The sequence below is a fragment of the Dermochelys coriacea genome, chromosome 9 (assembly GCF_009764565.3).
Source record: "Dermochelys coriacea isolate rDerCor1 chromosome 9, rDerCor1.pri.v4, whole genome shotgun sequence".
In the NCBI taxonomy this organism is placed as follows: domain Eukaryota; kingdom Metazoa; phylum Chordata; order Testudines; family Dermochelyidae; genus Dermochelys; species Dermochelys coriacea.
This window is the reverse complement of record NC_050076.1, coordinates 63,050,883-63,195,061: the sequence shown is the minus strand read 5'-3', so window position 1 is coordinate 63,195,061 and position 144,179 is coordinate 63,050,883. Positions and strand designations below refer to the sequence as shown.

Genomic DNA, 144,179 nt, shown 5'->3' with positions numbered 1-144,179 from the left:
TATCTAATCAGCTGAGTTCACTCTTACAATCGTTACGGCCCTACAGGCTGCATGTGCAGTACCTAGAAACGCACACCCGCTATCACAGGGATGCCCAACCGATGCCCAGGAGGCCACCTGTGGCCACTGAGGTTCTAAACTGTGGCCCTTGAAGGTGACTGTGAGGAACACAAAGTGTGTTTGATGATGAACTGAAACTGTGTCCTTGAACTGCCCCCCCCGGGGGGGTGGTTTAAACTGGCAAGTTTAAATCCGATCTGTCACCATGGGAAGGGAGATGGGACACCATTTCCCCAACTGGCCCCCCGCTTCCCCTGCAGCCCCGAGAGCAGCTCTCCTGGGAGTAAGGCATGCTCATAGAGTCCCAGATCCATAGAGTTTAAGGCCAGACAGGACCATTAGATCATTGAGGCTGACCTGTATAGCACTGGCCTTTCCGCTTCACCCAGTTACTTCTGCAGTGAGCCTAGTGACTCATGTTTGGCTAAAGCATCTTCCAAAACCACATCTGGCTTGTTCTGAAGATATCAAGAGATGGAGAATCCAGCACTCCCCTGGGTAGTTTGTCCCAATGGGCAGTCAGTCACCCTCACCATTACAAATTTGTGCCTTATTTCTTATTTGAATTTGGCTGGAGTCCGATTCCAGCCACTGGTTCTTGTTCTGCCTTTCTCTTCTGGCCCCACTAAAGTGCTTTTTAGTTCTGCAGTTTTTTTCCCCCGTCAAGGAACTTATACACTGTAATCAAGGCCCTCTTGACCTTCGTTTTGATAAGCTAACCAGATTGAAGTTTAGTTTCTCACCGCAAGACATTTTCTCCAGCCCTTGAATAATTTCTGTGGCTCTTCTCTGTGCCCTCTCCAATTTTTCAACATCCTTTTGAACCTCCCTCCTCCCCTGTTTATACATCCAAGGATCTCATTAGCCCTTTTCATGCTGAGCAGTTGCTGTTGACTTCCCTCCTGTAGCTACTTAGTGGCACCCCCACTGGGTGCCTGCTGCTTCACAGCAGAGGGAGGATGAAGCTGCTCTGGCTGGTCCATTGCCTGTTTCACTGGCTGGCTGTGGGAGCCCCAGGTAGGGCATGGGTTGGAGCTCATCTAGCTGTGCCTGCAGCTAGGGAAACAGTGAAAGTGTTGATTGTGGCCCCTTGACATTTCTGAGATAATATGTTTGTCCCTCAGGGTGGGAAGGTCAATCATCACTGCCCTGTAGCGAATGATGTAACCCTTATAGAAAAGCAATTGATAAAAACCTAAGCACTAGAACACATGGAAAGAACTATTTATGGTAATGTACATAAATGTGTCCCTTACTATACTTAGAGAGGGTTGTTGACTTCATAAATGGCTCCATTTTGTCATGCGGAAACCTTAATTTTAAATCAACAAAGATTTTGTCAGGAATTACCAAGCTTTTTTTTTTTAAGAAATGATAAATCTCATGCACTGCATTAATAATGTCAATCTCCTTCATCCACATACATGCCAATAGAGGTTTATATGCTGAAAAGAGAGAGCAGAGCATTCGAAGTTAGATGTGTAGGTCTTTAGCACTAAAATATTTATACATCTATAGGTACTTGATTGAAAGCCCATTGCAGTGAATAGAGTTCATGGAAGATAAGTCCATCAATGGCTATTAGCCAAGATGTTCAGGGACACCACACCATGCTCTGAGTGTCCCTAAACCTGTCACTGCCAGAAGCTGAGACTGGATGACGGGGATTTATCACTCGATAATTGCCCTGTTCTGTTCATTCCTTCCAAATCATCAGGCCCTGGCCACTGTCAGAAGACAAGATACTAGGCTAGATGGACCTTTGGTCTGACCCCGTATGGCCATTCTTACATTCTCATAGTCATTCCATTTATATCAATGGGCTTTGCATCAGGCCCTTAACGCATAAGGTTTTCTATAGCGCCAGGAGTTTATAGAAGAGCTTTATGGCCTGATCACATAGCATTTTCTATGGCACCAGGCTCCCAGAAACTCACACTGAGGAGCTCCTCACATGTACATATCCAGGTGCAACGGAGGAACTTTCCTCTCCTGCAGACACCTAAGATCCGCAGGGGAGGAACTGCTACTGAGCCTCTAGGAGGAGGATGGTAGCATGATAGATCCTTGTGGCCTGGGGCAAGCTTCAATCCGGTCTGTCACCATGGGAAGGGAGAAGGGGCACCACTTCCCACCCAGAGGTGCCTGCCCAGTATGTAGCAGGATTGCAAAGCCCTACATATCCTTTGGGATGTGAGGTACTGCAGCAATTACTATGATAACACCCAGCAAGTAGACAGAGAGGCATGCAAGCATTAGAAGACTGAGAACAAGTATGAATGTCTAGCACCTCCTCCCCTGCAGCTCCTACCTCTACCTCTCTCAAGCTGTACCAGACCCACTGTCATCTCCCCTCTCGGAGCCCAAACTCATCTCCAGTCTCATACTTCCTGCCTGCAAGCTCTCTGCCACCAGCTCTATCTCCCTGCTTGCTCCTCCCCTCCCCTGGCCTTGACCTGTCTCCCCTCACTGGTTTCTGGGATGAGGGAGGAGTCGGGATCTGTTGGGGGATGCAGGGGAGATTAGGAGAGGTCAGGTAGGGTGTGCCTGGGATTGCAACCCAACCCTGCCTTGCTGTGCTCAGAGATCTTCCTACCACAGCGCCCCCTCTGGCTGCCCTAAAATTTAGGATATCGCCCACTTCCCAGGTGTGTGTCCATGTTTTAAATCTCATGACCAAGTTTGGAACGGGATCCTGTCCCATGAGCAGAGCTCTCCCTGGAGACCAGCACCACGGAGGACACCCCCGGGTGCAAGACAGGTGAGAGGAAGGGGGTTGGATTGTCCCTTGCCCTGAAGAGCAGTACCATGTGGGGGGAGAGGTAGAGGGAGGGGGAAGGGAGGTGCTGGCTGAGGAAAATAACCCTTTGATTGTTATTTTTTTTCGTTGTCACTCAATTAAAATGACCGGCCCCTCCTGCGGAAGTTGGATCTCTAGCTGCCCTTAGTCCTCAAGTGCCAAACACCTCCCCTGCTTGTCATGGCAGGAGCCTTCCCAGCAAAATATCTGAGCTCCACGTCCACACTCTCCCCTCCACTTGTAGGCTAGGAAGGCATCATTCTGGGTCTTTTTGCATCAAGTGTGCATTATTCTTTATCACCAGGCTGCTTTCCGCCTTGCACAGGTCACGCTGTAATGGGGAAAGGCTCACCTTGCAATTATTAAAGCTTCTTGTGCTCATTATGTTCCCATTAGCCAATGAGACAACAGTACTAACAAGGGGTGAGCATGGGTATTTGTATCTGAGTTCTTTATATGCTATGTTAATGGCTCAGAGAGTCGTTGAGGGAGATGGGGTTCAAAATAACAAGAGATAATACTACCTCGATCTTTTCCTCAGTAGATCTCAAAGTACTTTATAAAGGAAGTCAATATCACTGACTCCATTTTACACGAATGGGGAAACTGAGGCACAGAATGGTGACATGACTTTCCCAAGGCTACCCAGCAAAACAATGGCAGAGCTGGGAATAGAATCCAGTTTGAACCAATAAAGGCACAGATTTTTAACAGCAAGAGTAATGAACCAATGGGACAACATACCAAGGGAGAACAGAGCTGGTCGGAAAACTTTTTTCCATTGACACTGAAGTCTTTCACAGAAACATATCGGTGTCAACAAATATTTAGTCGGGAAGATATCTCAGGTTCAGGATGGAATTACAGGTCAAAACAAGAGAGAAAGACCCACTCCAGAATTGCCTGGTGCTTAGGACTCTCACCTGGGATGTGGGAGATCCAAGAACTTGAACTTGGATGTCTCATATCTAAGACGAGTACCCTAACCACTAGGCTATTTGTGGGTAGCGCTCTCTTTCTCTCTCATTTTTGGCAAAACATTTCAAAAGGTCTCAGTTTTGGTGTGCATCAGCATGAAAACAAATGTCAAAACTTCATAATTTTACACAAAGTGGAACTGCTGTTTCCCAGCTAGCTCAAGTGGTGGCTGTTTTAAAATCAAGATTGGAGGTTTTTCTAAAATATCTGCTCTAGTTCAAACAGGAATTAATATAGAGAAGGCCCATGGCCTATGCTATGCCACAAGTCAATCTATATGATCGCAGACATGGTCCCTTCTGGCTGCATACTCTATGAAGCCAGGTCTCCAAGGCTCTGTTAACACACTGCCTTCCTATGAAGCTATGTCCTTCTCCTGGTATTTCACTTCCTGGCTGCTGGAACTATCAGGAGATCAGAATTCATTTTGCTTTGGCTCCAAAAGATCTCCCTTATTGGGCAGGGGAGCAGAAACCTCATGAAAAACATAAGCAAACATGTCTAGATGAGTTTTTCCAGGTTCCTCTGAAACAGCAGTCTTTGCCAGGCCATCCACTAAATATTTAAAACACTGCACTGAAATGCAGGCACAAACCCTGTTAAAGGGGAATTGTCAATAAAACATTCATTCTGTGTTGTTTTTCTAAATTACCTCTTGCCTCTGTGTCTTTTCTCCTTAGGTGATGAATACTGAAAGCATCTTCACATCTTACTTTCATCGTTTACTTTGCTGTTTTGTCTTTGCACTTTGCTGAGCTTGGCCGACTGAATTTGCTCACTAAGAATTTAATGAAGGATGAGAATGTTGCAATGGATGTTCTGAGTTCTGCTCTGGAATTTAACATAGAGCTACTTCCTTTCTGTAGTATCATTCAAAAAGCCTATAGAAAGGATCCCATTCTGTATTACATCCTATCGGCTTGTAGAGTCGTTTTTATCAACCCTATGGGTTTTCAAACATGCCCATCTCCTGTTGAAAGTCTCACTCTTCATCCCCATGAAATTCTGTGTGAAGTCTACAGAAGGGTTAGATTAGCCAGTTCCACCTTATGGTTCTCTGCATTAGTAAGATTCTACTGTTTGAAATGAAATATTTTTAGTGGAGCAGTTTTTCCATTGGAAAATGCTGCTTTCTTGAAATCAAAATGTTTCATGGGAACTTGTCAATTCTGAGGAAATTTTTGACATAAAAGTTGGAAAATTATTCCAAATGGAGTCTTTTATTTTGTTTTGACATTCTCACTTGGTCTTGTATGTTGTAATATTAATTTTATATGACACATATTCAATATTTCATTATAGAATAATGTTTCACTGTTATTAAAATGTTTCATTTTAATGCAGTCATTTCAATGCTTCCAGACTGAAATATTTTGGAATATTCTTTCCATGAAAAATTTGGAGATTTTGACTTTTCATATCAGTGGGGGACAAAAACAAACACCACACATGTTGGTATTTCCCATGGGATGAAAATTCTGTTTTCTCATCAACTCCAGTCACCAGTGCTCTAGAAGAATGTTTAAATATTTCAAAAGCAAACATGGACATATCTCTATTAATTTCGATCTTGTGCCCCTACCCCCGCACATGGCCTCATCCCTCCCTTCCCTGCACCACACACAAATCCTTTTGATTCTGAGATTTAAAAAAAAAACCCAGAGCTTAAAAGTAGACGACTGTGTTCCCCTAAGCACAATTCTGGACTCATGAAGCACTCACCATTTTAAAAACAATTCTCATAGCTCCCCTTCTTCAATGAGTTTTCAGGATGGAGAAGATTTTGCTGTTATTTTTACCCCAAATCCCTACTCTTGCTTTTTTTTCTTCTTTCTAGAACATTTCTTAATCGTCTCCCCCCTTAAGAAAGTACTAGGAGTCCCCGCACATCCGCACCCACACCATGTATCCATGTAGTGTGATTATCTCACCCATACACCACACACATGGAATTAGCAGCAGTGGCCCTGAATAGCAGGGTGGACTGCAGGTCTGGTGTCTTGGCAGAGCTGTGTGGGAGCTCAAGACTGGACTAGCAAGGAGCAGGGGCTGTGGATCAGGATTGAGGGACAGTGGTAGAGCTGTCTGGGGAAAGCCAGGTCTGAAATAGCAGGGACTGAACCTCAGGACTGAGGTGCTCTGGCAGGGCCGCGTGAGGACTGCAATCACAGGGGGTGCTTCAGGCATAAAGCACACTGGCAGAAGCTTTCATAGTGCCTACCTGCACAATGAGATTGGATCCATAGCCTGTTTGCTGGCAATCAACGGGAGAATTTCCATTGACTGAATGCCTCAGTCCAGAGCCATTGGTATCTCTCTCACGAGCGGTAACACTCATTCCTAGTAATAATTTAACATGTGCAGTTGCAGAGAGGGGGAGGTTCAAAGAGGAGGAGAATGGAGCTGGAGCAAAACACAAGGGAAGCAGCCAGGTAGGAAGGGAAATCTCTAATTGCAGAGATCTTCAATATCTGCATTCAAAGGAGAGAAAAAAATGCTCCAGAAAACAGACCCCGCCCTCCCATCAAATGCCTTTTGTGTGGCTGATTCTTTTACTCTTAGATCCCTGCACTCTAGACATGAATCATTCCTGGTTCCATGTGCTTTCAGTCAAAAAGGGGCACCAGCTTTTCTGCCTTTCACCTCAGCCCATTAACACAAAAGCAGGTCTTTTTTGTTCCCTTATTACATGTGGCCCAGGCATGGTAAAGCAGCAGCCAGCCAGCCTCAGGCCCGTGAACAGAGAGCGAAGCGCCACAATTAGAAAGAGACCTAGCGAGAGGTTGCTAATGAAGTGGCAAAGATTTTTTTCCCCCACCTTTTTAGTTAAGATTCTCTTTAATCTATAAATATATAGTCGTAGCTGTGGGTAAACCAGAATGTCATTCCCTGTAGCAATCAAAGCCGGTCCTCCTGGAGTCTGATTACCTTCTTCCTACTCTAAGTGACGGAACAATGACAGTAAATTTGACACTGATATCAAACTGTCCTAAAGGTCTACTATACACCCTGTTGTGTGAAAATACCAGATAGGTCTTCCCCCCACCCCTGTCCTACCCCAGGTATATACACAGGAGTGTGCGTCTCTCTCTATTAGCTCATATCGAAGAAGCAAGAAGCATCTCAGTTAGGATAGCGTAAATGTTTTGAATCCAGAGCTGCAAACATGTGTGGCATGTCTCTGTCTCTTTAACCTTTCCAAGCACTGGCAGTATAAATGCTAAGCAGCTTACATAGGCTACTGGCAATATATCTACAGTATGAGGATCTCTTTCCCCTTTGCTCCCTCTACCAGCCATAACATGGAACTGGTATTCCCCTTGCACGAGTCACCCAGCAAATCAGGTATAGCATACACAGCACATTCCCTGGGTATACACATTGTGAGGCTGGGAATCGGTTCTGATTAAAACCTGGCTGCAGCTCTGCTCAACGTCTCTTCACTCGTTAACTCTGGTGAGCTTATCCAGCAGCAAAAATCCCCGAGCAGTTCGCCCCCAACACAAAGATATTTGTTCCCCCCCACACACACCCCGTACAAGAACAGCCAAGTCCAGGATCCAGAGAGGGTTGGGAGCTACTGTTGGAAGTTGGAGAGAAGGGGGTTGGTGTTATTCAATAACCAGTACAAGAGGAAGTCAGAGAGGGTTCGACTTGGAAAAACAAATGTAAAGGAAGGAGGAAAAATACCAAGATTCAAGGGTCTGATGTCTAAGTTCTACAGAAAACAGCCAGCACAGGAGGTGGGGAGGGAGAGTTGGCATTTGGTGTTTGTTTTTTGGTAATTGTCACTCACGGTAGAAAACATATTCGGTGTAAGAGGTCCAGATCTTGTCGTCTGTCTGGTCATGGGCAAAGGCGCAGGTGCCCGTGGAGTTGCATGCCACCATGTGGAAGCCGGCGTCAGCCAGTTTGTCAAAGGCTTGCTCCAGGAAGGTGAATTTGAGGTAGTACCTGGAGGTGTATCTCTCTGGGGGCCGGTCAGGGTCCCTGCTCTCGTTCAAAGTGTCCCCAAAGACTTCTTTGGCCAGCAAGGTCTTGCCGCACACCATAATCCGCGCCACCCTGCGGAACTTGGCATCCGTCTGACTGTCTCTGCCCAGGGTGTAGGTGCCCCGGTAGCCAATGGTGATGAAGCCTGACCTTCGGATGTCTGGGCCAGCACCGCCCCCGCTGGAGGCAAAGGAGCCCCCAGGAGCATTAGTCAGGGTGGCGCTGGCAGAGGCAAGGTTGCGGGCCACGTCCGCATTGGGCGACAGCTCCTCTGGGTCACTTTGGCATGGGTCATCCCCGATGGAGTTCTGCTTGTTGAGCTTTGGAGACAGCATCTTGACCAGCTCCGGCAGCTTGAAGTACTCGGCTTCCCGCTGCAGGCGGTTCCTCTCTGGGAAGTGGTCAGGCAGCACCAGCTGCTGGTCCCTCATGTAATCCAGTATGTAGCGAAAGAGGAAACCATCCCGGTCCACGAAGAAGCGGCCCTTGCTGTCTCGGGCCAAGGAGTGGATGTTCTTCTGGGTGAACATTTCCCAGAGCAGTGAGCCAGGCACACTGACCAGGGTGAGGTGGCGTGTGATGTAGACCTGCCCACCCACATTAAGCTCAATGATCTCTGGGAAAGGGAAGTCATCACTGGGTTTGGCACAGCTCGCATTGTCCACCAAGGCCATGGTGATCCACCTCCTCCTTCCCACCTGCAAAAGCAAGCAACAGTCCACGGTGATGTTAAACTCACCAGGCAATTCAACACAGTTCTCTTATCAACAGCAAGGCCTGCATGGGGCGGGGCCTGCAGACCTCACCCAGCTGAGATACTTCAATGGGATACCTCAGATGATTAAGCACTGCAGGATCAGGAACATGCTTAAGGTCCTGGCTGCCTGAGACTCCACCTCTCTTCCCTTTGCCTCTGGGACCCTGAGGTCAGCGGGGCAATTTACTACAGTCCCTGGATCACAGCATCTGGGGCATGATAGGTGAGACATCATTACTGAGGGTATCCTGGTCTCTAGCTTGGCTTCCCTTCCATGGTCTAACAGTTTAGGGGGCCCAACCTGTTGACCTTCAGGACATATTCTAGGTCCATCTAGTTCCTCCAGCTGTTACCCGAAGCGTTATTGCAGTTTACTCCATGGGCGGGAAGTTTAGCATTTTTGCTGACATTAGTCAATTAATTTCTGTATTGTTTAAATAACAGGAACAATAGGAGTTGCCACACGTTGCATCTGATCTATGGCCCATCTGGCCCAGCACCGGGCAGTGGAAAATGCCAGCTGCTTCAAAGGAAGCTGTAAAACACCCATAAGGGTACAATAATATACCCATGGGGTAGGGTTCCACACAACTCCAGGCAGTGAGTGGTTGATTTGCGCCCTAACACAGGAGGGCTGGTGGTGTTCCTTATAGATATTTGTCCCAGACGGTGTAACTGTTGCTGATGTGCCTTGGGCTCGTAGAAATAGCCAGTCCTTTTGGACTCCTCATTCTGCTCTGGGCACAAAGAGGATGTGATGGAGACATGATGACCAAATTCAGACTGGGTAGAAGATGGTACAACTCCACTGAAGTTCCTGGAGCACTGACTCCCCCCAGCTCTGAATTTAGCCTTAGGAATCTAAACACATTCTAAAGCCCAGAACATGCTAAAGCTGTAAAGGTTTAAGTGGGTTTCCATATCAAACTGGATGACTTTTTTTAAAGGTCCTGGCACCAAAACCCAGCATCCAAATACCCTGGAACATTGGGGGGGGGGTGGTGCGGGGTGGTGTTTGAAATCTAAGTCTAGACCGAAATTTACTAACAGACCTTAGAGATCTGATGATCAGTTCTGGCTGAACTATGCTCATTACATGAGCTTGTGGAGAGCACAACCTTTGTGCCTCTCTATATTCTGGGACTGGGCTTAGGCTCTGCCCAGGCCCTGAGGTAAATTAAGAGCAGCCTCGGGGATGCTCTAACCAATGGCAGGCTGCTCATAAGTCTGAAAGAGCCATTGTGGCAGTCAAGAATAGCCATAGCTCAGCAGCACTCTAGCAGTGCCTTGTCCTTACTCACACCCCCAACTTCAGGTGCTGCAAGGGGGTGTGACATAGAGCTGTCACTCTGGCCTTATGGCACCCTGTGTTGGGTATAATCCCCAGTGGCTAATTCTGCTGTCTGAATGTCCTCAAGAATGCTGCAAAAGGATCATAACGCAATAGACAGTTGGATCCCCCCTCTCTGAAATGGTCCAAAGCAAACCCTTAGCTCTCTGGACCCCCTCACTTTGGGAATCCAAATCAAACTCTGAGATTGGCAGCATGCTCCACCTCTAATTGTTTTCTAACAAAATTATGCCAAAAAATTGTTTAAAGTTCCTTTGGCTCCTCCAGAGTGCAGAGCCCAGAGCCACAGCCCCTAGCCTGCTCTCCAATGGGTAAGGGGACCTCTGCAATGACACCTAGCTATGGTGAGAAAGGTGACCAGGTAAAAACAACTGGCCCTCTTTTACTTTCCAGATCTGTGCCCCTTGTGACTTTGAGTGACAGCTGCTGACTTTAGTAACACCATCAAGTTACTCCTCTTAGTCCTGCACAGCCGATGGAGTTACGAGAGAGTAAGCAGGAGTCTGCCTCGCGTTTCATTCAGCAACAAAAACAAACCCTGCCAGCAGAGTGCCAATTACAGACTCTTTATTACAGGCGATGGCAGCAGCGGCAGAAGGAGCACAGCTGGATTCTGACTGCACAGCTGGAGCTTGCAGTGATGGTATGCCAAAATAATACGCTTCTGATTTGTAAAGTGAGCACATTTGCTATGGAAGTTACTGAGACTTCAGGGGCCAAATCCTGCTCTCAGCCCCGTGTAAATCCTGTACACGAGGGAGGCAATGGAGCTCCTCAGCATTAACACGGCTGTGATAGAAAGCAGAGTTTGGCCCTTTTTATAGTCACTTCACTTATTGCAACCACACTGTAACAGTTTGATCCCAAGCTCCCTGAACTCAATGGAGCTGCACTGATTTACACCAGATGAGGGTTTGGCCCCCACTGATTTCAAGGGGTTTAGGAGCAAGCCTTAAGAGAATGCTTTTCAATTAGAAGCTGTCAGCCAAGTACAAAATCCAGAGCATCCCAGCCCCATTCCAGGATCGAGATGTTTGGAAAACAGGGGAAGGGGTTAAAAAAAAAAAAAAAAAAAAAAAAAAGCTTCTTTAGCCACAAGTGAGAATTCCCTTTAACAGCTGCTTTCCAGCCTAATCAGAAACTCGACCGGCAGGCTTCTAGCCCCAGCCAGGTCACTCCAGTCCCTCTTTTTGCCGGGGAGGGAGGGAGGGAGGGAGGAGAGCATTAGTTAATGACTTTAGCAGTTTGTGCAATGCACACATCTCCGGATAGGAACGCATGCACCGCTGGAATCTATGGACTCTTTTCCTTCCCCCATGAGAACACTTCCAAACACTCTGCCCGGGGTCCTGTCCTGCTCCCACTGAACTCAACAGCAAAATCTTCTCCTGAGCAGCAGGATCAGGCCCGCTGCTCTGGTGCCGGCCAGCAGCAATACCTACCTAACGAGTAATAACCACCCGCTTCAAAGACTGGTGCTAAGATCCCTGCTCTGGTGAGACTGGCTGCAACTCAGCTCCGGCCAGGCGACCCTGTCCTGAGCCCCACGCTCGCCTGCCACAAGGGCAGCAGGGGAGGTGACGCCCCGGAGAAGTTGGGACAACGCTGCTTCTGACAGCCAGGCTCTGCTCGCGGGCCGAAGGTTTCCCTTTACACCGATGCAAAGTAACTTCGGTGCTGTGGAGTGTGAAAGCCTCTGATTAGCGAGGACTTGCGGTCCCAGCTCGGGGTCTTTTTATAAAGCGGCTGGCTGCCAGGCCTTTCAGTTATTTAATAAGTATTTTTAAGGCCACCAGGCGGCTTACAAATGGCCAATTAGGCTAATTGGGGAGCGATTCCGTGCTAAAGCAACACTCTCCCTCTATTTGTGGGACAGATATCTAGCTAGATAAAGTGCTTTGTTTGTGCCGGGGCTTGCCAGGGCTGAGCCCCAGCACCTCTGGGCTTAATAGCAGTTCATAGCCCGGACAGCTCTGGGCTCGGCAGTTCATAACCCCGGCACCTCTGGACTTGGCAGATCATAGCCGCGGCACCTCTGGACTTGGCAGATCATAGCCCCGGCACCTCTGGACTTGCTGTGTCAGTTATGAAAGTAAAAAAAATTGCTTGAGCCCCGGCACCTAATTGCTTGAGCCTGGCACCTCTTTCATTACAAATTAAGCCTGGGCTAGCCAGACGGGCATGCATTACAAATGACGATATAGAACTTGATCCCCACCTTTCCAGCTGCTCCCTTGCAAAGCGACAGTGGCCAAGGACCCAGCCAAAGCTGGAAAAGGAGGCAAAGGGCAGAAGCAATGACAATGTCTTCGGGCTCCTTGGTCTTTCTCTCCTTACGTGGCTTTCGTTCCTCCGGGGACAGCCAAATCCTTCCTTGCCAGCAGGTCCCGCAAGCGAGCCTAAAAGAGCCGCCTTGGTCTGCCCTCCAAAAAAATGACCATCCACTCCCAGGCGAGAGAGACAAGAGGAAAGCCGCCCAGGCGCACTCAAAAGCGGCGTGCCAGAGGAAAGGGCAACCTGCCGCCTTCAAATCGCCCGTCCCTGGGGGTGCTGTACATCAACAGCCCCTGGCAAGCTGGCCTCGAAATGAAACCAGCGAGCGCCTTCCTCTCTGACTGCAGCCGCTGCTTAGCATTGGGGAAGCAATGCACTCAGCAGGGAGATTAGGAGAGCAGTTACCTTTTAATCTTTCACTGTCGCCAGCGCAGTACGCCCTCCGAGCGCCTCTGTATTGTGGCTGCCCTCCCCTGCGCCGAGCCTCTCTTCTTCCCCGTCCTGCTCGCTCTCCCACGCTGCTTACCTTTTTATTGCTGGGCAGCTGAGCGAACCCTCCTCCTCCCCTTTTACGACACACTCACTCGCTTCGCTCCCTGCCAGCACATTGCCAGAGCTGCATCCTGTACAGCTCGAGAGAGTGGGAGGAAGGGCAGCCCGTGCAGTGTTATTCGCTCTCTTCGCTACTTTTATCTCCCGCAGGAACTGGGACGGACAGACCCTTGGCGCTTGGACGATGCAGGGCCACTGGATCCCAGCAGACCCTTTAGGATGCAGGATTTTCTATTACCAAGCAATTTCGTGTAGCAGGACGATACACACTAGGACAGCTCTAGCCACAGTGGTTACCCTCTAGCTCTCACCAGGCAACCCAGGGGAATACCGTCCCCATTCAGGGCAGATGAGGTTTTTCAGGCACCCCACATCTGTCCCAGGGGACGTGCTGTTGGCAAGAGAAGAAAGGGAGGGATGTTTCTGGCGGTAACTCCCTCCAGGTGGAAGATTGCCATCTACATGTCATGTTACATTAAAATATTTTGCGCACATAGGGCGAATCTGCGGGACATGGGAATAGAATGCACTGGCCCAGTTTCTGAGAGCACTCAGGGATGCACAGCCAATCAGCTTCCCAGCTTGGCTGAAAATGCCCAACCCTATTACACTGCACATAGCCTCAGGCTGTGGAGTTAGCTGCATTTAAATTGTTCCAGGCTAAGAGCTGGGCTGCTCTGCAGGATGTTCAGCACCTATACAGGACCTAGCATCTGAAGATTTCAAAGCTCCTTACAAAGATGGGTATTATTTTGCCCCTTGCCCAGATGAGGAAACTGAGGCTCAGAAAATGTTGGCCCAATCATGAGAATGGCTGAGCACCCTAAACTCAAGCTACCTTGTGAAGTAGATATCACTGTCCCCATTACACTGATAGAGAAACCAAGACACAGCCATGAAATGATTTGCCCAAGGTTAGACAGAGACACAGAGGCAGAAGCAAAGTCTCTTCACTCTCTATCCCTGTTCAAATCACCTCAGCCTGTGCCAATTAAATAAACATCTCAACTCAGCAACTGATGTCTATTGTCTTTATTGAATTCCACAAGAGAACTTGGTGCTGCAGTTAGAGTCTATTTCCCACAGGCATCTAATACCAAACCTGGTGTGAAAGAATTAGGCCTGTAGTTATTATAGCAGCATATTTGTTAGAGCTGGTAAAATAATGTGGGGGAAGCGGATGACTTGCAAAAATAAACCTATTTTTTAGTTGAATTTTCAAGGTTTTTGTCAAAAGACAGGGGGGGGGGGAATCATGAGAAAGTCATTAAAAATTTCCTGATTAAAAAAAATCTTTTAAAGTTTGAAAAATGCCAAAACAGTTCTCGTATTTGTGTTTCTCATTTTCTGTAAATATAGATCACATCAACCCAGCCACTTAATAATAAATGGAGACAGAGCAGAGAGCCTGGGTTAGGCTTTTGGTTTGGCAAAGGCTTGTTCATCAATCAGATTTTGAAACAGTTTGGGATCCAGTTTCTACTTTCTCTAAAGCACCAAAACTCTGAATTGGGCAGGTCAGGTCTACAATTCTGGTTTTGCCCATTTCCTGGCGGTAATTTTGGTCAGATGTGCAGTAAGTTTCTCCACCATATGCAATTTCCCCCTGGGAAGATACACTCCAGCGCCAGTAGCTGTGCTGTGTGCATGTGTTCAAGGAATGAGCAATGCCATTAATGGGGTCTCTGGCTGTTTCTAAGAAATAAGTCCATAGCAATATTAAGAGTTTCAGAGTAGCAGCCGTGTTAGTCTGTATTCGCAAAAAGAAAAGGAGTACTTGTGGCACCTTAGAGACTAACAAATTTATTAGAGCATAAGCTTTCGTGAGCTACAGCTCACTTCATCGATGCATCCGATGAAGTGAGCTGTAGCTCACGAAAGCTTATGCTCTAATAAATTTGTTAGTCTCTAAGGTGCCACAAGTACTCCTTTTCTTTTTAATATTAAGAGCATCAGCCTTGCCATCACAAATTAAAGGCTGCTCAGAAGCAATGCCTCTGGCATTGAATAGCAAACACAATGTTGCTAGGTGGGGAGAACCCACAGAATGAGACAGCTTTAACAGTAAAATTGGCTGGCAGATTGGGGTTGCATTGGTCCATATCAGCATAGTTTGTTTCTTCACTTTTCATGGATTTCCAGGACCATGGGGATGTCAGTCAGCAGTGTTATTTATAGCCCCAGATTAGTGGGAGCTGCCTGAATTAATACCCTGAGACTCGGCAGACTCAGTGTTCAAGTACAGTAATTTCTCAGCTTTACTGATCATATCTGCACACCATGGGTATTTACATAGCATGAACTAAACTCCCAAAGTTCTGCTCAGCATGGACGGAGCCTGATGTAAAGCCTGGGATGGATTCTTTGGAATATAGCTCAACATTTTCAAAAGCACCTTAGGCTTCTAAGTGCTTAAGCCACTTTTGAAAATAGTATTTAGGCTTGGTGCTCATGTGACCCCTGCTGGAATCCTGTGTCCAGTGCGGATGCCCATCATTTGAAGAGAATGTTGATAAACTGGTTCAGAGAAGAACTACAAGAACGATTAGAGGATTAGAAAGCATTCCTTATAGGGATAGACTCAAAAAGCTCAATCTGTTTAGTTTAAGGAAGAGACAGGTAAGGAGTGACTGGATTACAGTCTATACATATCTACTTGGGGAACAATATTTTATAATGAGCTCTTCAATCCAGCAAAGAATGGTCTAACACAATCCAATGGCTGGAAGTTGAAGCTAGACAAATTCAGACTGGAAATAGGGTGTAAATTTTTAAGAGTGAGAGTAATTAACCATTGGAACAACTTACCAAGGCTCATAGTAGAGTCTCCATCTTGGACAATTTTTAAATCACGACTGGGTATTTTTGTAAAAGATCTGCTCTGGGAATTATTTTGGGGAAATTCTCTGGCCTGTGTTTTACAGGACATCAGATGAGATGATGACAGTGGTTCCTTCTGGCCTCTATGAAAGACACTTAAGTTCTTTGGAAATTTTACCCATGGTCTCTTTGACTGTTCCAAACTGTTGGCCTCCCTAGCATCTCCTGCTTCATACTCATTCCCATTCAGATAACTGGATGCTTCTCCTCACAACTGGTGCATTTAAAGTCACTCAGTTTTTGAATGTTCCCAACACATCCAGCTCTCCAGTGATCCTTCTCAAATCACTCCAGTCCCATGCTACTCCTGATAGATGGCACAGGTCTGTACAACATCAACTGACTCCATCAGTAACAATCCTCCTCACATCTAGGTCAAGGATGCCACTGCAAGGCATGTGGTAAATCCTAGGACATTGAAGACAAAAGTGCTGGAGCATTACAGTGCTGTCAGGAAATGGTATTCTCTCTTTTCACAGATCCTAATGTAAACTGATTAGTATAAGTTGGCTATCAGACCAAGGCCAAATCCTGTTTGTATGGGACACAGGCCTTGGCACACAGCTGCCTAAATGACAAAAGAGGGGAGCGGGGGGTGAGAAGCTGCTGGCTTCCTCAAGACCATGACTAAAGAGAACTACATTAAGCTCATTTTACTGAAGGGGAAGCTGAGGCATTGAGATGGGAAGTGACTTGTCTGAGGTCACATAAAATTAATGTCTCCGGCTTCTACATTCATAGATTCATAGATTTTTAAGTCCAGAAGGGACCATTGGGTGATCTAATGTGACCTCCTGCATAACAGATCATGGAATTTCACCCAGTTACCCCTGTATTAAGGCCTCTGACCTTGACTTGAAGATGCCAAGTGATGGAGAATCCACTTCTTCTCCTGGCAGTTTGCTCCAGTGGTTAATCACCCTTACTGTTAAAAATGTCTTATTTCTAATTTGACTTTGGCTGGCTTTAATTTCCAGCCACTGGTTCTTTTTCTGCCTTTCTCTGCTAAATTAAAGAGCCCTTTACCACCTAGTATTTCCTCCCCATGAAGGTACTTGTACACTCTTGATCTTCTTGTTGATAAACTAAACAAATCAAACGCCTTAAATGTCTCACTGTAAGGCACTATCTACAGCTCTTGAATAGATTTTGTGGCTTTTCTTTGCACTGGATCCAGGATCTTGCAAGCCAATAAACCAGGCTTTTCTTCTATAAATTAGATTATGACAGAGCTGGTCAAAAAATAAGAAATGATTCTTTTTGGTGAAAAAAGTCTGAGTTTTCAGAGAAGCAAGCCCATATAGTTTTCCACAAATTATTCACGAATTTTAAAACACAACAAACTTTGTATTGAAAATAGTATACAAGATGTTCTGGAAATGGCCATTGACTTTTTTTTAAAACTCCCCAAAAAGCACAACATTTTTCACACTCACACACAAAAATCACGTTTTTGACAATTTTTTTTTGAAAAATAATCCATTTTTTAAAAAGCCATTTTGCCTTGAAAGAGCTTTTCATTCAAAAATTTCAACCAGCTGTAGATTGGGACCTGGACTACATGCTGGGCACAGGAGTAAGGGGTGGGAACCCTCCCCCCAATAACCCCTGAGGGAGATACCAGGACTTTGGGAGTGGGTGCAGGTTCATAACCACTACTCTACCCCTGGAGAGCTGGGCGAGGGGGAGCAAAGAGAGGGGAGAGCTTTGGCTCTGCTCCCATGGCCAGCATCACATTACAATCCCCTTGCCCAGCAAGGAGGAAGGATAGAGGGGATGTGCCTTGTTGCTGAAGCACAATCTCTCCTAAAGCTACTCCTGGGGTGATGCTGCTTATGCATCTCCCCTTGCTCATGGCTTTGAGCTCAGCCAAGCTCCAGACCCAGACAGAAGTTAGGAGTCTAAGCACCTTTGAGGATCTGGGTCTAAGCTAGCAGTAACTCAGCCCTTCACATTGTCCTCCTTCCTGATTCATGTCTCCTCTGGTCTGGCATCAATACCTGATCAGTCTCCCTCATTCTCCATCACACACCATTAGAGATCTACTGAGCATATAGAGCATATAGAGCAAGGCTTATTCATTAGGGATTTGTACATATGCCAAGGACATGGAGCTGTCAGTTCAAATCCCTCTGCATCACACGGCCTGCAGTCACTCCCACCTCAGCAACCATGTATGGGGGAAACTTGTACGAGGAGTCAGGACTGCAGTGGGGCTCCATGCAAACCTGAGCGCAATCTGAGGAGACTTATAGGTAGGATACTACCACATTCATGGACAATTTTCATAGTCATAGGATTTAAAAAATAGTAAATTTCATTATTTCAGCTATTTAAATCTGAAATTTCATGGTGTTCTAACTGTAGGGGTTCTGAACCAAAAAGGAGTTGTGTGTGTGTGTGTATGGGGGTGTCACAAGGTTATTGTAGGGGAGGTTGTGGTACTGCTACCCTTAGTTCTGCACTGCTGCTGGCAGCGGTGCTGCCTTCAGAGCTGGGCAGCTGGAGAGTGGCAGCTGCTGGCTGGGAGCCCAGCTCTGAAGGCACAGCCACCACCAGCAGTAGCACAGAAGTAAGGATGGCATGGCATGGTGTTGCCCCCCTTCTGTGCTGCTGCCTGCACAGGTGGGCCCTCAGTCAGCTGCTACCACTCGCCAGCCACCCAGCTCTGAAGGCAGCAGCACAGAAGTAAGGGTGGCAATGCCGCAACCCTTCCCCCTTAAATAACCTTGTGACCCCCCTGCAATTTCCTTTTGGGCAGGACCCCCAGTTTGAGAAACACTGACCTCCCCTGTGAAATCTGTATAGTGTAGGGTGAAAGCACACAAAAGACCAGATTTCACAGGGGGAGACCAGATTTTACGGTCCATGATGTATTTTTCATGGCCGTGAATTTGGTAGGGCCCTATTTATAGGGAGCCAGATAACAGGGGTAGGATGAAATTAAGCTTTTGCATTAATGTCTCCATGATAAAATACAGACTGTGGTCCCAGAAGGCTCCCTGGATGTAAAAATAAAGTTTACACCCATACGTAAAAGGAATGTCATTAAAGAGGCCTGTTTCCTGTCACTGCTAGCTGGCAAGGGGTGCTCCTGGCCATCAGTCACTACTGGTTTGATCTGATGGGAAGGATGGGCAAGTCTGCGGAGAGGGCTAGTTTGAGGTCTTGCATCATCCACAAAGCAACAAGTATTTCAATATACGGGTGTGGATCAGAGCTACCTGGCTGACATGGATTCCACTCCCAGGGCTCGTGCCAAGGGAGGTGCTCAGAAAAGGAAATGTACTGGACAAAACATGCATGCACAGACCAGAAACTCAGGGCTTGTTCCAGCTGCCCCTTGCACTAACCGGAATTTTCCAGCAGGCATTGGGAGGGTGGGGGCAGGCAATATGTCCTTCCACACAGGCAGGGCCCATTCAAGGCACACCCAGGAATGTCTGCTTCTCTTTAATGGAGAAATGGAGAGTGACTGCTAGAGGCAGACAGAGCCTTCTCTATAATGGAGAGTGAGCGTTGGGGAGAGTTTGGTAAGAGAGGGTTGTGACGCTGGCAGCCCAGGTGCCAGCTCTTGCCAAGGCTTTAGGCCTCAGTCGAGCACTGACAAATTCATTGCTGGAAACCAGTCTGTGTCACCTGTGTGTTAGTGTGGCTAAGATGGGTATTGGACTTTTATCAACATTTAGCATTTGGATTTTATGAAATGCTTGTAAGATGCTGCATGCATTAATCTCCCTTATCATTTCTTTATCCCCTGCTATAAGGTAATATTTATGAGGCTACATGCAAAAGGGCAAGGGAATAGAAATAGCTGACAAGAAATTTTCTCATCTCTTTTGCTGTTTGGACTCTCACAGAGCCAGAGCTATGAAACAGAAGCAGTGATCCCCAGGGCTTACCCTAAAGACATTCAGAGCTGGCAGATAACTACAACTCTGTCACTTTTTAAAACCATACATAAACTGTAACTCATTTGTGTATATATTTTTGCTTGCTTTAACCTTGTAATAACTCTCTCATTTCTTTTTCCTAGTTAATAAATCTTTAGTTAGTTTACTATAGGATTGGCTACAAGTGTTGTCTTTGGTGTGAGATCTAAGGGTATGTCTACACTACGAAATTAGGTCGAATTTATAGAAGTTGGTTTTGTAGAAAGCGTTTTTATACAGTTGAGTGTGTGTGTCCCCACACAAATGCTCTAAGTGCATGTAGTCAGCGGACTGTGTCCACAGTACCGAGGCAACAGTCGACTTCCGGAGCTTTGCACTGTGGGTAGCTATCCCACAGTTCCCGCAGTCTCCATCGCCCATTTGAATTCTGGGTAGAAATCCCAGTGCCTGATGGAGCTAAAACATTGTCACGGGTGGTTTTGGGTACATAACATCAGGCCCCCGTTCCCTCCCTCCCTCCGTAAAAGCAAGGGCAAACAATCGTTTTGCACCTTTTTTCTTGAGTTACCTGTGCAGACGCCATATCACAGCAAGCATGGAGCCCGCTCAGCTAACAGTCACTATATGTCTCCTGGGTGCTAGCAGATGTGGTACTGCATTGCTACACAGCAGCAGTTTATTGCCTTTGGGCAGCAGACAGTGCAGTATGACTGGTAGCCATCGTTGACGTAGTCCTGGGTGCTCTTTTAACCGGGCACCTGGGCAAACATGGGAGTGACTCAGCCAGGTCATTTCCCTTGTTTCGTCTCATGGCGATTGAGTCCTACCGGCAGTGCACTGTCTTTTAATCTGTAGCCAGCAGAAGATGATGGCCAGCAGTCATTCTGCACCATCTTCTGCCGAGCACCCAGGAGGTGATGATGGCTAGCGGTCATACTGCACAGTCTGCTGCCAGCAAGATCTATGAAGTTAGATGAAGTGGCTCAAAACAAGAAATAGACCAGATTTGTTTTGTATTCATTTTCTCCTCCCTCCCTCCCTCTGTGAAATCAACGGCCTGCTAAACCCAATTTTGAGTCCTATTCTTGAGGTTCTGAGTTCTATCCTTGAGGCGGCCATTCAGTTTCTCGCAAAGCCACTCCCTTTGTTGTCCCACGAATGCCAGGGCAAATTAATCATTAAACATGCTGGCTTTTAAACCTTGTATGGTATTTTAAAAGGTACACTCACCAGAGGTCCCTTCTCTTCCTGGCGGGTCTGGGAGGCAGCCTTGGATGGGTTCAGGGGGTATTGGCTCCAGGTCCAGGGTGAAAAACAGTTCCTGGCTGTCAGGTTTCTCCGCTTGTTTGCTGTGAGCTATCTACAACCTCACCATCATCGTCTTCCTCGTCCCCAAAACCTGCTTCCGTGTTGCCTCCATCTCCATTGAAGGAGTCAAACAACACGGCTGGGGTAGTGGTGGCTGAACCCCCAAAATGGCATGCAGCTCATCATAGAAGCGGCATGTTTGGGGCTCTGACTCGGAGTGGCCGTTCGCCTCTCTGGTTTTCTGGTACGCTTGCCTCAGCTCCTTAAGTTTCATGCAGCACTGCTTCGGGTCCCTGTTATGGCCTCTGTCCTTCATGCCCTGGGAGATTTTCACAAATGTTTTGGCATTTCGAAAACTGGAACGTAGTTCTGATAGCACAGATTCCTCTCCCCATACAGCGATCAGATCCTGTACCTCCTGTTTGGTCCATGCTGGAGCTCTTTTGCGATTCTGGGACTCCATCATGGTCACCTCTGCTGATGAGCTCTGCATGGTCACCTCTGCTGATGAGCTCTGTATGGTCATCTGCAGCTTGCTGCACTGGCCAAACAGGAAATTGAAATTCAAAAGTTCGCGGGCCTTTTCCTGTCGACCTGGTCAGTGCATCTGAGTTGAGAATGCTGTCTAGAGCGGTCACAATGGAGCACTCTGGGATAGCTCCCAGAGGCCAATACCATCTAATTGCATCCACAGTACCCCAAAATCGACCCAGCAAAATCGAGTCAGTGGGGAAAAAATCCCATTTGACCATTTAAATCCACTGACAATCCCTCATACAAGTATCATCAGGCACAGCCCCACAATATAATTATCCCATGCCAGTAGATAACCCCATGCAACCCTCATCCCATTCCCTCCCTAAATGCCTGAGAGGAAAAGCTAGAAGGCTAACAAATCAGGGGTCTGGCAACCTAAGGGGAAAGTGCATTCCAGTGGCCAGGGGCCTTCCCAGAGAGCACCCTGTCAGCTGTGTGAAACCCACATTATAAACTGGGGGTGCAGCGTGGGGCACCACTCACTTGCAGGTTTAAACTAGTGTAAAGGGCGGTTTCTTTGTAATTTGAAGTCTTTAAATCATAATTTGAGAACTTCAGTAACTCAGACAGAAGTTATGAACCTTTTACAGGAGCGGGTGGTTGAGGTTCTGTGGCCTGCGATGTTCAGGAGATCAGACTAGATGATCATGATAGTCCCTTATGGTCTTAATGTCTCTGAGGTGCCTGAGCAGAGCTGTGTGGGGAGCCCAGGGCTGGAATAGTTGGGGTGTTGCAAGGGGGGATTGAGGTGCATCAGCAGAGCACTATGGGAGACCAAGAATGGAAGGGCAGGGGGTGCTGTAGGACAGGTCTGAGGTTCACTGGCAGAGTTGGGTAGGGGTTGAGGACTGGAATAGCAGAGCAGGGAGGGAGGCAGGGGGAAGACCTGCAGGTCAGGACTGAGATGCATCAGCAGACCTGGGGGGAAGTTTTACTCTGCACCAGCCTGCTCTACGCTTGTGGCTCAAGCCAGTGTTATTCAAAAATTGACCCTCACTGTTGTTGCACCAAACATGTCAACCTCTGTTGCCAGGCTGCTATTGCATCTCTCTCAGCTCATAAGTGATAAAACCCAGCCCCCATCTCCCCGGACCAGGGCTAAAGATGAATAATAGAAAGCATTTTCATCTCCCATCGGTTGTCAGCTGAATTAGCCTCATTCTGTCCCCAAGAACCTGTCTGCCTCAATCTTACTGAAAGTTGTGCCCTTCAAAATTCTTAGGACAAACTCTGCTCTCAACTACAGTGGTGTAAACACAAAGAAACTCCGTTAGCTTTGGGTGCAGACGAGAGCACAATATGCCGCTCTGACCCCGATATTACTTGTCAGCATTGTTACTAAGTCTTGAACTGGGGAAATGTGTCAATGAGCTGCAGTGAATACCTCCATCCCAGGATTGGCATTTCTCCACTCAGCAAAAATATAATCTCCTGGGAGGAGGAAAATGATGGTGACCTTTGAGAAAGGAAAAGGGGATCTGGAGCCTCAGAAAAGGCAGCCCAGGAGATTTTACTAAGCAACTGTAGTCTAGCCCAAATAAGCCACTTCCAGAATTGTACGTACTAAGAACACAATTCCATCTGTGAGTTATGATGACATCATCAGCCACAAACAGAGGGAGAGTCACAAGAGCCCCACGAGAAGGATGGAATGGACCTAATTTGTGGGTGTTTTGGGGGCAGTGGTTTAAAAACAAATCCACTCTGGTGTTCCATGAGAATGTGGTCAGCTGCAAAGGATCAGCATAGCTTCCTGAATTCTATTTCCAACTCTGTCTTGGGACAAGTGTGACACTCTGTACCTCGGGGGAATATCCTGCCCCCCCCCCCATGTTCATTTTTATAATATGTTATAGCAATGTTATAAGTTGTAATTTCATATATATAGTTATGAGGATGAAAATGTGTCCTCATGGCTTAAAACAAGCCCAGGCAAAACTCTCCAGGAACAAAGGGGCAGTTCACACCTCATCAGGGCATGTATGGGACAAACCCAGCCCAGCCTCACAGGAACAGAGGACACTGGCTTAGGCAGCAACAAAAGAATCTATTAGACCCCCAAGGGAGTCACCCCCCTTCTCTGGGGCAGTTTGGGACTGTGATGAGGTAATGCTCACCTAACTCTGAAGGGGGGGGCAAAGCCCAGAGGAAAGAAAGAACATAATAAAAGGGAGAGATGTTTGCCATGCTTGTCCTCTCTCTTCCACCTCCATCTACAGACGTCACCACCAAGTGACTGAAGCGCTGATCAAAGGGAAGGGCCTGGCTGAAGGGCAACCAGCCAGCTTGTGGTGAGAAGCATCTAAGTTTGTAAGAGCATTGAACGTGTTAAGATCAGCTTAGAATGCGTTTTGCTTTTATTTCATTTGACCAAATCCGACTTCTTGAGCTTTGACTTATAATCACTTAAAATCTATCTTTTGTGGTTAATAAATTTGTTTGTTTATTCTACCTGAAGCAGTGCATTTGGTTTGAAGCACGTCAGAGACTCCACTTGGGACAACAAGCCTGGTACATATCATTTTCTTTGTTAAATTGACAAACTCATATAAGTTTGCAGTGTCCAGCGGACATAACTGGACACTGCAAGATGGATATTCCTAGGGTTGTGTCTAGGACCAGAGTTATTGGCTAGTGTCATTCGGTTGCACAATCCAAGCATCTTACGTGCCAGTGTCTGTGCATGTACAACGCAGGAGTGGGGGTTCTCACTGCAGAGCAGGGTAAGGCTGGCTTCCTGAGTCAAGAATTGGAGTGACCTAGCAGATCAGTGCTCCAGATAACACCAGAAGAAGTCACAACAAGCCACTTAGCCACTCTGCCTCCTTCTCCCCATCTGTAAAATGAGGATAACAATGCTGACCGGCGTTAGAGGAGAAAAGATACTTCATAGTAAATATGTATATTCTGGTAACACACAATAGCCCCATGTGACCCTATTAGGATTTTCTGTAGTATCCCATTACCGTGGTATCTGAGCACTGCAGAGACAAGGTCCTTTGAGATCCTCAAGGAGCATTAAAACAGTTCCACTCCTTTAAAAAAAATAGGTTTTTGAGTAAATGAAAATTTTTCCACCGAAAGGATCTATTTCCTCAAATTTTCCTTAATTTCTCATTAATTTTTTCAGTTTTTCAGCTGATTTTTTTTGGTTGCTAAAAACTGGGGAAAATGTTTTTTGGCCAAAAGTTTAAATTTTCAGTGGAATATTCTTTCCCAGCCTTCTTTAACAATTCTAACTTGTATTTTGGTGCCTTACCCTCTCCTACCTAGTGGCATTCCTTGTATAGCAGATGATATGGTATGTCACCATGGCTCCCAACCAACAATATGGTTCAGTCAGCTTGTTCAGGAACCTAATGCAAAGTGGTATTAAGTCCTCCTTGATCAGTGGGTGATCATTATGACTTTGTGACATATTGTGTTGCAATGACACTCAAAGAGATAGAAGTGACAACATTTTCTATCTGTAAGCTCTCACCTCTTGGTGTGATGCTCTGTCTGCCTCTAGTGGTCACTCAACCACACAGAGGGTGAAGAATCCCACTGCTGTCAATGACAACGCCCTCCCCCACAATTACCTTCAATGGAGCCAAGCTTTCAATCTCATTCTTTGATCTTGCACCTCCCAATGTACCCAGACGGTAGTATCCTATAGCCCCACCTTTTGGCTGTGGCTAAAAGAACCAGATATTTTAACTCAGGCAGTTGAGCATTAAGATCCAGATGTTGAAAGTTCAAGCCCTGCTGCTGATTTCTGACCCTGGGGACATTGGCATTACACATACAGCAATCTATTAAATAGACATAAGAAGTAGCAATGTGTTGTGTGGAATATTTGTATAAGGAAGTAACTGATGGTCCAACGGCAGTCTAGACCATAGTGTCAAATGCATTTCATGGAGAGGTTAAAATTCCATTTTTAATTAATATTCATGGGCTACTCACCCTTAATCTACAGTACAGTTGCAGTTGCTCACTGACAAGATTTGGATAAAGATCGAAGATGGAATTTGGCCTTTACGTTGTAACCAAACATTTAGTTATTAGCATTATTTGTTAAGTATCTTATTGCATCCAGCATCACTCAATGGGGAAATCTGTTCCCCTTTAGAACCTCTGTTTCTCTTCCTCCCTCTCCTCCTTTCTCTGTTTCTCTCCCTCTTTTGTGTCTGCTTCTGTCCTCCTTTCTTGCCTTTGCATGTCTTTTCTTCCAGCATCTCCCAGTCACCAGCTTTTCTCCCACCGTCCTCACTATGATTAGCAATGAAGTAGTTAATGCTGACATTTAAAGTCCCATCATTACGTTTCAGAGTTAACACCCCATTGAGATTACTATGCGATGGGAGAGTTCTCACCTCTCAAAGTTACTGTTAGACAGCCTACAGATTCTGGATGACAAAACCATACTGAGCTTATTGCTTGGTTATAGGCACCTGGGGGTCAAATCTTACTGCTGTCAATGACAACGCCCTTCCCCCCAACCCCAATTGACTTCAATGAAGGCAGGCTTTCAATCTCATTCTTTGACCTTGCACCTCCCAATGTACCAGATAGGTAGTATCCTGTAGCCCCACCTGTTGCTGGATAGTGTCACAGGCACAGACAGTGCGCATGTGGAATTAAATAAAAGAGAAAAGTGTGTGTATTCAGTCTATCTTTTGACCGGTAACATCTGCCTGCTCTTCTTCCATCTTTTTAAGGATGTACTGTGGTCAAATGAGCAGCGTGAAACATTCAGCTTTTGTAAAAATGTAATTAACCCCCGGCAGCTTGGCAATGAAGGTAACTTTCCAGTCTACGGGAGCAGAAGGAAGTTACCAGCCACATGCATTTAACCCAAGCCTGTGAGATCCCAATCTCCATCTTGCAGGCCTGGCACAAGTTGTATAAATCTAGAGGCTACCCAATGGCATGAAGCAATGGGTGTGCGGTTCAATTATTTATTTATATATTTAATCTTTCTCATTCTTAACATGCCTACCAGTTAGTCTGCCAGGTCCTCAAACAGGTTAGAGCTATACAATCCTTACCGCTACCCAAGTATCCAGTTCAGGGCCTGGATAATTTCGGACATAGAATCAGAGAAGGCTGCACCTAGTGTATCTTTTTCCAGCTTGTCACTCTGAAAGCTCAATTCTAACTCCAGCAAACTGTGTCTGGAAAACAGCAACAGGCCATAGCCACAAACTGGGATCCATATTTCAAATTCCTCTCTTCTATGTGCCCAAAGTTTGGGGGTTCTCCAGGCTACAGATTTTGCTTCAGTATCATCTCTAAAGTATTCCCGAAAGTTATGCTCATTTTGCACCCCTTCCAGCTTACTGAAACAGACATCATTAGTGACACTGCTGACTCTGGAAACCTTGCGTCAGAGACCGAACGTCAATATCCATCCTGCTTCAATACTGGTTAACAGTAACAAGAACATGTGCATCTGCTGATCTCACATCACCAGATGGTGTCAGGAACCAGATGGCCACTTTCTAAGTATTCTTCCCCTCTGGCAACATTATCGTATGACTTGTCTCTGATGTTCTCTTGATGCTGTGTCATCCCACTAAAACCTTATGATGTGGGAACATAATGCCACTGCACCATGGCACCAAATGCCATCACAACACAACCTGAGGGTGCAGCCATGTGGTATCACCCTTGGAGATATTTCAGGGTGTGTTTAGTGTTCTCAGTCGGGTGCAGTGTTCAAGGACAGCTGTGGCCCTGTCAAAATGGGAACATCTTGTGACAAACAGCACAGTGGCAAGGCAACACTAGCTTAAGCCGGTGGGATGTGTTACCAGATTTGCCCGTTACTATGGGGTATGTTCATTTATTATTATTATTATTATTATTACTCTTCTGGGGGCGGTGTCTGTAATTCTATCAATGTACTGCTTGTGTTACTTGTGTTTTCATATGGAGCTATACTTCTCCCTTCTGCAAGTCCCCTCCCAATGGCGCTATCCTGCAGGACCCAGGTTCCCTAGGGCTAGGTTCCTCCTGCCCCAGAACCAGATGAACACACAAACACACACACACACACACAGAGCAAGTCTGAGTGGACCAGGTCAATCAGCACTTTCAAACTGACACCTTATATGACCCTGGGCTCAATAGGCTGGGCCAGGCAGCACTTTCAAGCTGCCACCCTTATGCGCCATAGGTACCGCACTAGAACAGAATAAGCCTGAGCAGGTTGGGTCGAACAGCACTTCCAGGCTGCCACTCTTATATGCCCCTGGACTCAGTTGTCTGGGTCGAGCAGCACTTCTGCACTGCCACCCTCATATGTCACAAGTTCAGCACATCCCTATCCCCACTTTCACGTTACAATTGTTCTGGTAGTAATCCACTTGATGAGCAAACCCCACAGGATTTTTGGACGCTACAGGGATCTTTAGCTTAGGTAAGAGGAGCATTGCTTCAGAGTAAATGGGGAAGCTAAAAACGTAAAAGAGTAAAGTTCAAAGAGAGAGAGAGGGAAACAACCAGCTTAACCATAAATGTTATTTATTCAATAATAGTGATAAGTACACAAGGAGAGCCTAAACAAACATAACAGTTACATTATTAAAGGTTACGAAAGTCATATATAGAAAACTATACCTGATCAAACAAATCAGGGTTAGAAAGTTATACCTGAGGTAGAAAAGAAAAGAGAGAGAGAGAGAGAGGGATCTCACCGCTCCATGAAGCTTGAACTGGCTGGGGTTCCCAGGTAGTGGTGGTAGCTCAGGGTCCTGAGTTCTGGAGACAGGCAGAGCGCCCAGCACGAACAGTCAGGAGAAGATGAAGTCCCAGTGAAACTGATGTAGAGTTTGGATCCATGCATCAGAACACTTACTTGAACATACGTAGCGGTTTTTGTAGAGAAAAAACAATGGTTCAAAGGAGAACACTAGATTTGTTTGTGTGTAAACAAGGGAGAATACCAAAGTTGTTTTGTTCAGGTTAGACATGGGAGCTGATCATTCCTGGCTTTGGGCAGTGTTCCTTGGAGGGAGCTCACAATGCAATTAGGCAGCTTCGGTATTTTGGATATCAAACAAGGATTCATTTCTAGAATTGGTCTGATAACTGCTGAGCTGGGTGCGTGCAGGTGTAGGTTCATTAACATCTGGAGCAGAGATCCCCCAGGATGCAGTGTTTCCCTGCTTTTCTGGACCCATAGTTCAGTGCGGTTCTTGCCTTGGAATCTTTGTTCTCCATTCTGTATGCTAATGGAGATGCCTCCCTATCCCATCTTTGATGCAGATGAGGCTTGGGGAGTTGCCTTAATCCTATTACCCTTGTCAGGAGGGGTCTAGGTGTGTCTCCCACTGCCTTTCACTGCTCTCTGCAAGTCTTTTCTCTGATTGGTTTTGGTTCAAGCAGAGGTTGCAGGGGGTGTGTGGGGGGATGTCGTTCATGAGTCAGACAGGCTGGATACTGTGCCCTGTTCCCCAAGAACACAAAGCTGACTGGTATCAGATGCCACTGACAATTCATTCTCTTTCCTGTAGCAACTATGATCACCTTCAGTGAACGGCTGCACCTTACTGAAAACTCAAGCCCAAGTTTGACCCATAGTAACACCTATGCAAAGCCCCAGACTTCAGGGCAGGTTGCATGGATACAACTGTGGACAGATTTTAGTTCTCAGGTTGTGGCCATTGTCCCCTACCTTACTGCAGTGTTCATCTCATATTGGGAAACAATTGGCTCTGTAAAAACAAACACTTTGCCCAGGACACGCTCCACAGTGAGCTGGAAACAGACTGGGCCATAAAGTTACCCCTACTGATTATATCTTCATATGGAGAGGATGTATGTAGAAGATATAACACCAGGCCCATAGTTACAGCATGGAACAGGAAGATGATATAAAAATAAAAGGCACTAAATGTAAATGCACGTGAAGAATAACCCTGGTTTTAGTGAGAGCCTCAATGAGCTGAAATCCAGGTATACTCTGTCTCCTAGCACTGGGACATCTGTGAAAGGCCATCTGGTTTGGCAAAACAGCAAGTTTGCAGAGTAACGGTTCCCATGAAAAATGGGTTAGAATTGTCAAGCCCAATGCATGGCCCCTTTAAAGCTGACTGGTAAATTTTCCACCATGTTGCAGCCTTGGGGACTCAGGGTAGGGCATCTATGCATGCCAGCCCCTCCATCATATGAGTCTTTACTAAAGGTTTGAGTATTACCCCCACCTCCAAAGGGACTGTACAGTTCTTAGCCCTGGTCTACACTGGGTGCGGGGGAATCGATCTAAGATACACAACTTCAGCTACAAGAATAGCGTAGCTGAAGTCGACGTATCTTAGATCGACTTACCTCACATCCTCATGGCGCGGGGTTGACTGACGCCACTCCCTCGTTGGCTCCACTTCCTCCTCTCGCAGTGGTGGAGTACCAGAGTCGACAGCAGATCGATTGGGGATCAATTTTATCGCATCTGTACTAGACATGATAAATCAACCTCTGATAGATCGATAGGTAGACATACCCTAAATGTCTCTGACTTGAACCTCTGTAGAGAATCTCATGCGACATATCAAGAGAGTGAGGAGTGAGAAGAGTGGTGGAGTTCCCAAGAAGCTTCATACCTCAAGTAAAAGGCAATCAATCAAGAAGAAATACCATGTGACTTAGGTGGCAAATCACATGCCACAATAGCAAGACTTGATGCATCAGTTAGGGAAAGGAGTTCAGGGTTTCAACCAAAATTGGAGGAAAAATCCTAATTCCCCCCATGACAAAGAATCATTTATCTGTTACAACGAGCTCTACTAAATAGCAAAGTCTATTTTCTGTTACTTCACAAACAAACCAAGGAGCTGAATTCATGCAGGGCTTCAATTTCCAGTGCTCAACATCCACAAGCACAGCCAGGTTTTAAAAACTTATAAGGGCCTCATTTTGAAAACTTTATAGTACAGAGCAGCTCCCATTGTGACTAATAGCCAGAGGGGATGTTGGTATCCAGTGTGAACCCAACTTGCTGAAATCTAGGAGTTCTGACTATTTGTAGATAAGATGATCACAATGGTCTTTTCTAGCCTTAAACTCTATGAGCCTAAGGGTTTGACTGCACATGAGAGCTGTGTCAGTGCAGTTAAAGGTGTGCTGCAGATGCAGTTACACTGGGTATAGAGGAATGACTCACCGACCTGTACCCCTCATGGCTGGGCATGGCTTGTGCTCTTCCCCTGTAGTCCCCTGCTGACAGACACTGTGTGACGGTCTCATGACCCATCCCCTCTGGTAACAGAGACTCTCACAGAACAACAGTCCAGAGACCTTACAGCAGGTCTTCAGCCCAGCTCTAGGCGCAATGATCATCTCAGGGGATTTCACCCCACTTTCCTTCATGGCTTCAAGGGGAACCCAGACGTTCCCCCTACTCTGGGTTCCAGCCTAGGGACCCTGAAGCAAGCAGTTAAGATCTGCTCCCTCAGACTGTTAATTGCCTCCCTTGACCACTTCCTACCTTGGCCAGGCTCTAGGCCCTTTTCCCCTTTCCTGTCCTCACCTCTCTGCTGGCTCTTCACTCCTTCCCGGGCCTTGCAGAGTTCTTTCCTGCTCTCATACCAATCAATGCTTCTCAGAGCTTTCTCCCTAGACGTCAGGCTTTTGTCTGCCTCTTCCAGGCTCTGTCTCTGTGTCTATGCCCTGGTCTACACTAGGCATTGAGGTCAAATTTAGCAGTGTTAAATCGATGTAACCCTGCACCCGTCCACATGACGAAGCCCTTTTTTTCGACTTAAAGGGCTCTTAAAATCGATTTCCTTACTCCACCCCCGACAAGGGGATTAGCGCTGAAATCAGTTTTGCTGGGTCGAATTTGGGGTACTGTGGACGCAATTAGATGGTATTGGCCTCTGGGAGCTATCCCAGAATGCTCCATTGTGACCGCTCTGGACAGCACTCTCAACTCAGATGCACTGACCAGGTAGACAGGAAAAGGCCCGCGAACTTTTGAATTTCAATTTCCTGTTTGGCCAGTGCAGCAAGCTGCAGGTGACCATGCAGAGCTCATCAGCAGAGGTGACCATGATGGAGTCCCAGAATCGCAAAAGAGCTCCAGCATGGACCAAACGGGAGGAACGGGATCTGATCGCTGTATGGGGAGAGGAATCCGTGCTATCAGAACTACGTTCCAGTTTTCGAAATGCCAAAACATTTGTGAAAATCTCCCAAGGCATGAAGGACAGAGGCCATAAAAGGGACCCGAAGCAGTGCTGCATGAAACTTAAGGAGCTGAGGCAAGCGTACCAGAAAACCAGAGAGGCGAACGGCCACTCCGAGTCAGAGCCCCAAACATGCCGCTTCTATGATGAGCTGCATGCCATTTTGGGGGTTCAGTCACCACTACCCCAGCCGTGTTGTTTGACTCCTTCAATGGAGATGGAGGCAACACGGAAGCAGGTTTTGGGGACGAGGAAGATGATGATGATGAGGTTGTAGATAGCTCACAGCAAACAAGTGGAGAAACCGGTTTTCTCGACAGCCAGGAACTGTTTCTCACCGTGGACCTGGAGCCAGTACCCCCAGAACCCACCCAAGGCTGCCTCCTGGACCCACCAGGTGGAGAAGGGACCTCTGGTGAGTGTACCTTTTAAAATACTATACAAGGTTTAAAAGTCAACAGCCTTCTGTTACTTGGGCAATCCTCTGGGGTGGAGTGGCTGGGTGGCCGGAGGCCAGCATGTTTAATGATTAATTTGTCCTGGCATTCGTGGCTCTCCTGGATATACTCTCAAAGCCTTTGCAAAAGGTTTCTGGGGAGGGCAGCCTTATTCCATCCACCATGGTAGGACATTTTACCACTCCAGGCCAGTAGCACGTATTCGGAAATCATTGTAGAACAAAGCATTGCAGTGTATGTTTGCTGGCATTCAAACAACATCCATTCTTTATCTCTCTGTATTATCTTCAGGAGAGTAATATCACTCATGGTCACCTGGTTGAAATAGGGTGCTTTTCTTAAGGGGACATTCAGAAGTTGTTCCCGTTCCTGCTGGGCTGTTTGCCTATGGCTGAACAGAAATGTTCCCCGCTGTTAGCCACGTGGTGGGGGGAGGCAAAATGCGACCTTGCAACGAAAGCACATGTGCTACGTATGTAATGTTAACAGCAAGTTTTATCGTGAAAGAGTGTACCCATTGTTCTATAAAATGTGTCTTTTCAAATACCAATGTCCCTTTTTTTTCTCCACCAGCTGCATGTGTTTCAAGGATCACAGGATCTTTTCCTTCCCAGAGGCTAGCAAAGATTAGAAGGCAAAAAAAACACACTTGCGATGAAATGTTCTCTGAGCTCATGCTGTCCTCCCACACTGACAGAGCACAGACGAATGCATGGAGGCAGACAATGTCAGAGTGCAGGTAAGCACAAAATGACCGGGAGGAGAGGTGATGGGCTGAAGAGAGTAAGTGCAGGCTGAAGAGAGGGCTAAAGCTGAAAGGTGGCAGCAGCGTGATGAGAGAAGGCAGGATGCAATGCTGAGGCTGATGGAGGATCAAACTAATATGCTCCAGCATATGGTTGAGCTGCAGGAAAGGCAGCAGGAGCACAGACCGCCACTACAGCCTCTGTGTAACCAACCGCCCTCCTCCCCAAGTTCCATAGCCTCCTCACCCAGACGCCTGAGAACGCGGGGGGGGGCCCCCTCCGGCCACCAGCCACTCCACCCCAGAGGATTGCCCAAGTAACAGAAGGCTGGCATTCAATAAGTTTTAAACTTTTAAAGTGCTGTATGGCCTTGTCCTTCCCTCCTCCACCACCCGTCCTGGGCTACCTTGGTAATTATCCCCCTATTTGTGTGATGAATTAATAAAGAATGCATGAATGTGAAGCAACAATGACTTTATTGCCTCTGCAAGCGGTGATCAAAGGGAGGTGGGGAGGATTGTTAGCTTACAGGGAAGTAGAGTGAAGCAAGGGGCGGGGGATTTCATCAAGAAGAAAGAAACAGAACTTTCACACCGTAGCCTGGCCAGTCATGAAACTGGTTTTCAAAGCTTCTCTGATGCGCACCGTACCCTGCTGTGCTCTTCTAACCTCCCTGGTGTCTGGCTGTGTGTAACCAGCAGCCAGACGATTTGCCTCAACCTCCCACCCCGCCATAAACGTTTCCCCCTTACTCTCACAGATATTGTGGAGCACACAGCAAGCAGTAATAACAGTGGGAATATTCGTTTAGCTGAGGTCTAACCGAATCAGAAAACTGCTCCAGCACGCTTTTAATCGTCCAAATGCACATTCTACCACCATTCTGCACTTGCTCAGCCTGTAGTTGAACAGCTTCTGACTACTCTCCAGGCTGCCTATGTACAGCTTCATGAGCCATGGCATTAAGGGGTAGGCTGGGTCTCCAAGGATAACTATAGGCATTTCAACATCCCCAATGGTTATTTTCTGGCCTGGGAAGAAAGTCCCTTCCTGCAGCTTTTGAAACATACCAGAGTTCCTGAAGATGTGAGCGTCATGTACCTTTCCCGGCCATCCCACGTTGATGTTGGTGAAACGTCCCTTGTGATCCATCAGTGCTTGCAGCACTATTGAAAAGTACCCCTTGCGGTTTATGTACTCGCTGGCTTGGTGCTCCGGTGCCAAAATAGGGATATTGGTTCCGTCTATGGCCCCACCACAGTTAGGGATTCCCATTGCAGCAAAGCCATCCACTATGACCTGCACATTTCCCAGGGTCACTACCCTTGATATCAGCAGATCTTTGATTGAGTTGGCTACTTGCATCACAGCAGCCCCCACAGTAGATTTGCCCACTCCAAATTGATTCCTGACTGACTGGTAGCTGTCTGGCGTTGCAAGCTTCCACCGGGCTATTGCCACTCGCTTCTCAACTGTGAGGGCTGCTCTCATCTTGGTATTCTTGCACCTCAGGGCAGGGAAAAGCAAGTCACAAAGTTCCATGAAAGTGTCCTTACGCATGCGAAAGTTTCACAGCCACTGGGAATCGTCCCAGACCTGCAACACTATGCAGTCCCACCAGTCTGTGCTTGTTTCCCGAGCCCAGAATCGGCGTTCCACCGCATGAACTTGCCACATTAGCACCATGATGCCCACATTGCCAGGGCCCGTGCTTTGAGAGAAGTCTGTGTCCATGTCCTCATCACTCTCGTCACTGCGCTGATGTCGCCTACTCGCCCGGTTTCGCTTTGCCAGGTTCTGGTGCTGCATATATTGCTGGATAATGCGTGTGGTGTTTAATGTGCTCCTAATTGCCAAAGTGATCTGAGCGGGCTCCATGCTTGCCCGTGGTATGGCGTCTGCACAGAAAAAAAGCGTGGAACGATTGTCTGCTGTTGCCCTGACGGAGGGAGGGGCAACTGACGACATGGCTTACAGGGTTGGCTTACAGGGAATTAAAATCAACAAAGGGGGTGGCTTTGCGAGAAACTGAATGGCTGCCTCAAGGATAGAACTCAAAACCTCAAGGATAGAACTCAAAACTGGGTTTAGCAGGCCGTCGATTTCACAGAGGGAGGGAGGAGAAAATGAATACAAAACAAATCTGGTCTATTTCTTGTTTTGAGTCACTTCATCTATCTTTATACATCATGCTGGCAGCAGACTGTGCAGTACAACCGCTAGCCATCGTCACCTCCTGGGTGCTTGGCAGAAGACGGTGCAGTATGACTGCTGGCCATCGTCTTCTGCTAGCTGCAGATTAAAAGAAAGTGCACTGCCGGTAGGACTCAATCGCCGTGAGACGAAACAAGGGAAATGACCTGGCTGAGTCACTCCCATGTTTGCCCAGGCGCCCGGTTAAAAGAGCACCCAGGACTACGTCGATGACAGCTACCAATCATACTGCACAGTCTGCTGCCAAAAGGCAATAAACTGCTGCTGTGTAGCAATGCAGTACCATGTCCGCCAGCACCCAGGAGACATATGGTGATGGTTAGCTGAGCGGGCTCCATGCTTGCCGTGGTATGGCGTCTGCACAGGTAACTCAAGAAAAAAGGTTCAAAATGATTGTCTGCCCTTGCTTTTATGAAGGGAGGGAGGGAACAGGGGCCTGACGATATGTACCCAGAACCACCCGTGACAATGTTTTAGCCTCATCAGGCACTAGGATTTCTACCCAGAATTCAAATGGGCGGTGGAGACTGTGGAAACTGTGGGATAGCTACCCACAGTGCAAAGCTCCGGAAGTCGACTGTTGCCTCGGTATTGTGGACACAGTCTGCCGACTACACGCACTTAGAGCATTTGTGTGGGGCACACACACTCGACTGTATAAAAACGCTTTCTACAAAACCAACTTCTATAAATTCGACCTAATTTCGTAGTGTAGACGTACCCTATGTCTCTTTCCTGCAGAAACCCTACCCCTGAGCCTATTTCCCTGGACCTTGCCCTTTCATGCAGGTTCACCCCAGGAGTTTGCTCCATCCCTATGACTTCCCAGTGTCTCTGCTGGCCTATTGCTGGAGCTCTCTTCTCCAGAGAGGACGCCAATGCATACTAGCCTCCTGCCTCCCCTCTACAGCCCTGTACACCTTCCTTTATTAGTCACCACCCCTTGCTCTTCACAGCTGGACTTATTCTTAATTCAGATACCCAGCTCCTCCCCAGATGTGCCTCATCCTCAGCTGGGGCTGGGCCACCCTCCAGGTGCATTCAGGTGCACTAATTGCTCTCAGGCTCCGATTAACTGTTCATTTGGCTGTGTCAGGTATAGACCCGATCACACTAGTATAACAACAATAGCTAGCTCTTATACAGCACTTTTTATACATAGAGCTCAAAGCACCTTACCAAGGGAGTCAGTATCATTAACTCTATTTGACAGTTAGGGAAACTGAGGCACGGAGAAGCAACTTGCCGATGGTCACCTGCAGGTGAGTGGCATAGAACCCTGCTCTCCTAATCCCAGTTCAGTGCTCTAGCCACTAGTCAACACTGCTTTATAGCAGTATAGCTGAAGGGGGAATAAACGATACCAGTATAAGGCACTGTTGTACCAGTTTAACTGCATCTACACTGGGGCTTGTACCAGTATAACCATGTTGGTAAACAACAACAGGCATAGTTATAATGGTACAAAAACAGTGTGTGCTAAAAGCTCTGCTCCAGGTGCAACAGAAGGGATAGGGAATTATTGGGTGGTGTTATGCAGGAACACGGACGAGATGAGCAAAATGGCCCCTTCTGGCCTTGACTTCTATGACTTTAGGTGCCAAGGTAGGAGCTGACCCCTTTGGAGAATCTGGCCTCCTCCTGAAAATTCCAGCCTTAATAAATTGTTTGCCCCAACTCTAAATCAAGCGCTGCGTCCATCTGCACCAGAGAGAGCAAAGTTCTACCCTCTAAACACTGATCACTGGGTCTGAGTGCTCAGCAGCTTCCTAGCCAGGGAATGTACCTTCAGAGTCTTCTCCGTGGGCCTGATCCTACTACACCCATTAAAGTCAATGGCAAGGCTCATTGACTTCAGTGGAGCAGGATCAAATTCTATGGTTTGCTGCAGCTTCCATGGTTATTTGCCAGCTGCAGTGTATTACAATGCACTGTTTACATACGCCTGGGCTCTGAAGCCTTTGTGTGAATTCCAACCCACCTCCTGGCTTTAAGGAATCTCAGCAATCATTGCCTAGTCCATGTAATGTATATAACTTGGGGGAAGGAGGGAGAAGCCAGGGAGGTTATCTTACCTACTCAAAAATATGACCAAGTCCTTTCAGGTTCCTATTGTTCTGCCATATCTCACTCATGTGCAGGAAGACCCCTCACTGGGGATGCATATTTAGGGCTGTGTTTAAAGCCCTCCCCTTCTGATGAGGAAAGATTTCTGCAGTGTGTGCATTTCAATCAGACATTTGCAATCTCCACCATACACATATGAATCTCACTTACGCCAAAAATCACAGGCAGAGACCTCTGTTGTGATTACCAGGGGTCTCCCAGGTAATAGTTCGCAATGGGCTTATTCCAATTTCCATTCTGCTGCCATTGTTGCTTTACCCCCCACCATGCAACGGTAGAGGGAATAGGTGAATATCCAGCACAACCCTCAAATGAGGGCAGAATGTGACTCGCTCTCTAACTCTCACTCTAGTGATCTGCTCTCTCTCGAATTAGTTCCCTAATCTGATTGTTTATCTATCTAGCTAACTGATAGATTGGAAGGATAGGACAGAATAATGAGCTGTATGTATTAGACTGATAGATGACGATTATGATTCATTTTTAGATTACTATAGTGTCTACAGCTCCAAGTTCCACTGTTCTAGGCACAGTACAAACATACAACAAAAAGACAATTCTTGCCTCAAAAGTTTTCAGGTAAGATTAGAGCTATCTGTCTGTCTTTCTACCAGATAGGGCTCCAATCACCATAACTTGTAGATGTGAACCCCAAAATGAAACTAAACATGCAATTATTTGAATTAGAGTCTATTCTCCCTATCCTAGGGGTTAGCCACTGTAGGATATAGGAATAGGGTAAAACCTGGTGAGCCCTCTGCTACTGCCCACTGTGTTCTGTGTCTAAGGTCTGGCCTGTACCTAAAATTTTGGTCGATCTATGCTATTCAGGGATGTGAAAAATTCAGATGTAGATAAGCCAACCTAACCCCTAGTTTATACACCACGAGATTGATGGAAGAATTCTCCTTGGGGGGGGGGGGGGAAGATGTGGATTTACTGCACAAATGAAAAAACTCCTTCTGTTGCAGGAGCAGGCATCTACACTATAGTGGCATAGCTGCAACACAGCAGCTGTAGCCCATGTAGTGTAGATATAGCCTTAGAAGCCCCCAGAAACCATTCTGAGCAGCCGTGTGCATGTAGGTAGGCCTCACACATTTAATACACAAGCTATGACTCTTTAGGGATATGTCTGTGTCAAGTAGGAATTTCACATCATTTTCTGAAAACCCCATTTATGATTGTGACCTTTATAGTGGATTAGAGTATCCCTCTGGAGGCAGGGATGTTACACCTAATGTAAAGCTTATGTCCGGGAAACTGTGATAGAGCAATCTATGGCCATCAACATTAAATGCTTATACTCTAGTGGAACAAGAGGTTTGCTGCCGGTAGGGGCCATTGTTTTAAACAACTTTCTACTCGGAACCCCAGGGAGGGGTTGGTGCCTGGCAATTCCCCAGTGAAAGCACACAGGCAAGAAAGGTGACAGAGATTTTTTTAAAAGTAGGCTGCCTCTCTAAGCAAGGGGCCATCCCATCACTAGCAGCAAGATGGCCAGGCCAAGAAGGCCAGAAGAGCTGTCTGGCCGAAGGACTCAGACCAAACCCAGGACTCATCCGGGTGGTGAGATCAGACCAGGATGCATTCAGGAATGCACCAGGGATGCATTCAGGACTGTTTGTTCTTTTCCATCAATCTCTATGTCTCTTGTGCTGTTTAAAAGTAACAGGTTTGTGGTTAAGAAATCCCTTTGCTCTGCCTCTGTTTCCTTGCTTTACTGTCCTGTTGTCCCGGAAAGGTATAATTAGGAACCCAGAGCTCCCACAGCCAGGTGGTCTCTGGGAGGAATGTGTCTAAGCAACTGGGGGTCTCAGGAAGTTAAGGCATTGATTTCAGGATCTAGGTGGCAGGACTGCAAGCTGCCACTGCCCAAGAAGGAAGTCAAACACAGTGTCTCATCCGGAAGTGCACTTTAGAGACCCAACATTAGGAACATTGACCAGTCTCCACCAGGACCCTCAGGACTTAACAGCATATGGGATTCAGCAGCTGGATCCCATCACAATAGACTGGTGTCCTTGCAGAGAATGGGTCTGGGTTGTGACAATGACTGCTCAGGAGTCAGCTGTTCCTCTGTGGCTTCCTCATATAGTGTACTAAGAGGAAAGGATTCATCAGCCATTTAAATTCAGATTTTCTCCTCTTCTTCTTTTACTATAATAATTTACTTCACTCCCCTACAGAGCCTCCAAATGGTGATCCCGAAGCACTTTACTAATTCTAAATCGTTCATCCTCACAGCCCCTTGATGAGGCAAGTAAATATTATCATCCTCATTGCACAGAAGTGGGAACAGCCACCTGGAGAGATGAAAAGAACATTTGCCAAGTTAAGTTTGACCCCAGCCTTGAGGCCCTGATCCTGCAAGGTGAAGCCAGTGGAAAAGAGCTTGTAGCATTGAACCTGAAATGCTGAAATCAAGCTTTGGAATTAAAAAAAAAAATCTATTGGACACAGATTTTAAACTGAATAAATTTTGCCCATCCCAAACCCTGCAATTCTTTGGGCAGAAAATGGGGTTTGCAACCTTTAGCTGAAATACATTTTTTTATTATTTTTTGTCACCCCAAACTGAAAGTGTTCAGCCCAAAGCATCCAAAACCTCAACTTTTATTGTTGTTTTGTTTTCAGACAAAAACATTTTGGTTTGGGGGTTTCTTTTCTCTGATAAAAAAAATCTTCAAGGAATGCAGGCACTTTCCACAAAAATGTTCATTTGGTCAAAAAACCTAATTTTTCATTGAAAAATAAATTTTGATAAAAAATATTTGATCAGCCCTAGTGAGCCAGGGTTGGAAAGTGAAATTGATTAGAAAATGGCTAGCCTATTTCCTTTATGCAAGTTGAGAGAAATACAAGGAGCACGAAAGGTCAATAGTAAAATTAGGATTCATATTTTTAGTACTGTGGAGTTCACAGAGATGAGAGCATTTGTTAGTCACAAATATGAAGACACATCCTCAGACAGCATAAATCAGCATGACTTCATCTGAAGTCAATTTATAGCAGCTGACAATCTGGATCCATATTTTTAATATACTTAACATTGTCTTTTTATGTGGCTCTCCCAAGATCACAGAGCAAGTTAGAGTCAGGGCAGAAACAGGATCCCCAACTCCCACATTTTAGCTACTAGACAATGTGCACTCTGGCAGTCTATTGTGTTCAGTTTCAGCACAGGAGATATAATCACACTTGTAGCACAGTAACAAATTCCTGTCACCCCCATGGCCTGCCACAATAGTAACCTATTTATAGAACATCATTAAGGTCAACACAACGGATAAACTAAATCCTACATTTAAAACACAATCCATCATAGCACAGTTATGCTTGTGCTGTGTGTACGAGGAGATAATGATATCAAGATCATGGCCAACCTCCGACAAGACTTGTTCCCAAAAGTGGTCTTAGATATAATCAGCTTTGCTCTGCTCACCTACATGAGCCCAGTCCTGTGAGGCACTGTGTGCCCCAGGGGAACTGTTAAGAGCCTACCCGCTGGGGTTCAGTGTGCATATAGGAAAAGCTCTAGGCTATCTTTGAGGCATTTTATTCATGCTTCTATTTCTACCCTGTGAGGTGTGTTCCATTAAGAGATAAGGGCTATAGTCACATATGTGCCCTTCCATCCTGTAAGCAAGCAAGGAAGAAAGCGAGGCTCCCAACCCCTTCCCGAGACTTCTCTTTGTATGGCACAACTGCGCACTGCCTCTTAACTAGGGCTAGGAGTTAAGCCCCCATTTAATCTTATGGTGTGAATCCAGGATTCTCGTTTTCTACAAAGCAAACCGTCTTGCAGTATTGCACAGAGGAACCAATTTTTTCTGGCCAGGTCATTGTTTTCATGCTTTCCCCAATCCAAATATTAACCAAAACCAAGCAATCCCCAAATCTGTTTCTCAAAATGCCATTTTATAAGGTTTTCAAAGTTATAATGTTTTAATTATGATTTAGAGAAAACAAAGCAATCCTTTCCAAATGAGTATGAAAACATTTCTTCCCATGCTCCTAATGGCTAGTTCCTTGTGGCTCTGTGTTACCATAGAGAGTGTAAAGTGGCAGTAATGCTACTGCTGATATGAGTGACTCAGACTTTGCCCTCATATTACCCATTTGAAATGTTCAGCTGTCAGTCCTGCCATGTGTTTACTTTAGATTATTACCAGAAATAGTGCCATGGTAATGCTAGGCAACCAACACCCTAGCATTGACTGCTCTGAAAATCTGCCACTGATAATAAAAATATTTAGCATTTTCCATCCAAAGATATCAAAGCGCCTTTCCAAAAGCAGGTCAGTATCAACACAGAGACAAAATGGCATCCACCGAGTCAGCGGTAGAGAACCCAGGAGTCCTGACTCCCAGTCCAGTGCCCTACCCACTGGGGCATGCAGCCTCTGAAGAGGCCACTCTGCTTCTGTAAGATAAGGAAAGCAGCTCATTTTATAAATAATTAATACTTTTCTCCTTCCAGCTGAGATTCTGACAGTGCTTTGCAAACTAATTAATTAAGCCTATCAGAGCTGGTCGGGAATTTTTCAATGGAAAATATCAATTCATCAAAACTGAAACTTTTCAAGGGAATATAACCATTTCGATGCAACTTTCCTCAGGAAGGTTTCTCGGGTTTAGGATGGAATTTCTGTGGAGAGAGAGAGAAACCTACATCCAGAATAGCCAGCAGGATGGTGGGTAGGGTTACTCAAGAATTTGGTTTTGCCACATCCCAGGTGAGTGCCCAGCCCACTCTTGGTTATTCTGGGGTGGAGCTCTATCCCTCTTTTGTACTTCATGAAAAATTTCAACAGTTTTTTGTTTCAGCCCAATGCAAAATGAAACCAAATGCCGAAACTTTGAATTTTTTTGTGAAGCAGAATTCTTATTTTCTAGCCAGCCTTACTCACAACACTCCTGTGAGTTTGAGAAGATACACATAGACCCGCATCACTTGCCATGGAAATGCGTCTGCTGCTGGGGCAGAACACAGCAGCCGTTAAAGCCTGCAACACCCCAGTTATGCCAGAAAATGGAAAAGAGTGCTGTATTGAGCTAAAATTGCAGAGGAAACGTAAGGTGACCAGTGTAATCACTCTTTGACACATTTGAACAAGACATCTGGATGTACACTCCTGTCCTTTTCTTATTTATCTGCCATACCCTCATTTTTCCTCATTGTTTATATTCCAGTAGCAGTCAGAGGTTCCAGATTACATCAAGGCCCCATGGTACTAGGCTCTGCACTCACAGAATTAATCCTTACTCTGAAGAGTTTACAAGATAAAAAGACAAGTCATAATTCTTATTCCTATTTCACAACTAGGAAAGTGAGGTACAAGGAGACAAGGTCATACTGTGAGTCTGTAACAGAGGCAGGAACTGAATCCAAAATGCCTGACTCTCACTCCAGTACTTCATCCACCAGACTATCCTTCCCCCAAATGCCTGGTCCCTTTATTACCTCTTTTCTCATCACTTTTACTTCTCGCTGCCAATCAAGACCTGGCACAGCGTGGCACCAACAGCAGTGCTTACGACAGGTTGAAAATCAAGGACAGAGAAGCCATCTTGCTGCAAAGTGACAATTTATTACACCCTGGCCATGCTTGGGCCTAATATCAGCAACTGTGAACCAGTTTCTGTCCAACTTTAATACCAGTTTAACGAGCAGAAGGAAAAGTTTATGGCTGAAATACTAAATATTTATGTAAATAGTGAGCAATAAAGCTAATTTTTCTGTTGCACCAGTTTTAAGGCACGTTTTCTCTTTTAGTGCTGCTGCTATGCTGTAGATATTGAAGAAAACTCTGCTTAGATTGTAAACTCTCTGAGGCAGCTCTTTGTTCTGTGTTTGTACCGCACCTAGCGCAATGGGGCGCTGGTCCATGACACGGGCACCTGGGAGCTATCACATACAAGTAAATAATAACATCATTTCTAATAGGCAGCATGAATACGATGGAATCCCTGTGAAAGGGAATAATCAGGAATGCGGAGGTGTTCACACTATGACCTGCAGTTCTAATGCAACCCATGGGATTATACCATGAAGCTAAGGTTGGCACCTGTCCAGGTTTTCCCAGGACCATTCCTTTATTGACATAGCTGTCCTGGAAATCTGTAAGGGTGCCCAATGCACACTGCCAGCTATCCAGTTTTATGGGCTCTGGATCATCCCAGATGTCCTGTTTTTTGTACCACAGAGGTGGCAACCCTAAATTCAGTCCATTGCTGCCATCATCCTTAATATGGTAATATTATCATAGAATATCAGGGTTGGAAGGGACCTCAGGAGGTCATCTAGTCCAACCCCCTGCTCAAAGCAGGACCAATCCCCAATTTTTGCCCCAGATCCCTAAATGGCCCCCTCAAGGATTGAACTCACAACCCTGGGTTTAGCAGGCCAATGCTCAAACCACTGACCTATCCCTCCCCTTATTATGGTATGTGCAATCCGGTCAAGCCAAGCCACAGCGTTCTTATCAAAAATGTTCAAGGCACGAAGATCTCCAGGAAGTTGAGTCATTTTGTAGTGCAGTCCACAGACACTACAGTGCCAACAAGCAATGCTATATCTTGACTAAAGTGACCAGGTCAGTTTGGAGCTTTGCATGTTGGGATCTGTAGTCTCTGAGTTGCATTGCCATTGTAAACGTGACAGCAGCTGCACTCTGCTCATTTCATGCTAGGAGGGAGGGTCCTTGGGTTTCCACCAAGTGGCCACTATGGTTCTAAACTGGGTAAAGTTTGGTAGGACCTGATTTATAGTGATGGGAAAGGATAGGAAGGAAATTCTCAGGCGGTTAGAATTTCTCTGGTTTCAGAGTAGCAGCCGTGTTAGTCTGTATTCGCAAAAAGAAAAGGAGTACTTGTGGCACCTTAGAGACTAACACATTTATTTGAGCATAAGCTTTCGTGAGCTACAGCTCACTTCATCGGATGCATCCGATGAAGTGAGCTGTAGCTCACGAAAGCTTATGCTCAAATAAATTTGTTAGTCTCTAAGGTGCCACAAGTACTCCTAGAATTTCTCTGACCATGAAAGAAACAGGATGAAGAGCAGAAAATTCCTCTGATGGTAAATGAGACACATTGGTCTAAATTTTGTTCTCAGCTACGCAGATGGAACTCCTATTGGAGTCAATGGGGAAATGCCAGCAGAATCTGTCGCAGCATTTTTCATGAGAGGCAATGTAGAAATGGCCAGAGCTTGCAGGCCAAGCTCCACAGTTATCTCAGTGACAAATACATCTCAGTGAAGAGTAGGAAAGGAACGTGGCAACTGTCAGTGGATGGAGAACTACATAACTGGTCCATCAACTGGACACATCGGCAGCACTCAGAATGCTCTATCAAACACGATAGGTTTGGCTACCTGTAGAGAGCCTTTTGGATGAGTTTTTGAATGGCAGCATGGAAAGGTTCATCAGTGAGTGAAGATCAGAGTGAAGATCATAGGGCTAAATAAGTCGGGAGTCACTCGACTACCAGGGGTTTTTTAGTGGTATGTTTTTAATTAAAGTGAGGCAGTCACGCCCTTATATAAAATAGTGCTGTACTCTACAGCAGTTGGGAAGTTTTTAATGTAATGGCTTTTCATTGGAAAATTATTAAACCAAATGCCGATTAATCAAAACTGAAAATTTGCCCAGAAATGTATCCGTTTTGACAACATTTTCACTGTGCAGGTCTCTTGGGTCCAGAATGTAATTTCTAGTCAGAGAGAGTGAGAGAGCTTCACTCCAGTACTTAGGGCAGCCAGCTGGGATATAGGGGACCCATGTTTGAGACCTGTTCTAAATCAGCCGGAACAGGAACTTGAACCCGTGTGTCCCACACATCCAAGGTGAGTGCTTGATTTCATTCTGATCCAAAACTGGAAAAAAAATTAAATCTCAAAAACTTTCATGGGACACAAGAATCATTTTCAGCTCAGCTCTGTCCAAAACCTAGCACTTACCATAGCCATCCTGTAGTGGAGAAGAGTAGGCCCTTCTCTAGGCCTCTCTGATGGAGGCTGCCAGGTAGCACAAACTGGGTAAGAGCTGATGCAATGTGAACAGCTTGCCGCTGGAAGCTGGACAGATCCTCATCCCCATTTCACACAGACCTTACAAGAACCCTGAGACAGTAATAGCTATTGGTCACTAGTCGCCTGGAGGTCTTTGGGAAACCTGCAACTGGCATTTTTTCCCAACAATGCTATCATCTCTGCTTTCATCAATTCCCACCTTCTCCATGCTATGGGCCAGATTCTGCTATGCTTCCTAACACCAGGACGCACCCTACTCTATAATTGCATCCAACTGCTCGTGGGAGTAAGGCACGAGTGAGTGCAAGTAACACCAGCAGAATCTGTCCCAGTGTTTCTAATGGAGTTGAAACTGACCTGACTCTTTTCACTTGCCTCCCTTGATCGTCCATCAGCTTCCACCGAGCTTGGGGAAAGTGTTTCTTCTGCTGCAGAACAACTACAGGGGGCTCACACTTTGGGTTTTTATAGGGGTCCTGCAAACATGGGTAGATGTTGAGAATGTAAGAAAAAACTGCTCAAGAACCTACACATCCTCAAAATACCCTCAACCACTTAACTTGGACCCCTCATCATTTTATACAGCAGTCTACTGGCATCCGTATGGAGGGAATAAATTTCTTGGTACACACTGTGCTACAGGCTGCAGTTTTGCTTCAGCAGACCTACTAAGCCAGGAGGAAAGTGCATGTACAGCCCATGGGTGGCTGTGAACCCAGCTCCCAGCTCCCCATAACCTGGTTTATTATTCACAGTTGTTTGATAAAGCTTTTGTGGAGCCATAAAATATGAAGGGTGAAATTTGTTCTGCTGTCAGCAGCATTCCACAGCAGAGATGCAGAGCTCCCTGCGATGGAGATAAATTAGGAGTGAAAGGATAACAGAGAGGGCTTGCAAGGGATTGGAACCAAGGATTATTAAAGAATTGCACATGGAGCCAACTGGGATTTCCAAAAAAAGTTGTCCAGCACCCTCTAGTGGAAGCAGAGGGCTCAGTAGTTGTGCTTAGCATCTCTGAAGCAGAATAACTAAATAGGGCTAAATTCTGCCCCCCTTATTCATGTTAATTAGTACCTTACTGTATGAGTCGTCCAGCTGAAATCTATATCAACTCACATTGTAAAGAACTGGCCCTTAAGCAATAAGAACCTGGCATAGTCAGATGAGTGCTAAGGTGCTGAGCAGCAGGGAAGCACAGCTCAATGAGCAGGCTGCTAGATTGTGTCACAAGAGATCGAAGTCCAAGTTCTTGCTTTGCAACAGACTCCCCACATGACCTCAAGCAAGTAATGTGGTTCCTGATTTGCAAAACAGGGATAACAACCTCCTGGGGTGTTGTGATGGTGAATGCAGTAAAGATTGTGAGATGCCTCAGGTATTACAGTAACAGGTACCACAGGGCACTAGGTGCCTTAAGCAAAGCTGACCACCTCTAACATCCATCTCCACTGCAGCAGCCAACCCAGGTTGTTGCCTTTCACACCGTTGATAGCGAACCGTTTAATTAAGCTATTAACACTGGGTGATGAAGAGCCAGAGAAGCGACATCCCAGCAGGCGATATTTTTTTCCCCACCATCACTCACTTTAGATCCCATTTTTGCTCTGCTGGCAAGTCAAAAATGAGACTTTTCAAGCTTTGAGCTGCAGCCGGTAAGTGAACCTCCAGCTGTGTGCTCGCTGCTTTGAAATGTATATCATCCACAACAATAAGGCGCAGACCTGAGCCAGCACTTACACTCGGGGAGAGATAAAGGAAGTGCTCTGAGTGGCTGATGAGTGAGCTGAGTGCCATGTGGTGGAAGTCATCACAGTCACGCTGGGCCTGATCCTCAGCTGATGTAAAAGAGACGGACTTCACTGCCATCCGTCTGGAAGCTAACGAGCCTTATACCATGGACCCTGCACTTGTGGGTTGTTAAAGGCCCTTGGTGTTTGAGCCTCACATTTCACAACACACCTGCAGCTGAGCAAGGATCTAGTATAACTGGGCCACATGCTTATTGCTGGCATCTCCCGCTGAAGCTTTAGCAACAAACAGGAGCACACATTGTCTCTTCCCTCAGCTTGTTCACTTTGTCTTGTCAGTACCCAGTGGCTCAATGAATTGAAAGAGTTGTGGTGGAGGGGATCTGGGGAGAAGATAAGTAGTGCCCCAAAGAAGAGCAAATGTTTTCTGAAAGGTACCAGAGCAAAGTCAGGACAAATTTCTACTCTCACAGAGTGTGGGCCTCAGCCTTGATAGTCTGCTCTTGTTCTATCTGTGGAATGCCCCCATGCAGGGATAGCCAGATACCAGACTAAAGCGCCACCTGGGGGGACAGGGTTTTGTCTTCAGAGCAGATGCCTCAGAAAGAAGTAGGAGCTCATTGGAGATGGTAGGGTGGGCAGGCTGAGCTCTGGAAGGTACCAAACAGGAAATGGGCATAAGACAGATTTGAATTTTTCCCAGAGATTGGGGTTCCAACCAACATAGAGATAAGATCCAGCCATCACATCTGGATCTAAACTTTCCCCAAGTTCAGGCCTGGAGGTTTTGTTCACTGTACAAAACACTTCAAGAAACTTCCAAATCACATCAAGCAATTGCAGACCCCCAGGCGTTTCTGCAGAAGTGAAGGGAATACAATAGATAAGGTGTAAATACCGGAGGAACATGAAGGACGCGTCCCAAAGACGTCAAACGTGGCACTAAAAATGCAACCTCTTTGTGCTTCAGTGCCCCATCTGTAAAACTGGAATAACAATATTGACTTTCTCCAACCTTCCATCTGTCTTGTCTATTTAGATTGCAACCTCTTTGGAGCAGGGACTCTCTTTCACTAAGTGCACGTGCAATGCCGAGCACAGCGGGGCCCTGATCTCAGCTGGGGCCTCTAGATCCTATTATATTGCAAATAATAATAGTTACTATCTATCATAAACACCACCCTATATCGGAAACCTACTGACCGCTGTTCCTACCTACATGCCTCTAGCTTTCATCCAGATCATACCCCACGATCCATTGTCTACAGCCAAGCTCTACGATATAACCGCATTTGCTCCAACCCCTCAGACAGAGACAAACACCTATAAGCTTGTAGGGGCTCTGTGCTGGGAGAGAAGCTGAGCCCTGCTTAGGGGGTGGGGCTTCTGACTAGAGGTCCTATAAAGGTAGCCAGCCAGTCAGGCAGCGGCAAAGACAGCTGCAGCGGCACAGGAGCTAGCAAGCAGAGCTCTAAACAGGGGAGTTTGAGTGGAAGTTTGTATTGTGGTGCTTGTTTGGGGTTTGCTTTTGCTGGGGGGTGTGTGGTCTTTTTGGTGTGACTTGTGTTTCCCAGATTAACAGGACTTAGGTGGGAAGGCGATGACAGATACAGAGGCAGCTGTGGGAGTGACTCCTGTAGTGGAAGACACATTGAGGATGACTGGATGTGGAAGCTGTGGTATGTACCTGGAGGGGGGAACCGGTAAGAGTTTTTTCTGCATGAAATGCCGTCTGATAAAGCTGATGGAGGAAAAGATCCGAGATTTGGAGATGCAGGTGGAAAGTCTCGTTGAGTTTAGGAAGGGGTTTGAGCAGATAATGGAGCAAAGACATGAGGTATCTGAAGGGAAAAGCTCAGACTCATGGATGGAAGCAGGGCTGGGGAATTTTGAGGGGAGACTGGGTGAGGAAAGTGGTCAGTGGAAGCATGTGACTAAAAGAACCAGGCAGAGGAAAAGACGGGCTAGTGAAGGAGAAATAGAGCTTAGGAATAGGTTTGCAGAGTTGGAAAATGAAGAAGGGGCTCCGCAGGTACTTGTTGAAGGTGGAAGGGTAAGGAAGAAGAGAAGAGAGGCTAGTCCTATAGGAAAAGCGGAAGAGTCAAGGAAGACTACACCAAATATGAGCCCCAGGAGGATACAGGATGGGTCAAAGAGGATTATAAGGGAAAATAGGAATGGAAAGAACTTGCAGCCAGAGGGAACAGGGGAGAGACTGGAGAATAGCACTGTCACCAGGAAAAGGCAGGTCTATGTGATCGGGGACTCTTTATTGAGAAGAATAGACAGGCCTGTAACTAGAGCTGATCCAGAGAATAGAAGGGTGTGCTGTCTTCCGGGTGCTAAGATACGGGATGTAGACCTGAGGTTGAAAAGGATCCTAAAGAGAGCGGGAAAGAATCCCCTAATTATCCTTCATGTGGGAACAAATGATACGGCTAGATTCTTGCTGAAAGTATTAAGGGAGACTATGATAGGCTGGGGAAGACGCTTAAGGAAATTGAGGCTCAGGTGATCTTTAGTGGGATCCTTCCTGTTCCTAGAGAAGGGCAACAAAGGTGTGACAAGATTATGACTGTCAACAGATGGCTTAGGCAGTGGTGCTATAAGGAGGGCTTTGGGATGTATGGCCACTGGGAGGCATTCACAGACAGAGGACAGTTCTCTCGGGATGGACTTCATCTGAGTAGGGAAGGAAATAGACTTCTAGGATCAAGGCTGGCACAACTGATAAAGAGAGCTTTAAACTAGGAATTAGGGGGAGATGGTTGGGAGATGTCCAGGTAATCTCCATGCCAGATTTTAGCATTGAGAGGGAAGAAGACGAAGTAAGGAAGGATACAGCCGTGGGTAGGAGAATGTATATAAGGAGCGAGGGCGGTGTGGATACTAGTCTAATAGGTTATACTGGCTGTAGAATGACTGTGCCTAATAGGGTACAAAATGTGAGCGAGGCCAAACAGCAAAAATTAAGATGTTTGTACACCAACGCGAGGAGCCTAGGTAAGAAAATGGAGGAACTAGAGCTACTGGTGCAGGAAGTGAAACCAGATATTACAGGGATAACAGAAACATGGTGGAATAGTAGTCATGACTGGACTACAGGTATTGAAGGGTATGTGCTGTTTAGGAAAGACAGAAACAAAGATAAAGGTGGTGGAGTAGCATTGTATATCAATGATGAGGTAGAATTTAAAGAAATAAGAAGCGATGCAATGGATAAGACAGAGTCCGTCTGGGCAAAAATTACATTGGGAAGATAACTAGTAAAGCCTCTCCTACGATAGTGCTTGGGGTGTGCTATAGACCTCCGGGATCTAATTTGGATATGGATAGAGCCCTTTTTAATGTGTTTAATAAAGTAAATACTAATGGAAACTGCGTGATCATGGGAGACTTTAACTTCCCAGATATAGACTGGAGGACCAGTGCTAGTAATAATAATAGCGCTCAGATTTTCCTAGATGCAATAGCTGATGGATTCCTTCATCAAGTAGTTGCTGAACCAACTAGAGGGGATGCCATTTTAGATTTAATTTTGGTGAGTAGCCAGGACCTCATAGAAGAAATGGTTGTAGGGGACAATCTTGGCTCAAGTGATCATGAGCTAATTCAGTTCAAACTAAATGGAAGGATTAACAAAAATAAATCTGCAACTAGAGTTTTTGATTTCAAAAGGGCTGACTTTCAAAAATTAAGGAAATTAGTTAGGGAAGTGGATTGGACTGAAGAACTTATGGATCTAAAGGTAGAGGAGGCCTGGGATTACTTTAAATCAAAGCTGCAGAAGCTATCGGAAGCCTGTATCCCAAGAAAGGGGAAAAAATTCATAGGAAGGAGTTGTAGACCAAGATGGATGAGCAAGCATCTTAGAGAGGTGATTAAGAAGAAACAGAAAGCATACAGGGAGTGGAAGATGGGAGGGATCAGCAAGGAAAACTACCTTATTGAGGTCAGAACATGTAGGGATAAAGTGAGACAGGCTAAAAGTCGAGTAGAGTTGGACCTTGCAAAGGGAATTAAAACCAATAGTAAAAGGTTCTATAGCCATATAAATAAGAAGAAAACTAAGAAAGAAGAAGTGGGGCCGCTAAATACTGAGGATGGAGCGGAGGTTAAAGATAATCTAGGCATGGCCCAACATCTAAACAAATACTTTGCCTCAGTCTTTAATAAGGCTAAAGAAGATCTTAGGTTTAATGGTAGCATGACAAATGGGAATGAGGATATGGAGGTAGATATTACCATATCTGAGGTAGAAGCGAAACTGAAACAGCTTAATGGAACTAAATCGGGGGGCCCAGATAATCTTCATCCAAGAATATTAAAGGAATTGGCACCTGAAATTGCAAGCCCATTAGCAAGAATTTTTAATGAATCTGTAAACTCAGGAGTAGTACCGAATGATTGGAGAATTGCTAATATAGTTCCTATTATTAAGAAAGGAAAAAAAAGTGATCCGGGTAACTACTGGCCAGTTAGTTTGACATCTGTAGTATGCAAGGTCCTGGAAAAAATTTTGAAGGAGAAATTAGTTAAGGACATTGAAGTCAATGGTAAATGGGACAAAATACAACATGGTTTTACAAAAGGTAGATCGTGCCAAACCAACCTAATCTCCTTTTTTTGAAAAAGTAACAGATTTTTTAGATAAAGGAAATGCAGTGGATCTAATTTACCTAGATTTCAGTAAGGCATTTGATACCGTATCACATGGGGAATTATTAGTTAAATTGGAGAAGATGGGGATCAATATGAACATCAAAAGGTGGATAAGGAATTGGTTAAAGGGGAGACTGCAATGGGTCCTACTGAAAGGCGAACTGTCAGGTTGGAGGGAGGTTACCAGTGGAGTTCCTCAGGGACTGGTTTTGGGACCAATCTTATTTAATCTTTTTATTACTGACCTTGGCACAAAAAGTGGGAGTGTGCTAATAAAGTTTGCAGATGATACAAAGCTGGGAGGTATTGCCAATTCAGAGAAGGATCGGGATATTATACAGGAGGATCTGGATGACCTTGTAAACTAGAGTAATAGTAATAGGATGAAATTTAATAGTGAGAAGTGTAAGGTTATGCATTTAGGGATTAATAACAAGAATTTTAGTTATAAGTTGGGGACGCATCAATTAGAAGTAATGGAAGAGGAGAAGGACCTTGGAGTATTGGTTGATCATAGGATGACTATGAGCTGCCAATGTGATATGGCTGTGAAAAAAGCTAATGCGGTTTTGGGATGCATCAGGAGAGGCATTTCCAGTAGGGATAAGGAGGTATGAATCTATGAATACCCACCTGCTGAAGTGAAGAAACTGATTGACAGAGCCAGAAGAGTACCCAAAAGTCACCTACTACAGGACAGGCCCAACAAAGAAAATAACAGAACGCCACTAGCCATCACCTTCAGCCCCCAACTAAAACCTCTCCAACGCATCATCAAGGATCTACAACCTATTCTGAAGGACGATCCATCACTCTCACAGATCTTGGGAGACAGGCCAGTCCTTGCTTACAGACAGCCCCCCAACCTGAAGCAAATACTCACTAGCAACCACACACCACACAACAGAACCACTAACCCAGGAACCTATCCTTGCAACAAAGCCCGTTGCCAACTCTGTCCACATATCTATTCAGGGGACACCATCATAGGGCCTAATCACATCAGCCACACTATCAGAGGCGCGTTCACCTGCACATCTACCAATGTGATATATGCCATCATGTGCCAGCAATGCCCCTCTGCCATGTACATTGGTCAAACTGGACAGTCTCTACGTAAAAGAATAAATGGACACAAATCAGACATCAAGAATTATAACATTCAAAAACCAGTCAGAGAACACTTCAATCTCTCCGGTCACTCGATTACAGACCTGAGGGTGGCTATCCTTCAACAAAAAAACTTCAAAAACAGACTCCAACGAGAGACTGCTGAATTGGAATTAATTTGCAAACTAGATATAATTAACTTAGGCTTGAATAGAGACTGGGAATAGATGAGTCATTACACAAAGTAAAAGTATTTCCCCATGGTATTTCTCCCCCCCACCCCACCCCCCACTGTTCCTCTGATATTCTTATTAACTGCTGGAATTAGCCTACCTTGCTTGTCACCATGAAAGGTTTTCCTCCTTTCCCCCCCCTGCTGCTGGTGATGACTTATCTTAAGTGATCACTCTCCTTACAGTGTGTATGATAAACCCATTGTTTCATGTTCTCTGTGTGTGTGTATATAAATCTCTCCTCTGTTTTTTCCACCAAATGCATCCGATGAAGTGAGCTGTAGCTCACGAAAGCTTATGCTCTAATAAATTTGTTAGTCTCTAAGGTGCCACAAGTACTCCTTTTCTTTTTGCGAATACAGACTAACACGGCTGCTACTCTGAAACCTGTCATATTTTCCCATGTTATTTCTCCCCCCCCCCAACTCCACCCGCCACTGTTCCTCAGATGTTCTTGTTAACTGCTGGAAATGGCCTACCTTGCTTGTCACCATGAAAGGTTTTCCTCCTTCCCCCCCCCCCCCCCCCGCTGCTGGTGAAGGCTCATCTTAAGTGATCACTCTTCTTACAGTGTGTATGATAAACCCATTGTTTCATGTTCTCTGCGTGTGTATATAAATCTCCCCACTGTATTTTCCACCAAATGCATCCAATGAAGTGAGCTGTAGCTCACGAAAGCTTATGCTCAAATACATTTGTTAGTCTCTAAGGTGCCACAAGTACTCCTTTTCTTTTTGCGAATACAGACTAACACGGCTGCTACTCTGAAACCTATCTATCATCTGTTTATATTGTCCCCTCCCATAGTATGTAGAAACTATGGTTTCAGATGCAAGGGGTCGGGGGTTGACCTATTAGGGCCCTTCCTGTCTGAAGATTCTATAATAAAATCTTTTAGCTCAAGCAATTCTATAAAGTAAAATATTATGAAAGGACTTGGACAAAAATACATAGCGTAAGAATTTCCACCACAGAACAGAACACTGGTCCATTTAGCTTAGTCTCCCTTCTTCACCACTCTTTCCCAGAAAGCCCAGATTTTGCAAGGCTGGACCACTGTTTACACTGAAGAGGTACTGCAGAGTGGATGATGTATGTTAAGAGCCAGCCCCAGCTGTAAAGCGCTTACAGTCTAAGGCCCTGATCCTGCACATGCTTAACTTCAGACACTGTGAGTAGTTCCACTGAATTCAGTAGAACTGGATACAGTGCATAGAGCTAAACATATGCATAAGTCTTTGCAGGATTGGGAAATAATTCCTTTACTGCTGTATTATTCTTATAAATTCCTGTACCTACTTTTGAAAGTTACTGAGCCATTTGACCCAACAATACACTTAGGCAATGAGCTCCACAGGATAATTATATGTTGCCTAAAACTAAGTTTTGTTTTCTGCCTTCTAAATATTTTGCCTGTTCATTTCAGGGAGTGCCCTTTTGTTCTTGTACAGCAGTTATGAGAACCACTGAAATACCTAGAAAGAAATAACTTATAGAGACTTTATGCGATATATAGCAACCTGAACAGCCTCCTCTAAGCCATTCTTTGTTTCATAAATCTCTGTGATATCTCTACTGCCATTCCTCCTTTCCAGCTAAGTAAAAACTGCCCTAAATTCAACTGGACAGCTCTCTTCTTTGTAACCTCTTCTCCTGTGTAATTATGTCACACGAAGAATTACAGTACCAAGGCATGGCACCCTCACAGAGGTTCATAGCGCAACCGAAGGGTCATCCTTGACCACAGTCACAGCTAGTGGTTGTTGGAGGTCTGCTATTTTGGGGAGCCTGCTGCCCATTCAAGCTCTGCTACCCACAGGCCAACCCCACCTCCCGCTCCAGCAGTGGGACCAGAGGAGATGGATGGAGAAATCTTCATTCTAGGCTCCCACTCCCCCAGGCAGCAAGACCTGAAGGAAAGGTAGTTCATTGCCTGATTTCCCACTCCAGTAGATTGCAGTACCACACTTCTTTAGCATGCTGCTATGGTGGATACCACTGATATGGGTATATTTATGATGTTAATTCCTGATCCAAAGCCCACTAAAGTCAGTGGAAAGACTCCTATTCAATGGGCTTTGGACCAGGTGTTAAGCTCAGAAATATACCAGCATCAATGGTAACCATTGCCCACTGCCCACTGAAGTCAATGTGAGTGTTTCTGTAGATTACAGCGTCTATGGATCAGCATCAATGGGCTTTGGTCAAGATTTTACCCAAGAGCTATCGGCACAATGGTTTACTCACCAGTGCCTGAGAATGTAGAGCTGATGGGGAACATCCTGGCCTTTTACTTCCTTCATTCAGTCTTGTCCTAGAGAATGGAGATGGCATATGCATAGATCTTTAGATACAACTTATTCCAAGCCTTGCATTATGGTGGGTTGCAGCAGTATTCAGGAGTATATTCAACTTGGTCTTGTCTCAGCACAGGGAGTAGATTTATGTCTTTGTTTGAGAAAGCAAATAGAGCTAAAGACAAACAGCCTCCCTGATTTACCAGAGAGATTAAGAGCATGATAGCAGAATGAAAAGGAGTCTTTATAAAAAATGAAAGAGCAGGAAAGAGGAAGGAGCAAGGAAGAGGACGTTAAATGAGTTATCTAGGTCATGTAAGAGAATCATCAACCCAGCAAAAATGTAAGGAGAGAGCAGGGGACCAAGACATTCTGTTTTATTAATAGTGATATTTTACATTTAAATAGCACTTTCCATCCTAGAGCTCAGGAAGAGATGGATGGACATACACAGATGTGTCTGTCTATGAAAGGTACTCAACGTACCCCATTTCTGGGGTACAGGGCAGTGGCCAAGTGGCACACAGTACGGATATTGGCCCAGATCCTTAAAGGTATGTAGGCTCTTAGCTCCCAGGAGTTATCAGTGGGAGTTAGGCATCTAATATCTTTGAGGATCTGAGTGACTATTTTTATTTGAATTACAGTAGCACCGAGAGGCAGCAGCTGAAATCAGCCATCTTTAGTGTGTTAGATGTGGTATGTGCACATAGTAAGACACAATCCCTGCCCTCAAGAGTTTACAATCTAAGTAGACAAGGCAGACAAAGGGAAGGGAGAGGAAGTAGAGGCGCTGACAGGTGAAGAGACTTGCCCTCAGTCATGCAGAAAATCCATGGCAAAGCTGGGAACAGAATACAGCTCTCCTGGTCAGGGCCGGCTCTACATTTTTTGCCGCCTCAAGCAGCAAAAAAAAACAAAAAAATCTGCTGAATACGCAGCCGCCAGAGAGAACAGGAACATTGGAGGGAGCAGCCGCCAAATTGCCGCCGACGGCGAGACTCGAGCCAGAAGAGTCGCTGCTGAATTGCCGCCACGAAAGGAGCTGCCGCTGAATCACTGGGGCTGCTGCTGGAGTGCCGTCCCAATAACAGCCGGAGTGCCACCCCTTTAGCAACGCCACCCTAGCTGGTGCCTAAAGTCGGCCCTGCTCCTGGCTCCCAGGCCAGACCCTACTGTACTTCTACATTACTGTGGTCAAGAAGTCTAAAGGAAGGCCGTCCTTTGACAAAAAGTGCAACAGAATCTTTCATTCATTAGTTTTATTCCATACAACAAAACTAAATTGGAAGAATTTACTTAAATTGCCAACTCATGCACTGAAAAGCCAGGAGATGCCAGATTTCAGGTTGTCTGTGCAACCTTAATGCAGCCCCTTGTGTGTATGCATTTTGATGAGGTCTTTGATTACATGATCACATACTATTTTTAGCCCCAGTCTACTGGCCTCACACAGGATGGTGCTCAGGGAATATTCACAGTTTTCCTCATTGTTGATCGCTTAAATTGCACATCCAATCAGAGAATATGTTTTATATAACCAGCCAATACAGTGCAAGCTGTGGATACTTGCAGCAAACATTTCATGATTAAGTCAAAGGCCGAGAATTTGCTGAAGAAAATAAAAATGTATATCAAATGATGAATATGTTGGAGATTTTTATGGTCTATTTATGGCCAATCTGTGAAACACACAAAAAAAGGGGAAGTCATCAAATAAATTATTCACTCAGCTCTAGTCTTTCACTCAACTTTGACCTGAAAGATCCCACACTACTACTTCATGCTACTCAGTGGATCTATCTTGGGATGATGAACAGTTGAGTTACTCCTATTGGATTTGTGGGAATCAAAATATTCCCTACCTGATTCTTAAACTGCTGAACAAGCAGTTGGGGAGAAAGCAAAGGGAGGCAGGTGGGGACAGAGAGGTCATGTTGCTGATGGACTATTGAAAACAGAACCATTAACTGAGGACATTAGACTAGCACAGAAGCTTAGTAAAGTTTTCTCAAAGGTATTCCCATGGGAACAAAGTATTTGTGGCTGCTGGTAACATAACTAAGACAACAGGTCAGATCCTGAGCTGGTGTAAACTGGTGTAACTACACTGATTTCAGCAAGGGGGTGAACTTCAGTGGAGCTGTGGCAATTTACACCAATTGAGTATCTGGCCCGATCAGTACTACCTGTGGGTCTGATTCACCACTTGACTCCAGTTTTATGCTGTTGATTTCAGTGATGTTACACCACCCCAAAGCTGGAGCAATTTGGTTGTGCATTGGACCCAAACTAACATTGTGTCTCTAGATAAATGTGTCCCGGGGATTAATAGCTACATACTAGCTCACCAAAGGGTGTCATGTAAGGTCTCTACTGAAAGCTTTACTGATCATCATAATCCCTGTGAAATGTGTGTATGGTTCCTATGTGAGAAGTTATGTATCTATACCGAAAATTATATTCCTACGGTCTGTGAGTTGGGCCATCAGCAAAAGGTGATAAACAGGTTTCTTTCAGGTAGGAGATGCTTATCTACCTGTCTGGCTATATATAGATTGAGTATTGTATACTTAAAATTATAGAAATGTAGGACTGAAGGGACCTTGATAGGTCATCTAGTCCAGTCCCCTGCACTGACGCAGGACTAAATATTACATAGACCATCCCTGACAGGTGTTTTGTGTAACCTGTTCCTAAACACAACTTCCCTAGGTAATTTGTTCCAGTGCTTAACTACCCTGACAGTTAGGAAGTTTTTCCTAATGTCTAACCTGAGTCTCCTTTGCTGCAACTTAAGCCCATTGCTTCTTGTCCCATCCTCAGAGATTAAGGAGAACAATTTATCATCCTCCTTTTCATAAGAACCTTCTACATACTTGAAGACTGTTAGCATGACCCCCCTCAGTTTTTTTCTTCTCCAGTCTGAACAAACCCAATTTTTTCAATCTTTCCTCAAAGGTCATGTTTTCTAGCCCCTTCATCAATTTTGTTGCTCTCCTCTGGACTTTCTCCAATTTCTCCTCCTTTTTCCTGAATTGCATTGCTCAGAACTGAACACAATATTCCATATAATCATAGAATCATAGAATATCAGAGTTGGAAGGGACCTCAGGAGGTCATCTAGTCCAACCCCCTGCTCAAAGCAGGACCAATCCCCAACTAAATCATCCCAGCCAGGGCTTTGTCAAGCCTGACCTTAAAAACTTCGAAGGAAGGAAATTCCACCACCTCCCTAGGTGATTCCACCACCTCCCTAGGGTAACCCATTCCAGTGCTTCTCCACCCTCCTAGTGAAAATTTTTGCCGAATATTCAACCTAAACCTGCCCCATTGCAACTTGAGACCATTACTCCTCGTTCTGTCATCTGGTACCACTGAGAACAGTCTAGATCCATCCTCTTTGGAACCCCCTTTCACCTAGTTAAAAGTAGTTATCAAATCCCCCCTCATCCTTCTCTTCTGCAGACTAAATAATCCCAGTTCCCTCAGCTTTCCTCATAAGTCATGTGCTCCAGCCCCCTAATAATTTTTGTTGCCCTTCACTGGACTCTTTCCAATTTGTCCACATCCTTCTTGTAGTGTGGGGCCCAAAACTGGACACAGTACTCCAGATGAGGCCTCACCAATGCCGAACAGAGGGGAATGATCATGTCCCTCGATCTGCTGGCAATGCTCCTACTTATACAGCCCAAAATGCTGTTAGCCTTCTTGGCAACAAGGGCACACTGTTGACTCATATCCAGCTTCTCGTCCACTGTAACCCCTAGGTCCTTTTCTGCAGAACTGCTGCCTAGCCATTCGATTCCTAGTCTTTAGTGGTGCATGGGATTCTTCCATCCTAAGTGCAGAACTCGGCACTTGTCCTTGTTGAACTCATCAGATTTCTTTTGGCCCAATCCTCCAATTTGTCAGTTGAACTTCACAATGAACATATATTTAGTCTGAGCAAAAAGCTAATCAAGTGATCGCAACATCTATAGAGAAGATTCTAGACTGGAAAAACCAAGCAGTGGGGAGTTATCCAGTTTACAAGGGAAGACAATGGATGATTGGTACTATATCTGGGGATGCAGAAGTACACCCAATTATCCTGCACTGAGAGGACAAGTTGCCAGATGGCTTGTGTTATGAATGGAGCATCACAGCCGATTTGGGTGTTTGATACTCGGAGAGAACCTTTGGGTGAGCTAACCTTTATGAGACAAGGGAGTGGCTTGTTAGATAAGTTTAGGCTCCAGAAAGTGCATTGTGATTTTATATGTAACCATATGTTCTCATTCTTTCTACTTGCTTCTTCTCAAATCTCTGCTCTTTGTTAAATAAACTTCTGGTTTTTATTATATTGAAGTGCTGTGTGTTAAGCAGAACTGTGATGTAAGGTGTAACTGGTAAGCTGGGATGCACGGTTCCTTAGGGAGGAGAGGATCTGCCAGTTCTGCGAGGTTCCAGTGGATCAGGGGCTGGACACTCCAGAGGGATGCTCAGAGGACAGTGGGTTGGCGTGTGCCTATTGCTAACCTATACAGAGAGAGCTGGGCCTGTGGAGGCCTGGAAGACAGGGCTTGTGTTGCCAGAGGCTAGTGGTTTCAGGGAGCTCATCCACAGCAAGCACAGACAAGATTCCTTTGAGCTAAGGACAGGTGGTAGCAAGGGGCTTCACAACCCTGTCGCTGTGCCTGGATAATTCATGTCTAGAATTCCAAGGAAGCTGATGGAGTATTTTCTCAACACCTGCTGAACCCTTTCACCTCCCGTAGACATCAGTGGGAGATGGGAGCACTAAGCAGCTTACAGGACTGGGCCCTGACACTAGTGTCAAGTTTGTGTGTCCCTGACTTTATGAAGAGGAAAAGGTGTGAGTCAGACACTATAAGCCATCTGGACTAAGTTCAGTGCCAGGTAATATGATGGAGCCTCTCAGAGATAGATTGATGGAGTGGGATGTGGTGCTAAGCAGTATTAAGCGGGAGCTAGGAAAGCTGTACCAAAAATAAATCATGCCAGTCCAGTCCAGCCTAATTTCCTTTTGTGAATGAAGGTCAAGGAGGCAATTGACAAGGGAAATCCTCATGAGGAATCTAGACACTAGATCTTAGCAAAGCCTTTGACAAGTCATCACATAATCACATGTGGCTAGACTCCGGCCCAGGCCACTTTTGCACTGCTCTCCACACCGCAGAGCTGCTGGAGAGCTGCACTGAAAGGAAAATGGGAATTCCTCCTGAGAGAAGGGCACCTTGGCTTGCAATGGAGCCAGCATAGCCAGTTCTATGCCACTGAGTGCCCCCATCTCCACCTAAGGGGCAGGGGAGGGCCAAGCAGGGTTCTGAGAGCACAGTGTTCTCCCTATTCCTCAGGCTGTGCAGCAGGTCCTATGGGACACCTCTACAGCTTGCATAATTCACAGCAGCCTTTAGGATGCTCTAAATTATGCAGGGGGTCTCCACCCAGCTCATGATCAGGAGAGTGGAAAGGTAAACTCAATGCAGCTGCGGACCTGGCCCTTGAGTCCTAAACCAGCTGAGAGATTAGCTGCGGGATACAGACGTGAGGCAGTCAGCAGGCACCTTGAGAGCAGAGGCGAGAAGAAAGGGGATGCAGCTCAGCCCAAAGGCAGGGAGGCGATGATGATGGACCGAGGGGTTTCCTGAGGAGAAACCTCCCAAAGGTGATACACAGTGCAGAAAAGACCTTCAGCACAGAGCAGAACCACTGCTTTACCCTTCTGCAAGAGCAGCGATCCCTTCCTGAAAGTTAGCAGGCAAAATCTTAAGGGGGAGGAAGCCGAGGTACCTCTCCCTGTGTGTGCCTTGCTTGTCATAACCTGTTGCTGTTACCCCTTCCTTGAGTCACTAGGAAAATCCAACTAAGCCATTTACCACTCCACATTGGGCAAGGACAAACTGCACATGTTATAGCTCCAGCCAGCAGTGGTGGGGGTCCAAAGTCTGACTGTGGGGCAACTGGACCTGATTCTTTACCACCACATGCTGTATGGGGAGTGCAGAATAGGTGAGCAAAGCTATCGGTGGGGTGAGGGAGAAAGGAATTCCAAGCAGTTAGAATACTGCACTAGGTTTGCACAGCCAGGAAGATCACCACATGGTGCAAAGCAGAGGAGAAGAAGGCCCCAGGGCCCCTATTGGCTCACTCTGTTGTGAATCACTTCTCTTCAGGGACAAACAGCAAAGTACATCTGAAGCAGAAATGTAGGGGTTTGATTGCCACTGAGTGCTCCAGGGCCCTGAGTTCAAATCATAGCACAGGGCCCAAATTTGATGGTGTCATGTCAGTCGTCGTTTTTGAACATCCCAACCCTCTCCCTCTTTGCCAAGCACACATTTCGGCACCATTGGCAGTCTCTGTGACTGGATCTGTGATGTCGTAGGTCCTGAGGGGACTTGCCTATAAAAATGCAAGGATTCATCTTTTACCAAGCCCAGCAACAGGGCCTGGGGGGTTCCAGTCTGGGTGAAGGACCTGCCAAGGCAAGTGAAGGATGAGGAGAAGGACAAAGGCTAGCTCAGGGCCAACAGACCTGAGAATCCCATCTGGTGAGGGCAAGCGGAGGCAACCAGAATAACTCTGGCCCTCTCCTGCGGCAACTTCCTGAGAACTTTTACTAAAAGAGGAAGAGAAGCAGAATGACAGCCATGCATTCTCTTCCCAGCATAATACTCTTATGAAGAGAAGCAGGATTGCCCAATGGTTAGGATGCCAGCCTGGAAATTAGGAGACCAAACTTCAATTCCTTCCTGTGCAAGAGACTTCCTGTGTGATTTCAGGCAAGTCACTTTTGCTTTGCCTGAATTCCCCTCCTGTAAAATGGGGATAGCAATGTCCCTATCTCACAGAGGTGATGTAAGGATAAATGCATCAAGATTGAGATGCTGAGATACTAGCGAGGTGGGGACTCTGCAAGTGCCTAAAATAAGATTTGCCGCCAAACGTTGACTATGGATGCCTGCAGAAAAACACTACACAGTTTAAATTCTTTGCTGGGACTTGTAGCAAAAAGATCTCTGCATGATCCCTTTTGGAAAGGGGGGAGCGAGGGAAACAGCACTACAGATTCCTAGTCTTGAGCTGGGTAGATGCTTCTGAGACTCTTAGCTGGAATGTTTAGTTTGCAAAGCTCCTGCTGTATACAGTGTCATTATGGACATAACTAACTAACTAAATAAATAATTCAGGGTACCGTTAAGACCATGTCTGTGTCTTCCCTTTGTTTATTTGGCCATTTGCACACGGACGTAGAGTGAATCAAGGGGCATCTGATAAAATATGGTCCATATTTCAGGCCTGAATGGCTCCACAATGCCTATGGCATCCACGATTGATTTGAGAAAATTCACCAGATTTGCCATTGGGAATATACTAACCCTAAATGAGGTTGGGTACCAGGTTTCAATAGTCTGAAAAGATATAATGTTGCAGTTGCTGGGACAATTGAGGTGAGACTTATGAAAAATGGTCAACATTCTGTGGAGCACACAATTCTACTATAATCGGGAGGAACCAGCCATGTAAGCAGGGTGGCACTTATCTCCCATGCACTCTTTAATAAATCACTCACAATATGGCACCCTATTTCTGATATGCCAGGCTGATGCATTGCCATGAGCAGCTGTCCGTCATTGTAGCCTACACTCCTACCGAGGAAGCTAGACACTAATAAAAATAAAGTCTATCAGCAGCTAGCAGTGACACAATCTGTTCTGCCACAAGACAAACTTTATTATACTTGGAGATAGGAACACAGCACCAAGTGGTCCCAGAAATGACTTTAAGGCTGTTCTTGGGCCATTCTGCTCTGGAACAATAAATGACAACTCTGAAATTTCTGTCTTTTTGCACTTCTCATAACATTACCATCAGTGGCACTAGGTTCAGACACTTTGATATCCATTGGGAACCCTGGAAATTCAACGATGGCTGGATGAGGAAGGAATTGGATCATATATTGGTTTGGAATCGGAGTTTAGGAAGGTCACATCAGATCTGCAGAGGTGCAGATGACCCAACAAATACTAACTATCGTCTCCTCATTGCTAAAATGGCAATTGTGCCCCCAGATTTCAACAGAAGAGTGCGCCTGTAGTGACACATAATGCATACTGTATCTGTGAAAATTCAGCACTTGCTAACACGTTCTCTGTCACGGTGCATAAAAAAAAATCGACATAGAATCAGCTTGGACAGCCATAAGCACAGTTATTTGAGGAGCTATAGATGCCTAAACTGCAATGCTACAAGTAATGTCCGGGGTTATCTGATGAAACATTTCACATTCTGCAGATGAAATCTGAGACTAGACTGCGCCATGGTGGCACTGAATGTAAACATTTACAAGGTATTTTTCGGGCAAGAGCAAAAGTGAATCATGACACTTATTTTGAGAATTTGGCAGAAGATGGAATAAGATCTAATAAATTACAACCTTCACTCAAAGCTATTCAATCACTTTGATGCAAAACTGGACTTTGCATGGGTTGACTATGCTGATAAACAGGCTGATGGTAAAACATGCTCAACCCAAGAAGTCGTCCTGCAAAGATGGAAAGAATATTGTGAGACTGCACTTAACCATCCTGAAGTGACTCCATGCCCAAATCTGGACACGTTAGTTGTAGTAGCTGCAGTCCCTGACCCCAAAACCTATGTAGATGTACCTATGTTGGAAGAGATTCAATCTGCCATAAAGAAACTGTGAAGCAGGCATGATGCTGGACCCAACAGCATGGCACCTGAACTTCTCAGGTGCACCACAGAACCCATAAGTGCTGCAGTACAGCACTTTTTGTCAGGGCTTAGATTGTTAGGAACGTATGAATGGAGTGGAAGGAAGAGATCATCATCCTACTTTATAAGGGGAAAGACCCATGCACTGAGTGCAGCAGCTACAAGCCAATAATTCTGTTATCTGTTCCTAGAAAAGTTTTTACACTTGTCCTACTCGCCTGGCTTCAGCCTCTTCTTGTGAAACGCTGTCACCCAGAGCTATCAGTTTTCATTGCTGGGCAATCTAGAACGGTCACTCTTCTTGCCCTTCATCTTTCATCTGAGATCCATTGCAAATTCAGTTGCCCCTTGAGAGAAGCATATGTAGACCTAAAGGCAGCCTTTGATTCTGTCAATAGAGCTGCCCCGTGGAAGGCCCTACAAGGCATTGGCAGTCCCAACATTCTCCTAGGTTAATTCAAGGATCTACATAATGACTCAGGTGTACCAGTGCAGTGGGGGACCCATAAGTCTCACATGTTTTAAACTAGATACAGGGTGAAGCAGGGATGTGTCCCAGCCCCAGCCCCGTTCTCCCACTCAGTGGATTGGTTCCTTGAACGTCTCTCTGCAAATACCAGTATAACTGTTGGTTCAATCTCTTGTACCAACCTGGGTTATGTGGATGTTGTTGTCCTCATCAGTCAAAATGCAAACAACCTTAAAGATGCACTAGAGAGCTTCCAGCATGTGGCAGCTGCCCTTGGGCTAAGGATTTCTTGGGGGTATAAACAAAAATCCAGAGTTTTGCCAAAAAAGTTGTGATACGAGACCTTTGTGCTGCCAGACAAACCATGGAAGTTGTGGGTGATTTCATCTATCTAGCCAGTAAATTGTCATCACATGGACACAGCTAGCCAGACATCCTAAGGAGAATTGCTTTAGCAGCCTCAGCAATGAAGGACCTGCATAGGGTCTGGAGCCAAAACAAGGTGAAATGATATACAAAAGTATGGATTTTCTCTAACTTATGTGCTTCTGATCCTCTTATATGAATCTGAAACATGAATTTTACTCAAACAAGACATCAGGAGGCCAGAGGCATTTCATATGCATTGCCAGCGGTGATTACTAGGCATAAAATGGATTGATGTTATCAGTAATAGGGATACATTATTGAGAACTGGCCTTGAGAGGACTGAAGTCATCACCCATCACCACCAGATGGCACTTTTTGGTCCTACAATTTGCTTTAGAGATAAAGTCCCTGCACATCATGGCCTGAAGATCAGACTTGAGACCAGGAGGGGACATTGCCCAGCTATGGACTGGTGGTGCCACATGGTCATCTGCCAATAATGTGGCGGTATCAGATTAGTAATAACCCCGTGGAACTTTTAAATGCTGGAATAAAGCCATATAACATACCATGGGCATTCATTGCTACAGACCCTCACTGTCTAAGGGTGATGTTGTTGAGATAAATTGGGTTGGTTTGTAACTCTCTAACAGCTATTTCCTTCTATCAGCAGACTCAGGCGGGGAAATGTGTGTTGGTTATATTTTGTTGATTTTCTTCACAACAATAAGGGCTCAAATCTTACTCCTGTATAAAATAAAAGCTTAGATTCTACAGGGTCTACATCTGTCATGAGACCCAGATAAATAGCCGAGGGGGCCAGATTTCGCTTTGGGCTCATGTTTGACTGCTCAGCACTAAACAAAAGCTAGCTTTTAGCTCCTACAGAGAGTGCCTTAATTAACCATTGCTCTCTGTGCTGGCTGCTTGTTTCTTCAATTGCTCAGACTACATGTATTTTCCTTTTAATACCAGAGAAATTATAGGGCTTCAAAAAGCATCACCATCCCATTGAAGTTAGGGCTTGTGTTCAGAGTGAGTTATCCTACCTAACTATGTTTATACTCGGGGGGGCCTATTCTCCCCTTTATGTGACTGTATAGAACACTCATTCCTGTTAATGGAGTTGTAAGCAGGCAGGCAGGGAAAGCAGAATGCTCTCCCTGAGACAGAGGATGTTAAGAAGTCCTGATTTACAGAAAAAAATATTAAATCAGGAATGGAAGGGCCCACCTGTAGTTTCCTTGCAATCTACCAGTAAATTACAGCACGTTCATGGATTCCTGCTGTGCAGCGCTAGCATATTTTTTGCTATTATGGGTTGCCCCATCCAGTTACATCCCTCTGTGCTTGTCAAGTTCTTCGTGCTATGAACTAAACAAGTTGTTTTTCCAAAGCACCAAGCACAACGATAATGTGGATTCTGCTTTCTCCAGTCACAGGCTGTATATTACCCAACAGATACTACACCACTGGGTTAATGCCCTGAAGCCTTGCAGTCATGATCATCAGCCCACCATTCAGTTCTGATCACAGCCTAACATGGATACAGGTGGGAAGACATAGTCTCAGCTCATGTGGCTTCTCAAGGGACCTGAGGACCTGATTCTGTTAGTATTTGGGAAATGAAATGGTTAACTAAACAGTCACCTCTTTCCAATGATCATTTATATTCTTCCTGCCAGTTTAGATTTCTGTTGACTGTGAACTCTCTTGTGGGCAGGGGAAGGGTTGCCACCAATATATTTAAATGATATTCTAATGGATAGGCTTCTGCAATGTACACAGAATTAGACCTGAAAGGCTCACTCGGGCTGGAATTCAGTTTCCATCCTCAAAAGGCATCAGGGTGTTTTCCTGTGACCTCCTGTGGGTCATCCATGTTGCAACTGCAACAGCCTGTCAGTCCTTTCACAGATGAAAAAGTTACAGGCAGTAAATGTCCTGGAGCATCTGTAGGCACCCTATTGCTGCTGGGCACTAGGAGCCTGCTCCTGAAGAGATCTACTTGCACCTTTAACCGCTGTTGCAGTCAATGGGAATTGAGGGTGCTCTGCTCATCTTTAGGAGGTAGCCAACGCCAAAATTGTTCAAGGCCTTGCCATAGTCACAGCTTGAGACAGGATCTGGTGTGAAGTCTCCAGAGTCCTGTTGGACTCCTAATTAAACCCGGATGACTAGTAGCATCAGTATCTAAAAACGCTTTCTTTCATCTCCAGATCTCTTGGAAACTTCCTCTCTTCCTCATGGACAAGGACCTGGCTACAGTGATCTATGCATTTGGTCACCTCCAGGCTGGACTATTGTAATTTGCGGTCTCTGAAGCTGAATGTGCAGCTGAGGCATGGGCCCCAGCTGGTATAGAACGTGGCTGGCCGCCTTCTCCATGGCTCAGTTCACCACAAGAACATCAGGCTTAAGTCCCTCGCCTGGCTCCCAGTCAGCTTTCGATGCCAGTTTAAGGCCTTGGTCCTAATCTCCAAAGCAATTAAAGGCTCAAGCCTCAGCTACACGAAAGACCAAATTTCAATCTCGGAACCTCTATGACAGCTGCACTTCTCTGGGACAATGCAGAGCACAAAACACGTGAGAGCTGGAGCAAAGCATTCTCTGTTGAGGGGATCCGGCTATTGAACAATCTTCCAGAAGATCTCAGGCCGAACCAAACTCTGACCAACTTTAGGAAATGCTGCAAAACTTTCCTCTTTGAAAAACCTTTCTGCCATGAGAAAGGCACTCACAACACCTACAGCCCCCTTCTACTCCAAAACGTCTACCAACCCACTGACTTCAGAGGGAAAAATACATGCTTACAGATAAGCATCTGCTCATGTGCTTTGCTGAACCAGGGTCTATCACAATCCCATCATTACTGTGTCTCATTCTAAAATCTATAGTACAACAGCCCTGAAATCACCCTTTTATAGGAGAAGAAATTGATGGCCATCTTTAAGTGGTGAGGAGAAAAGCAATGTCCTGTTGGGAGCTGTTCACACCATACGTCTCTTCCATTCAGAACTTCAAACCTTTTCAAACAAAGACAAGCCAATTTCACACATTTTGCCTCCTGCCAACAACTGATTTTATCTATGGCTGCTTTGACGCTTTGCTTATTCTAAGCCACACCTGTCTTGTGCCGCTCTCTGCTCTGGATGTTCACATGAGCTATTTCCTGCCCCAACCTCAAGTCTGCTGCTTTCAGCACCATCACTCAGGTTCTTCAGACTTCCTGTTTTGTTCTTAAAGCTTTCATTTTGCCATCGTACCGTTTCCTGTTCTAAAGCTTCCTGCAACTGAAATCCCACAATTTGTCCTCAACAAGATACGGCTGGTAAAGTCTCAGTGATCTTCTTCTTGCTAATGTTTATCTTGCTGTTTGTACCCTTTCTGGATTGGTGATCTGGATTTTTGTGCAAATCCCTGGGGGGTTTCAATGAGATCCTTAAATATTACGGATTCTTTCTAGAACACAAGGGGTTAAAATAGCTAGGTTACAGATTGCTCTTTGGTTACATTCAGAGAAGATATTGTGCTTTCTGTATTAAGTTAGAAAGGAGATGATGGTCCCTTTATTAGCTTGACTTTCAATCATTTCCCTTAAGGGGTTGATTAGGTCGTATTATAGAGGGGGGAGGGATAGCTCAGTGGTTTGAGCATTGGCCTGCTAAAAACACGATTGTGAACTCAATCCTTGAGGGGCCCATTTAGGGATCTGGGGCAAAAATTGGAGATTGGTCCTGCTTTGAGCAGGGGGTTGGACTAGATGACCTCCTAAGGTCCCTTCCAACCCTGATATTCTATGTATTAACAAGTTCAAAATAGCAGGTGTATATGGTCTGGTCTCAAGGCTGTCTCTTTGTAGGTGAATATCATTAGCAAGGCCTGAAATGGAGAGGATTGAAAAGCCGTCAGGAACGGGGAGGCAAAGAAAACCTAGCTAGAGGATTTGCATTCAAAGAGATGGCACAGCAGTAGAATGATTGTAAAGATAAATTTCTTTCTTGCTCCAGCTCCAGAAAAAAAGTTTAAATAATCATGGGAGTGATTGCAGTCTGTGTAAATAAACAGTTGAGCTGAAAGGTTAATCACTGTCTAAGTAAGATGTACATGAAGGGTTTAATTTATTTGATTTAGCTGCACAATCCCTATTTATATTAAGAAATTGCTGATGTCTCACAGGAAACTTTCAAAATCATTATTTTAAAATCAATGCTGTGCCTTCAAAATAGTTTTGTTTTTACACGGTTTCTTTTCTGGTTCTTAAGTACTAACACATTTGCATCAAACACAATCTTTGCTTCCTGGGTTCCTTACCGCTTATACCCCACTTGAAATTGATAGACTCTGTTTACAAAGTCACAATCGGCTGTTGCCGAAATGATGATAAAGTCACTAACTGGCATCCCCTCCCTTTTATTGTCAAACAGTATTTATATTAGAAATACAGAACCAGGAACCTGCAGTTAGAGAGTACAGCTGCTTGGGAATTTTCCAACAAAATATATTTTCGATAGAAAATGCTGTTTACCCATAAGTGCAATTTTCCATGAGAAAATTTCAATTTTTTTTTCTGAAATTTTTCGATGTTCCATCAGGGAAATCTAAACAAAATATTTCCTTTCAAGTTGGGGCAACCCACATTGAAACATTTCAGTTTGTCAACCTGAATCAAAATGTTTGTTTCTGGATCAGTTTGATGTTAATCGATGTCTGCCTGTGCTGTTGCCACGCCTCTGTAGCCATGCACCCATCGTCGTCTGTGGGCTGGGCTAGGAATCAGTGGTAAAAATCAGGACAGGGCTGGGGGGTAATAGAAAAAGCCCCGAATATCGGGACTGTCCCTACTCCCTATAAAATCGGGACATCTAGTCACCCTAGGCTGGGCTAGCTGTCTGGACTACATCTGCCAGGACAAACCACCTCCCACGTGATAGGAATTGTGATTTTCAACCAGCTCAATATCCTCAGTTAATACCAGGCATTCAAGTTCAAGGGATAATGATCCTGACATCCTTTGTAAAATACTTTGAGATCTACTGATGAAAACAGCTGTATAAGAGCTATGTATTTTTATTTTGAGACTTGATAACACATCATGTTTCACATTTAGACCTTTGTGTGCTGAGAAGTATGTTCAGGTGCATAATCAACAGTAGCAGATGAAAAATTAAAATTTCTCTCTTTCAGCTAGACTGGTACAACTGAGGATGTCAACGGGGCATATAGCAATGTAATTGGGAGGAGAATTTAAACACCCCCCCCCACCATTTTCCTAATAACAAAGATCAAAGGAAGAGAAATACAGAAACAGGGAGGAATACCCATGATTCCATAGTTAAAGCTTCTACTTTTACTTGATTTTCTACTCCCTTGTTTTTACCCTTTCTAATTTCTGACTGGAGCAGCTGATTTGTTACACTGGGATACTTAAAATGGTGTCAGAGAAGATATTTCTCAGCAAGTTTGGAAAGTGCCCAGTTACAAGTGTTGCTAATCAATCAAAAATTGCATGCATGTTAAAATCCCCTACCCGTGTCTCATGATTTTCAGCCCACCCATACTCAGTGGCAGCCATTTTTCAGAGTCCCAGTGTCTTACACAGGCTGGGGGCCTCTCAGTCTCTGCACAGGGCATTTACTGTGTAAGATTCCCCCCAGGGGAGAGGGTCCTTCTGAACCCTTCCTCTAGTGGATTGGAGCCATATAGTGCTGGGAGGGAGACTAGAGAAGCCCATTTCACTCTCTTGGCAAGTGCCCTGCCTGTTCTCTATGATCCTGGAAGACCTGAGATAGCCCCCAGGCTTGAGGGAGAGGAACCCACTAATCCAGGGGTGGTGGTGGGAACTGGAGGAGAGGAGTTGTGGTGGTGGCTGAGACTCTGTCCCCTCCTGATCCTGCCAGCCAATCCCCTTCACCGAAACACTGACCCAGTGGGGCCTGTGGAGGGTGCCGAGGGGGAGAGCAGCCAGCAGGGGAGGGAAGGAGAAGCAGCCACCGGCCCAGCAGCAGCAGGGAACTGCTGAGCAAGGAGCACTGCCCAGCTTGTGTGCAAGGGGCCTGGAGGGGTTATGGGTGGGGGGCGCAAACTGAGGGGTTGAGGGGAGGAGGGTTGGGAGGGCATTGGGGAGTGCTAGACTGCAGGGAGGGATAGCATTAATGGGGCAGAACATTAGCAGAGGGGAGAATATGGCCTGTGGGGGAGACTGCTGCATCTGGGGGAATGGAGGAGTATTTAACCATGGGCACCTGATCTGGGACTTCAAAATTGCCACATAATGCCAACTGGATGCAGCTCTTTCAGAGGTGTTTTGCTAAGCCACGTAGGGTAGCTCTGGACAGATCCAGTGTAGATAGGCCTAGGTGGGAGTGTTGGCTTCATTCCCCCACCCCTAAGGGCCTTGGAGGCCCAGTCAGTCCCCAGGAGCCTAGTTAGGCTCACTGAGGTAAAACAGTCAGGTGGACAGCATGGGGGGGACCCCCAGAAGCCTGTAAAGGCTGGAGTAAGTAGGAAAGCAGGGCCCTTCAGCTGTCCAAGTAGCCCCCACTGCTCAGTATGTGTACCCTGCGCCCCTCTGTGCCTTATCAATGCCCAGCCTGGATACTCACTTTTTAGCTCAAACTGTAGAATATCATGGTCTTAGCTCTGGTAGTCCCAGGGTCACTTCCTGGTAATGACCAAAATGACCAAGTCCTCACATTGCCCCATTGCTCCCAAGGCCCCCCAATATCTAGGACAACCCAGAGGCATGCTACCAGTCTACATCTCCTCCTGTACTCCACTTCTGCTCACCCTCCGTACTCTTCTTCTTTCATTATGCTGCCAAACGCCTTTCTTAAGCATTTATTTACTGCTGAAAAACATGTCCAGAGTCTGCATGTGTGCAGATTCACAGTGCGTTTTTTAAGGTTGTGTTTGGGAATTCTACAGTTAACCTTAGCTGGTGATGTCCACAGTTGTTAATGTTTAAATGATGTGTGTAATGGTAAATGTTCTTTATTACACCATTCATAAAAACTAATATTTTGTATCAAGATCGCATCTAAGAGTCCCAATCATGAACCAGGCTCTCTACAAAACAGACCAAATATTCATGACTAAATTTTTTTTTAAAAAAATCAACATTTGGGCTTTTATTAAAGTTTGGAAAATAATTTTTTACCAAGTCACTTTAATTTAAAAAACAAACAAAACAAATAAACAACCTTATCTTTTGGAAGGAAACTTTACATGGGAAAAAAAAGTAGCCTGTTGGTCATTCTGGGTCTTTGCATTTTGATATTCCAGGGTTCCCTCCCCCAATACTGCTAGTTTTGATTGGTGAGCTTCGTCACATGGTGGGAATTTTCAAAATCAAAAAGTTTGTATCCCTGAGTCTCTTGGAACTATGCCTGGGTTGATGCAATTTATGCATCATCCCTTGCTTAGGGCTGTATTTAAGGACACTTTCTAGTCCTATATGACTATATGCACAGTGGGGCTTGATTGTCATCACTGTTATGCAAGTTTTAAACTGGAGTAACTTCATTGACTTTGATGGATTTAATCCTGATTTATACCAGAATGAGGGGAGACATGCTCACAGTTGAAACAGTTTGATATTCCTGGAAATTGAAATTCCTATATTCATGTGAGATAGTCATTACAATGTTGTGTTAGTGAATCTTTTACTCCTTGCTCTGTATTTGAAATATATTGAGAACTGGGAAATATTTAAGATTCTTCTCAAATAACAGGCCTGACTCTCCAGTGCTTTGAATTTTTGGGAGTTATTTACACCAGGTCACAGTGAGTATGAAATACTAAGGGTTGCACTACACTGAAAACGTACATCAGCCTCGCTACATCTCTCAGGCGTGTGATAAACTGAGACTTGTAGCTATACCAACCTAACCCCTGCTGTAGACAGTGCTAGATAGGGAAGGTGGATTAACTACAATGATGGGAGAACCCCTCCCCTCGCCGGAGTGCATGTCTACACTGAACTGCTACATCGCTGCAGCTGTATCATTTAAGTGTAGCCATAGCCTAACACTCTGATCTGGATGTCTCTCGAAAAGACAATCAGGAGTTATGGACTTGAAGCAGGAATCACTGTTGAAGCTATTTTGGTCTGTGTTGTGCAGGAGGTCTGACTACATGATCATAATTGTCCCTGTTGGCTCTAAAAAAATCTATGACAACTTACTTTGCACTCACTTTGAACACAAGGTGCAAGGCACTGAAGACTCAGAGCCATAGAATCACAGTGTCTGTGTAATAATGCATATTTATCAAAGTGCATCAAACAGACAGGGCACTTCTCTATTTATTTGCATACCCTGGGAGTGGAGGGCCAAGGGGACCGTCACCCAGGTTCTGATGACAGACAAATGTAAGGGGAAAGAGCACAATTATTGTTCCTTGATGTCTCGTGCACAGCTCACCATGGCCTCTCCTTGGATCTTACTGGAGAAGGATGTGTTTAATCCCCAGAATGAGAGACTGCTGGAAATCGTCCATGTCTGGAAAACAGGAAAGAAGAGGAAGAACTCCATCCTTTGTGTAGTTGGTGAGTGCCTTGGTAGCACAGAGAAAATGGCACACAAAAGGCTGTTGTGATGTGGTAAGGTATTTTGGAGTAACTGTTGATTTCATCTCTGGTGGGTAATTTCCTGGCTTTGGAGAAGGTACTTGTCTTTTTTTATATATGAAACTTTTAATATTAAAATCAAAAGGTACCTGGACCTTAGGGTCGGAACTTGTGTTTTTCACAAGATTTCACATCATAGCATGTTAAGAGCTGGAGATGAAGGAGGCAGGGGTTCGCTTTGGCTGCATAAAGATCTCCCAACAGCCTATAGAAAGGCTAACAATTTACAGGCTACTCCCTACATTAGTAATTATTATTCCCATTAATGTCTCATTGTGACACTTTGGGGTTCAACCCAGACCAGTCAGGGGTTGTGTCATCACCTGCCTTGCAACCCTGGAAGCCTTAAATGCTGGGCTACTGTGGCACACAGCCCTGACTATGCCTGCCAACATACAAGCATGCAGGCCACACCGTGGCTTCCACTGCCCAGTTACTCTTTGCAGGGTGACCCCAACACCCTCCCAGTCCCAAATTTCCCCCAAACCATCTGTCAATATGATAATCCGCTGAGGTTCCCAGAATTGTGAGTTACTGAGTTACCCCTCTCAACCTCAGCAAATGAGAATTTTGCTACTGCTAAACTGTGTGACAACTCCCTGACACACCAGCTTGTCTGCCATGCCAGCCAACTTTTCAGGATTCTGCCTGACCAAATCTTGCCTAGCAGGTAACAAACAGTGAATCCCAACTCCTGAGTTCGCCAGAGACATCTCCTTGCAGAGGCCAAGTCCTCTCCTGGAATACTCTCAAAAGTTAAGTTCATTGCTCCTTTAAAGAGACAACAGCAGCTTATTAATTTAACTGGGGTTTGACAAACTCTTACTTGAATCACTGCACTGAACTGGTTTATAGTAAAGGACAAACAAGTTTATTAAACAACATCACAGGTTTAAGTGATACCAAGTATAAGGAGTAAAGACAGAAACGGTGACAAACAAAAGTAAGAATACTCTAATACTTAATTTCAACAAGTTACAATCTTTGCCTAAGCACATTCTCAACTATATTCAGTTCCCAGAGACTTCAACCCTCTTGGCTGATGGACCCAACATTCTGAGATTTCAAGAGCACTGGCCCCTTGAGTGCCCCAGTGATGGATACCAAAATGGCTTTCTGTTTTGGCTTCCATTGTTTGGATTCCATAATGCTTAATTTACATTTGAGATGGGTAGATCGTGGCCTTCCTGTAAGGGAAAAAACCTGTTTCTGCCCATGCTTGGTCAGACTTTAAAGTATAATATCAGGGAGTATCCATAATTCCTCATGTAGTGTTAATACAGATATTTCACAGTGATATTGATCACCAGTGTGCCACAGGCTTACATAAAAGACCTTACCCAATACCCATTTATAATACAGTAACATTGTAAACATTTGGCTGCTTATCATTTGAGGTTCAGACCCTCTCTCCTCCCCACTCATCAGGTTGCTGGCTTTATTTACCTTTTATGTAAATATACCTTCATTGTCTCTGCCAGCTGACCAGGAGGATCAGACAAGCAAATACACATTCCTATATCTAGGGCAGACTGGGCTTATGCATTCCTTGCCAAACATACATAATTCTTGCACATATTTAACTCTTTGTACACATGCTGTACATACATTACTCAATATTAATGATCAGTGAGTTATTAGTTTTCCAATGGTATACTACATGCCACCTTTTTGGTAAAGATCATGACAAAATGTAACCTGATTTAAAGATCACTCTGGAGCAAAGAACTTATAACAGGTGCAGTATTGAAGAACAACATAATTCTGTCTCTCTATTACTCTACAGAGAGTTTCAGTAGCATCTAGTTGATTTAGGAGTTTAAGTCAGATTGAGTTTCCATAAAATTTGGTCTCCTGGGTGACTCAATCCCATTTTAGGCTGGTCAGAAAACAAGAATTCCATTTTGTGAAAAACAGGCATAGAACACCATACCTTTTGAAAACTAGGTGTGAAAAAACATAAGAGAGAGACCCCACTCTCACGTGTCAATACAGTGTTTGTAACCCTACATATCAGCCAGTCAAATACATATTTGTGCACTTTGAACATGTGTCTCAGGCCAGCAGTAACATCAGTTTTTTCTGCCTTCTCCCATCCAGTGGCTGCTTGTAGGCCAATGCAGTTGTTTCTAGAGAAGGTAAAGAAGGCAGATCGAGGTGATCAGTACAAGATGACTGACAGATGGCCCTTAAAGGATCTGAAGCTAGTAGATGGGAAGAATGTCAAACAGGTACTGTTAACTTCGGCTTCCTATCAGGGTAAAGGGCATGAGAGAATACATGATGGTGAACAGAGAGAGGAATGGATGGGCCGAGGATGTGAAGGCAGAGGTACTTAGCCCTGGTCTTAGTTTTCAGTAAGAAGAATGCATGTGTGTGTAGGCAGGGGATGGGGATGAGAGAATGGACCCAAATTGCTTTTAATCTACAACGAAACAAGGTGGAATAAACTTTGAGCTCAATAACATCTTGTGAGAAGAAAATCACTGCAGGAAACATGCCAGCCTTTTCCTTTCCTTGGGCAGGTTTTGCTCTGGGTCTGCCCATTCCCGGGCAATGTACCAACCCTACCAGAGTGCTTTGGACTTTTCTCATGTCTCTTTTGGGATGGGGTAGGGCTGTTTAGGAGGTGGGGGAGGGGGATAGCAAGCGGGGAAATGCTCCTCCTTCCTTGACACAAAGAAGTAGAGGGACGAGAGTAGCAGTAGCAGGTTGAATGGAACTCAGAGCGGGTTGAGCAATGAGTGACTGTTGCATTGGCAGAGCCTGATCCAGCTCTCACCAGAGCCAACAGGAGCATCCATTGATTTAAATGGGAGTTGAATCAGGTTCTGTCAGTGCAACAGTCACTCATCATAGTCATGGTAAATGAGAGCTTTCAAGCGCTTTTTCTAGCGGTCTTCATACAGACTTTGGAGATGGACTTTGTCCTCAACTCTGCAAAGCGCTCCACTTGAGAGATCACCCACTGTTTGCAGAACCCATTGCAAGACCCATCTGTTTGCCCACATTGATACAGGTTATTTACAGGCATCTGTCTAAGTTATTTAATACTTAACCAAAAGGTATTTATTGAAAGGATGTTTCTTGGAGAGTGTGGGTGTTGGGTTGCTGTCAGTTTGTGCTTCAATGGTGACATTATGGCAGTTGGCAGAGAGCTCTTGGAAAGAGGTATTTCATTTCTGCCGCCTGTTGTTGGCAGCATGTTAAATTTGTTATAATTAGTATTTTATTAATGGGACTGTGCCAGGGGCCTTGGCAATGAGCCCATGTTTGTACAAACATAGAAGTAAATGAAAGGAAGTTATCTAAATAGTTTTCCATTCTGTCTCAAAGACATGCCTATAGGCACCAAAAAGAGTGAGAAACATAGCCTGCCCACTAGGACTTGCTTAGAAAACAATACTTCCAACTTTGCAGGGAGGTTTTGATCAAAGGTTGCAAGCTGAACTGACATTTCATTTTGTTACGTTTCTCCATGCATAGACAGCACACAGATACTTTCCACCAGCCTGATCTTTAATTTAGATGACAGCCCGGATTCTACTCTCCATTAAATCAGTGGGAGTCTTTTCAGGCCCAATCAGGGCTTAGGAAAACAACAAAACAAGAATGAACAAAAGTAGAGGCTCCACAAGGGAACACATAGTGTCTCCTTTGTAACAGTCTGCGCTGACCTGGTAAAAAATAGCTGCCTATCTTGGCAGACAGCCCAGTGTTTGGAGATTTAAGAGGGACCGTACACAGAAAATAAAGGCATAGCAGTTACATGCCAGTAGCAAAATAGACCACGATTTTCTGTGATGACAATCTTGAAGAAAGGATCAAAATAGAAATTTAAAACATTTTGCTCCAATAGCAGCAGGTATTGGGTCAAATGGGCAACAAACTGAGCACCATATGTTGCATTCCAGAAATGTAGACATTGCTTATCATTTGAATTTATTATACAGGGTGTAATAATCTCATGAGAAGGCTGCACTGGTATGCTGGGATATGTCTGCACCATGATGTCACCTTGGCTAGAGACAAACTTTCATCCTTACAAATGCAACACCACCACGCTGACATACTGACAGGGCATCACTGTACAAAGTCACACCACCGCCAGGCTGCAATTCCCATAGGTGTGCCCCCTCTTGGCTGGGTGATGTAGCAGGCTCTCCTCACCTCACACCCTATACCAACAGCGGCTTCAGCCCTGCTGATCTGCCTCTTCTCATTATTCAGCCCTCCAGCCAGGTCACTTGAAAGTCTCTCCCCTTCAGAGGTACTAAAGGCCAACAAATGGGAGTATGTATCCATCCATCTGGACTTCAGCCCTCAACTCGAGGCCCACGGTCCCTAGTCCCCTTTGTTCAGGGTTCTCAGTTGTCCTCTCCTTCTCAGGGGATGGCCATCACCTTCCCCGGGACACCCATCACCTTCCCCAGGCCCTTGTACTACACTGAGTTCCAGTCCAGGGACCCCATAAGCAGAAACCAAGGTCAACTCTATCAGACTCCTCACTGCTGCCTTCTGGACTTCTTCCTACCAAAGACTTTTTGCAGGCCTTCTCCTCACAGCCTCGCTAGGTTCACCCTTATCCCAGGGCCAGAACTCACAGGGCTCTCGCCTGAAATCCCCCCCCTTAAAATTCCAAATCAACAGTACAAACTTAACCCAACTTCTGCCCTCCTGGAGCTTGTTCTTTCATGTCTCTCACATTTCCCCTGCTCAGCTGAACACCTCCCAGAGCTCTCTCCCTGGAAGTCCAGATCCTGCCCTACTGTCCAAGCCCATCACCAAAGCCTGCTCCATATCTCTCCCAGCCTCTCACCAGACCTCACTGCTCAGGAGAAATTCCCAGGACCAGCTTTCCCCCAGAGCACCTTCCCTGACCATGCCAGTCTCTCCACCCTTCAGTACCCACAGACAAACTGCAGAGTTCCTTCCCTTTCTCCCTGCAGCCTTCTTGTGTACCACACTTCCTCTCTTCATAGCACCAACCAGCTCCTCCCCTGCTGGGTTTCATTTATAACTAGGCTTGACCCACCCTCCAGATGCAACCAGGTAGGTTAATTGGCCTCTCACACCTACATTAACCCTTTCACCACCTGTGCAGGGTAGAGACCCCACCATAAGTCCATTCAGGACTCTTGAATTGTCCTGTTAGGACAGCTTGTGGGATGCAGAGACAAACTTGTGAGAATCAGCATGGGTAGCCTCCCTGCTTATATGGGCTGGGTACTGCGCCTTCAGCTATACCAGTCAAAGTTTTGTTATTGGGTCTGCTGATGGGCCAACCTTACCAAAAAAGAAATACAGCGAGTCCACCCACTCATGCCCTTAGGAAGGACACTGTACTTCCCAGGAGGCTGCAATTCCACGCTTCCCTGGAGAAAAGCCCAAGTCCCCAGAAGTAATCCCTCCATCACCTGTTGTGAATCAACCACTAGAAACACACAGAAACCTCCCTCTTCTACAAAATGAAAGTGAATGGTCAAACACCAGGCAGGGTGCAAGGATTGTTCACAACTTATGCTTCATCCATTGAGCCCCTGCACCTCACAGCCTGCTCCTGTACTCTGAACTTGTGTTTCATGAGGAACCTGCCCTCCCCTGGTGTTGTCAGAGCCCTGACATTGCAGATTCGGCTGCACTTTAAGTTACAGCTCCCTTGACAAAAACTGTATTAATATTTATGAAATGATTCCTGGATAGCCCCCTGCTTTAATAATGCCTTATAAGGCATGCTATAAACCAGGCCAGTCATAAATTCCCCACAGATGGCACTGCTACAAGCTGTTCCAGAGACTGCTAGTGAGCCTATAAAGCAGTATGGGTGCGTGATGTATCACTTTCAGGTGTTTAGAAAGCACCCTGTAAAGTGTCATAAGACTGAATAAATCATCATAAAGTCTAAGCCTATTATTATTATTATTAGGATCAATAATAATAAACGCTGCCTCCAAAATTTCCAGAAGCAGCGCAGTGCTAATGAGCTGACTGAGGAAGACGCCGGGCTGAGTGGAATATTCCAAGCTGATCACTCTGTATTCCCTTACTCCGTTATGCCCCAGAAGCAGTCAGCCTTGGGCCCTATAATGGAGCTAGCAAAGTCCAGGCCTGGACTTCAGGAGACCCCTGATGGTGACAGTAGGCAGAACAGGCTGTGTTAGCCTGGGAGCTAGAAATAATCATAGGGCTTGTCAGTGTGCCACAGCCTCAATGAAGCATTCCCTTTATGTTGATTACAGAGCAGTTCTGTTGCATCTATACCACAAGGAGGGCTTCAGTCACAGTCAGGGAGCCAGAGGCAGCCCTGGTCTGTGATGGATTGGCAGTTCCTCTGTTCTTCTTTCTAATTGTCATTGAAGGGCTAAAAAGGGGTGTAACAGGGCTGGGCACCACCCAAGCACCCTCTTGTGGCCTCTGCTTTCCCCTTCTTCAGGGCTCCTCAAACACATTCAACAGGAAATTAAAACATTTCCCTACCTGGGGTCCACTTTAATGTCCTCAGATATATACTGGGCTTCCAGGCTTCAACCTCAGTTCAGTGTCTCTCTTCCATTAGTTTGGGGGTCCCTAGCCTTCCTTCAGTAATCAGGCTTGGCTAGCCCTAGGCCCTCCAGCCATTAAGAGGCAAGCCACCCCATTACAAGGGGGAACTGACATTTTTTTCTCTGGTACCCAGGGCTTCCCTTTTTCAACTTGCTAACCAGCAAAGCTGGGATAAACCGCAGGGTTTGTTTTTTAAAAACTGCCTTTAGAGCTTTCCCCTGCTTTGGACTAGAGGAGGGGGACAGTATATACAAGAACCGGAGCAAATAAAGATCATATTGCACTATTTGCTTCTCTTTCAGTACCACGGAAGAAGTTCAAGCCAAATTAAGTGTCCATAAAGGAGATGTTGGCTTGCTCCTCACCCTTTCATTGTTGCTGGAGTGTGCTTGCATATTTCCACAGAGTGTCCTTTCCTTAGCATGAAGCAGAGAATGTCAGGAATGTTTCAGGATGCTCCACAGAATTGTACATGCTGCAGCATCATGGCAGAGAGAGTTAAGCACAGGGATGGGGCAAACCATTTTTGGAACTTCTCTCCAATGATCTGAACTGCTGGGGAAATAGAGGGTTCAGATTTCAGACCTGGGTTAGGACCAATAAGGGTATTTCCTCAGTGGACAGATACATTCTGTGTTTACTCTGTGGGCTTTGCCCCAAGAGTAGTTTTAAAATCACAACTCTCCAAAAATATCCCTGTATCTGCCACACTCTCACCGTCTGCACGTTGCTTATAATTATTCACAAAGTCATGTGGCTATGCCTGTTGGATCCCATCTGGTGCCCTCTGATGGGAAATTAGGTACTATAAAACGGGAAACTCTCCCAACAAAAGGGTACCTCAAGGAAAAATTGCATCTGACTACCAGCCAGAAACTGTATGAACACATGCCAAGAGCTGGCCTGAGTCTCTAAAGGAGTATGAAATATACCAGAGGACTGATTCTGCCAGGAAGGTAATAAGACTTCTAGTTAACTTCGTCCCACAGATATGCCTCTGCAGCTCCATCAATGCTCACAGAATATTTGACATGACACAGCTAGTAGTGGGTAACAAAGTAGGGGAGGTAGCAAGAGGAGGATGAAAATCTGGTTCATAATAATGCCTAGCTCTTCTCAGCTGTAGATCTTAAAGCACTTTATGTTATCCCCATTTTACAGATGGGAAAAATGAGACACAAAGAGCTGAACTGACTTGCCCAGAATCACTCAATACCCAAGCAGGGAACAGAACACAGCTTCTTTAAGTCCTAGGCTACAGAACTATCCATTAGGCTACACTACTACTCCACAAGATATCAGGACCTTAGCTTCAATGGGCAGTACCTCCACTGGCACAACATCCCCTACCTGCAAGCTGAATCACCAAGACCTACAGCAGCATCTGAATTTTCCTTAGCAAGCACCCCTCTATTTGAAAGCCACGCCCAACACAGCTTGGATTATGAGAGCAGACACAATCAGCACCCAAGGTGGCATGGATGCAGACACGATTCATCGCTATTGAACTGTTAAAATCAAGTTACTCTCTGTATCAGTGAACTCAGTTCAGATTAACTCTATGTCAGACTCTTCATTTGCAAGGTGACCTTGTGGTCGCATTAAAAATCCTAATCTCAGAGCTACAGCCCTCCAAAATTGCTCATCCCATGCTCCGTTAGCTAAGCAATCAGTTTGACACTGGAGCCTGCTGCATTAGCTACATGGGATGTCTTCTCTTTTACAGTATTCAGCACATTTGTTAAATTGTATCACATAGCGTAGAGTAAATGCCTTATAGCCAGCAATGTAATTAATTGCAGCTCTTATAATTGGTGTCTAGGAATGTCTGGAGTTTGAGTTGCAGTTTGATAAGGTTTACAAGTGGACAGCTGTCAGCATTGATGAGAAGAATGCCTTTATCAGATGCTTGTGGAAGCTGAACCGCCGATACCTCTCCAGCAGCATTGCATTTGTTAGCATCCCCTCCTGCATACTGGAAGGTAATTATGGCTTCTTGTCACACTTGTGCGGAGTGGCTTTCTCTGCCTTGATCCCTGTAAGCTTCAGTCCCTTATTCCTGTCACGCTTTGTGGGACCTTGGCATTTTTTGTGACCCTCCTGACCCCATTTATTGGGGGCTGGGGGAAGGGATTTTTTAATGGATTGCCTCAACTGTGCTCCAGAACAGGCACCATTTTCTCCCTGATTGTCAAAAGGCTGCCTTTCCTTGAAGGGCATACCCAATGACTTCACCTCAAAGCAATCTAAGGCATGCATGGTGCAACGAAAAGAACAGAGGGAGTATCAGGATCCTGAAAAGGGCAGTCACAAGCAGCATCAGACTGAGGCTTAGAGAAGCCAAGGAGTTTGTAGTCAAGTTCTAGGCCGGGGTTGATGCCAAGGATCCGGATCAGCCTCCGAGTCACATTTCAGGCAAGGTCTGAATCAAGCCAAGGTCAAAGACAAGAGTTCAAGGGCAGGAATAAGAATGGTAGCTACAGGAGAGTTACACTGCTGCTGGATACTTCCTGGAATGCCCCGTGGGTTTATACAGGGTGGGAAGCCAATCAGAAGCTATCAGCTATCTGCTGCCTGTCAGACCCCTTCAGTTGGGACTTCCTGAGGTCTGTGCTGGCAGCAGATTCTGGATAGTGGAGTGCAAGTTGGTTTCAGATGCTATTGGACAGTGTTTGCTATCTGCCAGCTCTGCAGTCCTGAGTTCACAAGCTGACAGGCCTTACCCAGAGAAATCAGATTCAGACCACAGAAACAGTCCGTGTAACAGAGCTAGTCTTGGCCAGCAAGAGTGAAGCTAAGCAGGACCATTAGTTACAATTACAGCAATATGAGCATGTGCTTTCTCCTTTCCTCCCCTCTGATCCTTGCACAGTAGCCCTGGCTGCCAGAGACACACATGTCCTTTATGGCTGTCTTTTAGTTAATGAGGGTTGTTGGTTGGTCAGAGGTCAGATAAATGTGCCTTTACTAGATATACTTTGACTGCTAAGCCACTGCAATTGTATAGGTGTGGATAGTTAGCGGGATCTCCTTTTTCCCCTTGGTGTCACCTTGTTAGTTTGGTGGAAAGGTCAGATTGAGACAAAGCTCATTGTATTCCCAGTGACAGCAGGGAAGAGGGAAGGGGAGGCTGAGGATTGAGGGCCTGTTGCATGAAATGTGAGAGAGAGTCACAGACAGAGAGAGAAGGAATCACTCATCCAGGGAGTTCAGGCTTAAGAGAGTATTTATAGAGCAGGCTAATTTATTCCCATGACTGTTGCCACATGGAGAAAGTGCTGGGCTGGAATGAAAAATGGACAGTTTATCTTGCCTCTAATAGCTGTATCTGGGCTGGGCAAGGGTGGAGGTGGGGGAACAGCATCAGCTTAAAAAGAGGCCATCTACCTATTGGGGGAATGCTACCAATCAGTGCATCTATTGAGATACATGGGGGTGCATCTGTCTCTTGGATGTGTCTGTCAGTGTATCTGAGGATATTGGAATGGTGGGGGCATCTCTGGATCCCGCAGCTGCCCTGCAGATACCTCATCACCATGTGGGCTTTCCCTTGCTTCAGGTGGGAGCAGGCAGGGACACATCCAAACTCCAGTTTGCCCACATGTCTTAGGCCTGAACTGCAACGGTGCCCTGCTAGCCCAGCCCTGATCCTTGCCTCCCCAGAGACGAATGGTAGTAGGACATGCTGTGATTTTCTTCCAGTATAAATAAATATCACCTGGAAAGTAGGCTAAGAGTGTTGTACCCATGTCACTTGTGAGTGACTGGAACTGATTAGACTCCGCAGAAAGGAAAGGTTGATACAACAAAGTAACTAGAATGCTGTGGTCATCAATGAATCTCCCCCATGCATGCAGGGAAACAGAGTTTACAAGAGGTTGGAAATGCCACCACAGAGGCTGGGGACCAGGCCGAGCACAGTGCCTACCAAGAGATGACACCGAAGGAAACGGTTGACATGCTGAAGCTGATGGAGGAGAATGAGCTGATAGTGAATAATTCCATGGTCTTTGCAGAGAAGTTGAGCAAAGACCTCCAGGTGCTGGATGAGGTGAGGGGCAAGACAGCTGAGGCTTTCTGACTTTCATCTCGGGTATTTGCTTAGGCCCTGGGCCAACTCCACCTAAGTCAAGGGAAAGAATCCCGTTGACTTAACTGGAAATTGGATGAGGCCCATAGAGAGCTCTGGCTCTTTTATTTGAGCTAAGAAACCAATTATTAGGACACACAGCAATTTAGGGTCAAAAGTTTGCCTCACTGAAGTCAGTGGGAATGTTGCCACTGCCTTTAATTGAATAGTGTTTTGCACCGCACTGGGGCTCTCTTTCACCACGTGGGAGAACAGATATATAGGCCCTATTGGAAGCTGCCCTCAAAGTAACAGAGTGTGTCTATGCTGCAAAACAAAATGTACTCTTAACTCAGATCAGCTAACCTGTGCTAGCTAACTTGGGTGAAAATAGCAGTGAAGATAGGACAACTCAGCTTTTAATGGGTTAGCACCCTGAGTTGACATATAGGCTTGAAGTCAAGCTTCTGACCTGAGTTGAAAGCTGAGTTGCTGTGTTTGCACTGCTACCCCAGCACAACTCTTAACCTGAATTAAGAACACCATTTTTTTGCAGTGTAGACACACCCTTAGTTTGCAGCAGAGATCAGCTGTTAGATGGTGTTGCTGCAGTAAATACCTCTCCCCTTCCTCTAAAGAGTTCAAAGACATTGCTTCTCCAGCGCATGGCAATGCTGCCAGGGGAATGGGGTGTATTTCCAGGCAACAGTCAAATGACTTGGGGCAAGTTATAAAGGGTTAATACATGGAAGGGATCAGCACCCACTAGCTTCTGTTACATTCATCACCATGATGTCTCATGAAAGCCATGGGTATTTCCCAGGCCCATAGAGATAGCTCATGCATACAGGTCCTTTGGTTTGTTTGGAGTACCTGAAAGAGAGGCAACCAGACTGCCGCCCGTGGTGCTAGCACTGCCCCTGAAATCAAGGTCTCCCTGTCCATGGGGCTCTCAGGGTCGTGAGGGAGGAGAGCGAAGAGCTAGCATGGCTGCAAGTAGATGGCACAAGGAGGACAGAAGAACAAGGGACCCACTCTGCACACTCAGCAGCCCCTATGGGGGGGGGGGGGGGAGGATGAGGCAAAGGAAAAGGGGGAAAATAGGCATTCAACAGCAACAGCCCAGCAAGGGGAGAGGGGAGGAAAGAAACTATGAGAGGGGTTACAGTGTCAGAGGGGGAATAGAGGAGGGGGGTAAAACTGAAGAGCAGAGCATAGGAGAGATAGACTTCTTTGGGACAAGAGAGGGAAGAAGGTGGGGGACTCTTGAGACCTTGTTTTTACTGCTCAAAACAAAGTGTCTTTTTTTTTACCTTGGGGGTGTTAGCATGTGTGAACTTCCCTGAGGTAAGAACCCAGTGAGGACAAGGCCTGAGAGACATGGAGAGGGGGAAGGCTGGGAGGAGAGGACCAGGAAAGAATGGAATTGAGGGGGAGGCGAGAGGATGAGGTAACGTGAAAGAGCAAGGGAATGATTGATAGGCGAGAGGCTCAAATAACAGGAGACACTACATGTGGAAAAGAAAAAGCTGCTGTGTTTTATTCCATGTATGTAATGTTCCTGTATTTTATTTCATTTCCCTGGAAGACATCTTATGTCTCTAAGTACTGGAGGGAATGTGTTGAGATGCCTGTTTAGAGCAGTGGTTCTCAAAGCCGGTCCTCCGCTTGTTCAGGGAAAGCCCCTGGCGGTCCGGACCGGTTTGTTTACCTGCCGCGTCCGCAGGTTCGGCCGCTCGCGGCTCCCACTGCCCGTGGTTCGCCGCTCCAGGCCAATGGGGGCTGCGGGAAGCAGCGCCGGCCAAGGAATGTGCTGGCTGCCCTTCCCGCAGCCCCCATTGGCCTGGAGCGGCAAACCGCGGGCAGTGGGAGCCGCGATCGGCCAAACCTGCGGATGCGGCAGGTAAACAAACCGGTCCGGGCCGCCAAGGGCTTTCCCTGAACAAGCGGCGGACCTGCTTTGAGAACCACTGATTTAGAGCACTTGCAATGCAGCAACATTTCTGGTTCCACTGGATTTTATAGTTAAATAACTAAAAAAAAAACACCAAAACAATAGAAGAAATAACCTAAAATTTATCAGAATCCACAAAATCCTAAATCCATTTTGCTTTGTGTTTCTTTATGTTTGCTCTATTCCGAACCTGTGTTTCTATGTCACTTCATACCAGCGTGCCTTCTTTGTGCTTTGGTATGTAGTCCTTAGATCTGAGAAGCAGAACTCCTGAGGTCTGTTTCTAACAGCAAACAACATCTGAGTGCTCCTGAGCAAGTCACATAACTGCTCTGTGCCTCAATTTCCCTATCAGTAAATTAGGGATAGCAATATCTATCTTCCAAGGGTACATAATAAATATTGGTTAAGTTCTTAGAAATGAAAGGTGCTGCAAAGTGCATTATTTTAGAAGGACCGTTAAACGATAAATAATTATTAACACTTATTCTTTTGATAAATATAAATGTGGCATTTATCAAAAAGTATTAATATTATTGTGTACAACCGAGTCATGCATATGCTCATATACTTCCTACAGCATAACAACAATAGACACTGTTCTTCTAGAGCACCTTTCATCTAGGGATCTTGAAGCACTTTGCAAACATTAACAAAATGTTGCTAAAATTTTGTGGCAAGTGAGACGGTGGCCATTGTATTTGTGAGGCCTGGAGCTCCAGTTCGTACCTTGATACCCTAGTTCACTCACCGATTTCCAGGGCATTCTTAAATCCACATGCGTTTCTGAAACTCTGAGACATCTCATGCAGTAGAGTTATTATCGTTACCTGAGCAATATTTCTCCAGAGAGCTGTCCCTTCTAGCAGTTCTCCTGCCAGTTTGATTGGTGCCACTTTGCTAAAGGCAAAGTCCCAAGGCTCTGAAAAGCCCTAATAAGAAAATCAGAAGGGACAGCAGTGACAGGCTTGCTGGAGGTTTATGGCTATAATTTAGTAGCACTTAATAAAAAACAATATGTCAGTTGGAACCTTGTGGAGCGTAGCCTGGAGCCACGGCAGTGAGGCTAGAAATCTGAGACTCAAAAGGCAACTGAGCAGCAATGGGGAAATTACACTGGTTTGTTATCCGGCAGCTTCCAAGATCTTTCAGAGCAGGAGGAAGAGTTGCCTGCCTTAGTTTTTGTGGGTCTTTGAGATAAGAACCTGCATGGAACCACAAAGCCCCAAATGCTACTCAGTTCCTTCTGAGCGTGGGCAGGGAAGTGGGGTTGAGCAAGCAGAAGCTCAGTGGTGTCGAGCAAGCAGAAGCTCAGTGGTGTCAGTCATCACTCCCATCAGGCGCTTGTAGGAAAGCTTGCCCTCTTTTCTCTTTATACATGACTTTATTAGAGTTCAAGGAGCAAGTGGCAGGCTCTTTGCCCAGTGTTCAGGTCTTTGTTTTTTTTAGGGCTCCACTGAATCTTCCCTGCTCCACTGTGGGTCTTTTTGTCTTTGGCCGAGGCTAAGCCCACCAGCTTCAAGCGATGCCTCTCCTAAAATGGCACCATGTGTGGGACAGACAGGTATGCATGGTGCCCCTATGGCAGTGGTGGGCAACCTGCAGCCTATCATAGAATCATAGAATCATAGAATATCAGGGTTGGAAGGGACCCCAGAAGGTCATCTAGTCCAACCCCCTGCTCAAAGCAGGACCAAGTCCCAGTTAAATCATCCCAGCTAGGGCTTTGTCAAGCCTGACCTTAAAAACCTCTAAGGAAGGAGATTCTACCACCTCCCTAGGTAACGCATTCCAGTGTTTCACCACCCTCTTAGTGAAAAAGTTTTTCCTAATATCCAATCTAAACCTCCCCCATTGCAACTTGAGACCATTACTCCTCGTTCTGTCATCTGCTACCATTGAGAACAGTCTAGAGCCATCCTCTTTGAAACCCCCTTTCAGGTAGTTGAAAGCAGCTATCAAATCCCCCCTCATTCTTCTCTTCTGCAGACTAAACAATCCCAGCTCCCTCAGCCTCTCCTCATAAGTCATGTGCTCTAGACCCCTAATCATTTTCGTTGCCCTTCGTTGTACTCTTTCCAATTTATCCACATCCTTCCTGTAGTGTGGGGCCCAAAACTGGACACAGTACTCCAGATGAGGCCTCACCAGTGTCGAATAGAGGGGAACGATCACGTCCCTCGATCTGCTCGCTATGCCCCTACTTATACAACCCAAAATGCCATTGGCCTTCTTGGCAACAAGGGCACACTGCTGACTCATATCCAGCTTCTCGTCCACTGTCACCCCTAGGTCCTTTTCCGCAGAACTGCTGCCGAGCCATTCGGTCCCTAGTCTGTAGCGGTGCATTGGATTCTTCCATCCTAAGTTCAGGACCCTGCATTTATCCTTATTGAACCTCATTAGATTTCTTTTGGCCCAATCCTCCAATTTGTCTAGGTCCTCCTGTATCCTATCCCTCCCCTCCAGCGTATCTACCACTCCTCCCAGTTTAGTATCATCCGCAAATTTGCTGAGAGTGCAATCCACACCATCCTCCAGATCATTTATGAAGATATTGAACAAAACGGGCCCCAGGACCGACCCCTGGGGCACTCCACTTGACACCGGCTGCCAACTAGACATGGAGCCATTGATCACTACCCGTTGAGCCCGACAATCTAGCCAGCTTTCTACCCACCTTATAGTGCATTCATCCAGCCCATACTTCCTTAACTTGCTGACAAGAATGCTGTGGGAGACCGTGTCAAAAGCTTTGCTAAAGTCAAGAAACAATACATCCACTGCTTTCCCTTCATCCACAGAACCAGTAATCTCATCATAAAAGGCGATTAGATTAGTCAGGCATGACCTTCCCTTGGTGAATCCATGCTGACTGTTCCTGATCACTTTCCTCTCCTCTAAGTGCTTCAGGATTGATTCTTTGAGGACCTGCTCCATGATTTTTCCAGGGACTGAGGTGAGGCTGACCGGCCTGTAGTTCCCAGGATCCTCCTTCTTCCCTTTTTTAAAGATGGGCACTACATTAGCCTTTTTCCAGTCATCCGGGACTTCCCCCGTTCGCCACGAGTTTTCAAAGATAATGGCTAAGGGCTCTGCAATCACAGCCGCCAATTCCTTCAGCACTCTCGGATGCAATTCGTCCGGCCCCATGGACTTGTGCACGTCCAGCTTTTCTAAATAGTCCCTAACCACCTCTATCTCTACAGAGGGCTGGCCATCTCTTCCCCATTTTGTGTTGCCCAGCACAGCAGTCTGGGAGCTGACCTTGTTAGTGAAAACAGAGGCAAAAAAAGCATTGAGTACATTAGCTTTTTCCACATCCTCTGTCACTAGCTTGCCTCCCTCATTCAGTAAGGGGCCCACACTTTCCTTGGCTTTCTTCTTGTTGCCAACATACCTGAAGAAACCCTTCTTGTTACTCTTGACATTTCTTGCTAGCTGCAGCTCCAGGTGCGATTTGGCCCTCCTGATATCTTTCCTACATGCCCGAGCAATATTTTTATACTCTTCCCTGGTCATATGTCCAAGCTTCCACTTCTTGTAAGCTTCTTTTTTATGTTTAAGATCCGCTAGGATTTCACCATTAAGCCAAGCTGGTCGCCTGCCATATTTACTATTCTTTCGACTCATCGGGATGGTTTGTCCCTGTAACCTCAACAGGGATTCCTTGAAATACAGCCAGCTCTCCTGGACTCCCTTCCCTTTCATGTTAGTCCCCCAGGGGATCCTGGCCATCTGTTCCCTGAGGGAGTCAAAGTCTGCTTTCCTGAAGTCCAGGGTCCGTATCCTGCTGCTTACCTTTCTTCCCTGCGTCAGGATCCTGAACTCAACCAACTCATGGTCACTGCCTCCCAGATTCCCATCCACTTTTGCTTCCCCCACTAATTCTACCCGGTTTGTGAGCAGCAGGTCAAGAAAAGCGCTCCCCCTAGTTGGCTCCCCTAGCACTTGCACCAGGAAATTGTCCCCTACGCTTTCCAAAAACTTCCTGGATTGTCTATGCACCGCTGTATTGCTCTCCCAGCAGATATCAGGAAAATTAAAGTCACCCATGAGAATCAGGGCATGCGATCTAGTAGCTTCCGTGAGTTGCCGGAAGAAAGCCTCATCCACCTCATCCCCCTGGTCCGGTGGTCTATAGCAGACTCCCACCATGACATCACTCTTGTTGCACACACTTCTAAACTTAATCCAGAGACACTCAGGTTTTTCCACAGTTTCGTACCGGAGCTCTGAGCAGTCATACTGCTCCCTTACATACAGTGCTACTCCCCCACCTTTTCTGCCCTGCCTGTCCTTCCTGAACAGTTTATAACCATCCATGACTGTACTCCAGTCATGTGAGTTATCCCACCAAGTCTCTGTTATTCCAATCACGTCATAATTCCTTGACATCACCAGGACCTCCAGTTCTCCCTGCTTGTTTCCAAGGCTTTGTGCATTTGTATATAAGCACTTGAGATAACCTGTTGATCGCCCCTCATTCCCAGTATGAGGCAGGAGCCCTCCCCTCACAGACATTCCTGCCTGTGCTTCCTCCCGGTATCCCGCTTTCCCACTTACCTCAGGGCTTTGGTCTCCTTCCCCCGGTGAACCTAGTTTAAAGCCCTCCTCACTAGGTTAGCCAGCCTGCTGGCAAAGATGTTCTTCCCTCTCTTCGTAAGATGGAGCCCGTCTCTGCCCAGCACTCCTCCTTCATGGAACACCATCCCATGGTCAAAGAATCCAAAGCCTTCTCTCCGACACCACCTGCATAGCCATTCGTTGACCTCCACGATTCGACGGTCCCTACCCAGGCCTTTTCCTTCCACGGGGAGGATGGACGAGAACACCACTTGCGCCTCCAACTCCTTTATCCTTCTTCCCAGAGCCACATAGTCCGCAGTGATCCGCTCAAGGTCATTCTTGGCAGTATCATTGGTGCCCACGTGGAGAAGCAGGAAGGGGTAGCGATCCGAGGGCTTGATGAGTCTCGGCAGTCTCTCCGTCACATCACGAATCTTAGCCCCTGGCAAGCAGCAGACTTCTCGGTTTTCCCGGTCAGGGCGGCAGATAGATGACTCAGTCCCCCGGAGGAGAGAGTCCCCGACCACCACCACCCGCCTTCTCCTCTTGGGAGTGGTGGTCGTGGAACCTCCAACCTCAGGACATCGCATCTCATGCCTCCCAACCAGCGGAGTCTCCTTCCGCTTTCTCCCCCCAGACATATCATCTGGTCCACTCTCCGCATTGGTACCTGTGGAGAGAACATGAAAGCGGTTAGTTACCTGTGTCTGTGTTACTGGAACCCGGACATTCCGCTTACCTCTTCTGGAGGTCACATGTTGCCAAGCTTCTTCACTGGCCTCTTGGCTCCTCTGTGCAACCTGCTCTACATCTTTAGAGCTTTGTGCCCCTAGAAGGCTATCCTGAGTTTGGTCCAGAAAATCCTCAGTCTCTCGTATACAACGCAGGGTCGTTACCTGTTGCTCCAGACCTTCAATCTTCTCTTCCAATATGGAGACCAGCTTGCACTTTGTACAGACAAAGTCGCTTCTGTCCTGTGGAAGAAAGACAAACATGGCACATCCAGTGCAGGTCACAACAGCTGAATTCCCCCCTTCCATATCACCTACCTACTACGGAGCTTCCTCAGAGACGTTGGCAAGATGTAAGCCTCACTGGGCTCCCTCCAGGCGAACTCCCAGGCAAACTCCTGCTGTGAGCTGCTCTGCTGTCCCCGCTGCTCCGCTGGTTCGCTGCCGCTCAGCTGGTTCGCGAGGCTCCGGCTATTTTTAAACAGCCAGGCTTCCCTGACGCAAACACACAGACACCCTAATGCCCGCCCCCTGCAGGCTAGCAGCCAATCAGACACTCACTCAGGCTCCCTCCCAGCAAACACACGCTCGGATACTTCCTCAGCAAGCAAACACACACACTCGGATACTTACCAGTCCCAGGCAAACTCCTGCTGTGAGCTGCTCTGCTGTCCCCGCTGCTCCGCTGGTTCGCTGCCGCTCCGAGGTTATCAAGGTAACCTGGGTCTCAGTGGCTGCAGTTTGCCATTCCCGGCCAATGGGAGCTGCAGGAAGTGACGGCCAACACATCCCTTCAGGGGAGCAGCAATGAGGTCTTCCTTCAGTGAGGCTCTGTAGACTAACCTCCTTTGGGTCTAGGGCAGCTTGTGACAGAATTCCCTCACCAGAGTGGCACTTCCTATCCACCATCACACAGATTAGCTTTCTCAGCCAGCACACCCTCTCCTGGTAGTGCCACTCCCAGCGCTTTCTCCTCCTACAGTCCAGGTACGGCAGTGTCCTCTATCATGACTCAGCCCTCCAGCCATGTCACCATCCATGTTTTCCCCTTTGCAGGGGACTGGGGGAGGAGTATCTCCCAGTTCTATTGTCAAGCCACTCCCCCAGTGGTGAGAAGAGGGGACCTGGGCCCATCCACTACTCCAGGCCCAGCCCAGGGACCTCCTGCTGCCTCTCTTTAACTTCTCCATTAGAACTGCTTCAATTCCCTGGACCACTTCCCCATGGGCACCAGCACCTTCTTTGCACTCTTCTCAGGACCTCCAATCCACAAATTCCAGCAGCCAGCCAGCCAGCCAGCCCCTGCTCTGTCCAAGGTGCTACCTTCCTGCAGGCTGTTAGGAACACAGTCCTCTCTCCTTAGGCTCCCTACAGCAACTGACCCTGCTCTGCCCAGCAGCTCCTTTTTACATCAGCCTGCTGGGCCCTGATTGGCTGCTCTGTGCAGCCTCTCTCTGATTGGCTGCTCCCTGCACTGCTTCCTGAGGCTGCTTTTAACCCCTTCCTTTCTGGTGTGGGGTGAACACCCCATGACACAGCCCCTTCTAGCTTCTCTAGGAAGCCAGGCCTGTTGTTGATTTACAGAACCTCCGTCTTCTTTCCTTTGTGACCTTCATGATTGCAAAGCACTGCCTGTGTTTACTGTGGGGGCACAGATGCTTCTGTTGATGTTGCTTTTTATTTAATAAAAAACTCATCACCTAATTTTAATATTAACAAAGACAAACTAATTTAAAAGAGAAAAGCAACAGGCCAGAAACCGCAATCCTCCCAGGCCTATATCTATCGATTATCTTATTTGATACCCAACATGGTGTTTCAACTAGTGACTATGATATAATTACCATTTCAAAACCAGTTAATCTCTGACAGATCTTGTCAGTGATGATTAATAAGCAATTATAGCTCCATGGCCTGTCAAAGCAAATGTCTAAGACCTCCTGAGGCTAATAGTGCCTCCCATTTGCTTATATATATGTACACGTCATGCATGATTTAACTTCATTAATTCCACCATCAGAATAGGAAGCCATGTGTGTGACAGCTATTGGCTAGGAATTTGCGTGCCTTCTCATGATGGCCTGGATCAGACACTTTTGTGGGAATGCAGAGAACTATGGCCATGGGTAAAGCTGGCTATAGGGTCACGTAGTGCCCTGGAGTCCACACTCACCCTTGGGAAGTGGAGGGGAGCAAGAGCTCCAGCAGGGCAATGAGCCAGTCATTGCTGCTTCCCCCAGTGTGCCCCCCCCCCAAGGTGCAGGAAGTAGCAGAGCACATATGGCCCTGTAGGAAAACCAGGTGCCATCACCAGCCCTACAGCACCCTTCTTTCTTCTGCTCTTTGTGGAGTCTACTCGAGGAAGTAGCTGTGACGGTTCCAGCTACTTTGCTGGAGTTGCTATTTCCTTTTTCCTCCTTGGGCTGGTAGTGGCTGGGGTTCTTGCAGGGCCTCCTGTTCTCCACCATCTCTCTGGAGCAGCAGCCAGCTCAGGGGCTGTGGGGCACTCTGCAGCAGCTGCCTGGAATCGGAGGGCCCAGGGAGCTGCATTAAGGAGCAGAGGCATGGACAGGTTGGAGAGAAAGCAGCATAGAGCCTTCCTGTGTGTGTCTTGGGGCGGGTGAGGTTGCGAGCACATGTGTGTGTGTGATGGATATGGCCTTAAACTGAATATACAGAAGCAGAACCTCTCCCCTGTTCACTTCCTCTCTCAATCCAATGGATCTCTCCAGTGCAAGACCTGGCTGTCCAGTCTGTGCTGTTGGGACAGCATGTGACCCTTAGACAATGTGTCAGATTGAAATTATTATGGGAGTGGACCTACTTTGTGATACTTCCCTGGATGGCACAGGTCCCATGAAATCTCACAGCACACAAATTGAGATAGCCCCACCCATGAACTGCCATCTTGGATTCCCTTCAGCAGTCCCACTTAAGGCGGCAGGAAAATTCCTCAGAGTGGGAAGGAAGGTGGCTACTACAAAATGCCATGGAGCTTGGCAGCTTGTATGAATACACAAGGAATGTGCTTCACCCACACCCAGCAGGCAACATTTCCCTGGCATAATATAACTTCAAGGCCCTCAAAGGCTGTATCTAGGGAAGGGCCTTGTGTTTGCATGAGTGGTTCAGAAGCCACCACGCTACTTGCCTTCATATTCTGAGCTAGTGCTGTGGACATGTCGGACCCTCAGAACCTTGCAGGGAACACAGCAGAACCCCATGGCATGGCATGGTCTCCAGAAACCTCTGCTGCTATAGCAGTAATCCAAAGGCATTTTATTTTAGCTGGCTATAAATATGATACACTGACAGAGAGAGAGAGAGAGAGAGAGAGAGAGACACACACACAATGTCTACCTCTAGTGGTGGACCCCAGTCATTTTAACAAGCTGTTGCACATTGCCACAAAAGGAGTTCTGTTATGGCCCAAGTGACAGAGGCCTGGTGGCTTTCTTGCAGACGTCCCTGTGTTTGATCCTTGCTAGTGATCAAAGTGTTTGCATATATGTGAGTGTAACCATGGTTTAAGCCAACCACAGCACCCATCACTGCACTGGCATTGTGCTGTACCAGAGCACTCTGCTTCTCTTGTTCACAGGCCAATCTCCAGGCCATCATCTCTTCTGAGAAGCAGGTGACACTGCTGATGGGCTCCATCGACGAGGCCCTGGCAGAGGTTGCCAAAGTGGAGGAGACCTTGCAGGTTTACGATGAGCTGCTGGGGAGTGTGAAGCAGCAGATGGATCACATCCAGCAGGGGAATTCCTTGCTGCACCAGATAGACTCCAACCATGAGAAGCTGATGAGCGAGATTCTCTTCCTCACGGTAGGTGAAGTCACAGAGGGACTGATGCATGGCCCATTGAAGTCAGAGGACAGACTCCCACTGGACTTAGGGAGCCTGATCCAGACCTGCCTCCACAGGGCTCCCAGCCTGTCTGGCTTAGGAGTGAGGGAGCAGGGCAATTCTTTGAGGCCTAGATACTATGGTGATGGACACACTGCTCAGATTTAAAATGAGGGGGGTGGCCCAGGTACAGCAGAAGTGACATGGCTGGAAGCAGAGGGTCTCACAGAACACAGACAGCTGGATGCGTCATGCTGCTAGCTGACCATGCAGCCGAAAGGAGCACAGAGAGGCCCATGAGTTCACAACAAAGGCCAGTGCTTTATCAGCAATGACACAGATCCTCAACACTACTCCTGGGCAGAGCGACAGCTAAAGCATTAACTCTTCAATTGCATTGCAGCACAGGATGCAGATACTATCAACAAGGGTCATATTTGTGGTAGGGGAAGGGAGAGAAATGTTAGATTTTTCTGGACCATGTTTGCCTGAAATTCTTCTTATCTCCTCACCAGCCAATCAGCTTCCAGGATTGTGCTGTCTCTCCTGTTATAAATATGTCACTCATATGGGAACAAGAACACGGACATGATGTTTTTGCACTGCTGCTGAAGCAGCAATCGGATGCTAAAGCAGTTGCCCCTGGCTTCATGGACTCCAACAATCCTCTCTAACTTGTAATCTCCTGGGGGCAGGGACTGTCTGTGTGTTATGTGTTTGTATAGCCTCTAGCACTGTGGAGCCCTGCTCTGTGATTTGGGTCCCTAGGCTCTCCCTTGCCATGATCCCATTTGGGAGTGCTGCTGTTTTTATGGTGCACTACTATTTTTGAAGGGGAAATGGCAGCACGATGCATTTGACTGAGAATGCAGCCTGGCAGTTTAATGTAGCACTGTGCCACTTAAAATAGTGAGAGTGCCCATCTTTCATATGTGCACAGAGAGGGTATAGGACACCAAACTCAGATGCTGGTGAGGGGAGGAGGGATAGGGAGGCAGCATGCATTAAATCAGTTCTCTTGTGTTTTTGATTAGAGTAACCTGGACCTTACTGAGAAGCACCGCCAGGTTCTGAGCCAGGGTGACCTCTCTAGCCCCAGCAAAGTGAAGGCCTGCATTGCAGCAGCGGAAGCTCTCTCCAGCTGCATGAACGTTCAGATACAGCCCAGTGAGTAGGAGTAGAAGCTAACCGCTACCTTTTGTGCCTTATCAGCCCCATTGGCTTACAGTTACGTGAGCTGCCCACAGAGCACAGCACTGTATTGTCCAATCTTTGCATAGGCTCACTGAATCACTGGGCCATCAGGTGCTCCTCTGAACCATGGCCTTCTGGATTTCCAGGGACTGCCCCAAACCCTTCACCTGCAGGTTGGCTGAGGCAAAGCTCCAAAACAGAAGGAAGCCCTGAATTCTAACACTCAACTGGAGCAAAATCCTGGAAGGAATGAGTATGAGATCCCAGACTCATTGTTCAAGTTACTTCACCTCCTCGGGCCTCAGCATTCTCAGACATAAAACTGGCTACAGCGCAGGAACCCCTGTGTTTGACCTGACCTTTCCACCACTCCCAGGCTTCACTTGACTTGTCTGTTCTCCTCCAGTCCCATCTGAAGTGCCATGCACTCATGGGACATTACTTCACTTTATTTTCTGATGTGAGGGATGTATATCCTGCTTTCTTACTTCAACACAAACCCCTGTTAGACTGGAATCAAAACCTCAAACTTTTCTCTCTGCACCAAATTTCATCTCCCCACATTCTTAGTGAGTTCTGTTCTCAGTCAATTACTTGGGCTGACAGTCAATGGTATTCCACTCCTAAAGTGGCCTTGACCTGCCAGTTTGGGGTGTTGGGATCTTCAGTGGTACAGGTCTGATGATCATGGAGAGCTGAATGTGGTTAGCGTGGTGGGGGTACATGTTAACATAAGAACAGCCATACTGGGTCAGACCCATGGTCCACCTAGCTCAGTATCCTGCCTTCTGACAGTGGATGGTGCCGGTGCCAGATGTTAGCTGGGGGAGCTACTTGTAAATGGTAATGCTCTTCTAGGAGACATGCTGGAGGTTACTGTAAGACCTTCAGGATCAACCTCTGACCGACCTTACAAGCACACTCTGGTGTTGTCTGTCATCCTGAACTTGCTGTTTTCACAGCAAGGGAAAAGGTTGGGATTGCCAGGCCAGCCCCATCAGTGCATATTCGTGAAGAAAGAAATCAGAAGGAAAGGGTTCTACTCCTCCAGGTCATAGAATTAGCCAGCCCACTCTCTGTCTGTATATATTATGGGGTAGGGGAAAGCATTGCTAGAGCAAGCTTAAGTTAAGCTTTAGCTCCCTTTTCCCTAAGTACATTGGAGCAGTGTGCAGCCAGGAGCCATCTATATGCTGACTGCTTATCTGGTCTTATATTTAGGAAAAGAGCTAACAGAAGCTTGTTTTTAAACACAGAACCAAGAGGCAGCCCAGTTGTATTTATATGAGTGTTGGGGAATTATTTGTTCCTATAGAATAATACACTGTGGGTCTGATTTCAAAACCCCATGGGTGCAGTGATATGCTTCATTTGTGCAGGAAAGGGCAGTGAGTGCATCGTACAAAAACTGGATATTTGCACATGAAGACGGACAGCTAGCGGTGTACGTTGAATGCATATTTTTTTAAACTCAGACGCTATCTTTATTTTAGTGCTGCAGTGAATATTTCACTCCTTTTGGGTTTGGATGAGAGTATTTCTTCAAAATTGCATGTCTCTGAGACCTGTCATATTTGTCACTTTCATGACTGATGTGTCTTTGGGCACTATGCTGCATGTGCAGTCTCTTGTTAGGTCAGCCTTCTCCTCCTTAACTCAAGGTTACCGGAAGCTGCAGGCCATAGCAGAACAGTTGATCATGTTTGAAACGCTGAAGCAGAAGTTTGAAAACAGTTTCATCAGCCAAATTACAAGCATCTTTGAACTGCAGGTAGGTTAACCCCAAGCTTGCCGTGGTATGTGTTAAACACTGAAAGGAATTACTATTTTGGCAAAGCAATGTTGGAGGTATAGAAAGTGCTACCCTAAAAACGGGCACAGAAAGAGTTAAAAGACACCGGTGCCTTCCCCAGCCCTTTTTTTAGACACACCTAAACAAACCTTTGGATTGACTCTTTTACAGGGGGGCAGTGTTGCACATATTTACTGATCTGGAGAACTGTCCTCCCATGCCACTGTCTTATCGCAGACAAATTTAAAAAAGGCTTAACCCTGAACAACATTGTTTTTAAAGAAGTGATTGTCCCTCCCCGATTTCCAATAGACATTAGAAACTTAGGTCCCAATTAGCTTGTAGGACTCTACGTTTACAGGAAACTAATGAAATGATAACATCACAAGAGGGAAGAGACTGAAAGTTGCAGCCAGGGGTATGCGCAGGAATTTAACTTTGACCCCTTTTGGAGAGACACATTTTGTGCCCACCCCCATCCCCACCCCAAGGAGTTTGCTGGCCCCCAGCACCCCAGCCCTGGCAGGAGCTCTCTGGGGCAAGAGAAGTTCTGTGCCCCAGGCAGATTATTGAAGGTGGAGGGCACGTGCCTCTGCTTGCCCCTCCTTGTGTCCTGGTTGCGGCAATTGAGAAAGGAAGGGATATTAATCAGCTTGTTTATAACTTTGTTTTTGTCCACAACCATTTAACTTCGGAGCCTAATGAATGCTTCGGAGAAAGGATGTCTTTAAGTCTCAAATTATTTGCACCTTCATTTGAAGTGTGAGACTCCTGCTATTGCTAAATTAAAAAATAAGCAGAAATCTCCTATTTTGGCGGGGGCAGGGAAAGGAAAACAACGCCTTTCTCGCTTTCTTTATATATGAAGAGGGGGTAGCACAAACCCAAATCCCTTCAAAAAGTCACCTTTAAACATCTACATTAGATTTGGGAGGGGATCTACTCAGTTAGGACTGGACAAAGCAGAGGTTTGTAAAAGAGAAGGGGTCAGTTCCAGGAGAGCATAGACATTCCGTTCAGGGTTCTCTCTCTGGAGTGGGACTCAAATTCCATTCCTAAGAGCACGGAAATCTGGGTCACGTTTCCTCCTTCTCATGCCTATTGAAAGACTAAAGTAGTCCTTACCATGTCATTATTGAATATTGTTTGTCAGAAACAGACCTGGGTCCTGATTCTGGTCTCATGCAGCTGTGACCATATTGAGATGAGACTCCATCAGGCCCATGATTGGCTATTATTGTCTGCAGAGATTGGATTCTAAGTACTCTACAGCAGTGGCTCTCAACTTTTCCAGACTACCATATCCCTTTCAGGAGTCTAATTTGTCTTGCATACCCCAAGTTTCACCTCACTTAAAAAACACTTGATTACAAAATCTGACACAAAAATACAAAAGTGTCACAGCACACTATTACTGAAAATTTGCTCACTTTCTCATTTTCACTATACAATTATAAAATAAATTAATAAGAATATAAATATGATACTTACATTTCAGTGTATAATATACAGCAGCAGTATAAACAAGTCACTGTCTGTATGAAATTTTAGTGTGTACTGACTTTGCTAGTGCTTTTTTAATGTAGCTTGTAGTAGGCAAACATCTGGATGAGTTGATGTATCCCCGGAAGAGCTCTGTGTACTCCCAGAGGTGCACGTATCCTCGTTTGAGAACCACTGCTCTACTGTGCTGTTGGAAATAGCTGTGTTAACTATGGCTCACTGCTAAAAGGCCCATATCTAGTTTTCTAGATTCCGAGTATGACTAATCACACACATAACGCAAGGATTTATGCTTGGAGTCAATACTAAGGGTTATTTTATTGAATGATGTCTTGCTTTGCCAATGCCCTGTTTTCTCCCCTCCCTTTTAAACTTCCCTTTGAAAATGGTGAGGGCCAGAGATTGTAATTGCCCCTCAACTTCTCCTCCCCCAACTTGTCTCCCTAGCAGCCTGAGAGAATGCCTTGCAGCAGCCTGCACTATGCTATCCTGGGCCTGCAGTCAGGTCCACCTATCCAGATCCTTGTACCTGTGCAGATCTGATTGCACGTGGTCCTCATAAGTAGACGCTGAATTTAAGATGAACAAACTTTTTGCTGCTTCTCCCGCTAAGATCCAGCATCACAAATGGGGCTTCTCAGTTTAGTTTCCCACTGCAGATTGACCAGACATTCCCAGCTTATCACTTTGTTCAGCCCAGAACCTTTGTTCCCCTACAACTGGATGCAACATAGGTATAGACTTCTACCGGCATAGCTACGTCAGTCAGTGGCGTGAAGAGGTGTGATCCCTCACCAACATAACTATGCCAGCAAAAGCCTCTAGTGTAGATGCAGCTATACTGGCTGTACCAGAATAGCTTATTTCTTTGAAGGGTGGTGGTGATGGAATAAGCTATCCTGGGAATAGCCCAGCTTTGCACCCATAAACTGCATCCACCCTGCTGGCATAGCATAGCTGTACTGGTAAAGCAGTAAGTATAGATACATGGCCATAGTGGTTTTTAACATTGCTCTCTCAAGTAACTTATGGCTTCTCAAATGTTTTCAGAACCATAGGTGCTAGATGTAGGGGCATGGCGCGCCCCTTGGCTTAAAGCAGTCTCCATTATATTCAGGGTTTACAGCTTGATTCAATGGCTCTCAGCACCCCCACTATACAAATTGTTCCAGCGTCCCTGTTCAGAACTGGAGCTTCCCAAGCAATCCAGAAGAGATTCATTTAAATTTGCCAAGTGTTGCATATGAATGATTTTATTGAGCTAGGCTTTGCTCTTTCTGTTGTTTCAGGGAAATGGTCAAGTTCCTATTCGAATGCAGCTGGCTAGCAAGCTAATTTCACCCACCCATGGGCCCTACCACGATGACCTGCTACCTTACACTCCACTTATGGCCTGGCTGAAGAATGCCAACCCGATCCTGTTCCATGACCTCCCAAAGGTATGGCCTCGCAGCTGAAATATCCAGTGCAACATCAGCCATGGTGGGGTAACAATAAATAATCCTATATTATTCCACTTAAGTGGGATGTTTTTAATTGGGTTGGCAATCTAAGCTGTGGTCTTTTAATATAGACGTGGCCATATAGAGATTAAATGAAGAAATAACTATGAAAATATCACTTTTATTCACAACAGTATTTTATGTAAAGTCTTTTGGGCTTTGGCTTAAAGCTATGCCCTGTTTTCTGAATGAGGACACTATTCAAGAATAGTCATCATTATCTGAATTTCCCCAGCTGAGATCAGAGCCCCATGATGCTAGGCCATGGGCACATTCATAGTAACAGACAGAATCTCTGCTTAGAGACGCTCGTAGCCTCAGTAGACAAGACAGGCAAAGGTAGTGTTATCCCCATTTTAACAGTGAACTACCCAAATTTGCATAGGCATCTATGTTAGAGCCAGGGACTGAACCCAGATCGGAGTCCCAGCCCTGCAGCATAGCAACCATCAGAGTGGGATAAAATAATCCCTGATGAGGTTTGATCCCTGAGAGTATCAAACACACAAGGGCCCCTCAGTATTCAATGAAGGCCAGTACCTATGTCTGACCAGAAAGACAGCACCCCCTCATACCATGCTGGGGCACTCCTCCATTGCTCAGACTAAGAAAACAGTAGCACTGCTCCCTGCTGCTCCCCTTTAGAGCAGTGATCCTCAGACTGAGGCTTGGGAGCCCCAAGTGGCTCTTCAATGAGTCTCCTACGACTCTTTGCAGCACATGGTATTAAAACACTGCGTGATTTCATTCTTAACCAATCAGGATGCTTTTACAGTGTTTTTAACCAGTTATAGAATGCTTGATTAGTCATTTTGCTGTGAGAAGCATATATATAGGAATGAGTTTATTTTATTTATATTAAATGAAACAATGAATTCACACTACAGTGGCTCTTGTGGGCAATGTTGATCGTTGACTTGGCTCCTGATTCACTGAGGTCTGAGTATCTCTGCTTTCGAGGTTTCCCATTGAAGTACTGTCCGCCTCTGAGGCTACATAGCTTGTGAAAGCCAAGTGTGCAGTTGGAAGGCAGATAGTCCTTCAATGAAAAAGTGTGCTCCTTACCGTGGGACTGTCTTGTTTGCTGAAAACAAGGGGAAGGATGCTAGAAGCTGTGCTTTCATGTTTAGGGGTAGAACCACTGTTCCTTCTAAGTTGTGCGCGTGTGCGTGCACACAGATCCTAAATCCCGCAGACACGGCGAAACACCACGTGCACAAAAATTTGCACAGAAGCCCAACAATTTGCACAGAAGAAATTTTTTGCGCACACGGCCTGTCAAAGATTAGAGGGAACATTGGAGCTCACCCTCATGGAAGACAAAGTCCAAGCTGATGTTATTGTCCACGGCACAGTGTGCTTGCTGTGGCATAGTCTGGGTGCCAGAGTCTTCGCGGTTCAACAACCCTGGTCGCTGAAGCTAGCGAACAGCACGACTTTAGAATGGGCTTCAGTGCTGAGCAGCTGGGTTCTTCCCTTCCCAGGTTTTTACAGTCAGTTCCACAGCTCTCCCAAAGGCCTGATCCAAAGCCCATCGAGGCCCACAGGAATGTTTCCACTGACTTCAGTAGGCTTTGTATCAGGCACAGTGTAGAGACTGCTGAGAATGGCTCAGTAGTGGTTGAGATGGGGAGCTGCACAGAGACAGGAGAGAGACCCACTGGCATTTCCACCCATTCTTTCTCCTTCCAGGTCTATGCCTGGAATCTTAGCAGACTCTACAAGAGGGAAATCAAAGCTTTTTTCGAGTTGGCCAGAATGTTGCTGCTGGGAAGAACAAAGGAATGTAAGTGATTCAGTGCTGAGGGACAGGGATTGATTTGTAAGTGGGATACACAGAGGAATTGTACCCCCACCCCCTTCCCCAAACTATCAGTTCCTTGAGTGGGTTTTCCCCTCTCGTCTGTGGGCCAAGTCCTCAGCTTGTGCAAACTGGCAAAGCTCCATTGCCTGTAGAGGAGTTATGCTGATTTACATCAGGTGGGCATTGTATCACCATTTGCTGCAGGTTTTATTCCATACTGCTTATTCACTTCAGAGCTTTGGGGTCTTTGTGGCTTCCCCTTGAGGAATTCACAGATAAATCTCTGCTGTGGGGAGGCATAGGCATTTCTGCAGGCATCAGAGAGCCAGAGATGCAACGCTGTCTGTATGGTAGTGCAGGTGAAGCCCAGAACCATTCTGTGATACTGGTTTTTCCCTGAAGTGTGCTAACTTTTGCCAACCCTACAAACACAAATGTATGCATAAACTTTACTTAGGTGAACAGTGTATTGACTTTAATACACAGTTGATCAAAAACCTACAGCATCCATAAGGCATGGGAGAGCTCAGGCGGATGCAGAGATCAATATCAAAATGACTCCAAAACAATGTTTCATTTAGATTTTCCCCAACAGAAAAGAGGGAAAAAAATAATCCAAGTCCACAATGTGTGGGGAGGAGCGGGAAGAAGCGTTGGGTGAATCCAAGAGTGTTGTGTCATAAATTGCTCCCTGTAATGGGAGGAAGTTGTTTGCACAGTGCTTCATATTGGTCTGATGGTTTCAGTGACTGCTAAACCATGCCGTTTCCCATTGCTGTCAGGGGCATGGATAGTAAGTAGTAATCTGCTGCAATGGAATTAAAGTGGAATGAAAGGCACTTTCCATGGCTGTCAGACCTGCTGGTCTACATATATTTTACAACATGCATTGAGGCATTAGGAAACACATTGCTCCCACAGCATGGTCTGAGGGTGGAGGAATAATTCATACCCAAGGGGCTCGTTCCCAAGCCCCACTCCAGGTCCTTTGCACTGTTCTCACAATGATCAGCCAAAAAGCAGCCCCTCTATGGCTGGCAAAGAGCCGGTGTGTGCCCCTTTCCAGCCTGCAGCCCCTGGTGTAAAGGGAATTCCCCCAGGGAAAAATTAGGCATGGCTGGAATGTCCTGCATCCAAGCAATCCCTACAGACCATAGCCAGCGGGGCTAGGAATGCTCTAAATTACACCAGGAGGTAAACTGGATCTAGGATCAGGTCACCACAATAGTTTTAAACTCCTCAGCTGTTCCTAGGGTCGTCTCCATTAACATCACTGATATGGGCCGTGGGTGGGTGCTCGTCTTCCCAGTCATCATTTCCTCTCTGTCCCATGGTCTGTGATGGAGTCTGTAGGGGCCAAGCGGCAAAAGTGACTGTCCGTTTAATGTAAGGGCACGCTATCAAACACGTGAACCAGCGCTTCCTCCATCTCTTGAGGGTTAGTGTTTGTTGTAAAATATTCCACCTGTGTCCTTTTGCCCCTGATTGGTCAGTGTTGTATTCTTTGGATAGGATCATTTGTGTAGTCATGCTCTGGTGTGCCCGTCGTCACCCAGAGACAAAGGGATAGAACAGTGGCTAAAAGTGACATTGAAACCATCAACACAATGGCTCTGCTAGTAGAATTCCCACTGGATCAGCCTGCTGGACATCAACCTACCCACGTATACCTTTGCGGCTCTCCTGTGGTGTGAGATCCCCACCTCCGGCTCCCTTGGGTGGGCAAATATCCCATCATCCCTTCTGAATGCAGGTATGCTCCTGCTTTCCTCTCTATACATCCTTGGTTCCTGAGTCACGGTGGGGTTTTGGTTTTCTTCCCCAAAGCATCACTTCCAACTATCCCCCCCACTTTCCTTCTGCTGCAGTCACGGTCTCCTTTCCATATTTCCATTCTCTTTACAGAGCATCCATTTGACACTGGACTCATTTGGGAAGACTTGACAGAACTACATTGTTCTTGGCTTTGTTAGATCATTCCCACTCTCTTGATTCCCTGCCACAAGTCCCAGCTGCAGGCAGCAACCCACTACCCTGTCTTCCAAATCTGTGTCCTTGGCACCTTCAGTCTACAAAACGTAACTGCCTGCACCTTGCCAGGTCTGTCTTGAATTGCAGGAATCTTTCCAGGCATTTCCTAGCAATACATGGCTTCAGTTATTTCATCTGCCATGGCTGCATCAGATTGTTTCCCCAAAGCTGAATGAATTCTTCCCATTTCATGCTCAGCTGAATAGCTGTTTTTTGATCCCAAAGGCTTTGGTGAAGTGATTATGAAAAGCACTTGCGTGCATAAATGCAGACAAGGTGGCTCACCCATGCAGCCTGTGTCTCAGAGCTTACTGTTCTCTGTTAGTTCACAAGCTCCTCAATGGCTCTCCTTCTCCTCCCATTGCTGGAGAGCTGTCCTCCTTAATCCACTGCACACCAGCGACTTGTCTCCTCTGGGGAGATCCTCACCCTGCTCCAATCCCAGAGCAGTGTTTGGTGCACCACAGCCTCATAACCAGCAGAGGGTGGATTTTGCCACAGGCACTGTGGAAGACTGTCATAAGGCTGCTTTCCTAGGACAAAGAAAAGGAGTACTTGTGGCACCTTAGAGACTAACATTTATTTATGCTCAAATAAATTTGTTAGTCTCCAAGGTGCCACAAGTACTCCTTTTCTTTTTGCAAATACAGACTAGCACGACTGCTACTCTGAAACCTTTCCTAGGAACCTCTCTCCAGTCCCACCATAGAGGGTGTGTTCAGGGTGCAGCTGCATCATGCAACATACAGGAGATTCTGGGCAGCTCTGTGACCCATAGGGCCCCCTAGGACTGTCTAAATTATTCCAGGAGTCTGCAGCCCCTGGAGAAACCCCAGATTAGCAAAACTCAAAAGGTGGTTTAAAGCCACTTTAGCCCCCCCCTCTCTCCCCAGACTGCAAGTTCTGTGCTGTGCCGCCTCGAGGAGCTGCACAGCATCTCACCCCAGTTCCCCATAGTCTCTTAGCATCCACTCTCCTGTGTAACATACAAGGTGTGTACAAACTTTGCCAGATGATCTAACAAGGACTGGAGCTATTTCATGTGATCAGCAAAATTGGAAGGGGAAGTTAAGATTATAGAGTTACTTGCTGAACTCAATATAGCTGTTCAAATTCATTTTCAGAGTTACATCAGTACAGCATGTTAGGCCTTCTAGAATGACGACTTAAACAATCTGACTAGAATTCATGTTTATAAATAGTCCAATGTTGTTAGAGCACATTAGAGCACTGCCTTGCTGAATATACCCAGGTAAAAGGCACTGCCGAAATAGCTAAGATACACCCAGGCCAGATCCTGTAATGGGACACCATGCAGACATAAGGGGCTATACAGATGGGGATCTTTCTATAGAATGGGGTCTATGGAATCATGAAGAGTAGTATTGTAAATGTACATGTAGAGCCACTTTGAAAAAAAAAAGGTATGTTTCATAAAATAGAGATTTTTTTTTTGAAATTTTTTGTTTTATGATGAAAATTTTTATTCGTTTATTTTGTTATGAGGAGGAAGACATTCCCCCTTTTCTTATTTTTAATGAGGGGGAGTAAAAAAGGAAGCAGAAGTCCTTCTCCCCCTTCCCCCTGGCTTCCAGTTTTAATTCCCCCCCCCCCCCCCCGTTTTTAGGAATGAAGGAGTAAGAAGAAGGAGTGGTGAAATGAAATTCGTTCAGGTGTTTTGTTCCAGAATGGTGTTGGAAAGTGAAAACATTTCAGTCACTGTGAAATGTTCCTGTGAAAAAAAAATGTCATTGCCCTGGAAAAGGCATTTTCCAATAAAAAAAGCTGTCAAAATTTCAACCAAGTCTATTTACATAGAACGTAATGGGGGGAGGGATGTGGTGGTGGTGCTCCCCAACGGGACCAAGAATTGAGAGGCACCTCACCACTGCCTGCCATTAGCATGAAGGCGTCTTTGCCATGGATCAGCTCCCTAAAATCACCAGCCTATGGCAGCACAAGTGCTGCCTTCCAGCCCCTGCAGACCTTGCTCTCTCTGTACAGGTTAGTAGTGGTAGGCACACACCAACCCTAAGTACTCGAGTGTTCCCTGCATCCAGGACCTTAATCACTGAACAAACAGACTTATCAGGCTGGCTATTCCCAAAGGAACAGTACCCACCAGGTTGTAAGATTCAACACAGGACCAGCACTTAAATGTATTTATTTCTTGAAAACAAGGAAAGTTTATCAAAGTAACAGAAAGTAAGAATATTGAAAAGGAGCACTTACATGTAAAACAAAAATTATAAAACACACTTTCCAGAGACTAAATTTAACTAGCAGGTTAACCTCCTGGCTAACGAAGTTTTATCTCACCCAATGTTCTCGTTAGCATTTTTTCAAGCCAATCTGGTTGAGACCCCACTTTCATGAATGCAAAGGTGCTGTCCTTTCTTCCTCAGTGAAGGGGGCCAGGCTGTCTTTTTTGTCTTCTAGAAATACGCCCAGAGTTTGTCATCTTTACCTATGGACAGGTTAATGCCCCATCTCCCCATGACTTGTTTGTTCCTTTATCTTCCCTTTCCTGTTGATTTCACATCTGTTTCTTTACATATGAAGTCAAATGTTAATGGGCATCCATTGTGTTACTTACAATGCTTAATTTACTTTCCAGGCAGAGAGAGAAAAATGTTTCTTGCCTCCTGTCTGTAGGATCCGGTCTAAGGCATATCTGATGACCTGCTTTTCGATTACATGCTTAAGAACATAATTTTCTGGAACAGATACATAACTCCTTACATAGTACTTGAACACACTTTTCACAATGATATTGATAACTAGTGAGACACCAGCTTTCAATTGAGACTTCATATGACACTCTTTGGTGAGCCAGCGTGTACAATCCAGAATCAGGAGAGTCCTGTAACCCACCTGCACCCCCTTGTCAGTTGGTATTAAGGGGTTCTTGGGTCACGGGGTGAGCATGCCAGACAGTGAACAGAAGCACCTGCCCACAACTGCTCACAGATATCTAATGAGAGACAGGATAGAGGTATATAAAATAACGAACAGTATAGAGAAAGTCAGACACTCCTTTTTGCCCCCTCTCATAATACAAGAGCAAGGTGACGTTCAATACAATTGAAAGGCTACACATTTAGAAATCAGAACAGGAAGTCCATTTCAGACAATATGCAGTTATCTGTGGATCTCATTGCCTCAAGACATTATGGAGGCCAAGAAATAAGCAGGGTTCAAGAAAGGCAGTGCTACTTATATGCAATATCTGTACTTACACTAGGAAGGATAAAAATTCATAGGCATTGTAGCAAGGATCCCCTTCTTGGGGTGCCCTCCTACAGCCAGCTGCAGCATGACCAGTGTGCCTGCCTCAGTTTCCCCTTCATTCACCCATAGAAAGGAATATAGTCTTTCAGCATCCAGTGCGAAGACCCATCTCTAGGCATAGTTTATTTATGTACAGTAAGCTGCAGAACCCTCATGATAAAACCATTCTCCCCCAACCCCCAAAATACAACATGTACAATCACAGCAGATTTCCATGCCCTCCTCCAGGGGCATCATTTCCAGATCACCCACCCAAGAGTCAGTTTCAAGTCTGTTCCCAGTTCTTTCACCCCTATTCTAAGCTTCCATTCTCCAGGCCATCCATCTGAGGGTCACCCAAGCGGCTTCTTTCCCAGGACTCCGTTCTCCCACGTCAGATCTTCTGCAAGACAGCTCCCCACTGTGTTTCACTCCCCCAGTCCACTCTGCCTGTGGGTCCTACCTCTGCTCAGGAAACGTCCCTCCAGAGTCAACCCTTTTGTTTCTGGATGCAGCTTCCCACAGCTCTCCACTCAGGCCTGCAACAAGGGGGCTTCCTAGCCTCTTCCCTCTTAAAGGGGAGTCAATGAAAGGAGTCTAAAGGGACTGTCACAATAATGGACACTTTCTCCACCCAAGGGTACATCATGAAGGTTTCACACCTTCCTCTGAAGCATCTGCTACTGACTACTATCAGAGATAGGTTGTTGGATTAGCTATACTGTTGGTTTGATCTGGTGTGATATTCTTGTGTTCCTTAGGGATTAGCATTGCCATGAGCTGGGTATCTAGAAGGCACTTTTTGGTCAAAACAGACACTGATGTGTAGGTGGGAGCGAGCTATAAAATTTGTTGACAAGATTGGTATGAGCATGTTACTGAGGATCAGTAGAACAATTGGTGAAGTGCACAAGTCTCTGGACTGGAACCACAATAATATAGCAGAGCACTAGTTGGTTTCTGCTGCACTGGGGTGTGGATCGAAAGCTTTACCTAGTCTCTGTGTACCTGCTCTGGGAATGGGCTGGGCAAACATAACACACCCATACACAAAATAGAACCTGTGTATTCCATATGCCTCTTACCTCCCCAGTGAGCCATCTGGGCTGCTGCAAAATGGTTTTAATTGTGAAGGGAAAAACCTCAGTGGCTGTAATCCCAAGGCAGTCAGCAAAGTTGCTGTGGCTTCCAGTGCGATCCCCCTTTTACAATTCTATGTGCTATGTACGAGCCAACCACTGGTATACTATCGTCATCCCAATGCCTGGAGTTACTGTACATCCAAATTGACCTATGCTACATTTGAAACCTTCATTATTTGTATTCCAGTAGCACCCACAGGCCCCCCCCAAGTGAAATTGGAGCCCCATTGCGCTAGGGTTATGCATACACATAGTAAGAGATGGTTCTTGCCCTAAATAGACAAGGCAGACAACGGGTATCATATAAGAATGGACTCACCATTGGCATATGCCCTCATGGCTGGGCTGTCCTCTTCTAGCACCCCCTGCAGAGCATTGCTCCAGTCCTGCAGGGTCTACCTCTTCTCAGGTCTCAGCCCTCTAGTCAGGTCACTTATAGCCTCACCTCTTGCAGGGTATCAACATCCAAAATCAACAGTGTCCAGCACAAAGCTAGTCACTCATAAGAGCCTTCCTCCACTCCTGGGCTCCTCTTCAATCCCATGCTTCTAGGAACCTGCTACCCTGAAAGGCTTGTCCTCAGCCCACCATGGGCTTAAGTTTTCAGTCTCTCTGGGTTCTGGCCAACTCCCACTTCCTCTTTGGGAACACTGACCCACAGCACTGCTTCCCCTAGAGCCTTGCCTCTGTTTGAGGGCCAACCACAGGACTAGCTCCCTCCATAGATTCCCCTAGTACCCTTTTCCCTGCAAGGAGGAACCCTAGGCCACATCTCTTCTGTATCTCTTCCCTAAGCCCAGAGCCTCAAGTCCAGTCTACCTCCAAGGTCATTTACCTGTGGGTTGGCCTTCTTTCAGACCCCCTCCAGGGATTGCTATTGCCCCCTGCATCAGGGTGCAAACTTCCTCCTGAAGCTATTTATTACCTAGCGAGCACTCTCAGCCTTTTGTGCAAACCCTCTTTCAGCTGAGTCCCATCATTACCCAAGGCCACCTGATCCCACATCAGTTAGAATCAGCTGGGAAGGTAGCTGATCTTCACAGGCAGGGCTAAGCCTGGCTCCTCTTAAAGGGCCAGCCAGCCCATGATAGGCCTGGATTTCTCCCCATTTTACAGATGGGTATTGTGACTGAATGCACCCCTACAGTCACACCTTGCACACTACTGTAATAATCTTTGTATAAAATATGCCTTGTGAAGTATCATTTGAAAACTAATAATTCCCTGGCCAATAATATCTTGGTAAAATGTACATAGCAGCATTATATGTAAAGTTATGAATTCCCCCGTACGATGTTAGCCCATGTTCAAACCCACCTAGCCGTGACTATGCAGAAGTTGTTAAACAACTCTGTCCTAACCAAAGAAATGTGTGTTTACCTCATTTTACATATTACATAGTAAACAGGGCACTTGGGCAGCAAGAGGGGGTAAACCTGTTAAAAACAAAGGACAAGCTAATACCTCTGGCCAGGTGTAATCAAAGTTGATTGGCAGTCACCTTAATGCAATGTATGTTCAAATAGATGGATTATAGTTTCTTTATGTTTTTTCAGTCCATCCAATACAAGCCTAGCTGAAAGCATTTAGCTAATTTACCCTTTGGATTTTAGGTCTTTTGAAAAATCTGGCTCCAGTTGTGATTTGCCTGTGGCAGATCTGGGAATAGAAGCCCAAGTCCTGGTGCACTTTTAGCCATGTGCCCCTTACCTCAGGGACCCAGTAACCACCCCTTTGTCAAGAAGCCAGACGGCATAGCTCTCTCCATTTTGTTTATGCAAGAGTGTTCCACTAATGTGACCTGTAAGGTGGAGAGGTAGTATTCTGGTCAGATCCAATTTACCTTGCTGCAGCTTGCATAATCCAGTGCAAACTTTCTAAAGCTGTTGTGTGCCTCACCAAGAAGGAGCTAGATTTATCAGCTGCGATTCTGCAACCAGCCAATCCAGGAGAGCTGGGATTCTGCTTTGGCTCACCTGAGTCACATTATCTAAAGTATGTAGTTAAAAGGGAGAAAGAACTTGCCTCTTAGTGACTCTGATGCATAGCCACAGCATTTCCTGAGGAAACTTGGCCCATTTTCTCATACAAAGAAGAAATCCTGCAAAGAAGTGATGAACGTTCTGGCAGAGAGCCATGAGAATTAGCAACAGGGACAGCAAACAGCGCGAGCCGAGGTTTACCAGATGCTGTGGTCAGATTCAGTTTCCTGAAGAAAGGCAAACGCACTTATTTAAATAAAAGGATTAGCAAAACCAGTCCAGAAGGCAAAGAGACTACCATTTCCATTCAGCATAGTAACTGATGGGTTCCAAGCAAGTGCTTTTAATGCTGTGGGATAATAATAGAAAGCAAAGCTTGTCTTTGCCAGCAGCAATGCAGCTATTAAAAATGGAGAGACCTGTTGGGTGGGGAGTTAGCTTTATTATTTAAGAAGTCCTTTATGAAAAGAGACTCATTAAAAATAATAAAGGATGGTATCAGTTATGAGTAACAGCAGGGCTGTATAATCCTGGTTTTGTAATTTATATCGGTGACTTCCTTTTAGCGGTTCACCGATCTTTTTTTCAGTGGCTGGAAAATAATACACGTAATAAAAAGCTAATAATTAAAATAATGACAGGAAACAGAAACCAATTGTGGTTACAGCAGGAGTCTTTGAGGGCTTTGTACCTGGCATAAGGCCGCAGGGAATCATTCACGGGTGTGTAGTTCATCTTGAGGCAAGATGACCTCATTGCTAAGGCACTGGCCTGGGAATCTGTGTTCCGTTCCAGCTCCACCAGAGACCTTCGTTGTGAACATGGGCAAGTCTATAGGCTGAAAGTGACTACTGAGTGGGGTGCACAGCAGAATGCTCCAGTTGTTGGAATAATTGCTGTAGCACATCAGTGTGGTTCAGTCTCTCCTGTCTCCAGGCATATATTGCTAAAGTCCTGTCTGCACTAGGGGATGTTTTTTTAAAAATCTGCTCTCGCTGGTGCAATGCTTAAAATGGCAGTGAGAACTGGCAACGCATCTACTGCAGGGCTCTTGGCATTGCTGGAACTCAGCTCATGTTAATGATGGTGGGAATTTTTAAGAAAAAAAGGCTAACTTGGCTTCCAATTCTTTGCCCGTTGTATCCATCTGCTTCTGAAGAGGGCACATCTCATACCCCACCCTCTGTTGCTCTCTACACAGATTTACCCAGGATATCTTGGAAACGCTGCAGGAGCGAAAAGGAAGAAAAAAAATTAGGGGGGCCGTGTCTCATGCAAGCTCATGCTCCCATATAATTGCTTACAGAGCTCAGAAACTACTCCCAATGTCTGCATCTCTACATTACTAACCTGTGCTTGGCTCAGAAAATCAGGAACATACTGCCTCAAAGAGAGGCTGACAATAATGGATACCATAGGAGAAGTCAACCAACCTCATCACTAGAGCTAGTCAGAAGAATACTGATCGAACTTTTTTTTTCTGGAATACGGTGAAATTGATCTGTTTTGCGGAGAGGGTTCGATTTTGACAAAATTCTGATGAAACCTAGGTAGCATTCCATTGGAAACCTGCCTGGCTTCCTGCCAGCTTGCCTGTCTGGCTCCTTGACAGCCCATCTCATGGGTTAATGAGGAGCTGGAAGCCTGGAAGCCTTGGGAATCCTGACTCCAAGACTTGTGACTTCTCGGTAGCATTGGATCCCAGGGTATCCAAGGTCGGAGGCTCTGGGGCAGCCTCCAGGAGGACTGCCCCAAAGCCAGGGCCTTGTTCCCTTCCAGGCAGAATTTTGAAATGTTTGGTTTTCATTCCAAATGGGAACAAAACCGATTTCAAAATACTGAAATCCTCTGCAACACAGAGTTGCTGTAGTCTGTACAGCACTGCTCATTCTCAGTGTAACTCGCCGTTTGTGCAATGCTAATAGATCAGTGGCTTCATGTGGCGTGATGTGACGCTGAGGAAGAGAAGGTGGCCAGGGAGGTGTGACAGAACTCCCCCCCACACCCCAACAGGGATTAACCCACAAAGGCATCCATATTTTGTCAGATTTCCTTTGAGATTTCTTCGGTAACAGCAGATTGCACTCAGCAGAGGTGGCGTCCCTGAGTTTCCTGTGCACTGCCCTACAGAGATACAGATCTGGGTAATCTCTTATTGAAAATACTGTATTCCCCCAAAAGGGAGAATCCCTCCCATTGTTGTGGATTCACAGGAGAAGCCAGCAGTTCCTGCTTACAGCTGGGAGTCCCCATTTTTGAGCAAGCCGGGATGCTTGCACTATGTAATACAATACCATACAGGGGCAGCAACGCAGGGCTGCAGTCACCCAGTGAAATGATTGAGAGCCTGAAGCGCTAGGTTATACTTTCCCTATTCCTTTATTTTCCTTGCTCTTCCCTGCCCTCAGTAGGAGATTGTTGATTTCCCTTGGATTGCAACAAGAATTTTTCAAGACAGAAAATTCAAGCCTGGAAAAAAGAATGGATAGAAGACTGAACCCCAGCATCAGTCTGCAACCCACACCTACCACTCCACATCCATAAGTGACATGGTGATAAAGCAATCTCCCAGTCACACCCTATGTCTCACCGTCTATTTGTCTCAACTGGCTCTTGTGGCAGTGAATTCTTTGGGCTGACTGCATGCTACATGAAGAATTCTAAATGTACTGCCCTTTGATTTCAAGCATCCCCTTGTTCTCATGTTATGGAATAAGGTTAAAAGAAGGAACTGCACAGTTTTCACTTAGCTATCACTGAATAGTTCAGTCTTCTATCCATTCTTTTTTCCAGGCTTTCATTTCCTGTCTTGAAAAATTCTTGTTGCTTTTTTTTTTAAATGAAGTAAAATGTCATTCTTTTATCATCCTCTTTATGCAGAGGTTGGTTGAGAAGCTTTTGTGTCGTGTTAGAAAATTCTTCTGGTGATTTTTGCAAAACTGAAATAATAGGGTTTGGGTTTTTTTTTGTTATTTCTTGAGACAGAGAGCTAGATAAGCAAGACTTGCCCAGATATCTAATCACTTTTGTTGTCCTACTCGGAACGTTTAAAACGTCTGCTAAATCTTTTCCAAAGAAAGGTGGCCAAAAGTTAACACGGTCCAGCTTGTATGCAGAAAGAATAGGACTCTGAGATGGTTACTCTAGGTGTCCCAGATTTTTAAAGCTAGCTCCTCAGCTGGTATAAATCAGCATAGCACTATTGATGTCAGTGGAGTTGGGTTGATTTTTTAGGGCTGGCTGGAAAGTCTTCTTGTTTATTCACGCAGAAAGTTTCAGTAAAAACAAACTGGTTTTTGTTTGGTTTTTCTGTTGAAATTTTCAGCAGAAAATTTCAACTTTTTGTCCCAAAATGGCCAAAACAATGTAAATTTAGGGCCAAAACCTGAAGAGATGTTCAGTTTTCAGATGAAAATTTTTGGTTTTACGTCGATCAGAAAAAATTAAGGAAAGCAGTAACTTTCCATGAAAATTGTTGTGTGATCTAAAACCCTATTCTCCATCAAAAAAAGTTCTGATGGAAAATTTTCAACCGGTTTTACTGATTTATACCAACTGGAGGATCGATAGCATCCAGGATTTCTCATTCCCAGATTTTCCTACATCCGTACTACTACTGAGTAGCAAGGGGATAAGTAGCACTGGAAGGAGAGCAATAGAAGAGAAGGGTGATAACAGGAGAGAGGAAGAGAAAACCAACCACAATAGGACGTCTGCCAGAATCTGTGTCTTGTGTCAATCAGGCAGTAAGGGCTGGCTTCCATAAAGCCAACTGGGCCATATGGAAGCAGCAGCTGTAACAGAGAAGGGCTAAATCACCTAACCGTAACGTCAGAGAACAGATTAGGTCTATGAGAGCTGAGAGTTACGCTTATGACCATAGGTGAAAGCCTTGTGCAGAATAGGCGGGAGATCCCTTCTTCAACTTTGTACTCCCTTGTTTACATCCCTTTCAAAGTTGCAGTAAGACTTATGCATTCTCACTCGTGGTCCCCCTTGACTTTTTTAATATGGCAGTCCCACAGCGTATAGTACTCTGATTCAATTCAGCTAATACCCAGAGCCTCCCAATATGTGTGCCTGGTTGGCTGAGTGAGTAGATGGATAGCTATAGGTGGTCATCTCTATGGTTGACATGTTGATCATCCATGGCTACTGTGTCACAGTTTGGAGATGGAGAGAAGCAAAGAGATACAGGTAAATACAAAAGCCTTCAGAAGTTATGTCTGTTCCAGGTTTTCAAGAAGTTCTAGACAAGCAGGTGCCCTGTGGGAGCAGACAGCACCCTCGGTTCTGTCTCGCTGACAACAGAGAAGTGGAAGAGGATGAACTGGACAGAGGAAATGTTGTCAAAGTAAGGAACTGAGAGTTAATAGAAGAAGATGGGACTTATATTTTAGAAAAGTGATTATGGAATATGTAGAAATCCAATACTGGTTCCTCTCCTCCCTTCTGTCCATGAATTAATGGAGCAGAGTTGTTCTCTACCTGTAACAGGCACAGATTGCTTAAGCACATACTTCAAGCACTTGTCTCGTAGGCACTACATGGAGACTACTTCGAGGGGACACAAATCAAATTTAGGGGTTTTTTTTAACTGAACAAAGAGAATGAGGCAAACTGCTTCTTCTCTGACCCTAGCTCGGTGTTTGTGAGAGAACTCTCTGATTGTGACACCCACATGTAGATTTCAGGCGGGGATTTCCCAACGTAGGTGTGTGGACGAATGGAGTCTGGGCTATGAGCTGAGCTCCTGCATGATGGCATACATGTCTGGGGGCAACACAGAGGAGGATTAATCAAGAGCACCTCCTAGTTACTATCAGAACATGCAGTGGGTATGGCATCTTAAAGAGGGACAGGGCCATGAATAGAGCTCTAGTGACCTGATCAAGTCACCTAACATAGAGTCACTTGAGAATAGAGCTGGGCAAAACTTTTCAGCCAAAAAGCACAGATTTGATGGTACCAAAACATTTTCATAATGAAACATATCAATTTTTTGGTTCAAAAGGACTTTTCGTTTCCAAGTTTTCTTTAATTTTATTTTTTGTAATTAAAAAATGTTTAAAAATGAAAACATTTAATTCAACCCCATTTTTTTTCCAATTTACCAAAAATTAAAAAAAACCCTCTTTTCAGTTTAACCTAAAACAATCTTTTATAACTTTTCAGAGTTACCAGCAAACCGAAAAAATCCATTATTCACCCAGCTCTCCGGGAGAAGCACAATTCCAGACTGGAAATGTAAAGTGGGGGCAGGCCCTCAGTCACACAGACTCATGGAGAACTTGCTGCACTTTGGGTCTCCAACCCTTTGCCTGTGGTTTTTCCTGAACACCCTCCTTGGCCTGCAGCAGGCCACAGTGTTTTATTTATTTCATGCTGCTGAGATCAAACAGGGTACCACAGTGGCCATGTGTACAGATCCAGCCGTGGTAAAATTTGCTCCAGATTAAATGGCTTCATGTACAGTAGATCTGAGAATGCCAAAACAGTGTGGCAATTAGCACAGCAATACTCTAAATGCTCCTGCTGTTGCCTTGAAGCTCTGAGGACAGGAGGAAAGACTGAGGCACGCTAGGTGAGAGACAGTATTTAATGGTGTGTGTAATGTGTCTGATTGTTTCTAATCAGATGCTGGAGCAGGTGCTGAGGGAGCTGCAACCCCTGTGCATTGCGGAGCAGAGGTTTATTGAGAAATTCTTTATGCTGAGCCAGGATGCTGCAGACCAAGAGGGGCCAGGGGTAAGTCAGCTAAGTGAGCCATTGATCCTACCATGAGAGAGTTAACCCTTTGGGAGCAAGGAGCTGAAATTAACCTGAGGCTTGAGCAATTTCTTAACATCTCTATGACTGTGTCCCTAAGCTTGGCTATGGAGTTGTAGTGTGAGGCACTACTGCTTCTGCTGAGTTGACACAAAATTTATCTTCTTCCCTCCAAGTGGGAGAATGGAAGTCTCTCAAGGAATGGTACTCTCCCTCCCCCCACCATTCTTTCTTTCAGCTACCTGCTGCAAGCAAGGGAGGAAAGGATGCAACATTTCCTGAGAAGTCTCATTGGCAAAAGACTAAGACAGAGTACGTGGATGATAAGTGTGATCTGTTGTGCCTGGAATCCCTGGGAGTTTGTGTCTGAGGAATTGGCTGAACATGACAAGGGGGTTTTGTCTCATGACTCTGGTGATTTCATACCTCTCCACCCTTCATCAGGCATTTGAGGGGACACACCCCAACAGCACGCATTTGTGCAGCACCTAGCACAATGGTCTCCTAGTCCATGATAAATTTATGGAGAGGATGGTATGATGAGATTGCCTACAATAGCATATGGCCCATCCACGACTGCTATTAGCACATATTGCCAATGGCTGCTTATGGGACACTAGATGGGGAGGGTTCTGAGAATTCATTCCGAGGTGTCTGGCTGGTGGGTCTTGCCCGCATGCTCAGGGTCTAACCAATCATCATATTTAGGGTCAGGAAGGAATTTTCCCCCAGGTCACAGTGGCAGAGACCCTAGGGTTTTTTACCTTGCTCTGCATCATGGGGCATGGATCACTTGCAGGTGTGAACTAGAGTAAATGGTGGATTCTCTGTAACTTGAAGTCTTTAAATCAAGATTTGAGGACTTCAATAACTCAGCCAGAGGTTATGTGACTATTACAGCAATTGGTCAATGAGGTTCTGTGGCCTGTAATATGCAGGAGGTCAGACTAGAAATGGTCACGGTGGTCCTTTCTGGCCTTAAAGCCTATTAGTCTTTGAGATTAGAGCTCCTAAGCACTACTGTAATACAAATAACAGACAGACAGCCTGCATCTTAGTGGAGTATTTGGACATACAAAGTAGATCTATCATTTTTGTCCCCTCTGTGGCAGTGACCTGGGAGCAGAGCTGGTTAGAAAATGGAATTTCTGTTCCATGGGAAATTGACACTTTGAAATTTGCTTTCATTCTGAATCGGAATGAAAGTTGAAATTTACCACACAAATTCCAAAAATAATTGTATTTGGAATGATCAAATGTTTCATTCCCATTATGTCAAAACATTGTAATAAAAGAAGAGCTTGGTGTAGCTCAAAAGCTTGTCTCTTTCACCAACTGAAGTTAGACCAATAAAAGATATCACCTGGTCTATTACATACAAATACACATAACATTAAGTATAATACAATACACTCCCACTTATTCAAATGCCCTTTATCCAAAAATCCTAATTATCTGAATCCACGTGTGTCCCCTGTGTAGCACTTATGTTAATCATACACTCATAACTTCTCAGTTAGCCTCTTAGCACCTGTTAGTGCTGATCAACAACTTTGTATAGCAGCTACCTGCAGTTACTGAGGCCACGTCTACACTACCCGCCGGATCAGCGGGTAGTGATCGATCTATCAGGGATCGATTTATCGCGCCTAGTGTAGACGCAAAAAATCGATCCCCAATCACTCTGCCGTCGACTCCGGAACTCCACCACGGCGAGAGGCAGAAGAGGAGTCGACGGGGGAGCGGCGGCCGTTGATCCCGCGCTGCGAGGACATGAAGTAAGTGATTCTAAGTCCATCTAAGATGCGTCGACTTCAGCTACGCTATTCTCGTAGCTGAAGTTGCATATCTTAGATCGATTTCCCCCCCTCTCCCCCTCCCCAGTGTAGACCAGGCCTGAGATCTAATCCTGTTTCAGCAGCAGCAGCAGCAGCTTGGCAGGACAGTTATGACTAAATCAGAATTAAATTATGACCACAGTGGTTTTAATACAATTTTGGTGTTTTAATAAACTCAGTAAAGTTTGTAATTTATTATAGAGTAAAAAGACCAAGTACAGTATTAAGCCAACATCAGCTTTACACCCTTTGGTCTACTACATATTTTCACATCAGTGATGCTGCAGCTCAACAGCACTTCCAGTTATCCAAAAGTTCTGGCTGTCCTCCAGGGCGTTCAGGGTCTCGGATGTGTGCTGTATTACCAGTAAATATCAATAGTTCATATCATATAAGAGTCAAAACAAAATGAATCAAAACACTAAAGTAGAAACAAACTCTTTTACGTTATCAAAACAAAGGAAAACAGCTTTCTCCCATCAACACAATCCCATGTTTTGACAAAACTGCATTTTCCAACCAGAGTCAGAAGATCTGCCTAGTGCAGTATGGACACATCGCACAGCTGAGAGACCCTGGTCCAGCAATTGTAGGGTTACTATGCAGTGTGGACTCTTAAGCGCAGACTTGGAAACACCAAGTCCATAAGCCAGGGTCCCACAGACCTGGCTAACCTTATAGTATGGATACCCACTGTGTCATTCAAAGGCATGTATTGTCCAGTGCCCGCCAACAGAGGAAGGATGCTCTAATGGCAGGCACTGGCTTGGGACTCAGGAGACATGGGCAAGGCAATGTTCTGCCACAGACTTGCTGTGTGATGTTGGGCAAGTCACTCAGCCTCTTTGTGCCTCAGTTCCTGGTTATAAAGTTGGGATACACACTGATACAGGGTGTATTCAGGATAACTATATTAAAGATTGTGAAGTGCTCAGATGCTATGGTAACAGCGGACTTATAACTACCTAGGACAGATAAATAGGGGACTGTTGCTAACTAATATCACAAGAAGAGAGCTGGGTAAGATTTGGCCCTCAGTCAATCCAGTACATGAAGTCAGTTGGACAATGAATGAATGAAGTCATTGGGACAAAAAAAATGTTGGCTTGTATTCAAATCACATTTACACTGGTGAAAATCAGGAGTCACGCCCCTGGCTTACATCCGCGTAAATGAGAGTGGAATAGGACAAACTTTGGGTCAAATTGCCTGCACTGTTACATGGGTGCCTAACCTGCTAGTGCCACAGGACTCAGGACAGTGCTGGTTAGTACCCAGTGTTTACTCAACAGAGCGATTGTGTGAAAGGGTTCTTTATCACTGCTTCTAGTCTGCTCACATGGGGAAACAAAGCACAGAAATAGGAGCAAATATATTATCAAAGTAACTGCAAGAATTCGGATAGTATTGTATCTTGGGACAGGATAGGACACTGAACTGGGGGTCAAAAGTGTGCCCAAAGCTATTCATTTCACTGGGAACTGGGCATCCAAACCTTGACCATCACAGTGTTATTGTTATGTCACTGGTCATGGCAGGGCTATCACTTTATACAAATCACTAATACCATGGTGTAGAGCTGTAGTATATGACTTGCCAATGGTCTTTGGCCCAAATCCTTAACGGTATTTATGCTCCTAACTCCCATTGGAATGAAGGGGAGTTAGGCACCTCAGTACTTGTGAGATCTGGGCTTTTGTGTTTATCTGGTGTCTGCACTCTTAGTTCCTGGTTTGTGAGGCTGAAGAGGCTGTGTTTGAGCTTCACCTTTCTGTGTCTTTCTGTCACCCTGTCCATACCTCTCTGGCTGACCCACTGCCTGAGCAGCTCTGTCCCAACCCCTTATCTGTTTGTGACACTTATTCTAGACTAGAAGAGCAGCCCACCCAGCTGCTGTCTGAGATCTTCAGGGCCCTGGAGCCAGAGCTGAGAGGATTTATAGATACCTGCAATAAAGTCCAACAGTTTAGCTGCCTGCAGGTCCTGGTTACTCTGAATGACTACATGTTTGAGATGCAGGGCTCTTCCACAGCCTCCTCCTCCTCTTTCCTCAACATGGTCCTCAGCAACGTCCTGCTCCTGGCCAAGAACAACTTCAACAAGTGCATTGTGAGTCTCCATCCGTAAGCAAAGATGCGCCTCGGAGCGCTGAAGCATTTACCCTTTGTGCGAATAATTAGAGCTTCTGGGCCTGATGCTTAGCTGGAGTAAACCAGCATGGCTCCATTGAAGTCAGCCTCACTACCCCCCAGTGAAGCCAATGCCTGTGTGGATTTGGCCCTCAGTTCTTGTGAGAATTAAAATCTCCCTGCATCATTCATTGCTAGTGCACACACAAGGATGTCCCCACTTGTATGGGTACACTGCGCAGGCCATACTTTCACACAGGGCTGGGAGGCCAAGGAATTTCAAACAGCACATTCCTAAAAGCAGTGGCTGAAAATGCATCACTAGGAACTTTCCTGTCTCGGTGCTTTTAGCCATGTCTGAAATTGAGCTGCAAGTTATTGCCAACTGGTCATTGTTCGGCCATCTGCGTGGAGCAGTACACGGCTTTCACACTAGCTGCTAGTCGACAGGTGCGCATATCACAGAAGCACCACAGCTGGAACTCATGCCTGCCCTTCGTGGCTGTCTCAGCTCAGGCTGAGTGATAGATAAACATTGTAAATATTATTTTAGCATTATCCCAGAGATCAAAGATTGAATCATCCCTGGAGACTGAACTCCCCTCTCCTTTAGAAGTGGTCCTTCAGTGGCACAGTGCTTGGGCATTGGAGGGGAATCTTGCCCTGCCAATGCCCATGTGGTACCAGTTCTGGGTCAAGTGGATTCGAGGGCTGTCATTCTGGGCTGGAGGAAGGCAATACTAGCAAAGTTTGTTGGCGTATACCACACAGGAGGTCAGACTAGACGATCCCAATGGTCCCTTCTGGCCTTAAAATCCGCAAGTTTATGAATGAGAGCACTGAAATTGACCATTTTATCATTCTTGATTCATTCCTGTCGGTTACGAGGACAGGGTTCAGCTAGCTGTGATGCTGGCATGCAGGCTCTAGTGGGGTTTGCTTGCTGACAGGCTCTTTGGCATGCCCATCCCAGAGCCAGGGACTGGCCAAGTCTGAGAGTGTTCTGTTTTATTCTATTGCTCCCAGTGTGTCCTGTGCAAAGAAATCGAGGAAGCGAAGGTACCTAGCAGGGCTAGAGGCGGGATCCTGCCTTTCGTCAGCCGCTTTGAGGAGTTCGTGAATTTCTCGGAGGATGTGTTCAGATGGGCTCAGCGGAGAGGCGAGCTGGACAAAGCTCACACCAAACTGGTGGGCAGCGTCTTCAGCAGCAGTGAGTACAGAGAGCCAGCGGTGGAGTACGCTCAGACCTGAATCACAACATTCAGATCTGGAGCAGTATTTCAAACCCCCTCTTTTAAAGCCCAGGGTGTTTGGATCAGGATTCTGGTTCTGTTAGTGGCACAGAGAGGCCAGCATGAAATGTGGATCTTGACCCAAGATGGAACACAGAAATCCCTCACACACACCCACACACATATATGCAGCCACCCTTGTGTATGCACTATGCACAGAAAAACAGACCCACACGCAAGGGCTTGTTTGGGATCCCAGAGGAGTAGCCTAGAGTCACTCTTCCTTCCTTCCTGAGCTGCACCAAATGCAAACCCAGTACAGCTGACAGCTGAGAATGCATTTCCTGGCTATAGATACACAGAAGCAGAGAGATCACAGGAGTGATATTAACAAGTCTCAGGAGGTGCAGAGTCACTGGAATAAGTTGTCAGAAAGAAGGTCTCCCCCCAAAAAGCACTGCTGTACATTGCCAAGAGAAAGAGGGGGAGATTGGTAGTTTGCAGGTTGCACTCTGCATTGCCATGCAAGAGATCCTAATGTGGGTCCCAAAGCTGGTTTCTAGCTTCCGAGCCTGGCAGGGGCTCAGGGTGCTGTTGAAGTGATACCCCCGCCCTACACACACACACACACCCCAGAAGGCTGAGCTGTAGATCACTCAGAGATGCCCAGACTTTGGAAGCTGGAAAGCTACATTAGCACCTTTCCCTGATGCAGAGGGCGTAGCCTTCTTTGCATATTATCCTGGATGATCTGCCTCACTAATGCAATCAGTAACAGGCCCATCAGGGCACCATCTGCGTTTATTATAAAGCTACTGAGATAGGAAATAAAAATACATTACATGAAATCATTATTTACATTACGATGTTATTCTCCCTCCGGTATTGGAACCAGTCAGCCATTCAAATGGGACAGGCTAAGAGCCATTAGCTCCAAAGCATGAAGGCTAGGAAGATTGAAGCAGTCTGTGGATTGGACTGATAGGACTTGCCTAGACTCTCTGGAAGACCCTTCTGGGTTTGTGCATGATGGGCTTAACTCACCCTGTCTTTTCACCTTGTGTCTCCCCTCCCTTCCTCCCCATCTTGATTATCAAAAGATCCCTCTAGGCCTATGTGCTTTCTCCCTTTCTTTTAGTCAATAGTCTGGCCTCAGCAAACCTGAAGGTCAATACGGACATGGTCATGATGGAAAACTTCCACCACATCCACTGCTTTCTGTGCCAAAAGAAGATCCACTGCTTGGAAAGCAAGAGAAAGGAAGCCAAGCAAAGGTACCATGAACACCTGGAGAGATATGTCATTAAGTACCTGGGACAGCCACTGGAGAAACTCAATGTAAGTACATTATAAGCCACAACCTTCTCTGTCTATAGTATGTATAGGTCACTCCTTGCTATCCTGTCTGAGCACCTCACAGTCTTTAATGGATTTATCCTCACATCGTGCCTGTTAAGTCCTTTTTACAGATGGGGAACCAAGATGCAGAAAGGCTAAATGACTTGCCCATGGTGGTAGAACAGCAACTGGAACCCAGGGCTCCCATGTGCTAGGCTAGTGCCCTAACCACTGGACCATCCTACCTCTCTAGCAGGCACGACCTAGGAAGTCCCAAGGCTAATCTGAAGCACCCTTTTGACACTGCAAAAATTAAAAAAAGCATTTTAACCAGAGCTAGTTCTCTCTGGTTAAAATAGCAGTAAAGACACAGCAACTCAGGTCAGCTGCCTGAGTTCAGTCCCAGGCTGTCCTATAGGCTTGAACACAAGTTGCCCTGTCTTCACCATGATCTTAATCCGAGTTAGCTAACGGGAGCTGAGAACACAGCTTTTGCTGCTGTGTAGACAAGTCCTTACTTTGCTCTCACCTCATTTGTCCCCATACAATACTAGGCAGCTATCTAATATCCATTAGCACAAATCTTGTGCTTTATATGTCAAAAGCGCTTCTCAAACATTGGCTGAATGAGATCCTTTTTCCCTGTGGGGGATAATTCAAATTCTACTCTAGATCAGAAGAGCTTCTGACCTCTAGAAATTAATACAGCCCTTCCCAAAATGCCAAGGGTACACACTCTGCAACTAAACCCTCTGTTGGATTCACACACCCCATCCAAGAGACAGTTGGAGGACAGGACAGGAAGGGATTGCCCTGTTTGTGAGATCAAAGCCAGAATTATTCCAGTGAGACTAACACTCACCATGTCTGTGCACCACTGCCCTCTCTAGCTGGCATTGGTGGGTAACACAGCCTCACTATTGTACGTGAGCAAGCAGAACTGCTTGTGCAGCTCACCTGAATTGGCTTTGAACTGAAGGGAAAAATTTCTATCACTGCTTTCTCTTTTGGCTGCATGTCTGTGGCTGGCTGATGCCAGTTCTTTCTGGATGGCTGCTAGCACAGAGCCTCCTAACATAATTTCAGGATTCCCAAGTGATTGATTTGTTAACTGAGCTAAAAGCATGGCTCCACTCAAGTGGACATTCAGCTCTTTCCCATAGTTCCTTACCACTCCACTAACCCCTTGCTGTTCTGATTAATGCTCACCCACCTGCTCATTGGCCTATAACTTCTAATAAAAGCTAGGCCCACCTGGACTTAATTGAAATGCGCGTTGCTTTTGATTTGCTTCTGGTCTTTGCTGTCAAATGCCTCCTGCCCCTGGAAGATCTGCTCAGCTATGACACCAGCCAGAACTTCCATCAACTCACTGCCTGTGCTAATTGTTTTGTCTTCCATTGATGAGGGCTGAGTGGAATTTCATTGTTGGTGGCAAGGCAAAGTGACTACATTTGTGGTGTCCATTAGCAGCGCTCTGCTCAGGGAGAGGAACCCTGAGCAGCGTTTTTGCTGCCCACAGCTGCTCCCCATGTGACTTTTCAGTTATGAGCTGCTTAGTTTACTGACATGGGGTAAAAATTTTCAAAAGTGACTAGCTGATTTAGGAACTTAAGTCCCCTTTTCACTTAGAAGGTGTAAGAGCTTGTCCATGCAAACACTTCGTTCACATCAAGCTGGGGTGCTGGGCACTAACCATCCATGTGGACCCTGCTGCCATGCGCTAACAGCTCCCTTGTGTACAGCCGCTTGGTGTGCTGCAGGCTAGTATGGGTTAGATTTACACCCCAGCTTCCCACCAAGTAAGTGTTTGTGTGAACAAGCCCCAAGTGTCACTAAAAGTCTGGGGAATGTAGGAGCAATGGGACAGCAGGGGAGTCATTCAGCGGCTGGTGCACCCCTCAGGACCGGGCATGGTGTACCAACTTCTTCTACTCTAGCACCCCCTGTCAGTGGTCACTCCAGTTCTGGGGTGATTTGCCCCTTTTCATGTCTCTGCTCTCTGCCCAGCTTGCTTATAGTCCCACCCCTTCCAGGGAGAGAACAAGGCCAATGAAGCAGAAGCCTAATGACCCTTTCCCAAGCCTTCAGCCCCACCATGGACTCAATAATCCTTGTTCCGCTTTGTGTCAGGGCTTTTGCCTCCCCTTCTTTGAGTGTCAGTAGGGGAACTCAGGCCCCCCATCTCCAGTCCAGGGACCTTGCATTAAGCAGCCAGGGTCTGCTCCCATAGACTCGCTGCTGTTTCCCTGGGCCACTTTCTTCAGGCTGATGCCAAGTCCCCTCAGGCTCTCTGATAGCATACAGCCACCCATAGACTGGGCCTCCTCCTTCTCCAGGCACCTAGGACATCTCTCCCTAAGTGCCTTCTCCTGGGAGCTCCATTCCTCGAGTATCCCTCCCCAGAAGGCTGCTCTTGCTAGGAGAAGCATTTTAACTCAGCTGTGGTTGTCAGCCACTTAATCACAGCCAGGAAAGTAACCGTAACTGCCTATTAGCCCCTGTGTGGCTGCTACGGGGAGTGTGTGTGGGGGGGGGTTGTATGCACCCCATCATAGAGACAAACTCCAGGAGCTAGTTTTTCCTACTGCCAGCACTGTGGAGCCAGTATCCTGGATCAGCAGAAGAGAAACCTGTGTTCTGGTCTTCTTTATGCAGCCTGTATAAAACCGCCAGCTATATTTGGATGTCAGAATCTTTATAGTTGATGAGGTATGTGGAGCAAAAAGAACCATAGGTTGCTTTTCAAATATCAGGTAGCATCAGAGTTGCTGCTACAGGACGCAGATGTCTACAACAATCTCCTTGCAGAGCATGGAGTGCGGAGAGCTAAAGGCATCCTCCTCTGCAGAACATAAAGACTGTGGCTCTGCACGAACAGTCAGATCTGCTCAGTCAAAGCTCAGCAAGACGCCTGAGAAAGGGCTTCTGGAGTCAGCCAAAAAAGAGCTCAGTAGAATCACACCATGGAACAGCTGGTGCATGATTTGTCTCCTTTGCTTCCCCAGCATTTCTTCGAGGGGGTGAAAGCCCGTGTGGCTCAGGGAGTGAAAGAAGAGGAAGTGAGCTTCCAGCTGGCATACAGCAAGCAGGAGCTGCGGAAGGTGATAGAAAAGTACCCTGGCAAGGAGGTGAAGAGAGCTCTGGATACTCTCTACAGGAAGATTTACAAGTATCTCTCCCCCGAGGAAAACCTTCTGCCGGTAAATATGGCCTGGGCATCGCTCAAAGGGTACAATGCAGTGGTAGCTTCATGTGTTTTGGGGGCCAAGCTTGCCAGGCAACAATAAATGGCAGAGGGAAGGGTACCTCCTAGCTTCATCTCTCTGACCATCACTCCCACTGCATTGTCTCCCTCTTCATGCCCATTGTTTCATCTCCTCTCTCTCTCTCTCCTCAAACCACCCTCTCTTATTTCTCTCCTCCCTCTTCCCAGTGACCTGTCTCTGCTCCCTGCTTCTCTTAGTAGTCTGAAAATTAGTGGGAATTCCTTTATCTCAGCTCCCTTAGAGGGAACTCTTACTAGGCAAGTTCTGGGGCCTAGAGCCCAGATCCTCAAAGGTATTTAAGCACCCAACGTTCATTGATTTCAGTGGGAGTTGGGTTCCTAAGTGCCTTTGAGTATGTGAGCCTAGAAGCTCCGAGGTCAGCCCCGTGCATGTCCCTTCCTCTTGGGCTGGTGTGCAGCAGGCGGTGAAGAACATGTGCCTCTGTGGGTGTGGATGGTTACGTTGCACTGCAGCAAGCCCCTGAGGGGAGCAGGATAGGATGCTCCCAGTAAAAGTGGTTATTGACTCCAAGTGTTTTACCTGCAGGTGGTCTGGCGAGCCATGGAAAAGGAGTTCATACAGCAGTACCAAGAGTTTGAGAACCTGATCCATCGCTGCTATCCAGGGTCAGGGATCACAATGGACTTCACCATGGAGGACTTGCTGAACTATTTCATCACCATCACTCAGTCCAGCATGTGAAAGCAATCCCTGCTGGCTAGGCGCATGGTGAAAACAGCTCCTGCTGGTGCCAAAAAAGCTCCATCGGCAGCCAAGGAGCCGAAATGACATGTGACAATTTATTCTGGACTGACATTTGGCACAAGAGTTCTCAGCCTAGGTTTAACCCAGTATGGGGATCTATTGAATTAAAGGGGAACTTTCACAGTCATCAGCCTAAAAATTGGCCTTCCCTGAGAGGGAAGCTTTGGGATTCCTTTTCCCCCGATGGATCCATGCACAGCCGATAATAAACCCAAACTGCTGGGTTTCTGTGACTCTCAAGATGAGTGCTGTCACCTCCTACAGCACTGCTTTGTAACGTCCTGTCAGAGTGAGTGATCATAGAGCAACCCATGCTCATTAGACCCTTTCTGAGCACGCACTTCAGCTTCTTTATGCTGAGTTGCACAGCATTGATCAGATGGGGGGAAGGAAGCATGATATATTTGCAACTCTGAATTTATGAATTTATAGGAGGGTCCAAGTGGGAATGTAATTTTTGGACACTTTGACTAATTCCGGTTAATCTCTCTTCCGCGTTCAACATACCCGGTTTTAAATAAAACTAGAGAGGGATCCACAGTTAACAATTTGGGTCTGGATTTCAAATGCCCCAAAATGCCAGGGAGTCCAGATCTAGGGGATTGGTGCCGCCCATTGTAAAACTAAGGATCATTTGTAAAATCTGGATATGGGTTTGGATTTCCAACACCCCTAATGTTTATGGTTGTTTGGGTTTGAAGTTTTGGTTTAGGTCTGTCTATACAAAGCACAAAGTTTGTTTCCTTTCCATAGCTCAGCGTCTCCCACAATTCGGTATGAATGGGCTATTCTCCTCCTGTCTGCAGTTTCCACAGGTGCTTCAAAGCTGCAGCAGAGCCTGTGCTAGTCATGTCTCTTTCTCCTGCTTCCGGCCAGCTCTTCGGTTTCCGCAGCAGCAGGCAAATGGTGGTTCACTTCTCTCCTGTCCCTTTCTTTTAGATGTATCTGTAGCCATTTTGGTGGCAGTTATCGTATTTGTATTTATTTTCAAGTCCCCTCACCTCCTCCCAGTCAGGAGCTAAGCCACACTGGGGTCAGAGACACCCGGATCAGCCGCAAAGTCCAAAACCAGAGAAGTCTGTTCTCTCTTTGATATGTCTGAAATGAACCATCTCTCTGTTCGCCAAGATAATTTCCACAGTCTTGCCCAATAGCAGTTGGACATGCCATAAGGGGTGGTTCTTGTTTCTTCCTTTGGCTGCATTGAAACAAATGGATCCATGCTTATGAATGATGCACTGCAACATAAAGGGCTTTCCAGCGCACCTGTATGCATGGTGTTAGCCATCTCAGATGTTGCTTAATCTATCAATTCTACTGTACAAAGAGTTTAAAAAATGTTGTTATAAATGTTTCATTTCCTAGGATGGGGCAAAAACTCTTATGCAACCTGGGGATCTTCCCACTCTTACCTAATTTAGCTTGTCTGCCCATTGACAGTATCACAAGACAATAAAATCCTTCCAGTGTTGACCTCATTGCTTTGACCTGTTCTTGTATCCCAGTGTGGTCACCTTGTGTTGTATGGGATGTCGACTCAGGCAGCTTTGCCTCATGGCACTGGGACCGGGATGAATCTGAAGCTCTTGGCTCAATACAAAGTAAAATCTTTTTTAAATTTTGTATGAATTTGGTGATTGAAAAAGACCTGCTCTTTCCCCCATTGAAGGGCATGCGGGCTCTGCCATTGACTTCAGAGGGAGCAGGCCCAAAGACGGAAAAGGACAGCTGTAAAGCCTGGCATATTGTGGGCAGGGGTTATGCTAGTTTCCTCCCAACAGCTACACCTCATCCAGGCATGCAGCATTCTCCTTTCTATTCCAGGCCTGAGCTTCTGCTAAGCTGAGACTTCCTCTTGGGACAAACTGCAAGGTGGTGTTGTGAGAGGAACCAGTATCCACACAGCTCTAAAATGCTAAGACAACTATACACATGATCATCTTCCACCTTCAGCTAGATTTCAGTCCTGATCCAACAGAGTCCAGATTTCCTGAGCTCCAGGGCACATTGTCAGGCCTAGCTGTTTTCCCAGACTGTGCTTGATGACTTAGGTTGTCGGGATATGAGTGGGTGGAAGGAGGGGTCTTTGTGGAAGGTAGGAAGTTCATCCTGGATAGTGGTGCATCTGAATGTTGTGCTTTTCACAAGGTGCTTAGCTGTTTAGACAGGCACTTCCAAAGCATTGGAATAGATAAGTATCTTGGAATTCTGCTCTGTAAGGATGAAGGGATAATGCACCAGTCACTGGCATCACCCAGTCCCTTTGAATTTGGTTATTATACATTTGTCTACAGTCAAAGGAAAAGGCAAGGTCTAGGCAGTTCACCATTTTCCTCCAGTTTAAAAGTTCTCTCTCCTAGTCATAAGAGTATCGTCTAGGAGGTATTAATGAGCAAGTCCTCAATCTCCTGCAGGGATGTAGCAGCTCATAATGTTGTTCTCTGTTGGTTTTACAAAACATCTTTCACATGTAGCAGGTGCTGAAGAACCAAACTATCAAAGAAGATGACAAGTGCAGGACGTGAGACCAGCAGTAACTGGGTGGAAGTGCAGGGTTTTAAGTCTGACCTTTAAAAGGCTAACAGAGTCAGTGGCATGAAGGTCAAATGGGAGCGCATTCTGCCAGCTTCGGGTGAGTGAGGAGAAGCCCAGAGAACTGATGGGCTGAGAAGTTGAGAATAGCACCTCGGGCGTGGCACACAAGTTTGTCGTTCCAGTTTTAGGCAGGGGTAGCTCCACTGACATCATTGGCATGGAGCTGGAGTTATGCCATGATGAACCATGAGCTCAGAGGGCAGGGAGAGCAGCATGGATCAAATCACACAGATAAGGCAGAGCCAGAGAATGGAGAATCTTGAACAAAGTGGTGAAAAGTCTAGAGGTTCTCCTCAGGTTAATCGGTAGCCAGTGTGGCTGCTTGGAGACGGATCCTGAAGTCCAGGGGACATAGATGCCACACCCAGAAACTCTAAACTCAGTAATACTCACTCAGGCTTTGTAGCACTGCCACTGGGAACAACGTGTGGAACTCTACAGTGGACAGGACATCGGCATGTACCACCATGAACCTGTTTGACTGTGCATAATTGCAGGGATGAGGCAATTCCTTCCCACCTCATTGATGCTCTAGTGTCCCCGGGGGGCACTGAGTGTGCACACAGCCTGGTGGAGCAATATGGCCTTTGCCTGCCTCAGAGGCACAGAGAGCCCCCTGGAGGCAGGGAAGGAGTGGGATGCACCTGGTGATTCCCAGGCAGGCACATCCTGCCCAGCTGGGGTAAGCCCAAGAACTGCAGCTGTGTGCCCCAGTTTCTGTTTTCCGGGAGCACACTGTAGACTGTGTTATTGCACAGGGAGCCTGTATTCTTTATTTTAGAAGCAAGTGTGTGTTATACATAAAGCTGGGGAAATGCCTGAGATCTTTGGCCCAACCCGGTCAGCTGCTTTGTGCGAACAGAATCCAAGGTCTTCACAGAGGGGAGGGAGCAGCTTTCAGGATTCGGGCTTTTATTTCTACTCAATCTGTCTCTTTTCCTTGGGAACTCTGCTCCCAGCACAGCTTAGCTCTGGGTACCAGGAAGTGGTTAGCTGGAGGGGACAATGTTCTTTCAGGCTGTTTTGCTGAGGCGTGCAGGTACTCTGCCTTTTTTTCCCTCCCAACATTTCACTCATGTTCATTTCCTGAGAGTAGACACTTAAATATTAACTCTAGAGGCGCAGACAGTGACTCTGCAAATGGTTCTGAGACTGGGGCTGAGGGGAAGATTGCAGAGACAAGCTGTGTCTTCAGACAGCAAACGTTCTGAGTGCTTGCTCTACTGAAAATCAGCTCTTGCAAACACCAGAAAGCAAAGCCAATGTATCAGGATTCTCAGTGCTACATACGCAGGTCCACAGGCATGCATGGGACTTTGCAGAGACTGCATTCAATCTAAAGGGTGAAGTGAGCTGCAGCTCACGAAAGCTTATGCTCAAATAAATTTGTTAGTCTCTAAGGTGCCACAAGTACTCCTTTTCTTTTTGCGAATACAGACTAACATGGCTGCTACTCTGAAATCTAAAGGGTGTTTGGTTCAGCATTTTCAAACGCCAGCTCAAGGAAGTGCCCGTGAATTTTTAATGGAAGTATCACACAGCTTTTCACTGTAATTGGTGCTAACAGCAGGAGTGCCACAGATCTGGATAATTCTGAAGTCTTGCATATGTTATTTGTGAAATTCTTTCTGCCTTTGTAACTCTGGTGGCCTCGGGATATCTCCTCCAGATCCCAGACTGTGACTTTGACATGAACAAAGAGGAGACTTGCCCAGGTTTGCCCTCTGGGAATCTGGCCCAGGTTTTGCAGTGAGTTCACGCCAGGCTGGGCAGGACTTGGAAACCTTATCTATACTATACACAGCTGCTACTCTGAAACCTATCTATACTAGCATTTTTCTTAAACACACTCACTGCTGGAGCTGCACCAGTGGGAGGGCTAGCATAGATGGGCTACCGGGGCTTTTACTATGGTGCAAGATAACCTTGAGAAATGCCAGTGTACTCATAAAATGGGAGTTCAATGAGTGCATATAAAGAGTCACATACTGCATAAATGATCAATACAGTTCATATGGCAATTACATCATCCCCCATTGTTGTTGTTTTTTAACCTTAGAAAAATCAGAAGTGTCATGTCTACTGCGTGTTGGTTTTGCTGGGGGACTAGTTGAAGGTCTCAGAGAAGAGGATTATGACTTGTGTCAGAACTTAATTCAAGTGTTGGATCTTTAACAAAGAGCACTTTTTTCCTGACTGTTAATTGACTATTTGAGTTAAACAGATATAAACACAAAGAGTTTAGCATTTTGAATTAAATCTATTGCCCCTTTTGATTAAAGAGGTTTTGCTTATATTTTATCGATGACGGCATACTCTTCCTGGTTCTTCAGTGTCACATAGAGTCTTCCATACTAGACAAGACCTGAATATCTCTTGTAAAATCAATCAGAAAACGAAATGAAAACCTCTCAAAGCCCCAAAAGTGCTATTTTCCTTCTGCAGATTGACTCAAAAGCATTCCCAGTCACTGGAGAAACAAACATTTTGCTTTACAGAGTCAAGTAACTTAAATCTGCTGTTAATCTGTTTTTCTCTAAGTGTAATAGGGAGCCCTGTGCTGTAGGGCAGTAGTTCACAACCTTTTTGGGCTCAGAACCCATTTGTAAATGGCCTGTCTCTGGTGTGCTAGTGCGCCTTTGTCTCTGAGAAAATAGTTAGAAAATAATAGAAAATAGTGGGCGTTACCGAGAACTACAACATATTTCAGTAACAATCATATAGCAAAATCTCATAATTTTACATGCAGTGATTTTACACACATTTCAAAGGGATGGTAATATTCAGCAGATTATGAGTTTGCAAATGATACCTCACAAGGCACATTTTGTACAAAATAAATCATAACCTTACAAAAGTGGTGAACATGGTGTACAGGGGGTCAGATGAGGTACAAGGTGTCACCGGGGGTTCCCAGTAGGAAGAGCAGAGTTTCAGTCCACTTGGAAAGGCTGAGATGGCAGAAGGACAGAAGAAGACTAATAGAGAGTCCAGGCATGGTTGAAGGCAATGAGAGATGTTACTAGATTTGCCCGTTACTTTGGGGTACACTTATTTATTAGGGTTACTCTTCGGGAGGGGAGGTGCTGTAATTCTATCAATGTACTGCTTGTGTCACTTGTGAGTTCATATGGAGCTCTACTTCTCCCTTCTGCAAGTCCCCTCCCAACGGAGCTATCCTGCAGGACCTAGGTTCCCCAGGGCTGGGTTCCTCCAGCCCCAGAATCAGATGAACACACACACACACACACACACACACACACACATATATTAACAGAGCGCGTCTGAGCAGACTGGGTGAATCAGCACTCCCAAGCTGAGCCCTTATATGTCCCTGGACTCAGCAGGCTTTGTCAAGTGGCACCTCCAAGCTGCCACCCTCGTATGTCACAAGTTCAGCATGTCCCTATCCCCACTTTCACATTACAATTGTTTTGGTAGTAACCCACATGATGAGCAAACCCCACAGGATTTTTGGGCACTATAGGGATCTTTAGCTTAGGTAAGAGGAGTATTGCTGCAGAGTAAATGGGGAAGCCAAAAACACAAAAGAGAGAGGGAGAGAGCGGGAAGCAACCAGCTGAACCATAAAAGTTATTTATTGCCAGGTAATAACCATACAAAGAGAGCCAAACAAACAAAACAGTTAAATATTAGATCTAGCTTAAATTTTATTACAAAAGTCAGGTTTAGAACACTATAACTGATCACACAAGTCTGGGTTAGAAAGTTATACCTAGAGTAGAAAAAAAGCAGAGAGAGAGTTGGGTTCTCACCACTCCGTGAAGCTTGAACTGGTCGGGGTTCCCAGGTGGTGGTGGTATCTGAGAGTCCAGTGTGCTGGAGACAGGCAGAGCCCCAGCATGATCAGTCAGGAGAAGATGAAGCCCCAGTGAAACTGATGCAGAGTTTGAATCTAGGCATCAGAACCCTTACTTGAGCATGGGTAGGGGTTTTCGTAGGGAAACATAATGGTTCAAGGGAGAACACTAGGTTTGTTTATGGGTAAACTGATGGCTCAAGGGAGTATACCAAAGTTGTTTTGCTCAGGCTAGACAGTGGTTTTCAAAGTTCAGGTCGCGACCCAGGACTGGGTCATGGAATGCAAGGCACTGGGTCACCTTGCTCTGCACCCAGGGACCCTGGCAGCTGGCCAGTAAAAACTACTAGTAAAACCAGTAGTAAAACTAATAGTCCCTACCCAGAAGCAGCCAGCAGCAGGTCCAGCTCATAGGCAGGGGGACCACGGGGCTCTGTGCACTGCCCCACCCTTAGCACCGGCTCCACACTCTTCCTGCGCCCCAACCCCCTCATCCCCAGTCCCACCCCAGAGCCCACACCCCCAGCCCAGAGCCCTGATCCCCTCCCACACCCCAGCCCCCTGCTCCAGCCCTGAGCCCCCTTCCACACCCTAACCCCTCATCCTCAGCTCCACTGGGTCATGGGCATCAACAATTTTCTTCAACTGGGTCGCCAGAAAAAAAGTTTGAAAACCACTGGGCTAGCCAATAAGAACTGATCATTCCTGACTATGGGCGGTGTTCCTTCAAGGGAGCTCACAATGCAATTAGGCAGCTTCAGTATTTTGGATACCAATAAAGGATTTATTACTAGAATTGGTCTGATAACTACTGAGCTGGGTGTGTGCAGGCTTGGATTCATTAACATCTGGAGCAGAGATCCCCCATCATGCAGTGCTTCCCTGCTTTTCTGGTCCTAGAGTTCAGTGTGGTTCTTGCCTTGGAATCTCTGTTCTCCATTCTGTATGCTAATGAAGATGCCTGTCTGTCCCATCTTCGATGCAAATGAGGCTAAGGGAGCTTTCTTCATCCTGTTACTCTTGTCCCAGGGGTTTAGGTGTGTCTCCCGCTGCCTTTTCATTGCTTTTTGTAAGTCTTTCTTTTGATCAGTTTTGGTTCAAGCAGAGGCTGGGGGTGGGGGGGGGGGTCCTTTGTGAGTCAGACAAGCTGGGTACTGCGCCCTGGTTCCCCAAGAACACAGAGCTGACAGGTAACAGGGGTGGTATGTGGGGCAAGGGAAGAGACATCTTGAACTTTCATGACTGCTTGCACTGGGGTGAGAAATGGACTATACGGTTTGGATTTGTGTTATGTACTGCATTGCACAAGGCTTTTATAACAAACTAATCCAAAGGAGGGTATTACAATGGCAAGAGAGCCTGAAGTGAAGTTATTGGGTTAGCTGAGAGGGGAAACTGAGGCAGGCACAGTTGTAGTGCCACGGCCTGCCTCAGGAGGATGCTCCAGGCAGGATTCCTTATGACTGTATCATATGTTGATAGGTTAAGTTTCAGCCATCCCATCTGCCCATGTTCCTTGCCCTCACTCATTGGCTGATTCTTCTAGGGACTGACTCAAAGTCCATTGACATCAATGGAAAGTCTCTCATTAATTTCAGTAGGCTTTGGATCGGGCATCACAAGACAGGTGGTTCTTGAGGAAGCATTTGAAGGAGGAGAACATATTTTTCATGTGCCAGCCACAGGCGGAAAGAAAATCAACTTTGGCTTCTGCTTCCATTTAATTAGCCCCATGTCCCCAGCCAGTCCAACTAGGAAATGACCTGGTCGCTTGTCCCTGCATCTCACTAACCTTATTTCTACTTGATTTTAGTCTCTGGTTCCTGGCTCTCAGATGATGTCCTGACAGGAGAAGCGCGAGGGCCCCCTTCCATGTCTTATCCAGCGACTGGATCATCTGGTGCTGACTGTGAAGAGCACTGAGGACACTGTAGGCTTTCATTCCAAAGTCCTGCATAAGGAAGTGGTCACTTTCAAGGTAATCTGAGGGGCAGGACGGAGCTGGGATATGAAAAGTCCTGCGTTCTAGTCCTGCTTTTGCCACTAACTTATTGTGTCACCGTGAGCAAGGCATCTCTATTTTCCCCATCTGTACAGTGAGGATTGTAGGAACTGTCAGCCCATGGCCCATCTGACTGAGTGTCCTGTCTCTGACATAAGTCAGCAGTAGTTTAGTCAGAAGCAGGTACACAAGACCCTACAGCAGGAAATAATGGAAGAACCTGCCCCTAGAGCAGAGGTTCCCAAACTTTTCTTATTGCATCTACCAGCTGCCCGCATACCCCTACCCTTCTGCTCACTGACACTTGGAGTATTCTTCTTTAATACTACTTGTCTTTAGCCATCTCTCTATATTTCACTGTTACATACAGTGTGATATAGTTATAGTGTGATGTACACAACTGAAAAAAAAAACCCTGACTAACTTCTGAGCTCAGGAAGACCGGACAGTTGCTAGGCAACTGAAGCCATGCAGTACAGTGATTGGAGGTGAGGGCTCTGTACATCAGCGACTCTGTGTATCGGTTCTCATAGGTACATCTTGAAGTAAATTAACTACCGTACTTTAGATAACAAAGTCCCACAGAGTTTTAAAACTTTGTCTGAGTAGCCTATTATAACAATGCAATAAATAAAATAATGAATAAATAAAAAATCTACCATTACACAATTTCTCCCATGTATCCCCCCCACACCTAAGATGTCTCACGTGCCCCCAGGGGGATGCATACCACAGTTTTGGAAGCCCTGTTCTAAAGGAAGTTTCCTCCTGACCCCCAATAGCCAGAGTTCAGGGCCTATGCCTTGAAGCAGAATAGCTTATACCCCAGAGGCCCCAAGCCCTGTACTTTTTGAGTTGCTTGACATTTTTGCAATTTTGACAGACACAACGGGGAACAAAAAAATTGACATTTTCACAATTCCCCCCTGACCATTTCCCAGTTCTAGAGCAGCTTGCAGTGCTTTGAAGTTAGACATTTCAGCAAAGTTTCAAATTTGGACCAAAAAACTGAAATCCATTTTTGTTTGTTTGTTTGTTTGTTTAAATTCACTTTTTTTTTAAACCAGCTTGACCTCACAGAGCCATTGGGAGGGCTGGTTAGTTCCTGCGTGACATTTCCAAAGACATGTGTAGCAGCAGTTAGGCACCAAACTATCATTTGGGCCTTTGAAATTCTCCCTCTCCTCCCATGTCTGTAAAGCTATAGCAGTGCTAAGATCTCACTCCTGTGTCCCTTGTTGTGCGATGGAACAGAAGTTCCACTTGCTTTCCACAAGGGGGTGACACTGAGTACAGAAATGGAACATTCCTTCTACCCGTCAAAGGAGACTTCCTGTTCGCTCAGAGCAGTATCCCTGGTGCTATGAACAGGTGGCTCACTCCTCAGCCCAGAGTTTTCCTTGCAATCCTGGCATTCAGAGAGACGGGTCTCTGTCTGGCAGTACATTAATCCTCTCCTTCCCTTGGTGACAGGGCAACCGGAAAGCACTACGTTTTGGGAACCAAAAGTTTAACCTCCACGAGGCTGGGAAGGAGTTTGAACCCAAGGCTCACAGACCAGTTCCTGGTTCCATAGACGTCTGCCTGATCACAGACACCTCGCTAGACCAGCTAGTGGGACACCTGAAGGGTGGGCAAACTGTGTTTCACCCAAGTGGCCACATGTCTCATGGGATGCTGCCATGGGCCTGATGTGAATGAATAAACCCAGGGGTGTGGTAGGGTAAGGACTAGCTAACTTCCCTGTCATCTTGGAGACCTGGTGCCCAATTCAGCTTGTGCTTACAGCAGTGTAAATCAGGAGTAATTCCACTCAGATCAATGGGGTTGTAAGGAAGAGGAGAACCAGACGCCTGGAGTTCAGTGTGTGAGCATGAATCTCCTGGCTTTGTACTGCTCTATATTACAAAACCTCAAATTTGCAATCTCTGTATAACATCTGAAACATGTTACATTTGAAAATCTCTGTATAACAGGTTCAGCGCTGGGGCAGCATGAGGTTTGGGGGCAGGGCAGGGTCTATGGGGAAGGATTGAGGGGCATCATCAGAACCCCGGACTGGAATAGCTGGGGGAGCTGTGAGACAGGATAGAAGGGCATCCGCAGAGCTGTGGTGAAGGGAAACTAAGGGCAGGACTAGAATAGTGGTGCGTATTTCAGGTCAGGGATGAGGTAAGGTGGCAGAGCCATAGAGAACCACCAGTCTTGGGACAGCAGAGCCCAGTACCTGCCAAAATATCACTGGCCAGTGTTGTTTATCGCTTGCCTTCAGAACACCAAACCCATCACCTACTTGTCTATGTAATTGGCTCCTTCCTTCTGTCCATACACCATATGTCCAGCCCCATCCACCCACAATGCTTTGCAGTCCAACCTAGCTCAGCTGTGTGTCTCTTTATCTTCTCTGCTCGACAGCACAAGGAAGTCATAAGGAACAATGGAGCCACATTAGCAGTGCTGTGCTGTGCTGTGCTGTGCTGTATGGATCACTGTCAGGGGCAACTGATGGCCTAGCCAGTTGCGCAGGTCTGCAGAGCATTTGCCACTGAACTCAAGGGATTCTCTTCATTAGGGGTTCAAAGTCCATGGAAGTCACTGAGAGCAGACAGCACATGACCTTTCAGTGAGATGAATTTAGAGTTCTCAAGGAAGACACCATATTGAACTGGAGATTGGGAGGTTTCAGATTTTCTTACTATCCAGCATGAGATCTGTCACCCAGCCACCCATCTGGGAAATCCAAGACCCTATGCTAATCCAACTTTAAGCAGTATGGGAGGGGCAGTTATACCTGTGCCTTCTTGAAGGTCTATTTCATTACCTGTGTGGTGACAGGTTTCAGAGTGGTAGCTATGTTAGTCTGTATCAGCAAAAACAACGAGGAGTAGGTTTTAGCCCACAAAAGCTTAAACCCAAATAAACGTGTTAGTCTCTAAGGTGCCACAAGTACTCCTCGTTGTTTTTTCATTACCTGTGTGACTCTCTGCTTCCTACACCCACACTCCTGCCCATGGACAGATAAACCCAGGGACTTTGCAGAATAAGGGGTTAATGCTTTTAACCCCTTATTTTTTTTAATAAAGTAAATACTAATGGAAACTGCATGATCATGGGAGACTTTAACTTCCCAGATATAGACTGGAGGACCAGTGCTAGTAATAATAATAGGGCTCAGATTTTCCTAGATGCAATAGCTGATGGATTCCTTCATCAAGTAGTTGCTGAACCGACTAGAGGGGATGCCATTTTAGATTTAATTTTGGTGAGTAGTGAGGACCTCATAGAAGAAATGGTTGTAGGGGATAATCTTGGCTCAAGTGATCATGAGCTAATTCAGTTCAAACTGAATGGAAGGATTAACAGAAATAAATCTGCAACTAGAGTTTTTGATTTCAAAAGGGCTGACTTTCAAAAATTAAGGAAATTAGTTAGGGAAGTGGATTGGACTGAAGAATTTATGGATCTAAAGGTAGAGGAGGCCTGGGATTACTTTAAATCAAAGCTGCAGAAGCTATCGGAAGCCTGTATCCCAAGAAAGGGGAAAAAATTCATAGGAAGGAGTTGTAGACCAAACTGGATGAGCAAGCATCTTAGAGAGGTGATTAAGAAGAAGCAGAAAGCATACAGGGAGTGGAAGATGGGAGGGATCAGCAAGGAAAGCTACCTTATTGAGGTCAGAACATGTAGGGATAAAGTGAGACAGGCTAAAAGTCGAGTAGAGTTGGACCTTGCAAAGGGAATTAAAACCAATAGTAAAAGGTTCTATAGCCATATAAATAAGAAGAAAACTAAGAGAGAAGAAGTGGGGCCGCTAAACACTGAGGATGGAGCGGAGGTTAAAGATAATCTAGGCATGGCTCAATATCTAAACAAATACTTTGCCTCAGTCTTTAATAAGGCTAAAGAGGATCTCAGGGATAATGGTAGCATGACAAATGGGAATGAGGATATGGAAGTAGATATTACCATATCTGAGGTAGAAGCGAAACTCAAACAGCTTAATGGGACTAAATCTGGGGGCCCAGATAATCTTCATCCAAGAATATTAAAGGAATTGGCACCTGAAATTGCAAGCCCATTAGCAAGAATTTTTAATGAATCTGTAAACTCGGGAGTAGTACCGAATGATTGGAGAATTGCTAACATAGTTCCTATTTTTAAGAAAGGAAAAAAAAGTGATCCGGGTAACTACAGGCCAGTTAGTTTGACATCTGTAGTATGCAAGGTCCTGGAAAAAATTTTGAAGGACAAATTAGTTAAGGACATTGAAGTCAATGGTAAATGGGACAAATACAACATGGTTTTACAAAAGGTAGATCGTGCCAAACCAACCTAATCTCCTTTTTTGAAAAAGTAACAGATTTTTTAGATAAAGGAAATGCAGTGGATCTAATTTACCTAGATTTCAGTAAAGCATTTGATACCGTGCCACATGGGGAATTATTAGTTAAATTGGAGAAGATGAGGATCAATATGAACATCAAAAGGTGGATAAGGAATTGGTTAAAGGGGAGACTGCAACGGGTCCTACTGAAAGGCGAACTGTCAGGTTGGAGGGAGGTTACCAGTAGAGTTTCTCAGGGATCGGTTTTGGGACCAATCTTATTTAATCTTTTTATTACTGACCTTGGCACAAAAAGTGTGAGTGTGCTAATAAAGTTTGCAGATGATACAAAGCTGGGAGGTATTGCCAATTCAGAGAAGGATCGGGATATTATACAGGAGGATCTGGATGACCTTGTAAACTGGAGTAATAGTAATAGGATGAAATTTAATAGTGAGAAGTGTAAGGTTATGCATTTAGGGATTAATAACAAGAATTTTAGTTATAAGTTGGGGATGCATCAATTAGAAGTAACGGAAGAGGAGAAGGACCTTGGAGTATTGGTTGATCATAGGATGACTATGAGCTGCCAATGTGATATGGCTGTGAAAAAAGCTAATGTGGTTTTGGGATGCATCAGGAGAGGCATTTCCAGTAGGGATAAGGAGGTTTTAGTACCATTATACAAGGCACTGGTGAGACCTCACCTAGAATACTGTGTGCAGTTCTGGTCTCCCATGTTTAAAAAGGATGCATTCAAACTGGAGCAGGTACAGAGAAGGGCTACTAGGATGATCCGAGGAATGGAAAACTTGTCTTATGAAAGGAGACTTAAGGAGCTAGGCTTGTTTAGCCTAACTAAAAGAAGGTTGAGGGGAGATATGATTGCTCTCTGTAAATATATCAGAGGGATAAATACAGGAGAGGGAGAGGAATTATTTCAGCTCAGCACCAATGTGGACACAAGAACAAATGGGTATAAACTGGCCACCAGGAAGTTTAGACTTTAAATTAGACGAAGGTTTCTAACCATCAGAGGAGTGAAGTTTTGGAATAGCCTTCCAAAGGAAGCAGTGAGGGCAAAAGATCTATCTGGTTTTAAGTTTCTACTTGATAAATTTTTGGAGGAGATGGTATGATGGGATAATGTGATTTTGGTAATTAATTGATCTTTAAATATTCAGGGTAAATAGGCCAAATCCCCTGAGATGGGATATTAGATGGATGGGATCTGCGTTACCCAGGAAAGAATTTTCTGTAGTATCTGGCTGGTGAATCTTGCCATATGCTCAGGGTTTAGCTGATCGCCATATTTGGGGTTGGGAAGGAATTTTCCTCCAGGGCAGATTGGAGAGGCCCTGGAGCTTTTTCGCCTTCCTCTGTAGCATGGGGCACGGGTCACTTGAGGGAGGCTTCTCTGCTCCTTGAACTCTTTAAACCATGATTTGAGGACTTCAATAGCTCAGCCATAGGTGAGGTTTTTCGTAGGAGTGGGTGGGTGAGATTCTGTGGCCTGCGTTGTGCAGGAGGTCGGACTAGATGACCAGAATGGTCCCTTCTGACCTTAGTATCTATGAATCTATGAATCTATAATGCAATAATAGCCTTAGCTCTAGAAACCTGGATTCAAAGCCTGGCTTAGCTCACCAGTGAACCTGAATCTACTGGTTGTGTCCTGTTCCTCTTTCTAGTGCTGAATGCTGAACAGTTTGTCTGCCAGGAGGTGCAGCCATCTAGTGCCACAGGCTGGGATCACAGGGTTCAAGAGCAGCTAGTGCCCTGCTTGGCAACACCTAGTGCTTTTCTAGGTCCTCTTCACCATCTGCCCCTCTCCTTGGGAAATGCACGGCAGCACTGTTAAATCAGAACAATCATGGCCAGAGAGGTGCTTGGACAATGGCTCCACCATCTGCCGGGGGGGAGGAGGGAGGACTGGGAGCAAGCCCCTTAAAAAAACATTGTTAATGCTGAAAACCAAACATACCTTCCCTCTCCTTCCAGGCCTGTGGTGTGACTATTGAAGAAGGCCCGTGCCCAGAACCGGTGCCATAGGGACAATCACATCCATCTACTTCCGAGACCCCGATGAAAACCTGATTGAGGTTTCCAGCTACCGCACTGACTTGGCTGTCAACAGAGTGAAGCATTAGTCACTTCTTTTTCCATCACCCCCCAACCCCCTCAACACTAGAGGCAAGCAGAGGAGGCCGTGATTTTGCTTTGTTCATTTGCAATGCATTGTAGGATGGGGTTTGGGGTTTGCAAACTGAGAACACATCAGCTTGTGCCCATGTCCATTCTGCCAGACTCTTGATATAGTGGGACATACCAGGCCTCATCCTCAAAGGAAACCTGCACAACACATGGGAGCTTAAATTCATAACTCTGCTAGACACTAAAAAATCAGGGACTGAACAGAGACACTGGATTTATGGCTTATTACAACAATCTGCAACCCACTAACCGGCCCCCCCCCCACACACACACACTTTTTGTCCTATGACTGCAGAGGTGTTAACGGGCCACTCTATCTTGAAAGGTCCTTTGCAGTATGTGCTAACTACTTATGCTAAACAATCTGTTCCACTTTTTTTTTTCCACTAAATGCATCTGATGAAGTGAGCTGTAGCTCATGAAAGCTTATGCTCTGATAAATTTGTTAGTCTCTAAGGTGCCACAAGTACTCCTTTTCTTTTTGCGAATACAGACTAACACGGCTGCTACTCTGATATCTGTTCCACTGTTCATTTTGCTGTGAAGCTGGGAGAACCTTTCTCAGCCCTGAAGAAGAGCTCTGGGTGGCTCCGCAGCCTGTCTCTCCCACCAACAGAAGTTTTCCTAGATGGTAAATTCTCTGGGACAGGGATCATCTTTTTGTTCTGTGTTTGTACAGCACCTAGTGCAGTGGGGTCCTGATCCATGAATGGTGCTTTGAGGCACTAATGGAATGCAACTTATAAAGCAATAATCATTAATAATAAGTAGGGCCCCACCAAATTCATGGTCCATTTTGGTCAATTTCACAGCCATAGGATATTAAAAATCATAAATTTCATAATTTCAGCTATTTAAATCTGAAATTTCACGGTGTTGTAATTGTAGAGGTTCTGACCCCAAAAAGGAGTTATGGGCGGGGGGGGGGGGTCACAAGGTTATTGTAGGGGGTGTTGCAGTACTTTTACCCTTACTTCTGTGCTGCTGCTGGCGGCGGTGCTGCCTTCAGAGCTGGGCAGCTGGAGAGTGGTGGCTGCTGGCCAGGAGCCCAGCTCTGAAGGCAGAGCTGCCACCAGCAGCAGCACAGAGGTAAGGATCACACGGTATGGAATTGCCACCTGTACTTCTGTGCTGCTGCCTGCAGCGCTGGGCCTTCAGTCAGCAGCCACCGCTCTCTGGTCACCCAGCTCTGAAAGCAGCCGCACAGAAGTAAGGGTGGCATGGTGTGGTATTGCTACCCTTACTACTCTGTGGCTGCTGGCGGGGCTCCGCCATCAGAGCAGAGCACCTGGCGAACAGGCGCTGGTCTCCAGCCACCCAGCTCTGAAGGCAGTGCAGAAGTAAGGGTGGCAATACCATGATCCCCCCTCCCCAAAAAAATACCATTGTGACTCCCCTGCAATTTCCTTTTGGGTCAGGACCCCAATCTGAGAAATGCTGGTCTCCCCTGTGAAATCTATATAGTATAGGGTAAAAGCACAGAAAAGACCAGATTTCAGGGTGGGAGATCAGATTTCACGGTCCGTGACTTGGTTTTCATGGCCATGA

General features: G+C 45.9%; 3 protein-coding genes across 6 annotated transcripts; 2 read left to right on the top strand and 1 right to left on the bottom strand.

Moving 5' to 3' along the window:
- Positions 1-3,552: 3,552 nt before the first annotated feature.
- Positions 3,553-13,256, bottom strand: LOC122455373 (BTB/POZ domain-containing protein KCTD12-like). Of its 4 annotated transcripts, none has more exons than XM_043492161.1 (2): positions 12,740-13,256; positions 3,553-8,529 (listed from the first exon to the last, which is right to left on the bottom strand). In XM_043492161.1, exon 2 carries the CDS (start codon positions 8,503-8,505, stop codon positions 7,627-7,629), a length of 879 nt encoding a protein of 292 aa, XP_043348096.1. In that variant the 5' UTR covers positions 8,506-8,529; positions 12,740-13,256; the 3' UTR covers positions 3,553-7,626. The 4 variants fall into 4 exon arrangements, with proteins under 4 accessions (XP_043348096.1, XP_038272494.1, XP_043348094.1 ...); XM_038416566.2 differs by having other exon boundaries at positions 12,619-12,817; XM_043492159.1 differs by having other exon boundaries at positions 12,158-12,811.
- Positions 13,257-67,993: 54,737 nt separating this feature from the next.
- LOC119861882 (exocyst complex component 1-like) lies at positions 67,994-129,156 on the top strand. Its single transcript, XM_038417619.2, has 18 exons — positions 67,994-68,102; positions 73,190-73,319; positions 75,501-75,631; positions 81,766-81,925; positions 83,801-83,994; positions 94,868-95,095; positions 96,151-96,283; positions 97,972-98,081; positions 100,895-101,044; positions 102,800-102,893; positions 115,572-115,690; positions 116,974-117,084; positions 117,344-117,417; positions 120,812-121,052; positions 122,099-122,282; positions 123,443-123,642; positions 126,651-126,845; positions 127,458-129,156. Exons 2-18 carry the CDS (start codon positions 73,196-73,198, stop codon positions 127,611-127,613), a joined length of 2,604 nt encoding a protein of 867 aa, XP_038273547.1. The 5' UTR covers positions 67,994-68,102; positions 73,190-73,195; the 3' UTR covers positions 127,614-129,156.
- A 6,769-nt stretch (positions 129,157-135,925) lies between these two features.
- GLOD5 (glyoxalase domain containing 5) lies at positions 135,926-142,870 on the top strand. Its single transcript, XM_038417190.2, is given in 4 exon segments — positions 135,926-136,069; positions 137,567-137,734; positions 142,419-142,446; positions 142,449-142,870. Coding segments are annotated over 4 exon segments (459 nt in total). The 3' UTR covers positions 142,568-142,870.
- The last annotated feature ends 1,309 nt before the right edge of the window (positions 142,871-144,179 follow it).

Bases quoted from the DNA above. Each gene is read 5' to 3' on its own strand.
- LOC122455373 (XM_043492161.1), bottom strand. From the start codon at position 8,505: ATGGCCTTGGTGGACAATGCGAGCTGTGCCAAACCCAGTGATGACTTC.
- LOC119861882 (XM_038417619.2), top strand. From the start codon at position 73,196: ATGGCCTCTCCTTGGATCTTACTGGAGAAGGATGTGTTTAATCCCCAG. The intron at 95,096-96,150 runs GTAGGTGAAGTC...GTTTTTGATTAG, and splicing joins GCGAGATTCTCTTCCTCACG to AGTAACCTGGACCTTACTGA. The intron at 123,643-126,650 runs GTAAGTACATTA...TTGCTTCCCCAG, and splicing joins AGCCACTGGAGAAACTCAAT to CATTTCTTCGAGGGGGTGAA.